This window comes from Cupressus sempervirens, chromosome 11 (genome assembly GCF_028749045.1).
Source record: "Cupressus sempervirens isolate cs-2001-9-10 chromosome 11, ASM2874904v1, whole genome shotgun sequence".
In the NCBI taxonomy this organism is placed as follows: Eukaryota; Viridiplantae; Streptophyta; class Pinopsida; order Cupressales; family Cupressaceae; genus Cupressus; species Cupressus sempervirens.
In genome coordinates, this window is record NC_143128.1 from 184302773 (window position 1) to 184446951 (window position 144179).

General features: G+C 33.7%; 1 pseudogene; it reads left to right on the forward strand.

The window, feature by feature from the left end:
• Positions 1 to 40564: 40564 nt before the first annotated feature.
• LOC149528813 (shaggy-related protein kinase epsilon pseudogene) lies at positions 40565 to 80680 on the forward strand (annotated as a pseudogene).
• Positions 80681 to 144179: the final 63499 nt, after the last annotated feature.

Sequence of the window (144179 nt, forward strand, 5' to 3'; positions counted from 1 at the left end):
CATGACTCTTCTCTCCTTTATTGTACTTATCTCTCTTTTTGGGGGAGGTTTTTTTCCCATGAGGTTTTCCCTCTTTCTCCATTTTCAAAGATATTGCATTACATTGCATTGTATGTACAACATTGCATTTGTGCTTGGGTACCTAACATGGCCTAGTAGCTGGGAACCATTATGCATTTCATCATAGCTTTTGTGAGCTTAAGTGTATTCCCCTAACTTGCACTTAGGGGGGGTTTTAGTGTAAATAATAATTATTAGCACTTTACTTAAGTTTACTTAAGATAAATGCATTATTTTATTATTTATTAGGTTAGACACCTAGAAGTATGTATACTCATATGAGTTGTCATGTTGACAACATAGGAGTAAGAAACTCTATTTTAGCACATGGTGTCTACAACACTGGAGTTTTCATAATTAACTGTGTTTTCATGTTGACAACACAATTATTCACACTTTTAATTAAGCACATGGTGTCTACAACATAATTTTATGTGGCACACCTTTGTAGGCTTATCCTCTCATTATCACACTAACTCCTATGCTTAGTGGAGGATAATCCACTCTTGGTGGACATGTGTTTAGTTGTGAGGCTTATCATATTGTTAACTCCTAGTCATTCTAGAAGCATTCTAGAGGCCTTTATATTTAGGAACTCCTAGTGTACTTGTACATCAATTAAATTTCATATTGTTATTCTAATCATACTCTATTGGTCTATTTTGTGCTAGTTCTTGAGCTTCTTGATTTTGGTGATTTTTTCATAAGGGAAATTCTTACAAATTTCCTTTGTTATGTATGAATGGTTGCATGAAGCATGAAGAGAAAAATATAAAAGAAACAAAATTTTATTCAAGTATAAGCTAAGCAGAGAAAAGTTGGAGAAAACTTCATTGCTGACATTTTATTTTGAGATTCAAGGTTTGATATTTGGATCCAAGGTTCGTGACTTGGTCTACAAGGTCTGACGGTGATTGGTTTGGTTGATAGGACAAAGGAAAGAAGTTAAAGCATATTAAAAACAATTATTTTGTAAGGAATAGTTGAGAGATTAATTGAATAGTGAGTTTAGTGGTCTTTCCCCAAAAGTTGTCTGGATAGTGGGCCCTTCTACCTTCTACAACTCCTAATAGGGTTGGAATCTCCTAATAGGGATTCAAAGTCTCCTAACAAGGATTCTTATTTACTCAATATTTTCATAGACTCCTAATAGGGTCCATCCTCTAACAAGGAATATATATATTAGTATATCTTTGTGGGCATCATTCCCATCGGGGTTTTCCCTTTGATAAAGGGTTTCCCTAGTTAATAAATCTGGTGTAATTGTGTATGTGCATCTTGTTACGGTTGCTTTTTACTTTGATTGAATGGTTAAGATTATTAATTAAGGTTGATAAATGTTTTAATTGGATAAATGATTCAATCCCCCCTCTTAGTTATCTTGGTGGACTATTACTTCTAACAATTGGTGTCAGAGTAGTAGGTGCTTGAAGATAAAGTTTAACAACTTTGGGAGACCCATGTATAACATATTTAGAAAGGATAGTCTAAAGTTTGATGGAACAAATTATGATAGTTGGAAGGAAAAGATGAAGACACAATTCTTGTGTATGGGTCTAGGATATTGGATCTTGACAAAATTAGAAAAGACAATTATTGTTGAAAGTGCACTGGAAAATTGCACCGAGGATGAGAGAGAACTTTTCATGTGTGACATGAGAGCTAGAGAAGCACAATTGTCTGTACTTCGTAAAATAGAGTACAATTAGGTATAAAAACTTGATACTTCTCATAAGATTTGGAAGGCTTTGGAAAATAGTTTTAAAGGTGATGAACATTCTAAGAAATTTAGGCTACAAAGCTAGATTTGTACATTTCAAAATGCTAAAATGATGGAAGATGAATCTATAAGAACATATGTAGGTAGAATATTAGAAATTACTGTAAGTATCAGATCTCAAGGAGGAACCAAGGAAGATGATGAGGTAATCGGGAAGATATTGAAGAGTTTAATGCCACCATTCAAGCCAACAATTCAAATGATACAATTATTGATTTCTTATACCAAATATTTCACCAAGGAAACATTACTTGGGAGACTTGAAGCAGTTAAGAATGAGCTTAGATAGTCTAGAGAATTATCTAGAATAGAGATAGTTTTCAATTTGCTAAAAATTTGATAGTTTTCAATTTGCTAAACATTTGACCTAGTTTATTAAGGAGCACAGTGCTAGAGGAGATTTTGCTAGTAGTAATAGATCTAATGAGGACAAAAATATAGAAGAAGAAGTATCCCTTCTTGTAAAAAAGAGAAAAAGATAGTAAGAAAATCTTTAAATGTTGGACTTGTAATGAGTTTGGTCATTGTGCATCTAAGTGTCCTAAAAGAGAGAAAAAGTATAAATAAAAGTTCAAACCAAGAAGAGATAGAGATTTTTTGTATGCCAATGAAGAAGATGATTTTGATGAACAAGCATAAAGTGCTAGTGATGATGAAATAGGATTTGTAGCTATTAAAGAAGAAAGTCCAGAGAAAATGGCTTTGGTATCACAGGTTGAAAATAAATCTGATTGGATAATTGATAGTGGTTGTTCACATCATATGACTGGTGATATGAACAAGTTTATTGAATTAAAAAGTTATGATGGAGGCATTGTCAGAGTTGGAAATAATGTAGCTTTCCATGTTAAAGGTATTGGATATATAACTCTTGATGGTAAGACTAACATTGAGGACGTATATTTTGTTGATGGTTTGCAACACAATCTTTTGAGTGTTGGACAACTAGTGGATAAAGGTTATCAGTTGTAGTTCATAGAGAAGACATGCATGATCAAAGAAAAAGATGGAAAGGTAATTGGAACATGAACCACATCTAAAGGTAATGTATTTAAGCTAAATCCCATTGAAATGATATGTTTGGTTGCAAAGGTAAATGACAATTGGTTATGGCATAAGAGATTTTGTCATATAAACTTTGACAACATTATGAAAACTAGTAGTATGTTTGTAGTCAAAGATTTGCCTAAGATTGTAAAGCATACTAATATAATTTGTAAGGAGTGATTATTGGAAAAGTATACCAGAACTTATTTTTGCAGCAAGAAAATCTTAGTGGTCCTACAAAGACTAAAGGGTTCTTCATGATTATTATTGATGACTTTTCTAGAATGATGTGGGTTGCATTTCTTAAAGAAAAATCTAAGGCATTTGAAAAGTTAAAGATATTTAAGAATAGAGTTGAGAATGAATAAGGTATGAAGATTAAATGTTTAAGATTAGATAGAGGAGGAGAGTTTACTTCAAATGAGTTTAACATCTTTTTTGAAGCTAATGGAATCAAAAGTTTGTTTTCTACTCTTAGAACCCCTGAATTAAATGACATTGCAAAAAGAAGAAACAAGCTAGTAATAGAAGAAACAAGAGCTATGTTAGCAAAGAATGATGTATCCAAGACATTTTAGAGAGAAACTATGAATACAATAGTTTACACTATTAATAGAGTGTAGGTTAGGAAAGACACAAACAAGATCCCTTATGAACTATAGTTTGGTCACTTACCTATAGTTAAGTATTTCAAATTTTTTGGTAGCAAATGTTATATCAAAAGAGATGATGATGTTGAAAAATTTTATGCTAGAAGTGATGAAGGTATGTTTATTGGTTATTCATTAAGAAATAGAGCTTATAAATGTTATAATATGAGAACTAAGACTATTGTTGAAAGTGAAAGTGTAAGAGTTGATGAGAAATTTTGGATGCAAGAAAGAATATTTGACTACAATTTTGGTGATGAGAATGTTGTTTTTACTAAACCAAGGAATGATGAAGTATTCTTTGAGACTAACAATGATTTGTAAAATGAAGGATAGAAAAATTAGGAACAAAGTTTAGAACCTAGAGCTAAGCTAAGAGTTGAGATAACAACTCCTACTCCTAGTAAGAATATGACAAAGAATCATACACTAGAATAGATAATTGGCAGTAGAGATAAAGGTATGATGAGAAGAAGTAGAATCAATGAAGAACTATGTCTAATATCTCAAGTAGAACCAAAGAATGTAGACGAGGCATGCAAAGATGACTATTGGAAGAAGGCTATGAAAGAAAAACTAGATCTAATAGTGAAGAATGAGACATGAGAATCAGTCCCTAGACCAATAGACAAGAATGTGATAGGAACAAAATGGGTATTCAAGAACAAGATGAATGAGCAAGGTGAAGTTGTAAGGAACAAAGAAAGATTAGTTTGCAAAAGTTACTAACAATAAGAAGGAATATAATATGAGAAAATCTATGCTCCTATGTCAAGAATTAAAATAGTAAGGTTATTCTTAACCTATGCAGCACATAAAAAATTCAAATTGTATTAGATGGATATCAAGTTAGCATTTCTAAATGAAGAACTTGAAGAAGAGGTATACATAAAATAACCTGAAGTTTTTCCTTTAATAGATGACAAAGACATGGTATACATATTAAAGAAAGCATTGTATGGCTTAAAAAAATCACCCAAAACCTGGTATGCAAGGTTGGACAAGCATTTGACAAAACTTGGATTTAGTAAAGGTATGACAGACAATAATCTATACTAGAAAGAAATAGATGATGGATTGATAATTTTGATAATATTTGTTGATGATATCATATTTGGAAGAGATGATAATGAAAGTGACAAGTTTGCAAAAGAAATGAAGAAGGAATTTGAAATGAGCATGATAGGGGAAATGGAATACTTCCTAGGATTATAGATTGTGTAGGATAAAGAAAGAATCTTTATTTCTGAGACTAAGTATTTGAAAGATATATTGAAAAGTTTTGATTTGGAAACATGTAAACCAATTGGAACACCTATGATAACTGGACAAGTTATCTGCAAAGGATGATACACCTATTGTTGAGCACAAGAAATACAAATCTATGATTGGAGTATTGCAATATTTGACTCACACAAGGCCAGATATAGAAAATGTAGTTGGAATTCTTGCAAGATTTCAAGCTAATCTTAGAGAAGCACATTATGCAATAGTTAAAAGGATATTTTGATATCTAAAGGGAACACCTAAGTTCAGATTATGGTATGATAGATCTAATGATTTCACTTTATATGCTTATACTGATGTTGATTGAATAGACAATATGGATGAAAGAAAGAGTGTTAGTGGTGGAGCATTCTTTCTTGGAGGAAGATTCGTTTCTTGGTTAAGCAAGAAATAGGACTGTATCTCATAGAGTACAACAAAGGAAAAATATGTTGTAGTAGCAAACAATTGTAATCAAGTTGTTTGGATGAAGCAAATGCTACAGGATATAATGATAGAATTTAGTGAACTTATTGGCATACATTGTGATAACAAAAGCACAATGAATATTTCTAACAATCTGGTATTGCATTCTAAGACTAAGCACATTTCTATCAAATATCACATGTTGAGAGAGAAAGTTGTAGAAAAGGAAATTAGATCGGAGTATGTAAGCACCAAAGAGTAGATTGTAGATATTTTCACCAAGCCTCTTCCCAAAGAGACTTTTGAGTATTTGCAAGGTATCATAGGAGTTATGCCTCTACCTACATCAGAGTAGATGATGCAAGAGTGCATCAATCTAGTGATATCATAGTACTATTGTTTTTCTGGGCTGAATGCTGATGCTTCCTATATTGGGGAGTATCTATGATGGATAGATTCATCTAGGACTCTTGATAGATGTTGTTTTGAATAGTGTCTTTAGACACTTGAGAAGGTTAGAGATAGTTGCTGCAGTGATAAATGGTTACTAAAACCTTTGAAATTGATGTCAACAGGAGAGAGATCATAGCATGAAATTTTTTTTGATATAAAGAACATTGAGGTATATCAATGTGGGAGAATGATTGATGAAGAGGAATTGAAAAGAAAGGATAACAATCTTTTTGTTGGTATTCTTGGAACTAGATGTTTTTCATCTATGTTGTCATCAATGCCAAAGGGGGAGATTGTTGGAAGCATGAAGGCTGATGATATTCCTATGGGGGAGTATTTTTGAAACATTATTTTTATGATATGTTACATTCATGATTGTGTTTGTCATTGATGTCAACATAGTAGTTTTCTGTGGTGTTAAACAGAAGAACAACAATAAAGATCAAGTTGGTATGGATAGTTCATTGAGTATTTTCACTAGTGAGGTTAAAGGGAGATACTACTAAGTGTCTAGTATATACAACTAACCTTGGGAGAAAGATATATTAAGTCTATAAGAAGTTATTCAAGTTTTGGTAAAGATCATTCTGAGATAGAGTTTACAGAAGCGTGTTTGAGTAAACTTGTTATATCTCTTAATAGAATTGTTATTCTTAGAAGCAAGGTTAAAAGCGTATACATGACAAGTTAGAGATGACATAGCTAAGCTCACTCATCATAATATTACACGTATGGAAATTTATTCAAGTTACAAGGAGACAATGTTATCACTAAGTATAACATGTTCTTAATGAGGTCCTATAATAATTAATTGAGAAGGTGTAATAACCAACTCAGGGATTTGTTTTATGGATTTAGTATAAAGGAAGGAAATTTTCCGTTGTTATGTATGAATGATTGCATGAAGCATGAAGGGAAAAAGAGAAAATAAAAAAGGTGATATGTGAGGATAAGCAGAGTAGAGAAAAGTTGGAGAAAAATTTGTTGCTAATCTTTTATTTTGAGATCTAAGGTTTGATATTTGGATTCGAAGTTTGTGACTTGGTCTACAAGGTCTGAAAGTGATTGTTTTAGTTGATAGGATAGGGAAAAGAAGATAAAGCACAATATGTACAAGTATTCTACAAGGAATAGTTGAGAGATCAGTTGGAGAGTGAAGTTCAATGGTCTTACCCTAGAAGTTCTTTGGACAGTGGGTCCTTCTACCTTCTACAAATCCTAACAAGGTTGGCACAACTCCTATTAGGGGTGTAATCTCCTAAAAGGAATTCAAAGTCTCTTAACATGGACTCTTATGTACTAAATGTGTTAAGACTCCTAATAAGGTCCATCCTCTAACAAGGAACACACACACACACACACACACACACACACACACACACACACACACACACACATCTTTGTGGGCATCATTCCCACTAGGGTTTCCCCTCTGATCAAGGGTTTCCCTAGTTAACAAATTTGGTATAATTGTGTATGTGCATCTTGTTATGGTTGTTGTTTACTTTGATTGAATGGTTAAGATAAATTAAGATTTATAAATATTTTAATTGGATAACTGATTCACCCCCCCCTCAGTTATCTTGGTGGACTATTACTTTTAATAATTGCATTAGCATTTGGTATTGTTGCTATATTTTTTGGTAATCCTAAAGAAAATCACCTGATGGGTGGAAAAAGGATACTGAGATATTTGAAAAAATAGAAGACTAGGGACTATGGTACAAGAAAAGTGATAATTTTGAGTTGAATCTTTATACATATGTTGATTAGGCAAGACACATTGATTACATAAATAGTACTGGTGGATGTACTTTCTTTCTAGGCAAGAGATTGATTTCATGGACAAGAAAGAAGAAAAATGGTATTTTTGAATCCATAGTAGAGGCTAAGTATATTTCTGAAACAACTAATTATTTGAAATTGGGTGGATCAAGAAATTGTTGAAAGGTATGAAGGAAAAAATTATTGATTTTTTTGCGATATTGTGATGACACAAGTGCTATAAACATATCCAAAATCTTGTGATGCACACAAAGACCAAAGACATTGCTATCAAGTATCAATGCTTGAGGGAGTTGATACAAGAAAAAGAGGTGAGACTAGAATATGTGAACACAGAGGAGCATATAGCTAATATATTCACTAATTACCTAAGGATTCTTATGAGTATCTAAGAGGAAAGTTAGGGGTCATTCCCCTATCTAAAGCAAGATGAGAAGAGATTCAACATTGCATCAGGTGTTATGATCGAAATATATTACACATTGATGTAGAAAGTCACACTTTATGATATGTCCAAAGATTGTGAAGATATAGATAAAAGAATAAGAAGATGAGACTACAAGGAGTCAATTCAAGGATGACAGAAGAAGTGATCTCATAATATTAGCTAGATAGTAACAAAAAGAAGATGACATGTACGATAAAACCAAAGATAGGTGATGTATGTTGTCTTTGGCATTATTGTCAAAGATGGAGATATACATGTATGCCACTAACATTTATATCTAGAGGGAGATATAAAACTATGAGGAAGAGATGTGAAAGAGGAAGTCAATATAGTTGGTGTCAGAATTGAATTTGCAATTGGTATCATTGAGGGAGATGTGCAAGTAAGTGCATGGATGAGAATCATAATGAAACTAAGGATATTAATGAATATCTATATCAAATCATAGAGGGAGCTAATAATGATAAATCATGAGAATGCCTTTTGCATTTTCATGGTAACTAGAGGTGTTTTCATTAATGCCAAAGAAGGATATTGTTGGAAACTATAATTGGAACAATTGTTATGTTTTCATTGTTGTCAAACCTAATGGAGAGATATTTATAATAGTGTAGAGTGCCATATCTATTGATTGATAAAGATGATTTGAAAAGAGAGATAACTAGATGAACTAGTGAAGTTGTTGAGTAAAGAGGAGCAAGTATGTTGAAGTTACAATGGACACTCGATTAGTCAGTCTTAACAAGATGATGCATTATTTAATCATTATATGAAGTATAGAAGATAATTGAGTTGATGTTTAGTTAGTGCCTCTTTTGTTTGCATTCTGTACCTTGTTATATTTTTATGCGAGAGATACTTGTTAGTCATGTTAGTTTTACATTTGAGATGACCTGAGGGTTAGATGTTATACCTTGATTTCTAGTATCATAGATATTAGATTACTATATTGTTCAGTTGATCATATTTTCATGATGATGCCTTTTTGAGATGACAATAGGTTTATGATGATATCTAGTTAGCCGGTATTTAGACATATGTCTAATTTAGTTTTATGTTGGATTTAATGCTATGGTGATTTACTTCATTATTGCTTTGTTATGATTTATGTAAACACGAGTGATGTAAATGGATTATTTTAGTATAATTAAATAAATGGTTAAATTATGTTATTTAATGCATTTATTGCTTTGGTTATATTATTATATGCAATTGCACTTGATCATATGTTTTAGTGTGTAGGAAGTATATCCCTGGTAGTGGTACATGGAGTTAGTGATTTAGCTACTCATATTTAACCAATGTCATCCATGTATGGTCGATGCATCTTTTAAGTGTTTAAACTAAACCTTCTTGTGATTATTAAATCTAGACTCATTTACATTATGTGACTAAACTTGTGAATGTGTCTGTGCATCTAGAGGTTCACAATTATCGCGAAAGTTTGTAAGGTTTTCTATGATTTTGGCCTAAGGGTTTTTGGGCTTTATTTTCATTGATTTTTAATTTCTATTTGCTTTTCCATAGATGAATTCCAATTACTTGGAATAGCCTATTTCGGTTTGGGTTGATTGGGGGCTTAAATAGGTTACCTAGTTATTTACCCTATTTGATTATTCATTCAAAAAGTGAATAAGTATCCAAAGAGGAAATTAATTCCTCACTTCTCACCTTTGAAAATTAGAAATTTGAGAGGTTTTTCCAAAATCCTCTTTTGGAGGATTATGTTTCTATTTGTTGTGAGAACTATGGGCATGTGATCTTTGTGAGGTTAATCTCATTGGATCCTACTTGGGGAGTTCTTGGTTTACCACAACTTTCGACAACTTCTATAGGATATTTATTTTATTTGACTGATTCCTATTTTAGCCCTTTTGGCTACTAGGTAGGGCTCTCCCATTGTTGTGTTTTAGCATTGTTTCAACTTTTGTTTCTAGTAGCTGTATGTTATGAGGTTGAGAACTAGTGTTCCCCTCCCTATCTGATTGCTAGTTCTACCTGGTTGGTCAGGTATGAATGTTTCCCCAATTTTTGGGATGAGGGCTTGGGGTTTTGCTTTGTTATGGTAGCCATTTTTGCATACGGTGTTTGAACCTAAATTTTATTGGATTTTTGTGGCTTTTGTGACCTAAGACAAAAAGGGTTTTTATTTTGAATTTTTTAAGTTTTGACATTTTTACCTCGATTTATGTGTCACTTAGTTTTCTCAAGTTTTCTTGGCATGATGTTGGTCATGGACTTGGATTATCCATAGGATGACAACTAGACCATTGTTGCACTTTTATGTTGCATTGGGATGCATGCCACATTCATCCTCCCAAGATTGTATTTAGTTGAGTATTATTCTGCTTGTGTTCTCATTCAACCCTTGTGTTATGATCTTCATGATGGTGGTGCACCACACACGACCATGTGCAGGTGCATTTATTGGGTGACTTGTGAGGCCTAAACTCCTATTTGTATTTTGGTGGAGTTATGTTCATTTGGGGTTGGGTTGGGAATATGCATGCTTGTGAGCACTCATCATTGGATGAGTTTGGGTAGGGTAGGGTAGCATGGGGGGGCTTCTCTCTCATAGCTTAGTGATCATTTCCCATAGGGTTGGCGAGAAGTTCTAACAAGTGATAACTAAATAAAATACTAGGTGATAAATTTAAGATAATAAAATGTGTGAGCACCTGATTAAGTTTGAGAAAACAGTGTGAGAGCCTTCCATTGGGAAGTAGAACTACACAATATTTAGCTTGGGCTTCCAATGCCAAGCGATTTTCACTCTAGGTGAGTCCCTACATAGTTACCCATTGAGTGTCTAACTAGGACCTATTGTACTTGCATTGTTTCATGATCTTGGTTTCAATCATCTTTACTATTTTGTGTGAGTGTTATCCATGGATGCTTTCTTTATGTGTGTTTGTGGTTGGATCATTATCTCTATCAGCATGGCAGGAGTGAACCTATGGGTTTCACATGGTTGGGAGGCATAGCTACCTATACTAGGGACCAATGTACATAGATGGTATTTTATTTCAGTGCGACCAGTGCTTGATGTTTCACTTATTGTATTTGGGATTCTAGAGTATGCTTCCTTGTGATTTATGCTTTCATTGGAATGCTTGGATATCATGTTTAGATGATGTTATTTTATTTTACACATTCCTATATTATGATGTTTAGCATATGATTAGATGATGTAATTCACTTAGTTGGAGTATTTATTGCATTATTGGCTTAGCATGTTATATTTCCTTTTTCTTATGATGTTATTACTTTTTAGTAGTGATGACATCTTAAGATAGCTCTGACTAGTTGGTTGGCAATTTGGGATGTTATGCATGAGGAATGGCTAGGAGATCTCATGATGCTATTATAGTTGGGAGGAATTGCACAACAATGTAGTTTTTTTTGTACATTGTGATGTTGCTTTCAATACATTTCATTATACTGCTATGTTTTAGATGGTTAGTTTCTCTTTCCATCTTGTTGCTCTTGTGTTCAAGTGTCTAAGCCTCAATTCATGGATCTGATACTCCTTGATGTGGAGGTTCTAACTCTTTACTTACCCCTTTGAATGTTCATTGGAACGGTTCTTTCTTTTCCAAGGCAATAGTGTCCTAACATTGGGAAATACTTATAAAGTATCGCATGCCCAAAGAAGATGTATCATGTGATGCTAGAAACTATCACATGCCTTAAGGGAAAATATCATGCGATACTAGAAAGTATTGCATGCCTCTTGGTGAACTATCGTATGATAGTAGAAGAGTATAATACAACTTTAGAGGAAGTGTCACCTAGACCCATAAAGTATCACATTCCCTTTGAAAAGAAGGTCGTATAATATTGGAAAGTATTGCCCATGCTGTATGAAAGTTTGTGAGAAAACCTGCTTGGGCAACCATCAAACACTTTTTGACTTGACTGAAAGGTTTTGAGAGGTGATTGGGATACCCATTGCAGAGTTCTTGAACCCTAGCATTTGACCTTTCAAATTTAGGATGTTTCAGATTCAAATGTGTTTTGTGACTTTCATTTTTGTCATTTTTGGTTGGTAGTGGCATTTGGAGATCTCTTGTGTTTGGATGTTTGTTTAGTCTTCCATTGTGATCTCTTGGATGTTTGTTTAGTCTTCCATTGTGATCTTTGTGATCCTTGTATGTTGATTTTCATATGCATCCATACTTGTTTTAAAAAAATATCTTTGATTTTATTTATCCTTGTTCCAAGGATCTCCGGGTCGAGCATTATATTTAGAAGAGAACATACACGCAATTGATTAAAATACTAAGTTTGATTGAGTGATGATTTGATAAGGTCAATGATGATTAAGGAACTTAAGAGATAGTTGAGTAGATAATATTAGGTGAGTGATGTTTATGGCTAAGAAATTTGACAAAGGAAAATGTAGTAGAGACCGAGTGTAGTGAAGATCGAGGAAGCTAGTGAAAGCCAAGAGGGATAGAACAATAGAGATCAAGATACAAAATAATTACCAAGTAGGAGAATAAAGTGATGATCGAGTGCCAGAAAAATAATAGTTTGTGGAACAATCAAGATTAAGGCTAACATAGTTGAATTTTAGGATTAGAAAAAATACGTGGATGATAAGGATTGATGAACTAGTGTATTTAATGCACAAAGTGAGTTTTTTATGCAATAAAAAGTGATTTAAATAGAAGTTTCTAGAAGTATCAATAAAGGAGTAGAAGAAAAAAATGATGGATAAATTTGATGAATCCAACCAAATCCTAAGATCTATAGTGATGTTTAAGTGACAAAAGATCAAAGTATCTATTAAGGAGGCACTAGAGATATTTTTTAGGGTTGGTTCCTTGATTTGACATTTTGTGGAGAACCTATGATGAATAGATCAACAATAGAAAAGTGAGAAGATTGGCGAAGTGTAATTTCTTGAAGGGTTGCCAAGAAGATTTGAGATGGAGATGTTAATGAAATCCAGTCAATGAATCAACAAATGAGCAAATGTAGATTCAATTTTTTAAAGTGAATTATATCTTAACAGATAACACCTATTGTTTCTTTCTAATTATTGTAGTAGTGAAAATACTTTAATTAAGGTTGACCTAGCGGTCATTTTAAAATTGTTTAATCAAGGTGAGATTCTAATGGAATGATCCAAAGTTTCTTGTAATCACTCCTTTATCTCCTCTTCCAATGATTTGTTCAATAATCCTTGATTAAATCCTTTAATGGAATCACCATATTTGTAGATTCTTTTATCTCCACTTCCAATGATTTGTTCAATAATCCTTGATTAAATCCTTTAATGGAATCACCATATTTGTAGATCCTTTAATCCTTTAACCTTGTTTCTTGTAATCACTCCTTTATCTCCGCTTCCAATGATTTGTTCAATAAGATGGATCTTTATTAGATTTATATTAGGTGTCACTATTTCAACTCTGACTTCTATTGTTCTTCTTTTTGTACTTATCTCTAGATTTCATTTTACAAATTAGTGTTAGTCTCATAGAATAACTCCTACTCAACATTCTCTCTATTATCATCAAAATTATAATAGAGTATCCTTTCCTAAATTCTAAAGTTTTCATCAAATCTCACATTTATGCTCTCAATTAAAAAATCTATATTCCTTACTCTTCAATGAATATCCAAGTAACATGTAAGAAAGTAAAGTCCACCAATATAATTGACAAGGGGGAGGGGGGTTGAATCAGTTATATAAAAATCATAATAATTATCAACCTTATTAATCCTTAACCATGTGATAAATATAATCAACAACCATAATAAGATACTTATACACAATAACACCAAATATGTTGACTAGGGAAAACCCCGATGGGGATGATACCCACAAAATGATGTAGTAACATAAATGTTTCTTATTAGAGGATGGACTCTCTTAGGAGCCAATGAAATACACTTAGTACATGTCAATACCTATTAGGAGACTTTGAATCCCTATTAGGAGATTCTAACCCTATTAGGAGTTATGCCAACTTTGTTAGGAGTTTTAGAAGGTAGTTGGAACCACTATCCAAATAACTTCAAGGGCAAGACCATTGAACTCACTGTCCAATTGATATTTGTATTACTCCTTCCTGAATAATATAAATCAACCATACTTGTACTTCCTCTTCTTCTATCATGTCAACTAGACTTCGAGCTTCTTCTGATCTCAATACCAAATCACCAACTTCACATCTAATAATCCCTTGGATCTCTTACTCACATTTATCAAATACTTCACATATATCTTCTCAAATTTGCACTTCATCCATATCACCAAAAGAGGATAATATCCTTCCTTTATACCATGTCCTTAAAATAATTCCTTGATTCAGCCTTTGAGGATTTCCCAATTAATTATAACAGGACTTCTTTAAGATAATTAATTATCTTTAAATTACACAACACTATCTTCTCATAGTCTTTCCAACTTATCACACGTGTGACTTTAGACCTTGCACAATCATTGATGTCATCATCAAGCTATCTACTATTGCCGTCTAAATTTTCATATTATGATTCTATCTCTATTAGGAGATACAATCCAAATATTAGAAAATGCTTCTCAATAAATATGTCTATATACTATCCTTTATAAATCTTGAATATCTTCTACATATCTTTGACCTATTGTATGCTCACTCTGATTATGTGTTTTAAGTGCCTTATCATGTTGTTTAAATAACCATTATTAAATGCTTAAATAATTTGAAATGGATTGTCCATGTTGGATTCACTGGTTATGTGTTTCAGATATTTACCTTGTTATATTTTGATCCAAGAGATACTTGTTACTCATGTTATGTTTTACATTTGAGATGACCTAAGGGTCAAATGTTATACTTTGATTTCACTATCACATATGTTAGACTACTATGTTTTTCAGTTGATCATATTTGCATGATGATGCCATTTGGAGATGATAGTATGTTTTATGATGATATCTAGTTATCTAGTAGTTGGACATATCTCTACTTAGGTTATGTGATGGATTTAATTCTATGGTTATTTACTTCATTCTTGCTTCATTATGCTATATGCAAACTTGAGTGATGTAAATAGATTATTTTAGTATAATTGAATAAATGGTAAAATTAGGTGATTTAATGCATTTATTACTTTGACAAAGTTATTATATATAATTGCACTTGATTGTGTATTTTACTGTGCAAGATTTATATCCCTGGCAGTGGCACATGGAGTTAGTGATTTAGCCATTCAATTTTTACCAATGTCATCCCTGTATGGTCAATGTATCTTATTTAAATGTTAAATTAAAACTTTCAGTGATTTGATAAATCCAAACTCATTTGTATTATGTGATTAGACCTATGAACGTGTCTGTGCATTTAGAGGTTCGTATTGCCGCAACTGTTGTTAAGGAAATTTTTGTGATTTTGGGTTTTCAAGCTTTATTGTAATTAATTTTGATTTCTAGCAACTTCTCCATATATGAATTTCAATTACTTAGAACAACCTATTTTCATTTGGGTTGATTTAGGATTTAACTAGTTCTACTAGTTATTTTCCCTAATCCATTATTCACTCGAAAAGTGAATAAGTATCCAAAAAGGAATTTAATTCCTCACTTCTCACTTTTGAATTAAAAATTTTGAGAGTAAAAACCAAAATCCTCTTTATGAAGAATTACTATTTTTTTTTTGTGGGAGCTATGGGCATGGGATCACAAGAGATTGGTCTTGTTGGATCCAAATCGAGGAGACCTTGGATTGCCATGATTTTCAGCTACTTCTACAAGATTTTTATTTTTTATGGTTCATATTCCTATTTTTTCCTTTTGGTTGTGAGGTAGGGCTCTCCTATTTTATTTTTTTAGCTCCATTTCTACCTCTATTCTTGGTAGCCATTTGTTAAGAGGCTGAAAACTAGTGTTTCCCTCCGTTTCTATATGCTAGCTTTACCCAATTGGGTGGGTATGAGCCTTTTCCTATTTTCTAGGATGAGGATTTGGGGTTTTGCACCATTATGCTAGTTGTTTTTACATATAGACTCCAAACCCAAGTTTTATTATATTTTTTTGGCTTTCGTGCCCTAAGACCAAACGGGTATTATTTTTGACATTTTTGAGTTTTGGGGTTTTTACCTCAATTTGTGTGCCACCCTATTTTCTCTAGTTTTCTTGGCATGAGGTTGGTCATTGGGATGTGTGTCACATTCGTACTCCCAACATTGTATTCCATGGAGCGATTTTATACTTGGTGTTATTGTTCTTTTGGGCCCTTGTTATGTTTTTCATGGACACTAGGATTCGAGTAGAATCCATACTCCTAGATTGAGATTGATTGAGTGAGTTCATGTTGTTTGGTCTTTTTGCATCATTGGGATCCGTGTAGAATCCATACTCCTAGATTGAGGTTGGTTGACTAAGTTCATGATGTATGGTTTTATTGTTTATTAGGATTCATGTAGAATCAAAACTCCCTATCATAATTCACTTGAGTGTTTTATTGCTTGTGTTCTCATCTAGGCCTTGTGTTTTGATATTCATGATGGTGGTGCACCCCCTCACAAGAACATGTGTGTGCATCTATCAGGTGACTTAAAAGGCCCAAACTCTTGGTGGTAATATATTTGAGTTATATCTTTGGGGTTGAGTTGGGAATATGCATGCCTACGAGCGCTCATCGTTGGATGAGTATGGGTAGGGTAGGGTATCTTATGGAGAGGCTTCTACCACATCCCTAGTGGCTATGCCCAGGTTGATAGGTAGAAGACTTAACTAAGTGATAACTAAATAAAACACTATGTGGTAATAAAACCTAAGATAATAAAATGTGTGAGCACCCGATTAAGTTTGAGGAGACAATGCATGAGCCTTCTATTGGGAAGAGAGATCAATAACCCACTATCTTGGGCTACTTGATGCCATGCTATTTTCCCTCCAGGTGAGTCCCTACATAGTAGCCCATTGAGTGTCTGACCAAGACTTGTTGTACTTGCATTGTCTCATGATCTTGGTTGCAATCCTCTTTATTGTCTGGTGTGAGTGTTAGCCATAGATGTTTTCTTTATGTATTTTTTGGTTGGATCATTCTCTCCATTAGCATTATAAGAGTGGAACTATTGGTTCCATGTGGTTGGGAGGCATAGCTACCTTCACCACTATTGGAAACTGGTGTACAAAGATGGTCTATTGTCCTAGTATGACTATTGTTGGATGTTTTCACTTAGTACTTCAGGTTTCAGAGTATGCTTTCTTGTGGTTTATAATTTCATTGGAATGCTTGGATATCATGTTTAGATGATGTTATTTTATTTTATGCATTGCTATATTATGATGTTTAGCATATGATTAGATGATGTGATTTTCTTAGTTGGAATATCTATCGCTTATTGGTTTAGTGTGTTAGATTTCATGTTATTATGATGTTTAGCATATAATTAGTTGAGGAAAATTTCTTAGTTGGAGTATCTATTACTTATTGGTTTAGCATGATAGATTTCCTATTCTTATGATGTTATAACACTTTAGTAGTGACGTCCTCATTAGATAACTTTGACTATCTAGTTGATAGGTTGGGATGTTATGTGTGAGGGATGGCTAGGAACTTCGAGGTCTCATGATGTTATTATGGTTGGAAGGAATCACACATGTATTTTGGTTGTGTTGGTGCTTTATTTTTCATGTTTTCCTTCTTATGATGTTTGGTTTATGAACCATATTTGTACATTACGATGTTTCTTTCTGCATGTTCATTCATATTTTGTTATGGATTAGAAAGATAGTGTTATTATACTCCCTATTTGAAATATAGTTAGTTAGATGTATTGATGGTTGTCATTTATGGCAATATATACTCAGCATTTCAATTATGCATTCAAAGACATAAAATTATTGAAGTAGTAGACAGTTTGTAGGAGTATAATGTAAAAATCTTAACATTATGGATGATGTGTAGAGAGTTAAGCTTATGTGTAGCTGAGGAAGGTTTGTAACATTGTCATGATGACATGTACCAGTGTACATGTTTGTATGGTTAGTATGACTCAAGTTATAGTAAGTTTAACTATGTTGGTAGTTGACAATGCAAAACAAAGCATAGCAGAAAATAGAGTTGTATGACTTTAGGAATTATTTTGATTACAAAATAATTAGTAATTCATTTTAAGCCAACTATGTGGATCTTATTTTATATTATGTCAAGCATGTGAAGACATGGAAGTTTACTAAACAACAATTTGTGAATGCACAAGGTATAAGTAAAGATCTTATGTTGCACAAGTAGCATGTAAGTGTGTTGCACAACAAATAGATGTGATGCACAGATACTATGGAACTTGCATGATTATATGTGACATGAAAAATATTGTGAGAACCATTTGGAAGGCTTATGTGATGTAAAATCTGATGTAAAGGTCAAAGCGTATGCATATCTATTTTGTGAAGGAATTGAATTGTATAATTTCATGTTAGGGTAATGAGCTCTTCTTGCATATATTGTAATTGATCTACCAACTCCTGATAGGTTTGAGGCTTCTAACAAGGCCTAGTACTCTAACAAGGACTCAAGACACTATATGTACTTCATAGACTCCTAATAGGGTCAATATCATGAACTAGATCCTATTGTTTAGTGAATCATCTAGTGGGTATTATCCCCACCAAGGTTTTCCTAGTTGAAAAACAATAGTTTTATGAGTTCTCTATGAATTTGGTTATATTTACAATTCAACATTATTGGTTTACTTTCATATGCAAGTTATAAAGTAATTAACAATATTTAGTTGTGGGAAAAAGTTTGTAGAATACTAATTTAACCCCCCCCACCTCTCAATATTATTTATTTCTAACAATTTGTATCAAAGCCTAGTTACTTTGAAGAGTCTTAATAGCTTAAGTAAGATCCCAATGAATATGGAATAGTTGAAGAATAATCTTGAAGAAGCTCTTGAACATATTGACTTTCTTATTGGAGAGAGAGACAACTTGAAAGATAGATACAAAGATGCAAAAGTTTACATTGGAAAACTAAAAGATAATATTGATGATTTGAAATCTTGGAAGGAATCATTTGTATAGACTAGTGCTAATGATGATACAAAAAATGTCAAGAAAGAGAATAAGATCTTGAAACATGAGTTGAAAATTGTTGAACTTAAGTTGAGTCTTAATACTAGTGGCAATAAGAGTGAAACTGATCTAAAATTTGAGAATGTAGAACTTAGATCCTAGTTGAGTCAAGTTACATATAAATTAGATCATATTAAGATAGAACATGTAGAGTTGGAAAAATACAACATCATTGTGAAAGGAGAGTTGACACAAACTAAACAACAATTAGAGAAACTTTACACAAGTTTTGAGAAAATTGATGAACATATATTTCATCAAAGACCTTCTTATGACAAGACATGCCTTGGATATCTTCTTGGAGAGAAGTCAAAAAAGAAATATGAGATTAGGATAGAACCAGACTCTATAGCAGAAATCCCTAAAGAAAGTTCAAGTGGTCTGATGAAGTTGAGAAAATTGCATTAATAATTTTTTTTTGATGAACTTAGAACAAAAAAGCAAGTTGAAGAACCTAAACGAGATGATTCATCCAAAGAGGTAAGACATGAATTCAAAGGTAGATATTTCACATACAATGATGTTGGACATATGAAGAGAGATTTTATAGGTAAGTCTTTTAAACCCATTACTAATTTCTATTGTTATAATTGTCATGGTTATGGACACAAGGCAATAGAATGTAAGAAACCTAAGTTTGTTTATGATAATTAGAATAGTATAATGTTTAGGAATACTAAACCTATAGGTAATGGAAGAACTAGATCATAGAGTAGATCTAATGATGGAGAGAAATCTAATGGTGAAAGGAAGTAGTTTTTTTGTTACAAATGTAACAATCCTAGACATATTGCAAGGAATTATAGAGTACCTGAGAGTCGATATGGAAAAAATTAGAGGAGAAATGCACCTATATGTTAGTTATGAAATAACTATGGACACACAACAAGATACTATAGAATGGATAGAGGGAACTTTAATAGAAACCCTAATCACAGAAGGAACAACATGAATGATAGAAGGAATGAAAATGGAGGCAACATCGGTTAGAAAGAAGAAATCAAGGAACATGTTGAGGAATTGAAAGAAAAATTTGTGAAATATTGTAATCCAGAGAGTTCACATACAGTATTGGGAGAGAAATTCTTTGATGCACTTGATGGAAAATTGAAGTCACAGATTGTTTGTGACTCACCCTAACTAAATTAAGCTATTGTAGTAAGCAACAAAGCATTAGTGGTCAGAACTCATGTTAGAGAGTGAGTTAGAGTTTGTGTATTTACTAGAAGGTAGAAAATGTAGAGAGAAAGCTATGGTTCAATCTGCAAGTCTTGATGTGATTATAGTAAGAGGGAATTGTAAGATCAAGGTCAACAAAGACAATATTCTGAGTTTGTGGTAGATAGACATTTACTGCCTAGTGCAATTTGAAACGATTTAATGATAGAAAACACGGTTTGATGTAACATTTGTTCATGTAAAGTGTCTTGATATTTGATGATAATTGAAGTGCGAAGAAAGTTTGTGAAGTCAAAAGTTGCAAAATCCCTAAAATCATGAATTTGAGGTATTTTATAGATAATTGAATCCAATTTCTTGAAGTGTTTATAGCTATTGAAGAATGGCTAGTCAAAGAGTGCATGATGTTAGTGATAGGCCAAGGTATGAGTTCAAGAAACATCCATTTGTTTCTTTACTTGATGATCTCGTAGGCTCATTTTTCAAGTTCCAAAAAATATGTTACATGTAGAGGATATAAGGAATTATATACATTGCAAAATCAAGAGTATAGGTGATGAGGAGATTCACAAGGACTTAGAAGTCATGTGTAATAATGACTGATCCTTGAAGTCTGAATATGCACAACTTGAAGATTTGAATTTGGTGAAGTATATGTTCTACATAGAATTTGACAATCATGATTGGACCCAAATTATATTAAGCAGAGGTCATGATGGTATTTTATGGTTAGGTGATGCACAAATTGTCATTGACAATGACCTAATCCACAATGTCACAAGATTTAGAAATGATAGTTGTAATCCTATTAATCAGAAAAATGTCAAGAAATTAGTGGAGACAAACCTATAAACCAAGTTTTCTGAAAGAAATATGAAGGTTGATCCTATTCAAGATAAAGCAGTCAAGTTGTTGACTAAAATATTAGGGTACAATTTGAACCATGGATCAAGGATAAAATTTGTACCAGATGGATTCATTCATACAACATATGTGATGGTTGTTGAAAGGAGAAATGTTAATTTGTGCGACATTTCCAGAGTGTACCTTTTACTAAGAGTACATTATTTATATTTGAGTTCCTATTGACTTATTTATTCTTTTATGTTACTAAGAAATTTCTTGGAGTAATCAGTTGAGATAGCAGCAAGTATGCAATGAAGATTATAACTCAAAGCTATAGATCTAAACTTGAGAATATCAAAGACATTGATATTGACAAAATTATGAAGCACTTTCAGTCTGAGATGAAATTGAGGTAGAAGATACCTCCCTCTATGGTAGAGAAGTATAAGGATGATTTGTACTTCATGGTAGAAACTGATAACACATGCATGGAAGTAGTGATGCCTAGAGTAAATTTCATTGAGCCTATGGGCTATGAGATGAGCACATAAATTATTGAAGGGTATGCACAAATCATACTCAAGAATGAGCACAAAATGTCCTATATGAGGGACATATGATGAAAGGTCAAGAATTGTAGAGTCTGAGCTTGATAACAAGAGAGTAAAATGAAAGTAGAGAAGGAGATAGATTCAAAACTTAAGGAATCTAGCATGACCAAACATAAATTCAATGAGATAAAGGGAATTGTGTTGGAGATGAAGACCAATGGGTAGAAAAAAGTGTTGGTAGAAACACCTATTGTAGTTGTAGGACCTTCAGAATGTGTAACAGTGGCACAACCTTGTGCACAATCTCCCATTGCACCATATGCAATAGTTGCACAATTGTAACTTGTAAGAGAAAGCTATGAGAAACCAAGGAGGTAATAAGAGGTGGAAGCACCTACTGTGTAGAGGAAGTCGGGAAGATTGGTTAAGGTTAAGCAAGAAATTGTACCCCAAGAAAAGAAATGAGTGAAGAAAATCAGCAATGGGCCTAGAAAAAAGAGGAAAGACATGCAAGTAAGTAGCTCTGAAAGCTTAGAGGATGATGATGATGAAGATAAACCTATTGAGAAAGATGTGTAGGAAGTCAAGATAACCACAGGCAAGAAACCATGGAAACCTAAGGTAGAGAATCTGAACATGCAGATTATAAATGATGACAATTTTGTTTAGTTGAATAAATATTATAGTATGTACAATAGTATGGATAGGAGGAAATTAGAGAATTCCTTAATTATAAATATGATTTTGTGGAATAAAATATTTGATAATATTTAGAATAAGATTCTAGAAGACCTATACAATAGGTTGATCAATAGGAAGAGAAGGGTAGTAGATGAAGATCTAAGTATGAGGATGTCATCCATAAACAAGTTATGTGATGATGGATCAAAAGAGGAATCTAAGATAATTTTGAAGGGTATTGAGCCCTTGCTAAGGAACAAAAGAAGATAAATTATTCTAATGGGAGGCAATTATGAGGAAGTTAGACAAGAAATAGAAGAGGCTATAATGAAATATATGTCCTTAGTACCTAAGGAGAGTGCACAAGAAAAGGCTAATAGTCCAATGTATATACATGCAAACACACCTTCCAATAAAGAGGAAGAGCTAGAGGGGACACAACAAGCACTATCTCTACCCTACATTGTTATTGGTACTAAATCCATGCAAGTGGATAGTACACATTTAACTATGGGCACAAAGGAGAATCCATTTGTAGTGTATGGGGAAAATATTGTTGGCAATACCACTTCCTATATCAGTTCTAATGATGATGAGGAAGAGAAAAAGAAGAAGGAAGAAGAAGAAAAGGAGAGGAAGGAACTTGAAGAAATGAAAAGGAAGGAAGCTTAAAAGAAGAAGATGAAATTAGAATAGGAAAAGAATAGGAAAAAAGAATAGGAGAAGAAAGAAGAAAAGAAAAAGCTAGAGGAAGAAGAGAAGAAGAAGAAAGAGGCTAAGGAAAAGAAGAGTGTAGAGGAATAGATGAGAAAACATTTTGTATCTTCATCAGTATTAGCAGCTAGAACATCAATAAAAATACCTATTCCATCTAATGATGAAGACTAGAAAGAGCTATAGGGTACTTTGAGCAAATTGTTTGAGAAAAAAAAATCTCTAAAGTCTTTGGAGAAGACTCTTGTTGAAGTTTTGGAGTGTATACAGAAGACAATTTCTACAACTATAGCTAATCTAGATTTTCAAGCAAAGGAAAAAGAGTTGGTGAAGACCTTTGATGGGGAATTCAAAACCTTAGCTGAAGTAGAAGCAATACAAGCATAAAGCAATCATGATGCAACACTATTCAACATAGTGTACACCAATTTGCATAATGATCTAAAGGCACTTGATGGAAACATCAAGGAACTGAGACAATGTATTTGTGAAGGTAAGAATTTATATGGATAATGTGAAATGTCCTATACTTATCTTATTTTGATGTAGAGATCAAAGGTCATATAATTGAGATTTAGTCACTCACTACAAGATTGTAGCAAACTGTGATCAAAATTGAAGATTCTGAATAAGATTGAGAAGATCCACAATGCTATTAGAAGCACTAAATTTGACAAGTAGAAGGTAATAAAAAGATTCTCTATTCTTAGAGAATATCTAGAATCCAAGGTTATAATTTTGTAGAGGCAATTGGAGGAATGTCTTTCAACAAAGAATTCCTATGAAAAATTATCCTATACTAACTTGAGCGCAATTAAAGTGGCATCCTATGCACTTTGCACACTCATTAGTATATTAGATACAACCAAAGGAAACTATAAGAAGGAATTTGATAGGTTGAACATTGATTTTGTAGATTGCATATCTAGAATGACAAACTAATCAACAATAGACAACAAGTTTTTATGATACAATATTTTTTTTCTTTTTGACATCTTTGCCATTGATGTCAAAGGGGGAGTATTAAGTAGAGAAAATTGTATATATATATATATATATATATATATATATATATATATATATATATATATATATATATATATATATATATATATATATATAAGGGGGAGATTATGCATGTATCAATGTAAAGGAGTGATAAGGAATGTAATGATCCATCAAAACATGTATAAAATTGTTATGTTTTGAAGGTAATTTGCATATAGTCATTTTATTTTGTTTTTGTTGTGTATGACATCATTTTGGGACTTAGCCAATTTTCCAAAAAAATTCCATCAATGCCAAAGGGGGAGATTTTTGGAAATATAGTCAGTTAGATGTATTTATGGTTGTCATTTATGGAAACATATACTCAACATTTCATTTATGCATTCATAGACAAAAAATTATCTAAGTAGCAGACAATTTGCTGGAGTACAGTGTATAGATCTTAATAGTATGGACAATGCACAAAGAGTTAAGCTTCTACGCAATTGAGGAAGGTTCATAACATTTTCATGATGACATGTACTAGTGCACATGTGTATACTATTAGTATGATGCAAGTTACAATAAGTTTAGCTGTGCTAGTAGTTAATAGTGCATAATAGAGCATAACAGAAAACAAAGTTGTACAACTTTAGTAATTATTTTGATTACAAAATAATTACTAAGTCATGTTAAGCCAACTATGTGGATATTATTTTATATTTTTTCAAGTTTGTGAAGACATGGAAGCTGAATAAGCAATAATTTCTGAATGAGCAAGGTATAAGTAATGATCTTATGTTGCATAAATAGTGTGTAAGTGTGTTGCACAACAAACAAATGTGTTGCATGTATATTGTGGAAGTTGCATGATTAGATGTGACATGAAAATTATTATGAGAACCATTTGCAAGGCTTATGTGATGTGAAATCTAATGTAAAGGTTAGAGCAAGTGTGAGTTACATCAACAAGCAAATATTGCATGTATATCTATTTCATGAAGGAATTGAATTCTATAATTGCATGTTATGGAAGTGGGCTCTTCTTGCATACATTGTAATTGATCTACCAACTCCTAATATGGTTGAGGCTTCTAACAAGTCCTATTCCTCTAAATAGGGTTTGAGACACTATATCTACTTCATAGACTCCTAACAGGGTCAATATTCTTAACTAGATCCTATTGTTTAGTGAATCATCTAGTGGGTATCATCCCCACCAAGGTTTCCCTATTTAACAAATAATGGTGTTATGAGTTCTCTATGTGTATGGTTATATTTACTATTCATCATTGTTGGTTTACTTTCATATGCAAGTTATAAAGTAATTACCAATATTCAATTGTGGACAAAAGTTTGTAGAATACTGAGTCACCCCCCTCTCAGGATTATCTATTTCTAAGGCTCCTCAGTGTGGAGGAATTATCTTTTCTAGTTTTTTTATTCCTTGTTTTTCTAGTGTACTATTGTGGTTCCTTATGTGAGATTGTACTTCCTCGTACGAGATTGTGGAATTTTTGTGCAGGGCCTTGCATTTCCTTGCATGGCTCCTGACACTTCCTCATGGGAACTTTAGCACCAGTGTAGTATTTTTTAACTTTTGGTCTCAACATTTCCTCATGTGAGATGGCATTTCCTCATGTGGCTCAATGTACTTTCTTTCATGAAGAGGTACTTCCTTACGTGAGACTGTCAGTTGTAATTTCTCTTACACAAAAAATAGAGGGCATCTCTATTTTTTTTTAGAGAACACAATTTGGACTTTTGAGTACCCTTTATGAATGCTAGAGGTTCCAAGCATTGATAGATTGAATATTTTGTGTTCTGATGTTGCCTTTGGTTGTTTTTTCTTTAGTTTTGTTGTGTTAGTTAGGCAATGGTGTTTGGATATTTGTTGGTTGGTGGAATTGTTGGTAAAGTCTTTTGTTGCAATCTTTGTGATCCCTGTATGATGTTTTCATTTGCAATCATACTTGTTTAAAAAAAAAAAATTCTTGGCTTATATTTATCCTTGTTCCAGGGATCTCTAGGTAGGGCATTACAGATGTACTCAAAAATACCTTGAAAAACATGAGAGGATATAACTTACCCCCTAAAAAACATATGTTGGAAGAGAATGTCAATGTTGACAGGATAAATGAGGATGCATGTAGGGAGAGGATGATTAAATATAGAGATATTGTTAGCTTTGAATACGAGATGAAAAATGCTAATCCATCCTTCAATGGATTCTATCATGAAGATGACTACTAGTCAAGATTAGACAAGTGTGTCAAGAATTTTGATGAGGTAACAACACAAGTCCTTGAAACAATAAGGAAAAGGGTTGACCCTAAATATTTTGATGAAGACATATTAGTTGAAGTTATTGATGATGAAGAGGATCAACCTAAGAGCTCAAAGTGGGAAGAGTAAAGAAGTAAGAAATAAAAGATGGTGGAAGTGCAATAGAAGGCTCAATAAAAGGCCCTACAGATTTTACCAATGGGTAATGAATACTTGGGTGATGTTAAAAGGAGATTTTTGTTATCTTAGGCATATGAGGATGAAAAAAGGGCCAAGATACTAGAGTTTCAATCCCAGATGATTGATGACAAAATCATAGAAGAAACTGAGTTCATGAGTAATGAGAACTCCATCAAAACTAGAGAGTTTAAAAGCTTCTTATTTAAATTGATGTAAAATGAATTGTCCTTATAGATGAAGCAAAGTGATTCTAATGAGGTAGCTTTTGAGTTAGTTTAGAAGCTACAAGAATATGATCTTGTCAGTGAAACCCTCACCATGTAAGAAGCAAGAGACCTATTAAGGAGAAGTGGCATGATTATTTTCCTAGGATGGGATAGTAGTTCATCTTTTCTATTAGACTAGATAAGAAGAAAAGATAAGTCTATCTCATTTGAAGATGAAAATCAATTTAGAGAGCTAAGAGGCCCTGAATATAACATTGATGCCCATAAAATGGCAATATGGAGTTTACCTCTAGAGGACTAGAAGATTTCTCTGATGGAAATCAAGGAATCCCCTAGAGGGAATGTTATCTTTTGGAATGTACACTCCACCTCTAGTAGCCAAATTTATGGACTGCACACTTTAGTGGCTCTATTGGGTAAGAATCAAATGTATAGCCTTCAAGCATAGTTGGAGGGAGCTTATCAGAGGTTTATCAGAACCAGAAAGAGCTATGAGGAAGAAATGAAAAATAATTATTTCTTAGAGAAGAAGATCCCCAAGTTGAAAAATGTGGTAGCAACATTAAAGAATACTGTTAGATAAGTTACAGAGATGAAAGACCAAGTTGTGTAGATAGAGGGACAATTACCTAAAATGGGGGAAGTATCATGCCAGTAAATGGAGATAGATCAAGAAGACTTGGAATTAGGCAAATAAATTCAAATTAGGACTATTAAGAACTTGTTAATTCACAAAATAAATGCCTTGAAATTGGTCTCGTAGAATGTGAACAACAACTACCTTGTGTTACAAGGATAAGAATATAGATGTTCAAATGTTCTTGCTTTATTGTCTCTACTTTTAACTACATGGGGTCCATATACTCCATTTTTTGATAGTTTGGTACCTATACTAGCACAGAAAAAGGATCTACCTAAAATAATGATTATAAACACAAGAAAAATGGTAAGTAAAGTGAAAGATCTGAATGGTTTCTTTGGTGGAAAAATTTAACTAATCCAAAATAAAATGAAGACAATTGCCACAAGGACACCAAATTTTGTGCCTACAATTTTGGAGACCAATGGAAAGGTTAAGGATTGGGTAGAATGGTTAGCATCTTTTGAAAACATTTTGGTTCATCCTAGATTCCTAGCTTACTACAATGATGAGGTAGGTGTAGCAATAGTTTACGACTTAATTGACATGCTTTATAGGCTAGAAACAAAAATGTATGCTACAAAAAGAATGAGAAGTTTGAGCTCAATGCATACATCGACGCAAATTGGGGAGGCAATATTGATGACAAGAAAAGCACAAGTGGAGGAGTATTATTCTTAGGTAAAAGGCTAGTTACTTGGACTAGCAAGAAACAAACATGCACATCTCAGTCCACTGCAGAAGCAAAATATGTGGTAGCTGCAGTCAATTGCAGAAACATTGTATGGCTTAAACATCTATTGAAAGGAATGAAAGAAGAGGTAACCAAACCTATGATACTGTATTGTGATAATACAAGTGCTATAAACATATCCAAGAATCCAGTAATGCATGCAAAAACCAAGCATATTGCAATCAAGTATCACTATGTCAGAGAATTGGTGGAAGACAAATAGGTGAAGATGGAGTACATTCACACAAAGGTATAAACTGTAGATATCTTCACCAAACCATTGCCCAAGGATACTTATGAATATCTTAGAGGCAAGTTGGGGGTAATGCCCCTAACTCAAGCAATCTAAAGCAACAAAGAAGCTTCCCTACATCAATAGAAGTAGATCATTGAAATATTAGAAGAATGATGTAGAGGATGACAACAGGAGTAGAAACTCTAGATCGGTCACAAGCATGGTGTCAAAGGGAGAAAACATGAAGATGCAAAGCTTATATTTAGCATGTTGAAGATGCTACATCTTTGGCATTTATGTCAAAGAGGGAGATTTATGAGAAACTGAGGTAAAGATATAGAGATGTATGAGATCAGTAGTAAGGATGCAATAGTCAAGAGGGAGAAGCAAAAATGAGGATTTAGTTTCTATTAGCAAAAGAGGGAGTTACATACCAAACAGAAAACATATATAATTTTGGTGGTAACTAATTTGATCAGCTTAATCATTTGATAAGTTTGGTTTGCCATGAATGCTAAAGAGGGAGATTGTTGGAAATGATTGAAAAGATCATGAATGAAGAGTAATGGAACTGGTAAAGAATGTTTTAAAATTATTGTTTTGTCATTGATGTCAAACTTGCTACTTGCAGGAATGACAATTTCTTAAGTGATCCAAATACTATCAATTGGTTGATTGACAAGGAGGTGGCAATCGATAAGATGTAACAAGAGTACCTAGAGAAAGGTTGAAGTTATGATGTTGTAATGAAGTATAAGGATCAGCTAAGCCATTGATGAAATAGTGTATTGATGACATACTCTCAAGCTAGTTAGAGCTGAGCAGATTCTTAGTTGAAGCCGAGAAAGTTCAACTTTAGTATGTACTGAGTGATCTTTAGGTGCCAAGCAGCCTTCAGGTGCCAAGTGAAGATTAAATGCCAAGTGATTTTCAGGTGTTGAGCAGCCTTTAGGTGTTGAGTGAAGATCAAGTGCCGAGTGACTTCAACTACCGAGCAAGATATAGGTTTCGAGTAATATTCAAGTGCTGAGTCTTCAAGTGCCAAGCAAAGTAGAAATGCTATAGGTGCCGAGCGCCAGTAAAATAACAATAGAAGCTGAGTACCACAGAAGGAGCTGAGCATTAGTAAACCACTGATGCCGAGTTGCTACATTATTTGATAAGTCAAACATTCACCAGATCAGTGACAATAAGTTTGTTACATCAAATTTTGTGAGTTAGTTGGATGATAAGGATGATGAGTAGATGTTACAAAATTCTATGTACACCATGCAAACCAATTCAAGGCGAAGGCTAGTGGACTTATCATGAAGTTTCTAGAAGAAATTTTTTGGAGGGAAAGCAATACCATTTTCTCTAGATCAAATTAAGATTTGAGTGAGAAATGAAGTACATAACTTCTTTATAAGGAGTTACAGGTTAGAGATCAAATGCGCATGTATGAGAGGGAGTTGGTCATAAAGTATGGTTGTGTAAAGAAGCCAAGAGGAGTAAGAATAGAGCATCAAGACTCTGAGTTGATCAAGTGACCATAGAATGCATTGGCATAATGAGTGGAAGAACTCAAGGAGATAGATCTTGAAGGGTGAACAAGCTGTCTACATTGCAAGGGAGGAAAGCCAAGCAAAGAAAAGAACTGAAGAGTGATCTAAAATTTGCATAGTTAGGGTTGCAATCTTTATTAGGTCAAAACCCTTCTAATACTCTCTTACCATTGTATTAGATATTGAAATCCTACATTCCTAGGTTAGCTTAACAACTAGGTGGATAAGCCTCAAGAAAAGGATAAAGAGATCCCCAAGAGAAGGATAAAGAGATCCTCAGGAGAAGGATAAAGAGATCCTTAGGAGAAGGATAGGAGATCCTTAGGGAGGGATGAAAGATTCTTTTGTGAAGGTGACTATAAATCCCATGGACTTGGGTGAGCCTAATAGCTCTATGTAAATCCTTTAACATGGTGACATTCTAAGTTGAATGTTCTTAAGTCCTCTAACAGGGCACACTCCTAACATGGTGTAGAAATCTTTTAACAGGGTCACATTTAACAATGTGTTGTAGCTATTAATAGGGTAGGCCTTGTTGGCATAAAGTTATTTGCCATTAGTGACAACATTCATCTCATAGTTCTAACCAAGTAATACAGTTCAAACCAAGTAATATAGTGTAGACCGAGCACTGGCAACATAGTTCAAACCGAGCACTGGAAACACAATTCAAACCAAGCACTGGAGACACAGTGTCAACCAAGCAAAGTTGCACTTAGTGTCAACCGAGTAAAGTTACACTTAGTGTTAACCAAGTAAAGTTGCACTTAGTGTTAACCGAGTGAGGAAGCACTCAGTGTTGACCGAGTAAGGAAGCACTCAGTGATAACTGAGCTCAGGAGGTTATCGAAGAAGTTAGTTTCTACCGAGTGACACTATATCTACCGAGTCACCAATGGTTACCGAGTTCCAGGCAATGTTGTATGACTAGTATGAATTGAGCCCCTACCTCTACTGAGTGCATGATGATGCTGAGTAACGTAGTGGATGCCGCGTATCAGAAGGTCATCAAGTCTGTCTAAAGAACTCAAGTTTATTTTACCATTTGGCCGACTCAGTTATATTTTGTTTACTTGTGTTTGGCCAACCTTGCCTAAATAATTATTGGAATGGTATATATATATATATGTAATGTATTATAGACATTGTAGTGATATAGATATTCAAGAAGACATGCAAGATATCTGGATGATATGCGAATTCATCAGCAGAAAAGAATACTCAGCAAGGTCTACCAGGAGCAGAAATGATTTCATCAATCAAAGAAGGTGATCTACAATAAAGAACTCAGTCAAATTGTAAGTTGATCTGTTGGTTCATCCTAACATGTGAATCATTTTTGTAAATCCTTTAACAGGGTAGACTTAACTGTCTTTATTCAAATCTCCTAACAGAGTGCATACTTATAAAGTATGTTTGTAAATCCTCTAACAAGGTGGATCTAGCAATCCTCTGTGCTCCTAACATGGCAGATCAATAGAAATGATCATTGTAAGCCTTAACCAACCAACTTCATACTGCAGTAATGAAGCTTTGTGGGTATCATCCCCACCCCAATTTTACTTTCTATTTTTGGAAGGTTTCTGGGTCACCAAATCTCTATGCATATATGGTTTTAATGTTTAACAGTTTTATGTAGCAGGATAGATGAGTAAATGTTGTGTATGGTTGACTTAAAAAGTTTTATTGTTATTGATTTACCCCTCCCCTCTCAGTAACCTATTATATCTTGAATATTTCCAACAGGCCTTTAACAGGGCAGACCATTAGAAGTGGTTGAAATCAATTGTGCAGTTATGTTGTGGGTATCATCCCCACCCTAGTTTTACCTTCTTATTCTTGGAGGATTTCTGGGTCATCAAAATCCTTAGTGTTATGGTGTGACACATGTTATCTTTTATAGTTGTTTAATGTTTAATTGCATGCATGTTAATTTTAGTTATGTGCCATTAAGGATTAGAAGAAAAAAGTTGAATTGGACATCATTGGACCTTGAATAATTGATTCACACCCCCTCTCAGTTATTCTAAAGAATTCTAACAATTCGTATTAGAGCTCACTGCTGATTTGATTCAAGGTACTAGCAGCAAGAAGATCAAGATGTCCAAGAGAGAAGTTCCCAAGCTGAAAAAAGATAACTTTGTTGCATGGAAAAGTCTGATGAAGCTACACCTTGGATCAATAGGTGACTATGCATAGACCTCAATCATAGTTGATCATGTAGACCCTATAGGACCTATCACTATAAATGACATGAGCAAGAAGAAGGAGCACAATCAAGTGATGTTAGATATTGATTTAGCACTAAGCTATGCCAAGTATGATGACATCAAAGGATGTGATACTACACATCAGATGTGGGAAACATTGTCAAGAATCTATGGAAGAGATGACAATGTCAAGAGAGCCAAGAGAGAGAGCCTAAGAGGAAAGTTTGATGACATGAAAATGGAAAAAGGAGAAAATGCTTCTCAATATGGTGCAAGGATGAAGGAAGTGGTAAGTGCCATAAGAAGCCTAGGAGGACAGTTAGTAGAAGAAACAACATGTAGCAAATACTTGAGAACTTTTCTTTCCATCTATGCTATAAGAGTGTTAGCCATCCAAGAGTTAAGGTGTGTACCAAGGAATGCATTGTCATTTGAAGGAATAATTGGAAGACTCATTGCCTTTGAGCTATCCAACTTTGACAACTACAAGCTAGAAAAATTTGAATCTGCATTCAAAGCCAAGATGAAAATAAAAGACGATGAGGAGGTGCAAACAAAGATAAAGAATGGAAAAGGAAAGTATGTATCCAGTGACAACAGCACTGATGAAGATGATGTGGACCAATTGGAGGCATTACTAGCAAGAAGATTTCACAGAGGAACAGGCAAATTCAAAGGTAAGCTACCAACCATTTCTTTCAATTGTAATGAAGTTGGTCACATTGCAGCCAGATGCACACAAAAGAAAAATTACAAGGATGGAGGCAACTTCAAGAACAAGAAAGAGGACAACAAGAACTATAGAGGAAAAGGAAAAAGATGCTAAATTGTTGAAGAAGACTTTGATGAGAATGATGATGAAGTAGTCTATGTGGCTATGAAAGATGAATCAGATGAAGATGAAGCAACTACCTTGGTAACCTGCATGAACAAGAATGATAGATGGATCATAGATAGTGGATGCTCTCATCACATGACTGGAAACAAAAGTAAGTTCATTACCTTTACTCAATATGAAGGAAATAGTGTTAGATTTGGTAACAATGCACCATGTCAGATCAAAGGGAAAGGTAGTATCAACCTTACTGAAAAGATAACATGTGATAATGTATACTATGTTGAAGGCCTAAACTATAACTTGTTAAGTGTATCACAGTTAGGCAACATAGGATACAAGGTTGAATTTGAAAATAGAATTACCAAGACCTATGATTCTCAAGGAAGTCTAATGAGAAAAGGTGATTAGACTAGGAGTAATTTGTTTTACCTAGACATGAAAGATGCTTCTTGTCTCATTTTTCAAACTGATGATGTATGGTTATGGCACAAGAGACTATGTCATGTAAATTTTGACAATCTGATAAGCATCAACAAGATGAAGAAAGTCAGAGGTCTACCAAAGTTGAAGAAACCTGATAACACCATGTGCAAACAATGCCACCTAGGGAAGATGACTGAGTCAACTATCAAAAGCAAGGCTTATACTTCTAATGAAGTATTAGAGCTAGTTCATACTAACTTGTGTGGTCCTATTGAAGTAAAAAGCTACAAAGGTGACAGATACATAATGTTATTTCTAGATGACTATTCAAGGATGATGACAGTCATGTTATTGAAACTAAAATAAGATGTATTTAAAATGTTCAAATGGTACTTGGCTAGAGTAGAGAAAGAGACTGGGAAGAGCCTAAAATGTCTCAAATCTGATAGAGGAGGTGAATTCACATTAAGAGAATTTGAAGAATTCTGCAATGAAAGAGGAATCAAAAGATAGACATTAGCACCTAGGACTCCACCTTAGAATGGTATACAAAAAAGAAGGAACAGATTAGATATTGACTATGCTAAGACCTTAATGATGGAGAAAAATATTGCACTCAAGTACTGGAGAGAAGCTGTAAGTTCTGCAATCTACACACTCAACAAAGTTCAAGTCAAGAAAGGTACAAATGCGACACCTTTTGAATTATGGTATGGGAATTCTCCTAATGTAAAACATTTCAAAATATTTGGATGCAAATGCTATATTTATAAAGAGCCAAGAAATGGAAAGTTTGAGGCAAAGAGTGAGGAAGGCACATTTCTTGGTTATTCTACTAGAAGAAAAGCTTATAAGTGCTTGAATGTTAACAATAACAAAGTAGTAGAAAGCACAAATGTGAAATTTGATGAGCTTGTAGAAGTTCAAAGTGTTGAGGAAACCAAGAAAGTAGAAGAATACAAGACCTTTGTATACTTTTATGAACGTATACCTAATAATGATGAAGTTACAACTTAGAATGACAATCATCAACAAAATCTAGTATCTGTCAAATCACAAATAGTGAATGCCGAGAAATAGACACATTCAGAAGCTGAGTTGCAGAATGCAGAGAATGTTCATTCAGATTTTGAGAAGAGCCAAAAAGAAGAAAATGAACTAATACCTAATGAAAATCTGCATGAAGATTCAAATTCTGAAAGAGACAACATGCAAACAAGGAAAGAACCAGTATTGGCAAAGTATGTAAGAAGAAATCATCCTACAGATCAAATTATTGGAAACAAAGAAGTAGGACCAATGACAAGGAATAGAATCAGAAGTGAAACATGTTTGTTCAGCAAAATGGAACCAAAAATAGTAAGTGAAGCCATAACAAATGATGACTGGTACAATGCTATGAAAGAAGAAATAGAACAAATTGAGAAGAACAAGACATGGACCTTAGTCTCAAGACCAACTAACAAGAATGTAATTGGAACCAAGTGGGTATTCAGAAACAAGTTAGATAAAAATGGTGAAATCACAAGGAACAAGGCAAGACTAGTCTGTAAAGGGTATGCACAAGAAGAAGGACTAGACTATGGAGAAAATTTTGCTCTAGTTGCCAGAATGGAAGGAGTAAGGACCTTACTAGCATATGTAGCCTTCAAAGAATTTAAAGTCTATCAAATTGATGTAAATTCTACATTTCTGAATGGTATACTTGAAGAATAAGTCTACATAGAGCAACCAGAAGGTTTTGTTGATGAAAAGAACAAAAAAAAGGTATGCAAATTACATAAGGCTCTATATGGATTAAAGCAAGCCCCTAGAGCTTGGTATGAGAAACTTCACAAGTATCTAGTGCAAATAGGATTTGAAAGAATTGATGATAACAACAACATGTACATCAAATCAAAAGAAGGTAAGGATATTCTTGTATTTGAAATCTTTGTAGATGATATAGTTTTTGGAGGAAAGGAAGCGCTTTGCAAAAGTTTTTCTAACAAAATGAAATATGAGTTTGAGATGTCAATGTTTGAAGAAATAAATTTCTTTGTAGGATTGCAAGTACATCAACTAAAACATTGCATATTTGTGACATAATCAAAATACATCAAGGAGATACTCAAGAAGTTTGGATTGGAAGACTCCAAACTAGTCATCACACCAATGGCAACAGGACATAAGCTATCCAAAAATGATGAATCAACTAAATTCAATCAAACAATGTATAGATCCATGATTGGAAAACTACAATATGTTGTACATAGTAGACTAGACATAGCATTAGTAGTTGGAATAGTGGCTAGATTCTTTGCTAATCCTAGAGAAAATAATCTCATGGTAGTAAAAAGGATAATGAGGTATCTCAAAGGAACTGATGATTTTGGCCTATACTACAAAAAGAATGAGAAGTTTGAGCTCAATGCATACACAGATGCAGATTGGGGAGGCAACAGTGATGACAGGAAAAGCACAAGTGGAGGAGCATTATTCTTAGGTAAAAGGCTAGTTAATTGGACTAGCAAGAAACAAACATGCACGTCTCAATCCACTGCAGAAGCAAAGTATGTGGCAACATCAGTCAATTGCACAAACATTGTATGGGTTAAACATCTATTGAAAGGAATGAAAGAAGAGGTAACCAAACCCATGATACTGTATTGTGATAATACAAGTGCTATAAACATATCCAAGAATCCAATAATACATCCAAAAACCAAGCATATTGCAATCAAGTATCACTATGTTAGAGAATTGTTGGAAGACAAACAAGTGAAGATGGAGTACATTCACACAAAGGAACAAACTGTATATATCTTCACCAAACCATTGCCCAAGGATACTTATGAATATCTTAGAGGCAAGTTGGGGGTAATGCCCCTAACTCAAGAAATCTAAAGCAACAAAGGAGCTACCTTGCATCAATAGAAGTAGATCATTGAAATATCAAAAGAATGATGTAGAGGATGACAACCTTGCATCTACCATATCTATGTCTCTAAATTCTATCTCCATTTTTATGTGTTGGTTATGTTGGGATCGAATGACCAAGGTTCATACAATTTAATGCAACTAGGATAGGTGGTATATCAATTTTTTGATTCTTTTAATTCAAAGAATTAAGTAAATGATTCAATAAATTGATAGGGTTTTGATTCGTATGAGGATTAACTATTGATGGTTTAATTGCAAGACAATTAAATAGGTCAAGTTTTACTAGTTAGACTTTGTGTAGCAATGGATAAGACACTGATCATCATTTCAGATGTATATTGAAGAGATCATATGGTTGCACAGAGCACAAATTAAATCAAATCATTCTTTTACTTTTTTGTATGAAGAAACAAATTGCTAGTCAACACTTATTTGCAATAGTCTTCTATGAGTTATAGTTAGCTGATATAATCAAGAAATACTTGCAAATATAAGAAGAATTCTGACCATTTCTACTATAGGGCATAGATTTTGAAGAAGAGAATATCAATGAGCAAACTATGAAGAAAGTATCAAATATCCAGTATTCTATCCTTGGGGTGCACTCGCCTAGGCCCTGTAAAGCTTGAAGTGTAGAAAATCCCTATGATTTTGTTAATATTGGTCAAGATTTGAAGAATTTTTAGTTAAATATAGGAAATAGCTAACCCTTAGACTAAAATTTTTCCTTTGCATCCTAGTATCAAGTCTTTTGTAACTTGGTAATTTTCAAACACCAACAAAATGGTGAGTCTACTGGGGAAGCTATGAAAGAAAAGAACTCTAAAATGTTGGAATTTTTATTGTGAGTCACTAATTTGATCATTAGTTCTATCATCTTGTAAATCTGCACTTGGGTGTTGGTTACTGCTAAGCAACAAACCTTGAAAATATGTGAAAGTTCTAATATCAAGGAAGTTGTGTGACACAAAATGGGCTTGTAGAGTTCCTTATTGGCCACATAGAGTTGTTTCCCTAAAAGTATACAATATGAATTTTATTAGGGTTGGGTTCCTTTTGTTAGATCTATTTTTAGAAAAGTTCCCTCATAAAAGTTCCTTGTCTTTTAGCCATTATAAAAGATATTTTCCCCTAGTAGGTGGTGATTCAGTCTTAGGTTTTGTTACTAGTGCTTTTATTAAAGAGAAAGATAGCTGATAAGAAGAAAATTATGAGATCTTATGTGAGTGGAAACCCCTATGTACCTTTGTATAAAGACTTAGCAAAAGGTGGTAAAAATAATTGGCATAAGAAGGGATAAAGTAGTCATGCTTGGAAACCTAGAGATAATTTCCAATTCCAACCCATAATTGATTAAGAAATTTCATCCCATAGATTAGAATCAGAGAATACTAGACTTCTAGGAAATCTTTTTGTTACACCTTTCCATGAAGAGAAACCTTACCAAGATAAAGTGGTATAATCTATGGGAGACATCATTTTCAAACCTAGTGTTGTAGAGGAAATGAACCATTGTCTTAGACCCATAAGTGTTCAATCTATTAGAGAGAATCTTGGGAAAGTTGCATACATTGAGAAAAATTTGATAGATTTGGATGACCTTGTAGAATCTAAAGCTAAAACCACAAACTATGATGATTTACTTTCTAAGGTAGAAGTCCTTAGAAGAAGGATTGTTGAAGAAGAAGACAAACCCATTTGTTTGAAAAGGACAAAGAGAAAATAACCATGAACACTCTTATTGAGAGAGATATTTTCTTAGAAGAATGGCTTCCTTGAAGGGTAAGAATAAGAAATTGGAAGAGAGATCCTCAAAAATACACTCTGATGTATTTGGAGATGTTGAAGATCTGAGATCTAAAGTCCAAGAGTAGGAACATCTCTTGAAAGAAAAAGAGGGACATGTTATCTCTCAAATAAAACCTTATACACCCATTGAACCTGAGACCATAGACCTAACTATGAAACATCCTAATAAGGGAAAATAGAAGGTTGTGGGAATACAAATAAATGAGCCTCAGATTCTTCTTAGCAAATCTTCTAGTCAAGTCATGTCTAAACTGGATTTAGACCTAGAAAAAGCTAAGAAAAGCTAAGAAGGAATGGGAGGATTTAGATAAAGAGCTTGAGAAGGTTGAGAATGAAGCACAAGCAATTGAAACTAGAAGAAAAATTTAGTTTATTAAGTCTATCTCTATTTTAGCTTCTTGGCCAAATATGTCTTCACAATTCATACCCTTTATTCCTTCTTGTATACCAACAATAAATAACCAAAATATATCCAAATCAGCCCATACTTCATCTTCAACTAAAAATATTCAAATTCATATCAATCAAAAAATCTAACAACCTCATATCCCCATCCAAAATCAAGTAGCTATAGCAAGTACATTAAATGCTGTAGGTTTTTAGAGAAGACCCATATACATGGAAAAGTAAAAACATATGTCATTTCTAGGAATCCTTTGGTTCCCACATCCAATCTCCAATGATCTTAGAGATAAGGTTGTAAATTTTTTAGGCAACAATGTAATTACTGGTGAAGAGCACTTAAGAACATTTGTAGGCATGCTTAATGATTATAAAGTGGAGCATGAAGATGTGGTCATGAAGTTGTTTGTGCATTCACTGATTGAGGATGCTAGGGATTGGTTCAAAAGATTACTTGATGATAACATTAATTCATGGAGTGATATGGAGAGGTTCCTTAAGGAGCAGTATGGAGATAATACAAATGTTGGTTTCATGTTGAATGATTTCAACAACATTAAGAAGAGCCCTAATGAATCTACATTTGATTTCAATTTGAGATTTTAGAAAGGGATGTACAAACTTTTCCAAGTAATGAGGTTAGGAGAGGATGTTTGTCTTACTACATAATTTAATGTATTTGATAGTAAGATGGCCTATACCCTTAGAGACAAGGATCCTAGAATCCTAAGATATGCTTACATGATGGTAGTAAATATTGAGAACAACAAAAAAGCCTTTGGGAAGATGGAAAGGAGAGATGAACCTAAATTGTTTAATCCAAGGAATAATAAAAAAGAAGGTGAGAAGCTTGCTTAAGATAAAAAACCTAAAGCGTATATAATGCGTGAAGTTCTAAATTTTCTTAAGAATATGAATCCATAAGCCATAATGAAAATAAGCAAAATAATGGTGATAAACCCCAATTTAACAACCATTACAATAGGAAGCCTAGAAAGAAAAATTATCCATATACTACTCAATAGAAGGATGGAAAACCTATCCCCAATCCAACTCAAGGCACTAAGGAAAAAGGTACACCAAATCCTCTACAAAGAAACTCTGTGAACATGGTAGATGATGTACCATGGTGTGTTGTATGTCAGTCTCATTACCCTGATTATTGTGTATTGGCTTAGTCATTTGTTGCAAATCAATGTGTACAAATTGAAGAGGGGGAGGAGGAAATGGGTCATGAGGATGTGGGTTGCAATATGATAAAATTATTTGATGATGGTGAGGAATCTAATCTAGAAGAATTTGAAAATGATATTGCAGATAAGAGAAATGTTTATCAATTACATCATCAACAAGTTTTTTCAGATGAAGAAGATCATGAAAAAAACAAGTTATGCACTACATTGTCAAGTGTAGATTGCATAAAATTTACAAAACCATCCAAAGAAGAGATTGAGAAGATCACTATAGAGATGATGCCCTAGATGCATAGTAATTATAATATGAGAAACATAACTATCAACAATGATACTAATAAGGCATTTGGCATCTTCATCAAAGATATTACTCATAAGATGAATGATGACAATAAAAAGAATAACACAATGATAGTTAAAGTCAAGGATAGTAAGAACAAAAGGTGGGAGTCCAAAAAGAAGGTACAATTTCAAGGAGTTGAAATTGTCAAGGTACGTATGCCCGAGAAGAAATCAGAGCTTGATGTCATCAAGAAAATGGTAGGGCCTACCACTCAAGTACTATCATCTTTAGGTATTTCTATTAATCCTACTATTTATGAACCTATTTATATGATATCTATATTATCTCAGATTATTGTCAAAGCTCCCTTATCTAAAATGTTTAGAATAGAGGAACATAGAAATAAGGGTCTTTCTTGGTTGGGTGGGATAGGAAATAATAATGTTATTAAGAAAAAATCTACTATCATGCAATAGACATGAGTCATAATAGAAGACAATGGAATCATGTCATCTATAGCCTACCTACAAGACATTTATCCTTTCTTCCCCAGTTTAGTCATTAATGATAGAACCTTAACAAATAGCATGATTGATTTAGGAGCATTAAACACCATAATTCCTTTCAAGGTTATGGAAGATCTTGGCTTAGAAGTAGACACCAAATAGGGTAGGTGTGGAGAAATGGATGCAGGTAAAGTGCCTATTATAGGTACAATTAATGCATTACTTTTTAAACTAGATACCTATCATGATGTTGAAATGACCATGGCAGTCCTTGTAGTTGATATTCTTCCCCATTATGGGATGCTACTCTCTAGAAAATGGAGTGCTACAATGGGAGGTAGACTAAAGTGTGACTTGTCATATGCCACTTTTTATATAGGAGGCAAGGCTATCAAAATTAATAGAGAACCAAGGGTTACTTATGTATTTGAAGATAGTGTTGATAAAGATGCTACATATTTCCTAGATACAAATGTTAATGCATTTAGAGCTAAACTGGTCATTCAAGAAATTGAGAAGCCTCCACCACTGATTGCACAAGAAGTAACCTATTGTATGGTTTCACACAACTTATGGAATATGTATTTTGATGGAGCAAGTTCTAAGGAACCATTAGGAGCTAGGGTAGTATTTATATCCCCTATGAAAGATACAATTAGATATTCATTTACTCTGAATTTTGCATGTACTAGTAACATTGTAGAGTATGAAGCACTTTTATTAGGATTAAAAGTTACAATAAACCATAAAATTAAGAAATTACATGTTATTGGTGACTTTAAATTAATTTTTTTTCAAGTTAGAGGAGTATATGTTTCGAAGAATAAGAGACTGAAATAATATAGGAATTTTTTTTGGAATATGATTGAGTGTTTTGATGCTTTTGGAATAATATGGAAAGATAAAAGTAATAATAAGATGGCTGACCTATTAGCTAATTTAGCTATTAAAATATATGACATATCATTTTCTAGTGTGTCAAAGATTGAAGTGCAAAGTAGGTCCTCAATCCTTGACAATATTCGGAATTGGCAAGTCTTTGAGGAAGATAAAGATATAATCAAATTTTTGAATTGTTAGGGTTGGTTCTGGGGGCAAGAAATCAACTATTTAGCATATGTTGAGAATTTTGATGGTAAGTAAACTATGCTCGAATAGGAGATTGTGCAATTAGAAACCAACAAGATCCCAAAAGGGTTGGTTGTTTTAGAGACTGTCTTTGACAATCATGATAGATCTAAAGTAGAAAACAAAGAGTCAAATGCTAAAGATTTGGAAGAAGTGAATCTAGTGACTAATGAAGCACCTAAGAAGGTATAAATTGGTAAAAAATTATCCCCTAAAATTAGACAAGAGTTGATTGGTTTGTTAAGAAAATATAGACATGTATTTTCTTGGTCATTTGATGACTTGAAAGCATATAGAGAAGATCTCTTTCAACATGAAGCTCCACTAAAATAAGTAGCCAAAGATTTTAGAGAGAAGAAAAGGCCAATCAATCCCACTCTTGCACCCAATATGTAGGAAGAGTTGATAAAACTTAGAGATGCTAGAATTATTAAGCCTATTAGGCATTTATCTTGGGTATCTAGTATAGTTCTAGTTAGGAAAAAGAATGGAGATATAAGGCTATGTGTTGATTTTAGAAACTTAAACATATCTTCATTGAAAGATAATTATGGCTTACCTAACATGGAGACAATGTTATAGAAAGTTACTAGATCAAAACTCATGTCCATGATGGATGTGTTCTTAGGCTATAACCAGGTGGTTGTAAAAGAATCAGAATAGTATAAGACTACATTTACAACACCTTGGGGTACTTATGTCTATAGTAGAATTCCATTTGGTTTAACAAATGTTGATGCTACCTTTCAAAGAGCTATGGATGTAGCCTTCAAAGCTATTATTGATAAATTTCTAGTAGTATACTAGGATGATTTAACAACTTACTCAAAAGATGAGAATGATCACTATATGCATCTAGAGAAGGTATTCATCAGAGCATTAAAGTTTGGCATTTCTTTGAACCCTAGAAAATGTGCATTTTTTGTTACAATGGGAAAGCTATTCAGGAACTTAGTTGGGAAAGGAGTCAAAATAGATGCTGAGAGAGTTGAAGCAATAGATAAAATTTAGAAGTCAAAGAATGTAAAGGGTATTCAATATTTCTTTGGGAAGATAAATTTTCTCAAAAGATTTCTCACCAACTTTGCTGAGGTAAGTAGGCCTATTTCTAAAATGTTGATGGATGAAGAACCAAGTATGACATTTCATAATATAAAACAAGAAATCAAGGATGCCCCTGTATTAAGATCTCCAAACTATGAAAAACAAGCTTATGCATAGGTTAAAGTAGTAAAGACATTTAGATGTTATTTAATGGGAGCCACTATAATTGTATTTGTTCCATGTGTTTGAGTAAAAGATATCTTCTCACTGTAAGAGGTTTCAAGGAGAATATGTAGATGGATGAAGAGGATCCAAGAATTTAATATTGACATCAAATTAATAAGTTGGTTAGAGGTCAAGGCCTTGCTAAACTAATGGCAGAAGCTAACCTTGAAGTAAACTAGATTAATCAACTTGATGATGATTATAGGAGTGATCTATGTGACATGGACACTTTTGATTGGTATAGAGATATAATATTCTACCTACAACATATGAAGACTCCATTAGGACTCACTAAAAATTAGAAGAGGGCTCTAAAGTTGCAAGCCATCAGATATATCATTGTCAAAGGTTAGTTATGGTGGAGAGACATGGAGGGTTTTCTTCTTAAATGTGTAAATGAAGATGAGTCCAAGAAGATATCGAGTGACATGCATGAAGGAGTGTGTGGGAGTCATTACATGGAAAAAAAAATTCGCACAAGATCCTTAGGTCTGGCTTCTAGTGGCCTGCACTATTCAAAGATGCACAAGAACCAGTAAAGAAATGTGATGCATGTCAGAGATTTAATGTAAAGTTGAAATTCGTTGGAAATCTACCATTGAAACCAGTGGAGGTGCAAGAACCTTTATAATAGTGGGATATTGATTTTATTGGTCAAATCTCAAATAAATCCAGTGGAGGGTATTCTTGGATTCTTGTTGCCACTGATTATATTAGGAAGTGGATAGAAGAAATTCCTACCAGGAATGCAACAAGAAAAGTGGTAATCAATTTCATATTGAATAACATTATTATTAGATTTGGATGCCCAGAGAAAATTATCATTGGCAATGCTATCTACTTTTGATCACATGATTTTACAAGAAGTATAGCATCACTAGATCTACTTCATCATCTTACCATCCCTAGCAAAATGGTTAGGCTGAGTCAAGCAATAAAATTTTTCTCAAGGTCATTAAGAGGATACTAGGAGAAAATAAGAGAGCTTGGGATTCCATGTTGTCTCTTCCACTATGGGTAGATAGGGTTACAATGAAAAAAACTATTTGTTGTGCCCCTTTTGATTTAGTATATGGAATCTAGGAAAGATTGCCTCAAAACAATCTAAACAAGATGTATAAGTTCATCTAGGTTTATGATGAAGGAATTTTTGATGATATGCAATTAAGAATGGATGATATCTTATAGTTGGATGAGACAAGAAGGGATGCTTTTGCACAAAATGTAAGATTTCAAGTACAAATGAAGTATTTCTATGACAAAAGAGCATCAGATAGGAAATTTCAGCCTCAAGATTTAGTATTACTATGGAATGCTAGGCTAGAAGACAAAGGAAGACATGATCAATTTGATCCTATCTGGCTTGGTCCTTATCAAATCCATACAAATAAAGGTGAAGACTTTTATTTCCTAAGAGAACTATCAGGTGATATTCTTGAGCTACCAGTTCATGGATAGTTCTTGAAGAGGTATTTTTCTTAAAATAATTGTTTTTCCATGAACAATAGCCTAGGTTTTCCTATATATTGTGTAACTTTTGTAAATATTTGTAAATCCTTGTATAGTCTCTTTTTCCTTGTACAATGTTTTCATGTGTGTTCTGTGTGTTTTACCCTACTTAGTCAGGTGTTCTCTATGAAAAATTTGTTAGCTTTTGTATCAGGTATGTGGTCTAGTTCTACTAGAAACTCTACATTCTTGCATGGATACAAGTTATACATCATCCCTAGATAGATGCACTAATGGCCTAAATTTTCACCTAGCAAGGATTTTGTCAAAACTTGTGAAAAATAGGTAGAATTGTGTTTATTCATGCCTAGGGTTTCTAAAAATTTGTGTTAACCATCATAAAAACAAACCCTAGGGAAATTATTTTTTCTTTATGTTGATTGAATTTCATTCAGAAATTGACTTGCATTTTAAAATAGGAATATGTGAAAAAACTTTTTTATGTCTTTATATCCATAAGTTTTTGAGCTAATATTGATTTTATATTTCATGCCCTTTCTATCTTTTAAGTTGCAACATTCCAAAATATTTTTAATAGAAACATCACTATGTTTTTCTTGCTAACCATGTTCAAGGTTATGAGGAGGCAAAATGGTCTATTCTTAGCTCAGCGTGGCTTCACATCAGTTATTGTTAACATTCATGTTAGAGGTGTGAATGAGAGAAACAATGAAAAGTGCATGATCACAAGTCATTTTTGGCTTAAGGGAATTGAAGTTGTGATGAAGGGAAAAAGGTTAGTTTCAAAAAGTCATCACAAGGTTATAGGCCAGAAAGTTGCAACCATGAGAATATAAGGAAATAGTTAACATGAATATAAGTGCAACATTGCAAATGGTTAGATAAACTATGACATATAAGTGGCAAGGATGTGAAAGGCCAATAGTGGTTAAGAGTTAAGACTAGTACATCTTCCCAAATGGTTAAAGGAAACCTTAGGTTAACATAGCGATGTTGTGAAAGCTTATAATCACATCATCGTAGGGTTACTTATTGAGTTAAGAGTTTAAGTTGAAAACCTACAAAAGATATCTAACAATGAAAAGAAATTCTCATTACTCTTTCACAAGGGTTTGAAGAAAATTGATTGCCTAAGATGCCCTGCTTCAAAATGCAATCATGTTGTTAAGAATTTAGGCCATCACAACATCACAAGGGTTTTTGATTGACTTAGTGTCAAAGTTGCAAAGTGGTGAATGCTTAAGATTGCACTATCGCAAGGCTTAGCTATGGTTATAAAATTGAAGTTGTGAACTTGCAAAATAGACTTAGAATAGTTAAAGTTAAGAGGTTAGTGCTAGCTTGCAAGGTTTATAGTCACTATTAAGATCTTTTCTATGAAGTTGCAAAAAGAGGTGATAGTTAAACAAAGAAGAAATTACATCTTCACATGGTTTCAATTGTTGTTAACATCTTAAGTTGTGAAGTGGCAAAGAACTATTGATTGCATTCTTGCAAGCTTTCAAAGAAAACTAGAATATTGAGTTGTGATGTTGCAAAGGATGAATTAGTAGTCAAAGAAAATGCTTGGTGCAACATCATATAGTTAAAGTAGACATCATGACTGCTGATTATGAGGGAGAAATAAGGTAGATATATAAAGCATCACATCATTATGAGCATGAAAGTTGTTAAGTCCCAAACTATAGTGAGGATGTAAAATGATGAATAAAGAGCTTATCACTAGATTGCAATCGTCAGAAGGGTAACGTGAAATGATGTTGTGAAGAAATGAACAAAGGGAATCACTTCCTCACAGGCCAAACCTAGTAGTTAAAGAAAAGAGATGTGAGGTTGTGAAATAGTAAGAAAAGACCTATTTGAATGGTTGCAACTAGAAATAAAGAAAGAGAAGAAACCATGGTGAAGCAAAAAAAAAGGTGGTGATTGCATCATCACAACTCTCCAATTTTAAAGTATAAAAGTTGTTTTCAATGGCCATGTCTGAGCTGGATAAAAACGGATGAGTTGGATGTATGAAATGTGAAGAGGCATAGATTTTGCTAGCTTTTCAAGGAATGATAGGTTTTTGAAGTGTGTAAATTTAATTTCCATTAATGCCATGCTCCTGTTGTAGAAATAGATAAATTCTGAGGGGCACAAAGATTTCCTTTACCAATTTTAGAATTATTTGATCTTTCAGAGCAATTTTGAAGTTGTAGAGTGAATTCAGAGTAATCTTCTAGTATATAGCACTCAAACTTGATTGAACTTTATGAAGAAATGGTTTAGGAGGAATAATAATTGATTGCATAAGACATAATTGAAGAACTAACATCACAAAAAAAAAAGCCCTAGCTCATTTGTTAAAGAGTGGATACATATTTTACTTGGCTCTTCTAATACACAAGATGCAAATGATCATGCTTTAAAGGATCCATATGGATTTTGTAGAGATGTAGAAGTTCTTGATAGAAATGGATATGAACTATTTTGGTTCTTCTACAATAATAGAATGGAGAAGATTTTAGTCTGCAACCCTTGGGTCATAAATTTGGGCAAGTTGATCATGCTAGAAGTATTTGTGGATGTTGACTTGGTGAAGGCTCTAATAAAATGCTACAATCTAGTAAGCATGTCATTCCACCAAAGAGAAAAAAGCATCTTTCTCACCCTAGATAAAGAGACATTCATAGAGACATTTGACCTGGGAGGCCCAATGACATTGCCTATGGATGTAGATGAACTAACTAAGAATTTCATGAAACATAAGAACTTCTATATGGGTAGGGAAATGACAAGAAATATCCCTTCATTCCATAAAGAGAAGGGAGAGATTCCAAAGAAGAAGGAAGTGGAGAAAATCATGCCTCTTGAATTCCTTCAGAGGTATTTCTAGAATACTATCTATGGCCTTAAAATCTTAGGTTTAGATGGAACCATGAATGCCCTTGGAGGACACTATGTCATGGTTATGAACATCCAAGACCCCAACACCAATGTTGGGTATTATTTTGTAGCATACATAATTGACAAGATACATGAGGACATGACTATTGCTCAACAAGGACATTTGGAGAACTTTAGGTTTCCTCATTATTCAATGATTATGCATCTAATCCTATTAAAAAATGTTGATGCATTTGATCAAAGCTTCTTCAAGTCCACCCAGGAGTGGGGAGAAAGATTACTAGTACAAAGGTGTATAATGGTATGGAAAAGGTTCTACCCATATTCAAATGTCATTTTTTAATAATGATTTTGTTCATCCTATTTGAAAAATGATAGGATTAGTGAATGAAAGAATTCCTAGAAGTGTTAGAAAGTTTGTTAAACCTAAAATGTACTATTATGGTGGCAAAAAATTAAATCATGATTGGCAAAGTGTCTTTTTGTTTCAAGAATATAATATTATCATAATTTACGATTTCCCTTAGGCACCCCACATTTTACTCAAATATGTCCATAAGAGACTAGGGTTTGTAGAAGTGTTTTGGCAATTAATTTCATTGAACAAAGGGCATTTAGGAAAACTTCTCAAAAAAGGAACATTCTTGTGTAGATGCACCAAGGTAGGATAATTTGAGATAGGAAAGAATGCCATTAAGGAAACTAATGCCTATTTAAGAGGCTATAAATTGTTAAACTAGGCTAGCTAGAAAATATGACCCTTGCAATGTAGTTAGAAATGCCTTGAAAAACATGAGAGGGTATAACCTACCCCTTAAAAAACCTATATGGGAAGAGGATGTCATTGTTGACAGGCTAAATGAGGATGTTTGTAGGGATAGGATGATTAAATATAGAGATATTGTTATTTTTGAATAGAAGATGAAAAAAATAGATCCATCCTTCAAGGGATTCTATCCTAAAGAAGACTACTGGTCAAGATTGGACAAGTGTGTAGAGAATTTTGATGAGATAGCAACACAAGTCCCTAAAGAAATAAGGAAAAGTGTTGACCCTAAATATTTTGATGAAGACATATTAGTTGAGTTTACTGATGATGAAGAGGATCAACCTGAGAGCTCAAAGTGGGAAGAGCAAAGAAGTAAGAAAGAAAAGATGGTGGAAGTTCCACAAAAGGCTTAGCAAAAGGCCCTACATATTTTTCCAAGGGCCAATCAATACTTTGATGATGTTAGAAGGATATTTTTGATATCTCAGACATCTGCGGATGAACAAAGGGACAAGAAGATGTAGTTGCAAGCCCAAATGATTGATGATAGAATCATAGAAGCAACTGAGTTCATGAGTGATGACAACTTCATAAAAAATGAAGATTTTAAAATCTTCTTATTTAAATTGAAACAAAATGAATTATCCTTGCAGATGAAACCATGTGATTCTAATGAGGTAGTTGCTAAGTTAGTTTAGAAGATGCAAGAATATGATCTTGCCAGTGAAACCCTCATTGTGGAAGAAGAAAGAGACTTAGTAAGGAGAAGTGACATGATTATTTTCCTAGGATGAGATATTAGTTCATCTTTTCTATTAAACCATATGAGAAGACAAGATAATTCTATCTCATTTGAAGATGAAAATTAATTTGGAGAGCTAAGAGGCTCTGAATATAACATTGATGCCTTGACAATGGCAATATGGAGTTTAGGTTGAAAGGACCAAAAACCTTCTCTGATGGAATTCAAGGGATCCCCTAGAGGAAATGTTATCTTTTGGAATGTACACTCCACCTCCAGTAGCCAAATTTATGGAATGCACACTTCAGTGGGTCTATTGGGTAAGAGCAAGATGGATACCCTTCAAGCATAGTTGGAGGGAGCTTATGAGAGGTTTATTAGAACTAGGACAAGCTATGAGGAAGAAATGAAAAAGACTTATGCCTTAGAGAGGAAGACCCCCAAGTTAGAAAATGAAGTAGCAATAGTAAAGAATACTGTCATATTAGTTACAAAGATGAAAGACCAAGTTTTGAAGATAGAGGGACAAGTACCTAAAATAGGGGAAGCATCATGCCAAAAAATGGAGATAGATCAAGAAGACTTGGAATTAGGTAAGGAAATTCAAATCAAGACTATTAAGAACTTGTTGATTCACAAATAAATGCCTTGAAATTGGTCTCACAAAATGTGCACAAGAACTACCTTGTGTTACATGGAGCAGAGTATAGATGTTCAGAGGTTTCTTAGTTGTCTCTAATTTTCCCTACATGGGGTCCATATACTCCATTTTTTAATAGTCTTGTACCTATTCTAGCAAATAAGAAGGATCTCCCTAAAGTAACAATTATAAATACAAGAAAAAAGATAAGTAAAGTGAAAGATCTAAATGGCTTCTTTGGTGGAAAAGGCAACTAATATAGAATAAAATGAAGACAATTGCCACAAGGACACCAAATTTTGTGCCTACAATTTTGTAGAGTGATGGAAAGGTTAAGGACTAGGTAGAATGGTCAAAATCTTTTGACATCATTTTAGATCATCTGAGATTCCTAGCTTATTGTAATGATGAGATAGGAGTAGGAGTGATTTATGACTTAATTGACATGCTTTATAGGCTAGAAATAGAAATCTAAAAAACAACTGCATAGGTGAAGGCAAAAATTGATGCCAAGTGGACTAAATGCCTTGTAGAATTAGATGTACTTAGAGATGCCACTTGGCCTAATATAGCTACAGATATTTTCATCTGGGAGGTCATAGCAAATATCAAAGCTTTACCATCTGGTGATAGTGACTAATATGGTATAAATATTTAGTTAGGATATAGTTAGAGGAAAAAAGGAACAAAGAAAAGGCAAGGATAGCAATAGGAGCTTGAAGAAAAAGAAAGTTTGTTAAAGACACCTGCTAAGAGTGCCAACTGCAAGTTTTGCAACTACATCCATAATTTTGATCAAGTACAAAGAATGTTTTGTAATAGAATATAAATTATCTTTGTTTTCGTCTCACAATCAAATTCTGACATATGTCCTCCCATCTGAAACTTGTTGCAATCCTTCCTATAAAAGGATTTCCAAGATGAGGAGTTGAGGTCTAAAACCTGTGTAATTTTCAATGTTATTATATTTTGCATTCGGTCCTGTTAGCTTTGTGTCAATGTTATATGTTGTATTCAATTTTACAATCAAGGAATACTAGTGAATCTTGAATCACATTCTGTCATATTTTGAGTTATTGTTGAGTTACACTTGTAAATGTATTGTTTGCAAGGAAGATTAATACAAAGGAAAGTTCTACCATATCATTGTCTCTAAATTCTGTTTCCATTTTTATGTCCTAGTTATGTTGGGATTGAATGATCAATGTTCATACAATTTAATGCAACTAGGATAGGTTGTATATCAATTCATTGTTTCTTTTACTTCAAGGAATTAAGTAAACGCTTCAATAAATTGATAGGGTTTCCATTCATATGAGAGGGATATTCATAAGAATGGGGATTAGGGTTAACTGTTGATGATTTAATTGTAAGGCAATTAAATAGGTCAAGTTTTACTAGTTAGACTCTATGTAGAAATGGATAAGGCATTGATCATCAGTTTAGATGCATTTTAAAGAGATCATATGGTTTCACAAAGCACAAATTAAATCAAATCAATGTTTTACTTTTCTCTATGAAGAAACAAATTGCTAGTCAACACTTATTTGCAATTGTTTTTTGTAACTTATAGTTAGTTGTTGTAATCAAGAATTACTTGCAAATCTAAGAAGAATTGTGACCATTTCTACTATAGGGGGTAGATTTTGAAGAAGAGAATATTAGTGAGTGAACTATGAAGAAAGTATCAAATATTCAAGCATTCTAACCCTGAGGTGCACCTGCCTAGGTCCTACAGCTCCTGAAGTACAGAAAATCCCTATGATTTTGTAATGTTGGTCAAGATTTGAAGAATTTTTAGTTAAATAAAGGAAGCAGCTAACCCTTAGATTGAAATTTGTCCTCTACATCCTGGTATCAAGTCTTTTGTAACCTAGTAGGTTTCAAACACCAACAATATACATATAGGATTTTATTAAAAAAGTAGTAAAAATCATGTACTACAAATAATTATGATGTACCTATTGCACACTAAGGTGTGATTGATAGTTTATTTAACCATTGGACACCCATTATATGTGTTAAGAAACTTCTTTGTATTTAGAAGATATTTACTAGTTCATGCCAAAGGTAGGATACTAATGAATTCATTGAATTCATTTTCTCAATTAAATTGACAAATCACATTAAAGAATTAAACAAACTTCTAATGTTTACATTTATTTTTTTAGTTTACATGAGATTATAAATATCAATTTTCTAGAATCCTATTGGACTATACTAATTTTGGTAAGGAGTAAAACTAATTTTCATCAACAAAAAATTAAGGTTTTTAACTTGAGTCTAATCAAAATTGACGAGCCTTATCTTTTTGTACCTTGTCATGTGTACCATTATATATCTCCTTCAATTAATGAATATATAAATTAAAAGTACATCATAATTATCTACAAAATGCAACTTAAAAAAAAAATTAAATTGATTACATAACGTATTAATAAAAAATAATTAAAAAAATATATTGTGTTAAATTATGAATATTTAATTGTCTTGTATATTTCAATGACGTCAAAAATTAGAGTTTAGTTGTCATGAAATTTTTTATATCTGTATTATTACAATCAATCTAAATAGATTTCCACAATCCATTAGACTTTTTTAACTTTTTCTTCTGGATTTGATTATGTTTGTTTTTTTAGCATCAACGTTTCGGATCACACTCTGTGATCCATCATCAGGATGAGAGAATGCAAGAATGAAAAATGGACAATTTTTTTTTCCTTTCCTAAATATTTGTACGTTTATGTGAAGAATAGACAATTTTTTTTTTTATTTTTTAAAAGTTTTAAAAACCTTTTAAACTTTTATAAATTTTTAATTTTAATGCTAAAGTAAAAGATAAGAGTTCTTACATTTAATCAAAGTCAAAGTTTGATTATTTTATATATTTTAATTATACTATTTGAATTTTTCATTGATGATAATTATATAAAATCTAAATGCAAAAAAAATTATATTTTTACTCATTTTCCTCATTTTTATTTTTATTTTCATTCATTCATTCTTTTAACTATTTCACATAAATATTGTCTCTCTTGTTTATTAATGAAATGAGATTCAAATAAAATATCTCCTATTTCAAAGTTGGGAACTTTCATTTTTTAGAGTCCAAAAAACATGATTATTAGGGATCTCCATGAAGTATGTCTGATGTTTCTTTTTATGAGGGCTTGCAACCCATTTTTTTGAACTTGAAGTTTATGATCTTAACCAAAAGTCATGGACAACGTTTAGGGGTTCGATGCTCCAAACTTTTAACATTGGGTTGTGGTAAGGTCACTGCCATAACTATTGCTCTACATCTTCATGTTTCCACTTGGCTAGTGCTCTGCCATTCACTACAACATAAAAGAGTAATTAAAGACATCTTTTAAAGACACTACAATATAAAAGAGTAATTAGAGACATATTTAAAAGGAAAAAATAATCTTTTATCTTGAACATTTAAATTATTATTTTAGTTATTTTAAATTTAAAAATAAAACCATTTTAATTATCTAAAATTAGAAATAAATAAAAATGAAAAATAAGATTTCCTACTTCATTCCAATCTATTGAAGAAAGAAAAGATTGCGCCAAACATCAAGGAAGACTAGACAAATATGACGAAGTGCAATGAGGGCAGAGGCAACAAAAATGTGGCTTTGTATGAGAGGGATCAATTAGCCAACTAATTGGTTTGAGAAAATGGTCATTCTAGGAATTTCAATCTATGGAAAATCATGGAAGTTATTTCTAGATTTTTCAGCTATCAATGGATTTGGGATTGCATACCCTACAAATTATATTGCACAAATATAAGGGTGCTTATTATAGAAAACAATGCTAGTGAAGAGATTGATAACGATCTAAAATCTCCTTACTATTATTGAAAATTTATGTGGATAGGTATAAAAGGAAAAATAGTCATATAGAGGGTAAACCATTTTTGGAAATATAAGAGGAGTAACTGAGAGGGGAAGGGTGAATCAGTTACTGCTAAAATAAATCCTAAATCCCTTAGATGTCAGTACAAAACAAATTCTAAAAATTGAATACTGTTGATGCTCTGTAAACAAAGAAATTGTTGTAACTCAGTAAACACTTTGTTTTCTTAGTAATTATTAACATGAAAGTCTTTAGATATTATCTATGATTACCATTACTTTAACTTAGTTACAAACACATAAAAGTAAATAGCATTAACACATTTGAGACCAAGATTTAATGTGGAAACCCAATTTGGGTAAAACCACCAATTGCAACTAGTTACTGATTTTCACTCTTTTGAAGTGAGACCTGTTAGGAGCCAACCTTATTAAAGGTTACAAAACACACTATTAGGTGTGACCCTATTAGAGGATTTAATCACCCTATTAGGAGTGGCCTTGTTAGAGGTCTTGAAACAATTCAATAGAATTGTCACCTTGTTAGAGGATTTACAAATAGCTATTAAGCCAACTCTATTAAGAGATTTTAGATCACTGCTACAATGGTTAGAAAGCAATAGTGAAATGAGCTGAATGAATGCAACTAAATTTTTGATTATAGATCTCTATTCTGGCTTGTACTTGATCCTTTCTGATCAAATATAGCTTTGGTGCTCCACAAGGATATTCTACTTATCTTTAGCTTCTTTTGCTCATTATCAAATCTTCATTTTTCTTTTACACTCTTTCATACATCTGTCCACACTCTTTTTCACACTTTGAATCTACAACTTGAACTTATACTTATATCATTCATATTGTAAAGTCAGCTCAAATACAACTTAGAATAATCAACATTTATCACCTTAGTTGGCTAGAATACAAGTTTACACAAAATTACAAAGTCAACCAAAATATAGACACTTGGGTTCTAAAGAGTATCTCGGTGAGGTTTTGATACTTGGCATCCACTATCAATACTTGGCATCATCATGCACTCAGTAGACATAGAGACCCACTCCATACTAATCACCTTCAAGTAGTCTCAAACTCGGCCTGCACTAGCAACTCAACAAATACTGTGAAACTTGATTTACGTGACATAGCTCGGTCAACATTAGTTCCATCCAACTTTCCTTCATTAACTGAGTGAGCTTGGTTAACACTCATCTTCAACACACTTTCCTTTGTCTCCTGAGTGAACTCAGTAGACACTACCTTTTGAACTTGGAAAACACAAAAATGCTTGGTAGACATAGAAAACTATCTTCACTACCTGAGTGAGCTTGGCACACATTGACTGAAACTCATATGACATTTGTATTAATATGACATTTGTGTAACATCAAAGGCAACACACAATTAATCAATTGTATCCAACAATCTCCCTCTTTGACATTGAGGACAACACAACATGTCATATCACAATGAAATTTTAAAGCAAGCATGAAGTAAGGAACGTATCCTTTGTTTCATTCTGATTCTCATCCATGAGAACTCTCTTTGTCAATGTGAGCTCTTCTTGTCTGATAACTTCTCCCTCTTAATGTAAACTTCTCCCTCTTAGAGAAATTTCTTATGAGATATGATAGTAAACTTCTCCCTCTTTGACAACACATGCCAAAGAAAACAACTTCTTTAATAATATCAATGTACCTCAAGTACTGAGTCATTTGCAATAAGTTCTTGCCAATTCTACATCAACTGATTGATCTTCAACATGCTTTGGTTGATGCATCACTAAACTTCATTTAGTGAGCTTTTGATAGAGATATGAACCTTAGCTTACCTCTTAGATAAAAGAATGCATCCTTAGGTAATGGCTTAGTAAATATGTCTACAATTTGTTCCTCCTGCACTAATTATCTTAAGAAGTGATATTTTATAGCAATGTGATTTGTTTTAGAATACATCATTGGGTTCTTTGATATATTGATTGGACTAGTGTTGTCACAATATATGAAAATTGGATCCTTGATCTCTGTCTTCATACCTACCAATAGTTGCTTGAACCAAACAATGTTTGAATAATTAATTGCTGCTACGACATATTCTACCTCTACTATGGATTGAGATGTACAATTTTTCTTCTTGCTTGTCCAAGACACTAGTCTTTTACCAGGAAAGAATGCTCCACCACTAGTACTTTTTCTGTCATCAATACTTCCTGCCCAATCAACATCGGTAAATACCTTTAGGTCTAGATTGCCTCCAAATTTGTACCATAAGCCATAGTCCTTAGTACCTTTTAGATATCTCATGATTCTCTTGATTTCCATCATGTGGTTTTCTTTTGGATTTGCTGAGAATCTTGCCACCATTCCAACTGCTAATGTAATATTAGGCCTTGTATATACTACATTCTATAGTTTTCCAATCATTGATCTATATGTGGTCTAATCTACTTCTTTGGAATCATCAATTTTGGAAAGTTTGTGTGTAGTAGTCATAGGAGTTCCAATAGGATTTGAATATTCCATTCCAAATTTCTTTAGTATTTCCTTGATATACTTGGATCGAGTAATATAGATATCATTTTTGCTTTGCTATATTTGCAACCAAACAAAGAATTTTATCTCTACAAACATAGACATTTCAAATTCTTTGCTCATTTCTTCTAAAAATCTAGCATAAGTCATCATTCCCTGTGAATAAAGTATCATCAACAAATATTTCAGCCAATACAATTTTCTTGTCTGGTCCTTCTTTGATATACAAATTACTATTATCATTTGTTCTTTGAAAGCCAATATGTACCAAATAGTTATGTAGCCTTTCATACCAAGGTTTGGGAGCTTGCTTGAGACCATATAATGCTTTGTGTAATTTGCAAACCATGTCTCTCTTATTAGGATCCACAAAACCTTCTAGTTGTTCAATGTAGACTTCCTCATCAAGAATCCATTCAAGAATGTAGTTTTAACATCCATTTGATTTACTGCAAATGCTAGTAAAGTTCTAACACCTTCTAATCTCGCAATAGGAGCAAAAGTTTCACCATAATCAATACCTTCTTCTTGAGAATAACCTTTACATACTAATCTTGCTTTGTTTCTTGAACCTTCTCCATCTTCATTCAACTTGTTTCTAAACTCCCATTTTGTACCAATTACATTTTTATCCTTGGGTCTAGGAACAAGAGTCCAAGTTTGGTTCTTCTCAATCTGTTCTATTTCTTCATTCATTTCCTCAACCTAACTTTCATTTTCCAATGCATCTTTAACATTTCTAGGTTCAAATTCAGCAAGTAAGCATGTACCTTTCAATTTACTTCTTGTCATGGTTCCATCAAAATTTTCACCAATGATCTAATCAGGTTGATGCCTTCTGACATATCTTTCTAACACAGGTTCCTTAGATTTGGAATGAGTTTCACTGATTTCATCATGAACTTCAATTTTAGGCTCATGTCCCACTATCTATGACTCAGGTACATCAAACTCGATTTGAACTAGCTCAGTAGCCTCTAACTGTGATTTAGTTTGAACTAGCTTAGTAGCCTTTGATTGTGACTCAGGTTGGACTGGTTGTAACTCAGTAGCTGATGGAGATTTTGGGGACTTGGGAGGTAAAGCTTTATTCCCTTTAGATGTGACTAGTAATTTATCAGGTTCATAGTAAATTAATCTTCTATAATCCTCTAGCTCTTTGTAGCTTTCTTCTTCACTCTTTTTTGCAAACTCATCAATTCTAACATGTGCACTTTCTATGATTTTATGTGTAGATAGATTCAAACATTTGTAAGCTTTAATTTTGCAAGAATATCCTAGAAATATGACTTCATCACCTTTTACATTAAATTTTCCTTTTCTAGATTCTTTCAACATATAACATTTGCTAGAAAATACTTTTAAGTAACTTACATTAGGTTTGTAGCCATACCATAGCTCCTAAGGAGTTTGATTTGAATCTTTCTTTAACTATACTCTATTCAAAGTATGTTGATAGCTTCCTTCTAGTATTTGAGAGAAAAAATCTTTTCAATCATTAATGTTCTTGCACAATTCATGATGGATCTATTCCTTCTTTTAGCTATACCATTCTACTGAGGTGTACCAGGGGCTGATACATGCTTTTTGATTCAATTTTCAATGCAGAAGTTATTGAATTCATTGGAGATGAATTTGCCACCTTTCTCTAATCTCAAACATTTTAATTTCTTTCCAGTTTCATTTTCTACTCTTGCCAAATGCCATTTGAACCTTTGAAAAGCTTTAGATTTTTCTTTTAAGTACATTACAGTCATCAACAAAAAAGAATAAAAAAAATTTCTCCATTGTAACTCTCTATTCCAATAAGACCACATAAGTTAGTATGAAAAATCTCTAAGACTTCTTCAAACTAATATTTTTTGCTTTTAAAACTAGTCTTTCCCATCTTTCCAATTTGGCAATTTTTGCATAGACCCATGTCAGGTTTCTTCAAAATAGGAATACCTCTTACTTTCTTATGTTTGCTAATCTTAACTAGATTATCAAAGTTTACATGACATAGCCTTTTGTGCCATAACCAATTTTCATCTACTTGAGCAATAGAACATGAATTTTCACCGAGGTCAAGATAAAATAAGTTACATTTTGTTTGCTTGCTAGATCCAACTAGATTGCCTTTCCCATCTAGTAGTTTGGCATTGACTTTGATGAATTCTATCTTGAATCTAATGTTGTTCAATTGTGCCACACTCATTAGATTATGCTTTAATCCTTCAACCCAATAAGCATTGTCACATACCAGTTCATTGATCAATGAGATACACCCTTTACCTTTTATGCAACAAGGTTCATTGTTTCCAAATCTTACACTACCTCCATCATAAAGTTCCATATTCTCAAATTTTTTTATATCTCTAGTCATATGATGTGATCAGCTACTATCAATAATCCATGTATCATTTTTGATAACATGAGAGATAAGTGCCATTTTATCTCCTTCATCATCAAATTCATCCTTTATAGCAACATATACCATTTCATCTTCACTATTATTAGAATCTTTAGCTATAAAACAAGATTTCTTACCTTTTTCCTTCTTGTAGTTCTTGAAATCCTTCTTGCCTTTGTACTTATGACTTCTCTTTTCATCTTTGTTTTCTCTATTTGGACACCTAGTAGCAATGTGACCAACTTCTTCACAAGAAAAGTGGATCATTGGAGCTTTCCCTTTGTACTTTCCTCTACCTTTTGAATATTTCCTTACAAGTAGGGCTTCAACAACTTCAAGATTACTGTCTTATCTTTCTTCTGATGTTCCATCTTCATCACTTCTTGATTGACTAGATTTTGACTTTTTGCCCTTTTTCTTGAGTGAAAGTCTCGCTTCAAATGCAAACTCAATATTCTTTGAAGCAAGAACATAGTTATCAAAATTATCTAACTCAAAAGCTATCAATCTTCCAACTAGAGCATCCAAAGACATTTTACAATTTGGATCACATCTCATCTCTTGAATAGTAGATACTCTAATTGCATAAATAGGAAGAAGAGTTCCAAGCCGTTTACTTACAACAATTTCCCCCTTGATGTCTCCTCCAGATGCCTTGATTGCACTTACACTGGCCTTGATTCTTTCAACATATTTAGTAATGTTTTAATCTTCTCTCATTTTCATTTGATCAAACTATCCTCTAAGACTTTTTGCTTTGGCTCTTTTTACATTGTCATCTCCTCCATATATATCTTTCAGTTTGTTCCACATTTCAAAAGAAATTTTGCAGTCTTTTACCTCATCAAATTCAACATAACTGAGAGTAGATGTAGTATCAATCATCATGATGTTATGGTTCTTCTTTTCAAAAATACCTTCAACTAATAATGTTCTAATGGGAGTCTTCTATTTTTCATCAAGATAATTGCAACCTAAATCACTGATACTACCCAAATGTAGTCTCATTATTCCTTGCCATGTTACAAAGTTGTCTTGGTTTAGCTTGAGAATCTCTCTTTTGTAAGACATCTTGATCTTTAGCTTAGGTCCTTGAAACCTTCTTTGCAAGAACCAAAAGCTCTGATACCAATTGTTGAAAATATAAGAAGAGAAATTGAGAGTGGAGAGGTGAATTAGTTACCACTAAAATAAATCTCAAATTCCTTAGATGTCAGTACAAAACAAATTTTGAAAATAGACTATTGCTGATGTTCGGTAAACAATTTTTTTTTTGTAACTTGGTAAACACTATGTTTTCTTGGTAAATATTAACATGCAAGTCTTTAGATATTATTTTTGATTACCATTACTTTAGCTTAGTTGTAAACACATAAAAATAAATAGTATGAACATATTTGACACCAAGATTTAACATGGAAATCCAATTTGAGAAAAACCACCAATTGTAACTAGTTACTGATTTTCACTATTCTGAAGTGAACCTTGGTAGGAGCCAACCTTTTTAATGGTTACAAAGCACACTATTAGGTGTGACCTTGTTAGAGGATTTAATCACCCTGTTAGGAGTGGCCTTGTAAGAGGTCTTGAAACAATTCAATAGAACTATCACCTTGTTAAAGGATTTACAAATAATTGTTAAGCCAACTCTATTAAGATATTTTAGATCACTGGTACAATGGTTAGAAAGCATCAATTAAATGACCTAAATGAATACAACTGAATTGCTGATTATAGATCTCTATTCTAGCTTGTACTTGATCCTTCTTGATTCAATATAGCTTTGCTGCTCCACAAGGATATCCTACTTATCATTAGCTTTTCCTGCTCATTATTAGATCTTCAATTTACTCATACACTCTTTCATACATCCATTCTCTCTTTTTCAAACTTTGAATCTAGTGTTAGAATTCTTTAGAATAATTGAGAGGGGGGGTGAATCAGTTATTCAAGGTCCAAATGCCCTAATAATACTTTTTCACAACTTATAATGAATCCATACACTTTTCATCCATCCAAACTTAAATCAATCATCTTAGCAAGTTATAGCAAATCAACATGCAGCAATAAAACATGCAAGATTAACACATGACACAATGATTTACGTGGACCCAATTTGGGAAAAACTACCAGTAACATGATACTTAATTCTCACTCTTCTAAAGTGATGCCCTATTAAAAGCCTGTCTTGTTAAAGGCTTACAACACACTGTTAAATGTGACCTTGTTAGAGGATTTCACCAAACTATTAGGAATGGGCCTAATCAAAGGACTTTAGAACATTTACTTGGAATGTCACCTTGTTAAAGGATTTAACTCATGGCTATTAAACCAATCTAAGTCCATAGGATTTAAACTAGATATTACAATTGCTAGAGAGTAACAATAATGGATTGTTGATCTGATACAACTTACAACATACTTTGCAGATTTCATATCACTCTTCAGTTCTATCCTTTTGCTTGGCTTTAATTACTTCAGACAGCTTGTCTTCCTCTCAAGCTTTGTCTCCTTGAGTCTTCTTACTCATCATGCCAATGCAATCATCCTTGTGGTAATTTATTCAAATAGAATTTTTGTGCTTTCTTCTCCTTAGCACCTTCTTCAACACTTCATGCTTTTATGCTTGACCACCTTCTCCTCTCTTTGCTTCATGACCTAATGACTCCTTAAATAGAAATTTGGTTTTCCTTTTCTGCTCAATTCTCCTTCTCCAATTTTAGGGTTTCAAATGGATTAGGTAGGATACAATGTATCTACCCTATATCTTTCTTTTATCTAGAAACTTCTTCTAGACTCCAGTTGTAATCTCCAAAAATGTTCTACATGGTGTTTTGTGCCACCATCTCATCCTTCTTATTTTCCATTTAATTCACTGATTTCTAGGTAACAACCTTGTCAGCTTGGATCTGGTGAATATTCAATTTTAAAAATAATGCAACAACTTGGCATTATTGATTTACTGATGCTCGACATCTTTGTGTTACTCGGTACTATTGATTTTTTGATGCTCGACATCTATTTCTGCTCAGCACTTGTATCTTCTCGGCACTTGATTTTACTCAACATCTAAAGTTCACTCAGCATTTGAAGTTCACTCGGCACTTGAAGTTCACTCGGCATCTGAAGTTCACTCGGCACTTGAAGTTCACTCGGCATCTAAAGTTGAACTTTCTCAGCTTCTGTTGGTTTGACTTTTTATTTGATAGAAGTCTTTTGTCCAACTATAGAAAAGTCAAATTTTTAATTCTAGTGGATAATAGGGTTTCTAGATAATTCATCTGTTTGCTAGCCTTTGAAAAACTTTTGTGAAAACCCTACGTTTCTTTCTATTCGTAAATTGTCAGGCGCGAAATATTTGAATTTTCAAATATGGTGAATATTCTGTTGTCTTTTTATCTTTCGTGCCCCCGAGATACCTTTCCTCTCATATTCCCCAACCATCTGATCTAAGTAGATCCACAGTTGTCATTACCTCGCTATGCAAACATGGGCACTTTTTATGTATGGCGAGGTAGCGAGTGCTGAAAAGTTTATAAAATAGGACCGCAAAATGAAGATACAGTGGTCAAAACTTTTTTTTTGGCTGATTTATTGGTCAAGTACACATTGAAATTACTGTCAAAATAGGAAAGGGGATCGAGCAGAAGTAGTCTAAAGTTGGCACCAGAATGATGATTTTTCTGATGTTTTGCTACCTCGCTATCGAAAAAATTTGACCTCTCGCCGTTAGCGAAGTAGCGAGGGCCCATGAAATTGAAGAGTCAGTAACATTGAAATTCATCAGTACCATGACTAATCCAGGTGGCATGATAAGTAATAATTGCCATTGTCAGAAGCAGTTAATAGCAGCAATAGTAATCTGATGGACCCTTGCATTTCACGGTGCCAAAATTTATTAAAGTTACTGGAGCTTGTTACCTCGCTATCGAAAAAATTTGACATCTCACCGTTAGCGAAGTAGCGAGGCCCCATGAAATCAAGAGCTGGTGGGACCTTTAGTAATGTGGGATGATGACTAGGACTAAAGTAAGATCTTAAAGGGTGCCAATTGTGTAGAGTTCCATACTTCATCAATGCCCTTCTGATAAAATGTGCAAGAGATCCTAAGTGTTAGATTAGAACAGAATCAACAGTTCTCGCTATCTCGTGTTGAAAAGTTGCATGTTATTTAAGCTATGCAATGTGGTGAATATGAGTCAAAAATTGCGTGCAATTTCTCCACCTTTGATTAGGTCTCTGATCAATGACCGCCATCTTCTCGCTATGAAGACTTGCTAGGGAGATACGTATAGCGACATAGTGAATAAGGGCCCACCACCATCTTTCTGAGCAAGCCTAGTAACATATCATCTACCGAATGTAGATTAGATCAATGGTTGTCGTTGCTTCGCTATGGTAAGGTGCTCATTCTTTATGCATAACGAAGTAGCAACCTATTGACACATGTCCTCAGTTGCCAATGGGTTTGGACATAAGCACCATCAAGGAAAGAGTTATGTACATGGTAAATTTTCATTGGATAAATTGACCAACATGTCAAGTGCAACGCCTAGTTGTTTTCTTCGTATCAAATGATCGTAGGATTTTTGAAGATCGATGACGCAAATTTAAACACAGAATATGGTGCCACTCTCTGTATTAATTAGACATGAAAGCATCACGTGTGAAAAAATAGAGTATAACACAGAAGATTTCATCAGTTTCATCTTATGTGAGCAAAGATTCTGAGCCATTCCTGTGCAGAAGCAATTACTGAAGGAAAGCGTGCTGAAGTCTGGCAGAATTTGTGAAATTTTTTGTTCGTGAAAAGTTTGCAAAAATATAGAGGAAAACAAAGATAGAATTCAAGTAAGTAGTACTACCATAATCTTTGTAGGCTTTTCAGTTCTATAAAAAATAATCCAAGATGCCTTTGAAGAAGGGATTTTCAGGTCAAATAAACTATTTGGATAGAAATGTGCATATTGACTTGCTTGAGTTGCTCCCTGAGTCTACTGTAGAGACAGTGCAAGTTAAAAGGTTAACCTCATTGAACCCTAGGCTAAGGATAGCTGATGGATTGTATGATAAGGGTAATTGGGTCCAGGATGCTCAAACTTCTCAAACTAGTTTGAGTTTGTTCAAAAAATGGTTTGTAGAAATGAAATTATATGCCCCACATGCCAATATATGGAATTTTGATCTTGGAAAGCTAGTTGTTCCCAGTGTGTTTATGGATTATGACCTTCTTGAGGCCGTGGTGAGGAATTATGATCAAGCCACTAGGGTAGTGAGAAGAATGGATGGTGAAGTTTTAATTACCATCAGTCCAGAAGAGATTAGGGAAGTTTTCAGTTTGGGACCTCTCACTAGGTATCATGTGCCCATTGATTTGATAAAATTAGAAAAAGAATATATGTCAAAAAGAGATGTAGTTAGACAAGGTGCACTGAAGGCCCACATAGGCAGAATTATAAACCTACCAGCAATAACATCATCTTCTAAAGAACCTTTCAAGAAATCATGCTTTAATGCCTGGGCAATAGAGATATACAGGACCCTATGCAGAGTCTTCAGAGAGGGTGAAGAAGATTTTATTCTTGTGAGCTTCATGTATATGATCACCCTAATCTCCTCTTTCGGTGTAGAAATAATTTTTGATTTTGCATCTTACCTGGCTAATGAGATTCACAATGGATTGGTGGAGATTGCAAAGGGCAAGGTGGAGAAGGTTTGGGGTTAGTACTCCCTATTGATGCATATTTTTCTATTTAAAGGGGTTACATATTTCGGTAAAGAAATGGTTTTAAATAGGGAACAAGAGGGGGAAACACTACCAGTTCAATTATGGAGTGCAGACATGACTGGGGAAGCAGAAAATGCTAGCTTTGTTAGATTTGATAGGCACTTTGCTTCAAAACTAAGGTGCCTCATATTGAGTGACAATCCCAAAATTCCTAAGGCACTAATGCACCTTGTTAGGCCTATGGAAAGACCCCATAGTCTAAAAGTTTCACATAATTGGGGGGATATTATCCCATATCCGGTCTCAACTGTCATTAGAGTTTATGGATTCAAAGGGACACCCCATGTACTACCCTATCAGGGGCCTTTAAAGGTAGGAGAAGCTGAATTTTTATGGTAGTTGGGAGGAGTGGAGGAGACCTTTTTGCACAAAAGGGGAACAGGATCAATTTTTCCTACTTGCACTATAGCTCACCAGTTTGTAATAACTAAAGAGAGGTGGGTCTTCCTCTACAAATTTTTGGATCAGTATAAGATGGCAGTATCTCACTCTCATTTTTGTGATGCAAAAGATTTCTTTAATTCTACTCTTAGACATAGGATCAAGCTTCATCCAAGTCAGCATGAATTCTATTTCCCTAAAGATGTAATAAGGAATGAATTTTCTCTCCAGGAGAAAGAAACAAAGAAAGAGAAATGGAGAGTCTATTCAAAAGTTTTAGAGTTTATTAATTGTTTTGACAAGGATTACAATCCTCTTAGTAATGTTGCAACTAATGCAGATAAAATAAATAAGCTCATGAGTACATTCCCCAAAATAATGGAGGTAATGAATGAGAAGAAATAACATTTTATTGATTCTTTTCCAGATAAAGCTAGGGAAGTAATGAGGAAATTGGGTTTCACCCCTAACATAGGGGCAGGTCCATTTTTTATGCGAAAGAGGACAAGATATACTGTCATTTGGGATCAGATGCCCACTGTAAACAAAGGAAAGTAGATAATTGAATCTACTAGTACTATTTTTGAAGAAAGACCCCCTGAACCCTCTCCCAAAAGAAGAAAAATAATTAGGGAAGGGGAATCACATGATGAAGGTTACTCACCTTCCCAAACTCCAATGAGAATTGAGGAGGAGCATCTCACCAATGAGAAAATTGAACAAATGGGATCGCAAGGAGGAGTTTTTGTTACTCAGGTAGAAATTGATGAAGGGAACTCCCAGGAGCCTCCTGTGCTGAGTTTTGAATTAACTATAGTAGATTTTAGGGGAAGGGAATTAGACCCTATTTTAGAACAAGCTAGTCAGCAATTTTTTTCTGATAACAGTTTTGTAAAATCTAGGGCTTTCCATCAATTCGTGTGGAGAGCAAACATGCACATTTTTGAGAAAAGGTGTAGGAATATGAAAATAGAGCATCCAGAAATGGATGAAGCCTCTATTCAGAATCAAATAAAGGAACAAATGATACAAGAGTTCCAAAATATAACCACTGAAGAGGGTAGATAGATGGTGAAAGATGGAAATATTTTATTATTGCCCAATTGGGATATTGCTGATGCCTTAATTTTTAATTCTATGTCAAATAATTTAGGATTACAGGATCCAAATAAAGAGGAATTCTTGGGAATAGCATTCAGTAATGACCAAGCTGGTCTTGTTATGTGGTCATTAAGAAGAGGATCCAGGACTACTCCATCATAGCCTAATGATTCAAGACTAACAGGGAGTATCATTGTGAGGAGGGTTGCTGATCCTTCACATGTATAGGCAGCCCACATGAATGTGGACTATTCTAAATTTTCCTTGGTCACTGCAGAAAAAGAAGAAAAGGAAATGACTGACCTATAGAGGAAGTATGAAATAGTGGTGGATGCCTACAATAAAGAAGTAAAAAAGAGAATTGAGATTGAGAACAAGCTATTGGGAAAAACCACTAGGCCAAAAATAACATACCCTCACCCCCCAGTTGAACCTTTTAAATCCACCCCTCTCATAGAAATACCAGATACACCCCAAACGCCACAATACTACACTACTGAGGACTTTGAAGAAGAAAAAGGAAAACTGTGGGCTTTACATGTAAAATTGGAATCCAGATATGAAGATAAATTGAGAAAAGCTTTCACATATTTGGGGGACAAGATTGAATGGCCACTAATTTATGATCAGTTGGCCAAGGTGATCAGTATCTGGGAGGATTTGAAGTCTAATGATAAGGCTCTAATGCCTATTTTGAATAAATGGGTGACAAGGGAGAAAGAAATAACACTTTTATGTTTCTCTGTCATAGATAATTCTTTTGATCAAATTGAAAAAACTTTTGATATTGTTTCTGATCTTACAGATTTTAGTAATAAAAGGATTTATTTACAAAAAGTAGTAGTAGGCTACTTTGAAAAGTACAAAAGCTAGGAATTCAATTTGTTTCCTCATGCCTTAGATAAAGAGAATAATTTGAAAAGCAAAGATGAATGGGCAAAGGAACTTAATGATTTATTCTGTTTAAGAATGAATCAAGTCATTAATGAATCAGGGCATACATGGTGGGCCACCACAACAAAAGAAATGGTGAAAGCTCAAATATTCTTTGATTCTTTAAAGCAAGATTTTTTTACCATTAATAAGGATGCTGAATATGTGTTAAAAAGATAGAGGGATATTTTACAGTTCAATTGGCTAGATGATACATTATTTGACAAATGGATGATAGATATGGCTCCTGTTGAGCAGTTTGAAGAAGATGAAGATGATAGTGATGAAATGCAAGGTGAAGAGATCCAAATCATTGACCCTGTCACTACTCAAACCCAACCGAAAGAAAAAGACAAGGATAATCTGTTACCTTCAGTTACAGACCCGGGACCACAGGATGCCGATACAACTAAAGAAAGGGAAAAGGTAGAAGTTATTTTCCCCATACAGGATAAAGATGGAGAAAGCCCATAGGTGGAGGTTGACGTGCCATCATCAGAAAAAATTTCAACATTGGTTAATTTGGCTGCTGCATACAAGGAAGGATCAGAATAGCAACCAACTTAGCAACACAGGAGCATGTAACAAAAGGGCCCACAAAAGGAATGTCTGATGTAAAACTTTTTCTGTTACTCATGTTTTTGTCATCTTGTTACAAGTATATGTAAGTGTCTTTTAAAGGACACCTGTCATTTGTCTTTAGCCTAGAGCTTGTTGCATCTCACACTATTTAAGTGAGATCCCAAGGCTAAAGAATGGTCCAAATTCTATTTTTCTAAGTACTATGCTTAGTTTTTTTTTTGTCCAAATTTTGAAAGCAAGTTTATAATGTATTTTTTTTGTCAATTCTCTGAGAATACATGAATATAGAATGAGCTGTGTTTCTTCCTGAAGGTCATTCTGAGTCTATTGTAAAGGATATACCATTTTCAAAGAAAATGAATACAAATTGTGAACTGTCCCCATATCAGTTCTTTCTAAATCTTGTCTCCTTTCAATTACTTGGTTGTCTTGATATTGTATAAGTAAAGGCTGGTGCAATTGAATGCAATCTAGTTAGGTTGTATATCTATTTATCACTGCTGTTAATTCAATGGATTAAATAAAAGCTTTGATGAATGTGATAAGGTTTCTTTAGTAGTGGAAAGGGTTTTGAATGATGAATTCTAATAAGAATTGCTGATAGAATTTTTTGTAAGGCAGCAAACTAGATTTGAGAACTTGCTATAGACTCTGGACTCCAATGGATTAGGCACTGATCAAGTTGATACAACTGAAGGAGAAATATATCATAAATGATTATCAAAATGCAGCATCAAATCAAATTTTACTTTCATTTCCTGTAGATCTTCAAAGCTGGCCAGCACTTGTTTGCATGGAATGTTTTAGCTTTAATTAGCCACTATTGTTAAGAACATCTGCAGATCTATAAAAGATTTATTGGCCATATCTATTTTATGGGATGTGTTTATCAAGTTAGTAAGAATATGTTTGAGGATCTTGAAATGAGAATTAGAATGAAACTAAGAATAATCCTCATACAGTTGTTCCAGTTTTGAATCATCCCTGGGTATACCCACCCTAGTTTAGCAGAGCCAAAAGAGTAGAAAACCATCTGTGGTTTTGTTGAAGTTGGGTCCAAATACTTTGCATATGCAATTGTTAATAAGAATAGGCTAGTCTTTAGATTGTGTATGTACTGTCATTTTGGTATTAAGCATTTTGTCGCTTAGTAGTTTTAGTGCATTTTAAAACACCAACAAAATGACAACTCTGCTGGGGAGTTGTCCAAAAAATATGTGAAAAGTACTGCAGTTTCTTTGGTCCTACTATGTACATGTGTGTCATGTGATCTAAGTTTTTCCCGTGGTTATAAGGGAATCTTTTAGTGACAAACCTTGAGAATTTAAAGAAGATAGAACCCAAGTACCATTGCTACACACTGACGTATCCAACCTATCCAAGTGTCTTATCTAACAAGCAAGAGTTGTAGTCTTACAACATCAGTGATTCGTCTATTTGTGCTAGATATTTTTGTTTCTACTTGTGTATTGTTTTCCTTCAGTCAGCAAAAGTGTCATTACATATTTTCCCGAAATAGGGTGGCGAATCAGTCAAGGTTTTGAAGCTAGTGCTTGTTGTAACAAAAGGTGAATATGGCTGACAAGAGAAAGAACATAAGAGCTTACATAAGAGCCAATCCTGATGTATCAATGTATACTGGTCTACCCCAAGGTGGTAGAAAGAACCAAAATAAGAAGAAGACAGATCCAAATCCCACTTGGAAACCTAGAGGTAATGCATCCATCAATTCCCATTATCAACCAGTAGTAGGAAGAGAGTCTTCTTCACTTAGTTCTGAATCTGAAACTACAAGACTCTTAGGAGGCATTTTTAGTACCCCATTACCAGATGAGAGAGTCTTTCAAGATAAAGATGTGTCTGCAATAGGAGTTGCTTCATCAAGGCTAGATCCTATAGCAGATATGAACTATAGGCTAGGATTTAGGAGTTCATTTGATAATCATTTTAATCCCCGAGCAGCCCCATATTTAGAGCCAAATCTTATAGATCTGGATGACCCTGCTGATTCAAAGTCAACTTCTGTAGATCCTAAAGAAGTGCACTCTAAAATAGGATTTTTGAAGAAATGGATTGCTAAGGAAGAAGCTAAATGCATTCATCTTGAAAAGGAAAAGGAGCAAGCCACCTTGGATGCCATAATAGAAAGGGATGCTTTGCTAAGAAGGATGGATGCTTTGAAGGAGCAAAATAAAAAGCTAGAAGAAAATACCACAACTTTCCATAAGGATGTTTTTGGAGATGTTGATAATTTGAGAGCTAAAGTTCAAGAACAAGAGAAACACCTAAATCAAAGGCAAGAACCAATTATTGCTCAAATCCAAGCCTATAAACTTGTTCAAGTGGATCTTGTAGAGCCCACTGCAAAAGCTCTAGATAGAGGGAAAGGCAAGGCTATAGGAATCCAAATAAATGAACCTCAAGCTATACCAAGCAAACGTATACAACCCTCCATGTCAAAATTAGATCTAGATCTTGAGAAGGCTCGAAAAGAGAGGGAAGATCTTGCAAAATAACTTGAGAAGGTTGAGAATGAAGCTCAAGCTACAGAAACTAGGAGAAAAATTCAATTCATAAAATCTAATTCTGCATTGGCTTCATGGCCCAATTTGTCTATCCCACCTGCAATTCCTGCACCAGCTAGTGGTCCAATAATCTCAACTCAGGGAGTACCCCAATTTGTTCCTACCTCATCTTCCACTATTGGCACCCACGTCCCATTTGTCCCACCACAATAATCCCAAGCTGCTCCCCTGAGTCAAGCTAATATAGCTAGTACTTCAAATGTTCTTGGTTTCCAGAAGAAACCTATATACCTAGAAAAGTATAGACAAATATCATTTGCTAGTATTCTTGGTGCTCCATATCCCATATCGTTTGATTTAAGAGATAAAGTGGTTAAGTTCTCTGGGAATAATGTTGTTACTGGTGAAGAACATTTGATAATTTTCATTGATATGTTGAATGATTATGAAGTTGAACATGAAGATATGGTAATGAAATTTTTTGTGCATTCACTAATTGAGGATGCAAGGGATTGGTTTAGGAGGTTTCCCGATGACAGTATTACCTCATGGAGTGATTTGGAGAAATTGTTCAAGGAGCAATATGGAGACAACACTAATGCAGGATTCATGCTGAATGAGTTCAACAACATGAAGAAGAATCCAAATGAGTCCACATTTGATTTCAATGTAAGATTCCAGAAAGGTATGTACAGACTATTTCAAGTTATGAGGTTAAATGAAGATGTCTATCTGACAACATATTTCAATGCTTTTGATAGAAAAATGGCTTATCAATTGAGGGATAAGGATCCTAAGACTTTAAGGGATGCCTATAAAATTGCAGTAAATATAGAGAATAATAGGAAGGCATCTATAAACTGGGTAGGAGGGATGATTCGAAGCTTTTTAATCTTAAGAACAATAATAAAAGGGAGGGTGACAAAAATCCTATAGGAAAGAAGCCCGAAGAACCTACTATAGGCTAGGTTTTGGAATTTATCAAGAAGATGAATCCCACTAATTTCAATAAGCCAAATGTTGCTGAAAGACCCCCTGTGGCTAACAACAATTTCAATAGGTAGCCTAGAATGCAAAATTACCCTTACACCACTCAGTGGAAAGATGGTAAGCCAGTTCCCAACCAGACCCACAATGTGAAGGATAAGGGTACTCCAGATCCCCTACAAAGGAACACTATAAATATGAATGATGATGTACCATGGTGCATTATATGTCAATCACCTCATTCTGTTGACTATTGTGCTGTTGCTCAGTCATTTGCCCAAGGTCAAGGAGTGCAACCTGAAGAAGAAACTAAAGAGAAAATCCATGATGATATAAGTTGCAATATGGTAAGCATGTTTGATGATTTGATAGATTTTGATTCAGAAGAGCCTGAAAATGATATTACATTTCTTATCATTTACATCATCAGCAAGTGCTTTCAGATGATGAAGGGTATGATACATATAAGGTATGCAGTACATCTTCTAATGTAGGTCTCACAAGCTTAAGAATGCCCTCCAAAGAGGAGATTGACATAATTACAACAGAAATGATTTCACAAGTCCATAGTAATTACAATTTGAGAAATAGAATAGTAAATAATGATGCAGGAAAGCCATCCAGTGTATTCATCAAAGATATCACTCATAATATGAATGATCAAAACAAGAAAGTCAATGTAGATGTGCCTAAGATCAAGGAAAATAAGGGTAAGAAATGGGAACCAAAGAAGAAGGTTCAATTTCAGATAAGTGAAGCAATAAAACCAGTTGTGCAACCAAAGAAATCAGAACCTGATACTATCAAGAAAATAGTGGTGCCTATTGCTCAAAAGATTCCAACTCCAGGTACTCTTGTAAAACCCATTATTGTTGAACCTGTTGATATGATATCTATGTTGTCTCAAATTACTATAAAAGTGCCCTTGTCTGAACTGTTTAGAATTGAAGAGCATAAGAACAAGGCTTTATCATGGTTGGGTGGAATAGAAAAAAATAATATTATTGTAGAGAAAACTGTGTCCCAACAAACCCCATTGGTATTAGAGGATAGTGGTATCATATCCCAGATTCCTCAAATATTTTTAGATGATTCCTCAGTGGCATTCATAGAAGACATTGATCCTTTTTTCCTCAGTCTAATCATAAAAGGGAAGACCTTAAAAAATTGCATGATAGAATCAGGAGCTTCCAACACTATAATGCCTTTCAAAGTAATGGAAGTCTTAGGTTTGAAGGTGGATACCAAGTAGGATAGATGCAGAGGAATGGATGCTAGGGAAGTCCCAATCATAGGCACCATAAATGCCTTACCATTCAAATTGGCTACATATCCTGAAGTAGAATTAACCATGTCTATCCTTGTGGTAGATATACCTCCACACTATGGAATGATACTCTCTAGGAAATGGAGTGCTGCCATTGGGGGAAGCCTGCAATGTGATCTCACTTATGCCACTTTTCATATAGGGGACAAAGTTGTTAGGGTAAATAGGGAGCCAATGGTTAAATTACATTTTAGGAGAAGAAATTGACAAAGATACCACTTGTTTCCTAGATACTGGGATTAATGCTTTCAGGGCTGAATTAATTATTTAGGAAGTTGAAAACTTACTTGCTATCATTGAACATGAAGTTGAATGTTGCATGAACTCACCAAAATTATGGACAATGTTCTTTGATGGGGCTAGTTCTAAAGAGGGTGCAGGGGCAAGTGTATTTTTTGTGTCCCTTGAAAATAACACTTTTAGGTATTCATTCACTTTGAAGTTTTCCTACACTAATAATATTGTAGAATATGAAGCATTGCTGCTAGGACTCAAAGTTGCCATACATCATAGAATTAAAAAATTTTGTGTTATAGGGGATTCTGAACTAATTATCTCTCAGATCAAAGGAACCTACTCATCCAAGAAGAAGAGATTGAATAAATATAGAAATGCAGTTTGGGATCAGATAGAATTCTTTGATGCATTTGGGATCTCATGGAGAGACAGGACTCAAAATAAGATGGTTGATCTATTAGCAAATGTAGCAATCAAGCCAAAAGAGATATCATTTGCAGGAATCTCTCAGATTGAGGTGCAAAATAGACCTTCCATACCTAACAAAATTGAAAATTGGCAGGTCTTTGAAGATGACAAAGAAATTACAAATTTTTTGTTAAATGAAGACAAGTACCACGGTCAGGAAATGGATTGCAGTGAACTGATTGAAACCATAAATGGGAAGGAAACCATTTTTGGTCAAGAGATTATGCAATTGAAAACAGATAAGATGTCGAAGGGGTTAGTGGTCTTGGAAAATATTTTTGATAACCAAGACAGAGTAAAATCAAGAGTTAATGACCTCAAACCTCAGGAGTTAGAAGAAATAAACTTGGGTATTGATGAAGTTCCTAAAAGGGTTTATATTGGCCAAAATCTACCTGTTAAAATCAAGAAAACATTGATTGACCTACTTAGAAAATACAGACATTTTTTTTCTTGGTCATATGATGACCTTAAGGCTTATAGGGAGGATCTGTTCCAGCATGTCATACCATTGAAGGAAAATGTAAAACCTTTCAGGAAAAAATAGAGACCAATCAATCCTACCCTTGCCCCAAAAATGCAAGAAGAACTAACAAAACTAAGAGATGGTGGGATAATCAAACCAATTAGGCATTCCACCTGGGTTTCAAACTTGGTTCCTATTAGGAAGAAGAATGGAGATATTAGGCTATGTGTGGATTTTAGAAACTTAAACATTGCATCTTTGAAAGACAATTATGGCTTACCTAATATGGAAGCCATGTTGTAGCAAGTGACTGGCTTTGAATTAATGTCAATGATGGATGATTTTTCTAGATATAATCAAGTTCTAGTAAAGGAAAGTGATCAGTTTAAGATAGCCTTCACAACCCCATGGGGAACATATGTTTATGTGAGGATGCCTTTTGGCCTAATTAATGCGGTAGCTACCTTCCAAAAAGCCATGGATGTAGCATTTCATGATTATATTTATAAATTTATGGTTGTGTACTAGGATGATCTTACAACATATTCTAATAAGGCTGAAGATCACTGCAAACATTTGGAAAAAATCTTTTTCAAAGCTCTGGAATATGGAGTTTCTTTAAACCCAAAGAAATGCGCATTTGGGGTCACAGAAGGCAAACTACTAGGACATATAGTGTCTAAGGATGGGGTGAAAATAGACCTTGAGAGAGTAGCGGCTATTGACAAAGTCCCCAAGCCAAAAAATGTAAAAGGAATTCAATCTTTCTTTGGCCAAGTTAATTTCCTTAGGAGATTTGTTACAAATTTTGCTGAGATTAGTAGACCTATCTCAAAGATGCTAAAAAAGGGAGCCACTATAGATTGGAATGGTGATCCTTCACAAGCATTCCAAGATATTACAATTGCAATAAAAAATGTCCAGTATTGAGAACCCTAGATTATTCAAAACCCATGCATATTTTTTCTTTTGCATCCTTCCACACTGTGGCTACAATCTTATTGCAGAAAAATCAAGAAGGATATGAGAAGCCTATTGCCTTTTTCAGTAAGTCACTACAGCCCACTGAACTTAAGTATGAAATAAATGAAAAGCAAGCATATGCTTTAGTAAAGGCTGTAAAATCTTTTAGATGTTACCTGGTAGGTGCTACTGTTATCGCTTTTGTACCTAGTGCTGCAGTCAAGGATATATTTTCTCAACAGGAAGTATCAGGCAGGAGATGTAGATGAATCAATAGAATTCAGGAATTCAGCATTGATATATAGATAACAAAGTTAGTAAGGGGTCAAGGTTTGGCCAAACTTATGGCTGAAGCTAATCTAGAGGCTAATCAGATAAATCTGGTAAATGATGATCTTAGAGTTGACTTATGTGACATGGACCAGTGTGATTGGTACACCAATGTCATATATTACTTGCAACACATGGAAGCTCCTCCCCATTTGCCTGAAAATGAAAAGAGGAATACTAAATTGAAAGCCATCAGGTATGTAATTGTCCAAAGCAACCTATGGTGGAGAAATTTTGAGGGAGTATTATTGAAATGTGTTGATAAGGAAAAGGGCAAAAAAGGTTTTGAAAGAAATGCATGCTGGAGTGTGTGGGGAGCACTATATGGCCAAAACTACTACACGTAAGATAATGAGGGTTGGATTCTGGTGGCCTTCCCTTTTCAAGGATGCTCAAGTTATGGTTAGGAAATATGATCCTTGTCAGAGGTTTTTTGGAAAGCTAAAGTTCTCAGGAAATACCCCATTGAAGCCAGTGGAGATTCAAGCTCCTTTTCAACAATGGGGTCTAGATTTCATAGGAGAAATTTTCCCCAAGTCTAGCATTGGCTATTCTTGGATTCTGGTTGCTACTGACTACTTTACAAATTGGGTAGAGGCTATCCCCACAAGAGATGCAACAAGTAAAGTGGTCAATAATTTCCTACTGAATAATATTATTTCTAGATTTGGCTATCCACAGAAAATTGTAACAGATAATGCTATGTGCTTCAGGTCTGAGGAATTCATCAAGTTTTGTGATAAATATGGAATGACAAGGTCATCATCTGCTCCATATCATCCACAAGGGAATGGACAAGCTAAGTCCACAAATAAGAGCCTGTTGAAGGTCATTAAGAGAACTTTGGATGATAATAAAAATGCATGGGATTCCAAGTTACAGTTGGCAATATGGGCTGACAGAGTAATTGTAAAGAAAGAAATTGGTGTAGCTCCATTTGATTTAGTGTATGGGATTCAAGCCAGAATGCTTCAGAACAACTTGATGGGACTCTACAATTACATCCAGGTGTATGATGAAGATACTACAGATGAAATGCAAGAAATAATGGATGAATTGGTAGGACTGATAGAAACCATAAGAGAAGCATCTCTAAAGAACCAAAAGTTGCAATTGCAAGTCAAGACACTCTATGATAAAAGAACTATAAGAAGAAAGTTTGAAGATGGAGATTTAATCTTAATGTGGAATGCCAGAATTGAGGATAAAGGAAAACATGGCAAATTTGATCCTATTTGGTTAGGCCCATATCTAATTGAAAATACTTGGGGTGAAGATTCTTATATACTCAAAGATGTATTTGACAATATTCTTGAATTTCCAGTTCATGGACAGTTCTTGAAGAGGTATTTTTCTTGAAAAATACTTATTTTCTTCCATGAACAATAGTTTTAGGGTTTCCTATGTTTTTGTACATTTTGTATATTCTGTAAGTCCTTGTAAATATCCCTGTGCAGTCTTGTTCCTTGTTTCTATGTGTTGCTCAGTGCTCTTTGAAGAAGTTGTCTTTTTTACGAAGTATGTGGTCTGCTCTCCCATAGATTCTAAAATCTTGCATAGACTCAAGTAGTCTATCATCCCCAGATAGAGCCACTGTTGGTCTGACTTTTCATATTATAGAAGTCTTTTGTCCAATTGTAGAAAAGTCAATTTTTTCATTCTAGTGGATAATAGGGTTTCTAGATAATTCATCCATTTGCTAGCCTTTGAAAAACTTTTGTGAAAACCCTACGTTTCTTTCTATTCGTAAATTATTAGGCGTGAAGTATTTGAATTTTCAAATAGGGTGAATATTCTGTTGTCTTTTTATCTTCTGTGCCCCCGAGATACCTTTCCTCTCATATTCCCCAACCGTTCGATCTAAGTAGATCCACCATTGTCGTTACCTCACTATGCAAACATGGGAACTTTTTATGTATGGTGAGGTAGTGAGTGCTGAAAAGTTTATAAAACATTTTATGCTTTATAAATTTAACACAATTTTTTTTTTCATGAGGATTTGATGCAAAAACATTTGAATTTTTTTGCAAATCTATTCCAAGGAGATAACAAGACCTTTAATGCTTGAAAATTGTTGAAATCAAATGAAAGAATTCTCATGATTGTATGAAAGAATGAACATAATTCTCCCTCTTAAAAATGTAAACTTTCAACTTTATACTACTCAATAAACAATGATAAAAGAAATAATCATGCCTATATTTGTACTATGAAATATCAAATATAGGCCAAAAAGAAAATAACAAATAATCTAATTTTGATGTAGGAGCATCTTGACCCATCATACATTATGATGAATTTCATAATATTGTAATATTTAAGTCATTTAGATTTTCCTATAACCATGTTGAAGAAATGGTTAAAATGCTTAATTTTGCATTGTGATGTATTAAAAACTAGAAAAAAAATACATTTGCATTGTAATGGGAGTGCTTCAAAAAGCATTGAAAAATGTACAAGGGTTAAAAGAATGTGTTGAGTTGGTTAAAAAGGTGGTTGGGAAGTTGTAAACCACCAAAATCACTTTAAAATCATTGTATTGGTCGTTCCAAAGAGAGAGAGGAGGGAAGAGAAGAAGAATAGATCATTTTTGAAGCACTCCCATTACAATGCAAATGTATTTTTTTCTAGTTTTTAATGCATCACAATACATCACAATGCAAAATTAAGCATTTTAACCATTTCTTCAACATGGTTATAGGAAAATCTAAATGACTTAAATATTACAATATTATGAAATTCCTCATAATGTATGATGGGTCAAGATGCTCCCGCATCAAATTTGGACCTCGATGTCTATAAACATCAAAGACAATCAATCAATATGTAATATTTCTAAGTAAAACTACACTATATTGATAAGAGATATGAGTTTCCACAATCCATAATAGTGAGTAATGCTCTTGTTTTTTTAAATGACAAACAACTTTATTTTTCCTCTAGTGTCACTACTCTAATTTTAATTCCATTTATTTCCACATCAGGATGATAGAAATATTGTAAAGGAAGTTGAAGTGAATATCTCAAAAAATACACTTCTAGCCAATTTTAGAATGAGTGCTTTAGCTACTAGTTATGGAAAATTTGTAGAAGCATCAATGCATGACAATGTAGTACTATTACTTCAAAATATGTTTAAATTTGTTAGTTGCAATATGATGATAAATGAAATTAGGTAAATGTGGTTCCTTGATTTGTTTCATTATTAAATATGGTTCTTTGCATTTATGGGCATTCACTCACATCTTTATGCATTCCTTATTTGTTTATATTATTTATTTTACTCCTTTTCCACAAATAGAGGAGCAACAATAGTAGTGAGATGTACCTCCATAGGGTTTTTCCCTTCATTATTCTATGATTCCTAGTATCTATGTTGCCCTTTGAATTATTTTTATTATCTCTTTTCTATTATTTTATTTTTGAGTGATGAAGAGGTGATTGAAAATAAACATTAATCTATTTTGTAATGAATCTTTCTCTCTTTTATTATGCCAAAGCATGGGAAATCCAAAAGGGATAGTAGGCAAGGGAAGGAATAATGTAGGCGACGATTGGGTTTAATAGAAAGGAAAAGAGTTGCAATGAAAAATGGGCCTAGAATGGTAAAATGCATATTTTTTCAATTTATTTTCCTAGGAGTCACAAAATCTAAATAATATAGGGTTTTCCACCACTACAAAGGTGTGGGTTTGTTAAAAAGAGTATTTTTAATTTCTTGGTTGTAGAAAGGTTTCCCTTCATTATTCTATGATTCCTAGTATCTATGTTGCCCTTTGAATTATTGTTATTATCTCTTTTCTATTATTTTATTTTTGAGTGATGAAGGGGTGATTGAAAATAAACATTAATCTATTTTGTAATGACTCTTTCTCTCTTTTATTATGCCAAATCATTGGAAATCCAAAAGGGATAGTAGGCAAGGGAAGGAATAATGTAGGCGACGATTGGATTTAATAGAAGGGAAAAGAGTTGCAATGAAAAATGGGCCTAGAATGGTAAAATGCATATTTTTTCAATTTTTTTTCCTAGGAGTCACAAAATCTAAATAATATGGGGTTTTCCACCACTACAAAGGTGTGGATTTGTTAAAAATAGTATTTTTAATTTCTTGGTTGTAGAAAGGTTGCCGTTGCCTTTGAAATTTTTTATTGTCATGATCATTGAGGCCCTTTCTGATCACACAATCCCATGACCTACTTATCATTGTGTACTTTTAACTTTATGAATGTGAAATATTATTTGCTACTATATGCTTGAGGAATTCATACTTTTTATTTATTGCATAGAGGTATCATATAACTTTATATGAATTCATATCCAGGAAGCATTTTGTTATTGAATTCATGACGAAGTTCATTTATTCTCTTTTTTTTCTATTACTATAGAAGATCAAGTTCATAGCAATAAAAAAACATGCCATGATTTATAAGGCCTCCTCCTCTAGAAAATATTTGAGTACATGTAATGTTGTGAAAGGCCTTTCATGTAGACTAATATACCTTGAAGTAAGGTAAGGGCTTTCTTCCCATCATTCCCATGGTTGATATTAACAGTGATCTTTCAATAATTTATGAAGACAATATCACATAATTTTTTATTCAACTATATATTTTCTTTTTGCATCAAGATTCTACATCATACTGTAGTTTATTATCAACATAAAGAAAGAAGTATTATCCAAAACATTGATGCAAATAAAACTTACAGAGCTAAATTCTTTAAGAACTATAAATGGGGTCTATTTTTTTTTTGTGAGAAAAGAACTAGTTGCATCACTTAGGGATGAACCTTGAGGGCGAACAACATAATATAAATTTTCCTCAACACATACAATTTTTTAAGAGTAATATAGTTTACTATAACACAACTTTACTTGAATGAATTAATCTTGTAGAAATCCTCAAAGTCTACTTGCACAACATTTTTATACCAATCCACATTTTGATTGCATGTATATCATAAAAGGAAACTTACAAAACCTTTGAGATGTTCATTCAAAAATGACAACACATTAAATAAGGTATTCTCCATACCAACTGTAGAGTCCCAATTAGTTTTCAAGAAGGTTGTTGGGAAAATATTTGACCCTCTACATCAACACAGGTATTAAAGAGAATAAAAAAATATTCAAAATCCAACATAAGTAATTATTAAGATACTTGTGAAATTTATTTGAAGACAGAAATTAGAAGAAAAAAATACAAGTTCTTCGAGTGAAAGTCGCATGCTACTTATTATGAATAACAATCAAATGTTTCCTTAATTTAATGGCCTAGAATTTGTTATAACACAAGGCCTATTAATTTTCAAAAATTTACCACCATAACACAAAATAGAAAAGACAATAGATGGCCCTAGGGAATGTGGGTTGTTGTCTTTTGTCAATAATTGCAGCAAAGAGAGAGACTTACACTATTGCAAGGTTATATCTTTATAGAAGGAGAAGAGATTTTGTCCATGATCATCTCCCCGAGGAGTTAAAGATTAAAGATAATAAGGCAGATATTGGATAAGGAAATAGTAACATCTATTGTGTGAATGATATAGAAGTAGGTCACATAAATTCTACAACTATTGGTGGTAGGGATTGAAAACCTAGTTAGACCATCTATTACATGGTAGAGCAAGTGGTGGGTATCGGGTCCTTTGGAATTGTGTTTCAAACTAAATGTTTCGAGATAGGGGAAACTCTTTCCATTGAAAAATCTTGGAAGATAAATGATACATGAACTGGGAGTTGAGGACAATGTGTTTACTAGACCACCCAAAACCAAATTGTTAAAACATTATTTTGTTTCCACAATAGAAAATGATCAATTGTATTTAAATTTAGTGTTGGAGTATGTGTCAAAGACTATTTATTGTGTTGGAAAACAATATTGTAGGGTGAATCAGAGGATTCATATCATATATACAAATTTATATACATATTAGATCTAGATGTCATTAGCCTACATTCATGGACTTGGGATAAGCCATAGAGACATAAAGCCCCAAAATATTTCAGTGAATTCAAACATTCATCAAGTTAAACTCTGCAACTTTAGAAGTGTTAAACTTCTATTCAAGGGTAAGCCTAATATATCTTATATTTTATCATAGCATTATTAAGCTCCTGGGCTCATTTTTTGTGCATAGAGTATAGTATATACAACTACCATTGACATGTGGTCATCAGGTTGTATCCTTGCCAAACTTCTCTTGGGTTAGCCTTTGTTTCATAGGGAGAGTTGAGTGGACTAACCTATAGATATTATCAAGGACCTTAGAATACAAACCTATGAGAAAATCAAGTATATGAATACTTATTATATAGAATTCAAATTTACCTATATAAAATATCAACCATGGTATTTGGTTCAAGACTACTTTCATGTTCACTAAATCTTCAATGTACTATTCTTAAAGCTTGCATCCATCCATTTTTTGATGAATTTTGTGATCCTAATATTTCTTTCCCTAATAGTCATCATGTACCTACACCCTTGTACTCCTTTAGAATTTGATTCCAAAGCATACAAGGATGCAATGATTGCAACTTGGGCTTAGCCTATAGGTTTTACTCTCTATTTGGAGACTTGGTATCTTTTTTGCACTTAAGGAGCTTGAAAATATTTAATGACTAGACATGATATTTTGATGGGTTGTGGTTCAAAAGCTAAGGGGATAGTGAGGAAAATGATGGAAACAATGTGGTCATGCTCCCTTGTCTTTACATTCCAAGAGCTTTACATTCTAGTTGTCTCTATATTTTCCCCCTACATATGACTTTATAGTTGGCTCTACATTCCAAGATATCTTTCACTCAAAACAACACAATATGATAGTGGGTTATAGTTCTAGCATTCACAAGGACTCTATGACCTTATATCCTCTTTCCTTTGAGTACCCAATACAACCTCATATTCTCAATATATGTGTCATGCCAAAAATATCAGGGCAAAAACACATGAGATTTTTATTATTTATTATTATTTAATCCACTATGTTAATTCATGTTTGACTGAAGACACATAAGACACAATTAGGTTTTCTAAGGTTCCATATATCATATTGTGTGTCAGTTAAATCTTCTAGTTGAACTAGTTTTCATCATTTCAGAACATACCTCTATATGCCTTAATCCTAATATGACTTGGTCTTAACCCAATAGACTATCGTTCTTATATATATATATAAAACTATTTATTTAATAAAATACAAAAAATAAAAAATATCTAAATGTTTTAAACTAATCAAAAGTGTCATCACTATTTTCCTAATCACATACTAGTCCTAATCATCCAACTAACTTATTCTAACAATTACACCATTCTCAATTTACTAATTTAATATCTGAAATGAAATTCACTTTACCACTTTATTAAATAATTTAAAATTACAAAAAAAAAATCAACAATAAAATTTTAATCATAAAATAATAAAAACATCCCATTCTAACTAATCCTATACTAACAACAATACATCTAACCACAAACTAATTTACAACTAATCATGTAACCATTTAAAACAAGGTATTTAAACAAAAATTAAATTAACTACAATCTTAATTGAATTAATAACCTACTTACTTTATCTCAAATCACAAATCTTAATTAACACTTTATTAAACTAACTTAACTAACCTAACTAATCCTATCTAAGCCCTACTCTAACCCTAACTCCCTAACTAACCAATAACTCCCCTCCCTTTTCACTTTTGTTGGCAGCCTCCCATCTGGGTACCCTACCCGATGAAATCTTCCACACTTTCCAAGGAGGAAGTGCAAGTCGATGTGTGTCGAAAGGCAATAACATTATTTTTTTCAGATCAAGTCTCCATACTTCTTTAGCCACCACCTATTCCCAGCTAACATGGGTAGTCTCCAACCTCCTATACATCCTTGCACATTATCCAAAGCTTTGCCAAGGTGCAGATCTTGTCTCCACTAAGTGGTACACATAGAAAGTTGTGGGTGCAGGTTTATACGATCAGTCTGATCTTTTAGAGGAGATTGCAAAATTAATTTTTTTGACCTTTATCCTTGATTGCAAATCCTCCACTTTCCTTGTCTAACATGGGACCACATGAGGAGGTTTTTTTTTTAGTCCATTTTAGTGCCTATTTGGAGGAAGGTCTATAGAAGTTAATTGTAAATTTTAGTGGGTGACATAGAAGATTTTAAATGGGAATCTTGTACAATATTCTTTGTCATCAAGAGAATTAAAAACTTCTCTCATACAAAATCTAGCTCGAGCTTTTGCTCCAAAATAGATGATTTGTTTTTCAAGGTCTATCTTTCTCATAAGTGTTGGGTTTTCTTATAGTAATTTTAACATGACAATAAATACTAATTTTTTTGTTCATTTTCTAGGATAAATTATAGCATAGATTTTTGATGTTATATTTATGCATTTGAGTAGGTGTATTTTTTTTCAATAGTTACTAAAAGGAAAAATGAAGTAATATCCATATAAATCAGTTTTCCTCTAACACTTAATCATATTCAAATTGCATAACTTCATGTAATGTCATTGTATCTAATCCTAATTGATCATATGCATATGAAATTAATTATAAAGAATGTCATAAGAAAGGAATTGCTCTATTTTTTCAAAATACATGGGCTAGCCATTTCATATTTATTTTTTTCAAAAACTTGATTCAAAGACTCAATCAAGAAAGAATCAGGGAAGAAAACCTGATATCATTGTCATTACAAATATAAAGTTAACAATGAGTTTTACATCAAGATCATTATCACGAGGATAAGTCTCCATAACATTTGAATCAAGAATACCAAAAATATGAATCTAGTTTGACTCCATATCAAGGTATCAACTATGCAATCTACAAATTTACATCAAGGTAACCATGGAGAACCAAAATTGACTATGTGACAATCAGATTCAACATATAGACACGTTCAAACAACTAATCCCATCCTAGGTTTCCACAACAGTTTCCTTATCGAGCCAAGACTGGGATAAGGTGGACTTTTTCAAGGTAGGAGATGCCAATCACAACACCAAAATATATGCCTCTTCTAAGGCTAATAACCACAAGAACTTCTATTCTTTCACTCCTTATCTCCCCAAACATAAAATGGTTTGTAATGACAAGTAGGGGCACATAAAACCCTACTTTCTCCCTCTCCTCATCATGAGGAGAGACTCTGCACTAATCCAAAGTTCAACTGAGGCCCTTCTCCTATATGTGGCCACTTCTTCCCTATCTAAGGGTAAGTATTGCCAACACAACTGTTATAGTTTCCCCCACAAAATATAATGTAAAACATGGAAGGAAAAAAAAAAAGAACCCCAAAACAACCCATCTCTCACATGTTTCATCACACATATGAAATACACACACATGTAATAGGTCTACTTAAGAAAATAAAAACATAGTATGAAGAACAAGACCATGAAGGATTCCTACCTTCACAAAATGTAGAGAATGGGTGAACACCCTTCAACCCTCTAAGTGGTAACTAAATAGGATTATAAACTTACCCACCTAAAATTGCAAGAACTCCATACTTGAATAAGGCCTTCTAGGTTCTTCCAACTTGACCCTACCATTAAGAAAACCTATTTGGTGGAGTGTAAACTTGACAAACACATGGATAAGTTCAATTTTCGCACTAAAGAGAAAATGAGATATTTAGGAGGTCCTAAAAGTCAATAGAAGGAAATAGAAGGGTGGAAAATATCCCCAACCCATACACATACCCCTAGGCACTTGGTTTGCATTAATTTTGGCCCCCTAGGATCATTTTAGGACCTATAATTTGGCTTGAAATATTTGGACTTTTAAAAACCTAAGAATGACACCTTTTCACTAAACTCTAAATAGGGTAATTAATCTAGGTTACCAACTAATTCACCTTAGATTACTTAATCAATCTTAGATTATTGGGTTACTTTGCTAACCTTAAATAGCATGTTGCTGCACATATAAAAATTACAAGTGTCAAGTGACACCATAAGATTCATTGTTACATAAGATTCACTGTTACATAACAATAAACATTTCATGATTACAAAATGATACACACATAGAGATTATGATACAAATAAAAACATGAAACAACAAGATCTAGATCCCTTCATTAGACTCAACCTTAGTTTGATAGATTTAACATAGGGTCAATTGCAAATTATCTATTAGAACCCATGGTTAATAATTATACACACTCCATCCACACATCAGTAACTTGAGAAAAATCACATGCATGTATCTAAAACTCATTTGGATAATCACATAAATTAGAACATCAAACTTGCATTTAAATAACCTTTATCTCTTTTTTTCTCACATATTTAACCATTAAAAATTGCATAATCAAAGTATTAATCATATTCTTAATCCTAAATTCATTTGTTGTACTACACCATCATTATGCATGCTTATAAAACATCAAAAAACATGATTAAGCATTTTAAAGTAAAGCATCACATGACATAAAATAATATAATAATGTCTAGTCCATCAAAATATTTTTGTACATATCGAGTCCTAATGTATAAAAATGAGAATGTATCAGATGTGCTATGATGGATCAGGATGAGGCTTCACATCCTCCCCCACTAGGCATGAAATTCCTCCTAGAGTTCATAAAAAAGGTACAGATACTGAGATCTCATCTATGTTGCATCCTCCCATGAATTTTTGACCTCATCATTTTAATCCAACTGGACCCTAACTTGGTCCAGTTCTCAGCCTCAAAGAGATAGGGTCTATTGGGAAATAATACAGATAGGCTCTAGTGCTAACTGCCCATCCAAATCCATCTGTTAGGCATCCCAATTTATAATGTGAGACTCATCATATATATATCCTCTAAGTACAAAAACATGGAACATATTGTAGATTTGTGACAGGCTAGGTGGTAAGGCTAGATGGTATGAAATTTGTCCTATCCTCTCTAGGATCTCAAATGGTCCAACGAACTAAGGTGCCAACTTAGAACCCTTTCCAAATTGAATCAACTCTTGTGTAGTCACACTCTTAAGAAGACTCTATCTCCAACATTATACTCTCAATCAATCCTCTTCACATCAACATACTTCATCTACCTATCATGTGCCTCTCTAAAGCACTATCTAATAAGGGTCACTTGTTGCTCCATCTCTTTGACTATCTGAGGACTAATAGAAACTCTATCCTTGATCCTATTCCAACTCAAGGGTGTTCTGAAAGGTCTTTCATAGAAGGTCTCATAAGGTGGCATACCTGTAGAGGAATGGTGCCCATTGTTATAGGATAACTCAACAAGATGCAAGTACTCCTCCCATTTAACTTGATGGTCCATCATGTACATATGCAACATGTAATCTGATACTTGATTCACTCTCTTGATCTAACCATCTATTTAAGGGTCGTACATTGTACTAAAATTGAGCTTAGTGCCCAATGCTTTCTACAACTCTCTCCAAAAGGATGAAGTGACCAATGAGGCTCTATCTGAGATGATCTTATGGGGGATGCCACGAAGTCTAATAATGTCCATCAAAAATACCTAAGTTATGTCTCATGTTTTGTATGTATTACACATGGGTGATAAGTGGGAAACCTTGGTTAATGTGTCAACTATTACCAAAATGGCATCATGGTGGTGAGAAGACATGGGAAGATGAACAATAGAATCCATAGATATAGCATCCCACTTCCACTCTAGAATCTCATGAGGTTGAAGAATCCCACTAGGATGATAGTGTTCTTCCTTCACCCTCTAACACTCAAAAGATCTCATAAAAATGCTAGCAATCTACACTCTCATGCCTGGCCAATGATATAACTATCTTAGATCTACATGTAGCTTCTTAACACTAGGATACACTACATAAGGTTCTTTGTGAGCCTCAAGTACAGTGAGCTCCCACAATCCCCCAATGGAAGATACATAAATATGTCCTCTATGACGCAAAAGTTCATCATACTCCAATGAATACTCTAAATAATTCCCTTCTAAGGACCTCTGAGAATGCACCAAATCACTAACTTCTACGTAAAGCTCATCTTTTGGCAAATGATGTAGGATCTACTTTCTCAAATCAATGTGAGTAGTCATAGATGAAAGCTCATGAAACCTTCTACTTAAGGAATCTACAACCACATTCTCCTTTCCCTTGATGTAATGAACATCAAAATCATACTCACAAAGGAACTCCATCCACCTTCTTTGCCTAGCATTAAGGTTCAACTATGTAAATATGTATTGCAATCTCTGGTGGTCAAAATAAAGCTTGAATCTATGACCTATAAGGAAGTGATTCCACCTCACTAAAGCATGAATAAATGATGCAAGCTTTAGGTCATGAGTAGCATAATTGAGTTCATGAGCCTCAACTTCCTAGACTCATAGAAAATAGGTCATCCATCTTGCATAAGTACTAACCCTATACCATTCAAAGATGCATTTGTGCACACCACAAAATGTGCAGAAGGATCTGGCACTACAAGGATTAGTGCACTCGTGAGGGGTCTCTTGAGTTCTTGGAAATATTTTTCACACTTCTCTATCCAATCATACTTATTCCCCTTTCTCTAAAGAGATGTGATCAGGTGTGCCAATCTATAGAATCTTGTAATAAAACATCGGTAATATCTTGCTAGTCCCACAAAACTCCTCACTTCAGTGACATTGGTGGGTACTGGCCAACCCATGAAGGCTCCAATCTTTGATGGATCCACCAAGACTCCATAACCTAATATAACATGAACCAAATAATGTATCTTAGGTCTATAGAACACACACTTTGACAAGCTTCCATACAACTAATTCTCTCTCAACTTCTGCAACACTTGTCTTATGTGCTCTTCATGTTCTTCCTCATTATGAGAGTATATCAAAATATCATCTAGTAATATGACCAAAAAATTATCCAAAAAGGTATGGAATACTCCATCCATGAGGCTCATGAATATGACTAGAGCATTCATGAGGCCAAATGGCACCACGGTGAACTCGTAGTGACCATACCTCATATGGAATGCAATCTTATGGATATCATTCTCCACAATCCTTAACTAATGATAACTTGATTTCAAATCTATCTTTGAGAATACTTAGATACCCTATAACTAATCAAAGAGATCATAAATCTTGGGAAGTGGGAATCAATTATTAATGGTTACTTTGTTCAATTTTTGATAATCAATGCACAACCTAAGTTATCCATCCTTCTTCTTTATGAAGATCACTAGTGCACCCCAAGGTGACACACTAGGTCAAATATGCCCTTTCTCTAAGAGTTCCTCCAGCTAAGTCTTTAGCTCACCAAGCTCATGAGTATTCATCCTATAAGGTGCTCTTGATACTAGCTTGACTCCTGACATAAGATCTATGTGAAAATCTATTGCTCTAGGTGGAGGCATACCGGGGAAATTTGAAGGAAATACATCTGTAAAATCTTGTACAATAGGAAAGTCATTAAGGGATGGATCTCCCTCAAAATCCTCCTTTCTGTCACTAATGGTGATGGTGAACAACTAATATCCCTTTCGCATGCACTGTCTAAGCTACATAGTGGAAATCATATGAAGAGATATTGGTCTCTTCACTTTGAAGGTCACTCTAGAAATCCCATAATCATCCACACACTCAACCCCCTTTTATTGATAATCCATCTTAACATTGTGGGAATAAAGCTATTTTGTGCCAAGGACAACATTATATGAACCTAGATGGGTGAGTCATAGATTATACATTGTGGTTATATCTCCAATCAAAATCGAGCAATTCTATACCATGGAACTAACTGACACTTTGGCTCCTAAGGTTAACTCTACTTCCCAACTAACATACTATCTAACTGCCACTAGCCCACAATGTTCCACTACATAGGGAGATATAAAAGATTCAGTTGCTCTAGAATCAAATAAAATAACAACCATACTACCCTATATTATACCTATGGCCTAATGCCTAGCCTAGCAGTTGTCAATTCCTAAAAATACTTTATTAGATCTACCCATGTCACCAACTATCTAATCTAAGGTAGCTCCTCTCCAACCACAAGCTGACTATCCCCGTGAACACTCTCTAGCTAGATGACCCATGCCACTTAAGTGTAGCATAATTCTTGAGTATAAGCCTATACGCCATGTGATATGGACTGTTGTGGACCCCTAAATCTAATAGATCATTATATCCACCCTTGGAAGATTGTTGAATCTCTGCCTACTCTAACTGTGGGGCCTGTGCATTCTAATTCTATTTAGAACCCTGCAACTACCACTACTTGGGATTAGAGCCTTGATAACCCTATGATGGTTTTTTCTCCTACTATTATGGTTTCTACTACTGGGATTATTGGCCCTTATAGGACCCTACTACATAGTTTTGATTCCCCTTCTAAGTGGGTTTGTGTTGTCTTGATTGCTAGGTAGAGTTTTAGTTTTGAGACTGATCTTGAAACTCCTATCTACCCCAATTTTCCTGTTTGAATATGGTAGGGAAAGCCAAATAGACTACACCTTGGAGTGTGAAATTTAGGCCCATGATGAAGTGGTTGATTTTTCATTTCTTATCCTTCATGTATTCAACATAAGGAAGAAGCTCAAGAAACTAACTCTCACATTGAGCTACTATGAGGCCCCTCTAATGTAGAGAATGGAACTCTTCTATCTAATTTTGTTTGAAGTGCTCATATAGGTACCTCTCTCAAAATCTAGCCAAAAATGTCTCCCATGTGAGGGTTTCCATCTTCACTCCTCCTATAGAATCCTCTTTTTGCCACCAAATGGAGGCATTCTCCCTTAGCTGATGGACTCCTAGTTGTGCCTTTAGATTACTCCCATAAGGATGTAATCCAAAACACCATTGCAGACTCTATAACTAGGCCTCTGCTATTGCTCTATCAGTGGAACTAAGAAATAATGGTGGCTAGAGTTGTATTAACTCCTTTATCTCATCTCCTACATGTATAGGAGGTCTATTGAGTGGTGGTCCTAATTAATGTACTGACTCGCCCTCATGATCACCCTTTCCATCAACCTACCTCAGTGGGGGCTTCCTACTCCTCTCTTTGCCATCTCTCCCTCCTCTTCTCAGTTCTTGTGCTTCCCCTTTAGGAATTTTTTCTTAGGGTTATACTATGGGTGGTAGCCTCTATTGGACTACTCCAATCAGGGTTTGGAGGGCATCCAAAATATCTTGATTAGGGTTTAGTGGTGGTGGCGGTGGACGTAATAGTGGAGGTGGTGGACGTTGTTGTCCATCCTTGTATTCTACTCTAGCACCTAAAATACTACAACCTTTGCCTTGTCAGGTGTTTTTCATGATGGGAAGCTTCCTAAAAAAATTAGAGTTTAGATAAGTTGAAACATAATGATTTTAGGTTCCTAGTGTTGAAACATGGGCTTTGATACCAAAATGTCATGCCTAAAATATCAGGACAAGAACACACAGGATATTTTTAAAAAATTATTTAATCCACTATGTTAATACATGTTTGACTGAAGACACATAAGAAACAATTATTTTTTCTAAGGTTCCATATATCATTTCATGTGTCGGTTAAATCTTCTAGTTGAACTAGGTTTCATCATTTCAGAACATATGTCTATATGCCTTAATCCTAATCGGACTTGGTCTTAACCTAATAGACTATCGTTCTTAGATATATATCCAATTTTATCAAATCAATTAAATTATAGAAATTAAAATATCCCAAGTCATTTAAATCATTTGAATTTAATCATTAATACTAATTTACAACCTCTAACTCATCCTTAACTAGCAACTCATTTTACTTTCCCTTTTAAATAATTAAACATTGTAAAATGAAACAACCATCTATATCTTTATTTAAATAATAGCTATTTATTTAATAAAATACAATAAACAAAAAACATATAAATGTTTTAAACTAATCAAAAGTGTCATCACTATTTTCCTAATCACATACTAGTCCTAATCATCCAACTAACTTATTCTAACAATTCCGCCATTCTAACTTATTCTAACTAGCCGAGAAGATCCTTAGAAAGAGGCTGGAATCTAGGAAAGTCAAGGGGACTAGATGCATTTCCTCCTTATGATCTAGGAGGAAGAGGCCAACCAGAAGGAAAGTGACGCTGCAGAAAACCTTCAGGCAATGGGAAAGAAAAGACACTAGTCTGCCCACCAGGCTTTGTTCCTGGCCTTTGTTTCTCAGGCTTCGGGCCTTTTTGTTTCTGGCCTTTTGAGGCAACTTTTGTTTTTTCTATCTTTTCTGCTTTTAGTTATTTTATGCTGTAAAACTTTGGGTTTCAAGATCCCTATAAAACTTGTTTTCCTAATAATAAAAAATTCCACCATTCTCAATTTACTAATTTAATATCCAAAATAAAATTCACTTTACTAATTTATTAAATAATTTAAAATAACAAAGAAAAATCAACAATAAAACTTTAATCATAAACTAATTAAACCATCCCATTCAAACTAATCCTATACTAACATTAATACATCCAACCACAAACTAGTTTACACCTAATCATCCAACCATTTAAAACAAGATATTTAAATTAAAATTAAATTAACTACAATCTTAATTGAATTAATAACCTACTTACTTTATGTCAAATCAAAAATCTTAATTAACACTTTATTAAACTAACTTAACTAACCTAGAAAATCCTATCTAAGTCCTACTCTAACCCTAACTCCCTAACTAACCAATCATTCCCCTTCCTTTTCACTTTCCTTGGTGGCCTCCCATGTGGGCACCCTACCCAATGCAATCTTCCATGCTTTCCAAGTAGGAAGTGTAGGTCAATGTGTGTGTGGGGAGGAAATCACATTGTTTTTTTCAACTCAAGTCTTCATACTTCCCTAGCTTCCACCTATTCCCAACTGACATGGGTTGTCCCCAACCTCCTGTATGTCCTTGCATGTGATCTAAAGCTCTAGTAAGGTGCGGATCTTGCCTCCACTAAGTGGTACACATGGAAGGTTGTGGGTACAAATTTATAAGATCAGTATGATCTTTTAAAGGAGATTGCAAAATTAATATTTTTGATTTTTATCCTTGACTTGCAAATCCTCCACCGTCCTTGTCTAACATGGGGCCATGTGAGAAGGTCCTTTTTTAAAGTCCATTTCAATAGCCATTTGGAGGAAGGTATATACTAGGAGTTATTTGTAAAGTTTAGTGGGTGACATAGGATTTAGAGTAAAAAGTAAAGTTTTAAAGTTTTATAGGTGAGCAGGGATAAGGTAGTTATAGGTTTATTTTAATTGTTTTTAATTTCATACTTATATGTGTGTGTGTATGTGTGTGTGTGTTTGTGTGTGTGTGTGTGTGTGTGTGTGTGTGTGTGTGTGTGTGTGTGTGTGTGTGTGTGTGTGTGTGTGTGTGTGTGTGTGTGTGTGTGTGTTCTAAAAGGTTCAAAGAAGTCTAAGGGGTTCAGCTTAGTTGGTTGAAGCTATGAGTTCTCATTGTGGAGACCCTAGTTCAAATCCCAAGATGGACATCTTTGTGGAATTCTAAGTTGTGACTCTTGGTCTTCCAAATGTTGTTACTAGTGTGGTTACTCTAAAGGAGCTTGAATAAGTTCATAATTCTCATGTTGTTACTTGAATAAGCATAAAATTTGTAAAAAATTTCAATATAAAAAAAGATTGAAAGAAGATTTTAAATGAGAATATTAGAGAATATTCTCTATTATCAAGACAATTAAAAAATTCTCTCATACAAAATCCAAAGAGTTTTTGCTCCAAAATAGATGATTTTTTTTAAAGGTCTATCTTTCTCATAAGTGTTGGGTTTTCTTATAGTAATTTTAACATGACAAGAAATATTTTTATTCATTTACTAGGATGAATTATAGCATAGATTTTTGATGTTATATTTATGCATCTGAGTAGGAGTAATTTTTTTTCAATAGTTACTAAAATGCAATGAAGTAACATCCATATAAATTGATTTTACTTTAATACCTAATCATATTCAAATTACATAACTTCATGTAACGCCATTGTATCTAACCCCAATTGTGCATATGCATATGAAATAAATTATATAGAATGCCATAAGAAAGGAATTGCTCTTTTATTTCAACATACATGGGCTAGCCGCTTCATATTTATTTTATTCAATAACCTGATTCAAAGACTCAATCAAGAAAGCATTAGGGAAGAAAACCTGATATCATTGTCATTACAAATATAAAGTTAACAATGAGTTTTTCACTAGGATCATTATCCCAAGGATAGGTCTTCATAATATTTGAATCAAGAACATCAAAACTCTAAATCTAGTTTGGCTCCATATCAAGGTATCAACTATGCAATCTGCAAATTTACATCAAGATAACCATGGAGAACAAAAATTGACTGGGTGACAATTAGATTCAACACATAGACATGTTCAAATAACTAATTACATCCCATGTTTGCACAATAGATTCCTTATCAAACCAAGACTAGGGAAAAGGTGGATATTTCTAGGGTAGGAGATGTCAACCACAACATCAAAACACATGCCTCTTTGGAGGCTAGTAATCACAAGAACTTCTGTTCTTTCACTCCTTATCTCCCCAAACACTAAATGGTTTGTATTGACAAGTAGGGGCCCATAAAACCCTACTTTCTCTCTCTCCTCATCATGAGGATAAACTCTTCACTAAATTAGAGTCCAACTGAGGCCCTTCTCCCATACATGGCCATTTTTGCCCTATTTCAGAGTGAGTAATGCCAACACAATCCTTACTATTTCCCCCATAAAATGAAATGTAAAAAATGGAAGGAAAAACAAATAAGAACCCTACAATAACCCATCCCTCACATGTTTCATCACACATATGAAATACACACACATGTAATAGATTCTCTTAAGCAAACAAAAACACAGTATGAAGGACAAGACCATGAAGGATTCCTACCTTCACAAAAGGTTATGGGAAGTTGAATTTTTAAGAAGAGCTAATACTTCTTCCTCCTTTAATCCTCAATTTACTCTCTCTAAATGTATAGAATGGGTGAACACCCTTCAACTTTCAAATTGGAAACTAAATAGGCTTCTAAACTCACCCACCTAAAATTTCAATAACTCTAGACTTGAATAAGGCCTTCTAGGGTCTTCCAACTTGATCCTACCATTAAGAAAATAATTTTGGTGGAATGTCAACTTGAAAAACTCATGGAGAAGTTCAATTTTTGCACCAAAGGGAAAATGAGTTATTTAGGAGATCCTAAAAGTCAACAGAAGGATCTAGAAGGGTGGACAATGTTCGCAACCCATACACATACCCCCTAGGAACTTGGTTTAAATTAATTTTGGCCCCATAGGATCATTTTAGGACCTATAGTTTGACTTGAAATATTTGGACTTTTAAAAACCTACGAATGACACCTTTTCACTAAACCCTAATTAGGGTAATTAATCTAGGTTAACAACTAATTAGCCCTAGGTTACTTAATCAATCTCAAATTATTAGGTTACTCTACTAACCCTAAATAACATGTTGATACACATATACGAATGACAAGTGTCAAGTGACACCATAAGATTCACTATTACATAACATTAAACATTTTATGGTTATAGAATGATACACACATTTAGATTACGATACAAATAAAATATGAAACAATGAGGTTTGCATCTCTTCATTAGACTCGACCTTAGTTTTATAGATTGAACACAGTGTTAATTACTAATTCTCCATTAGATCCAATGGTTAATAATCTTGCACACTCATTTCACACATTAGTAACTAGAGAAAAATCACATGCATATATCTAAAACTCATTTGGATAATCACATAAATCAAAACATCAAACTTCCATTTAAATAACCTTTATCTCTTTTTTGCTCACATATTTAAACATAAAAAATTGCACAATTAAAGTATTAATCATATTTCTAATCCTAAATTCATTTATTGTACTACACCATCAATATGTGTGCTTATAAAACATCAAACAACATTATTAAGCATCACACGACACAAAATAATATAATAATGTCCAGTTGATTAGACAATACCTTGACATATTTAGTCATAATGTATAAAAATAAGAATGTATTAGATGTTCTATGATGGATTGAGGCGAGGCCTCACACTAGGCCAAAATGATAAAACAAATTAGATAAATATCAATATTAGAAATAGTACATTGTTTCAGGAAAATTCTAGTTAGTAATAAATAGAGTTTCACACTTATTTGTTCACTTTAGCCTAAAATAATATTATTAATGTCTTATATAAATAAAATTATCTCGAGCAATACTTTTAGTCACATAACCTTTTGAATGCTAGAACAACACCTTATATGATTGATGTAACCATCCAAAATGCTAGAACATCACTTTAAAGTTTATATGACTGGTATGATTTTATTTTTTATGATAACTGATATAACACCCTTTATGACCAATGTAACCATTAGAAAACTAAAACAAAACCTTATATTATTGATGAAAACCTTCACAATGTTGTAGCATTAACTTATAAGACTAATGTAACATTGAGGATGATTGTTGGTTTTTGGAAATGATGTAAACAAAGTAATTTATCGATAATCTTAGTGCTTGGATTTACTAATTTTACTCCTCTCAAAGTTATTCTCAGCTAGCATTGACTAGAAATGTCATAAACATATCAGATCCAATATATTCTTATGATTCTACCTTCTTCAATTCTTACCTTATGATTCTTGACTAAATTTAATTAATGAGTCTTGACTCTCGACTCTTGATTGATTAATATTGAATCATGAACTAATTAAATGCAAAATCTAAAAAGAAAAAATGTGTACATCTCCATCCCCATTAGCATCATGATGGGTAACTTGAATATTAACATTACTAATCAACCATCAGTGATCAAATATCATAAAATAACATCAAATAAATGTTCATCATTTTGTTCTTGCACACTAGTAGCACAAAAATTTACACTAGCATATGGACTACCAATATTAGGCTACGAGGTATGGTCCCATAGTTACATAAGACATCTTGGGAAATATTGACATGTGCCCCATTATAAGCAGATAGGATGAGAATAGTCTTGCCATGAGCCAACATCAAACTCTCATGATGTTAATATTTACACATATTCGGCAGAAAGTATCAAAAACAATTTTAAATGTTCTTTAGAAATATCAATTCCATAAGTTTTAGGGAACAAGATAAGTTGATGCTATGGATAGAGATGACAAAAGGTAGCTCTATCAAGAAGCTAGAGGATTTTCTAGGAAAATGTAGATTGGTTAAAAAAACATTACTTTTCAAGTTCATAATCTAGATTCTTTTAATAATGTACTTCAAAATTTAAGGTTTATTATTTCCCTTTACTTGCTATTGGTATGGTACTCAAATATACTTAAAGGAGATGAATAACCTATAATTTCTAGTAATAGTATTTTTTTTCATAATTTTGTTTTATCCATAATTTGAAAATATTAGAAGGTAATTTTGGAACTATCTATAGTAATTCATTCTATTTTATCATGATTTGAAGATATTATGTAATTCTACCTCTCCATTTTACCAATTTACCCCTTATAAGATGATAATACTTCTCACCTTGAGTACACTAATCATTTAATCCACTCAAAAAGAGAGAGGAGGAGATTCATTTAGCAAAAAAATACTTGAATGTATGCACAAAATAAGGTGAAATGAAGACAAATTTATTTTACTTAAATTTTTCATTGAGAGTTCATGTCAAATAGGTTAATGGACACATTGGAATGAAACATTATATTAGTTTTTGATGAGGAGCTTCTTCACTTTAGAGCTTTCTTACTATACAAAGGCTACTCCTAGTCTCCTTAGGGTTACTCTTCCAAACTCCAACCTAGAGGATCTCTTCCCAATCCCCATTCACCAAGAAACTCACTCAACAATTCAAGTTTCCATCCTCTACCTTCAGCTCACCAACTATGCATTATTTGACCTAGTCTGCCAAGGTTCCACCAAATGCACCAAAAAGGCCTTAATCAAGTTTGAACCATCATTATGAGGTTATTGACACTTTTTCTATTATTTTGCATCATTCTTTTGAGTTTTACACACCCACAACTCCAAATTGCTTTATTTATTCTTGTATCACTAAGAGCCCCTATTAGCCCTCCTAAAAACAAGGAACAAGCTATAACTCTCAAAAAATATTAACAAGGCCACTTGGTGTCTTTAGGAATTTTATTTATAATGACCTAAAATTGAATATTTTTTAGGTCTTAGGCCCCTATAATGATCGTATTGTATAGCTTCATAAAACCCTCATTTTAAGGGTGTCAAAGGAAACACCAATGTATCTTTCAAAAATTGTTCCAAACTCCACTTCCAACCTCCTCCTCTAAGTTATGGACTCTTAGTATCCTCCTACATCATTTCCTAAGAAATATTGGCATGTTCCAATCCACTATTTTCACCAAAACTTCCATTCAAGCTTTTATTGCATTTTGCCAAGCTTTCACTGCTTGCCTAGGGCTCACTTGAAAAGTTAACTACTTGACTTGAAAAAATGCCAAAAACACTATAAACATAATTTATAGGGTCTATTTCTTTATTTCCAAGAGCTATTGTTTTTTGACCAAGGAAGTTCAATCCATAGCCATTTTAGTGCTGGTAACACAAAACTAGACAATAAGAACACAAAATCTAATTAATTTTCTAAACTTTGTAAAATGAATGCTATGAACCAAAAAATATATGAAAAGATCCAACACATGATAAAAATAAAATATTCCATAAAAAATAGTAAGCCAATCAAATCAAAATCTTATTCAATCCTTCAAAATCTCATTTTCTGTCAATAAGAACTATCCTTCTTGCATATATTATCTATACAATGGTGTCTCTAACACCCAACACTGAGTTGGAAGGTGTTCTTATAGAATCCCCTAACTAGCTTATCCTTTGGTTCAACCCATAACTACCCCTATTAGCTTTTTTGGGAAACTGTGCAAAAAGTTACTATGCAATTTTGCAAAAATTGCACAGTTGTTAATGAGCAACATTTTGACAACTTTTGAAATTTCACAAGTTGAGCCTTCAAACTTGACTAGTTTGTTATCAAACATTATAAAATGAATTTAAAATACCTAAGGATCATTTTTTAGCACATATTTCCCCTTTTTAGGCCTTTTTTCCACATTTTCCCTTATTGAGCAATTTTAAGCAATTCTTCCCTATCAGGACCTAATTGACAAAACTTGGCTCACATTCTAAATCCTACATATTCAAACCTTCGAAGGTTACCTTGGGACTTTATTCCTAGTCCTTATTTCTTGAATTTTTGGTTACATCATTTACAAACCAAAAAATGCATTAGGGTTTCACCTTTACCCCTAGGTGCTCCTGCACCATTCTCCCCCTACAAGAAGAAGTCTAAGGTACTACTAGAGTAAGGAACTCCTTATTGATGCCATGCTTCCTAAAATCACTCTCAGTAATCCAAGTTTCCTTAGCTTCAAGTGTATCAAAATATTTGACTAGAATTCAATATCCTATCCGCCTATGGTTTCTTCCTTTGAGATACTTATAGGTTTGAGATATCCTTTCTTAGCTCTCCTTGGTACTCTATTTCATCTACTTTAAGACCTTTTGGAGTTCTTTCTGATAAGGAACATATCAAGTGAATTTTAACATAATACAAAGAAATAAAGATAGGGAAAAGCCTTAGGAGTAGCTAAATCCTATATTCAGTAAGGCTAAATCTTAGTTCTAGGCCAACGTTAATAGAGTCATTAGAATTCACTTTAGTTTAGGCTCTACATGGCCAAGGTGAGAAAACGTTAGGGATTGGTCTTATTAACTAGATACTCTTCTTTGCAAGACTATCCCCTATAGAAAAAATGGTCAATGTTCTTCTATGATTTTCTGATAAACTTCCTAATTACAGTAGCTAATAACCAAAAACTAAAAGCAAATAAGTAGTGACCAACACTTATAGTTCTTCAATACATAAAAGGTAAATTTATTTTCATTTAAAGATTTGGATCTCAACATAACCTAGGTATGCAACAATAGAGAACATGCAACCTCTAAGCTGACCGATCCCTTATCCATTGGGCATCAACTAAACCTTAACATATAGATGTATATCCTAATATACTCGTATAGTTAGACATCTAATCCATCTATTTGGCTTGCAAATAGACATCTATCTTTATAAAAACTCTCATACTTATTGTAATATCCTCCTGGTGAAAACTGCAACCCTATTAAGGTAAATAAGCATTTACTTGGCCCTTTGTTCCAATAAAAAACCTATCCAAACATACAATCTTAAGGGATTATAATTGAGTTTAAGCTATCTTTTCTTAAACAAAAAAGATTGTAGATGATAGAGGAAGGAGATGAGAATTAGAATGAAATGAAGGAAAATGAAGCTCTTGTATTAATTTCATTGAAACTATTACATCATTTGTATATCAAAACTTAGGAAATACACAAAAAGATGACTGTGTAGTATAAAATGCTTCAAAACAAATATATTTTTATTATTGTTGGTGTGAATAAGTATTTACTATTTACACTTTACTTAAGTTTACTTAGGTTAATGCATTATTTTATTATTTATTTAGGTGAGACACTTAGGAGTTTGCTTACTCTCATGAGTTGTCATGTTGACAACATAGAAGCATGCAACTCTAATTTGGCACATAGTGTCTACAACACTGGAGTTTGCATCATTCACTAAGTTGTCATGTAGACTATTGGTGTTTGAAACTAGTGAACAACAAAATGCCCAATACCATAATGTTAATACCCACATAATCTAAGAATCAACTATTTCCCATTGACAATCACATGTGCAAACCACTTTGGCCCAACTTCAACAAAACCAAGGATGGTTTTCTACTCTTCAGGTCCTACAAAACCAAGGTGGGTATACCAAGGGGATGATTCACAAGGATATTGTTATAGGAGACTTAATTTAGTTTCATTCTAATTTTCATCCTCTATGTCAGACATATGCACAACTTATCCATTTCTTGATATTCTTAGATTCATACACATCCCTCATAAGTAAATTTGGTCACAATTTTCCTTGAGTTTACAATTATTCCTAAAACTTAGAAATAAAATATAAATGAGTGCTAACCAACATTATAACCTTGATCAAAATGGAATGAAAATGATTTTGAATTTATAAATTTTCTGACATGTAGAAGAAAAATTTACTCTCAACCATTTCTGATTTATGTGACCAGTGCCTTATCCATGTGAGCAAAGAGTCAATTATTGGTAGGAGATCTTGTTCAATTAAATTGTAATTGAATTTATCAGCTGTAATCACATATTTCTATTCTTATAAAATATCCTTTTCATAAACTCATGAATTCTATTGATTTACTGAAGCACTTACATAATCCCTTGAATTAAAAGCAACAATATAACCAATATACAACCCATCAAACTGTATTCAATCAATTGAACCTTATTCAAATGATATCAAAATTAACAAACTCATGAAATGGAGATAGAAATTGGTGACACAGATCTAGTGTACATACCCTTTTGCATTATCCTTTTAGATGACTAATACAATAACCAATAGAAACTCAATTAAAAGCCTAGAATATCTTATTGATTTTGTCATTTCTTTATTTCACCAGAGAGTACATAATTGGAAGTAAACTCAAAAACAACTACATATAACTAGACTGACTATACTTTCCTTGAAAAATGAAAAATATAAAAGTATTCAGACCTTCACAATGCTTTGAAAAATCATTTATATAAGCATGAGTTTCAACAAGAAAATGGTAAATGTGATGGACATGTGTCCTTTTATAACAAGAAATACAACAACCTTTTTCAAAATATCCATAACACTTTAATTCAAAAAGAAACAACAAAAATAGTTGTAGATGACTACTGGAGCATCAAATCTTTAATTTTGTCTTTTTTTTTTAATGACCCCCTATTGGTAGAGCCTTTATTTTTTTGATTTCTTCCTTTGCAATAACCTCTCTCTTTGTTGGCCACTCACATGCTTTGGTTTTTGCTAATTCACTAATAGATTTCTACCACCTAGCATCTGTAATCACTTTCCCCTCTATGAAAAATCTATTCATTTCAGTTTCAATTTTGAATAGAGTGTTAACAAGTTCATTAAAAGCAATTTCATCAGTATCACCCTCAAAAATAGATGCCACTAGAGGCAAGTCTACAATATGGTCATAAGAATTATACCATTAATTTAAATCCTTTATTTGATTATCAGAATCATGGATAGAGAGAATTAAAGAAATAAAACCATTAGTAAGAACTTTCATCTTGTTCTAAATTGTTGCCAATTTCCTTGTGAAGAACTACAGTAGATCATTTACTTTCTCCATGCCCTCTTTAATAGAAATTACCTTATGAGGAAGGTCTAACTTCTTGGCTAGAAATGGTATTAACCTATCAAACAACTACATGTAAGGTCCCTATTGTTGGAAAATTGGATCAAGCCATCTTACTGCTTCTTTGAACATCTGTTCTACAGATTGTAAGTTGATGAATGCATTATATGCATCTTGAGAGATTTCTTTCAAGATGCTTATCCTATGACTTAGCACATTCATCATTACACTCTTCTTCTTGTATTGTCAGATTGGGCACCTTTGCTTCCACATTAACCACATACACTCGCATTGTCACCCCTATAGGTATATCTTCTATTTGGGCTTCTACTTCCATAGTGTGCCTTACCTATTCCACATGTCAAGGTGCATGTTCTGCCTCGACTGTAGTCTGGAGTTGGTCTTTTAGGGATGCCACCTCTACTTATAGGCTTTGAATTCTCCCTTCCAATTCTTCTATCCTTTTCTTTTGCACATAGCTTGTCTTGAGCTCCTCCTACAACTTTCTAACATTGAGACATTCATTGTATGCAACAACTAACCTGTCCTCATTTTGATCTACCTTTGCCTCATTCATGAGTGAAAAGTTTTTGACTAGGCTAGAGATCTCTTTTCTAGTGGTATTATCTAATGTCCAAACAATCATGTTTCCCTATGCAGTCTCCTATATGTCCATTATTTTAGGCTTTTTGGTGTCAGGGTCAACACTCCACACTACTAGGGTCTTTATATGTATATTGAATTGTGACCCCCTCTTCAGTCCTTCACTACTACTGGCTTCATAGCTAATTTCTCTGTCTGGTCTCCTTGTTTGATGAAGAATAAAAGCTCTCTCAATATCCCAATTTGGTATCAAAATCATACCACTCCTGTGCACGAACTCCTTGGCTTCTACAAAGGTCATTGTTTCACTATCTAGATCATAAGCTAGTAATTTATCAACCAATTCTTTGTTTTTGTTAGGATCCTCTCCTAGCATGAGGCTCAATGTGAGCTTGTTTTGCTTTATTTTATATTAAAAACTTTTAAATTTTGATGATTTAATGAAATCATCATCCTCCATGCATTTTTTAGATTGGATAAGTCTATCATCCAACCTAGAAGCTATGATTTGTAGATCACTGGAGGCTTTTCCTGCCTCTATTGCCCTTTGATGCAAGTAATTTTGCCTAATGTTCACAAAATATTCAATATTTCCTAGCATTACTTGAAGTTCCCTACTCACCATGCTCTTTGGGATGTGCATTGTTTTTTGCCTCTTGTTTCCTTTTGGGATCCAAGTTGAAGATGATGGCTACTCCTCCTCAACATCAACCTCCAATTGCACATCTGGCTTAGGGGATTCTTTGTTCACAGTGGCCTCCTCTCCCTCTAGCTCTTTTGACATTTGAGACATGATATAATCAAATTTTTCTACCATCTTTCTCAAGTTACCAGGGTATGGAATTTCTATATAGAAACCTTTGAAATCAGGGTTGGTCCTTTTAAAGGCCTCCTCCACCTTCCTTATTTCACCATATTTTCCTAATAGCTCATCAGCCTCCCTATTGCTACTATGTTAGCAATAAAATCTTCTATAGGAATTGGCTTGCTAGGAGGTAGAATGTAACCCTTGATGGCTTTAACCTCATTTGTGATGTAGTTCTCTGGGTCATACATCCTATAAGGTCTAGCAACAAACTTATATTGACCTAGGTATTCACTCAATTCTTCATATGGCATTCTTGCTAATCTCAAAATCTCCTACCTTGAAACTTTTACAAAAAAATGTGGGTTTTTGCAAAGAAGGAGGGACCATCTCTTTGTTCATTAATAAAAATTTCCAAAAGAATTCAATAATAGCTAACCTAGGGGGTAAATATTTGGGCAATATGTGAGGAGGCTATGGGCATGCATATATTCTCATCAATGTGCACTCCTTAAACAAAGATATGTCCCCCTAGTTATGATCCAATTTAGTTTTCTCATCCAAAAAGGAGGGTCTAAGAAAAGTTTTCAAAACATTTGGGGCCCTAAAGAAAGTATGGTCCACCATTCTCATAATCACAAAACTGAGCAAATTGAAAAACATAAGTGAATTTGAATAATGAAAGTTTTTATCCCAAATACGAGTCCATAATTGCATAGGTAACTCACCAAATTCATTAGAAGTTTGATCGATGAAGTCCTGGCTGATGTAACCAATGTTGTAATACAAGATCAGGTGCATTAGCAATGAGTAATGATGAAATTTGAAATCTTTCATCTTTCCTTTCTTTGAATTAAACATTTGATTGTGCATGTTGTCCATGATGAATGCCACATAATCATATTCTCTATTGTGGAAGGGGTCTTGTATGTCACATGCCATCAAAAAAAATGAGCCATATACATAGTCCTTTGCACCATCACTTCCTAGAACTTTTTGTAGTTCATATATAGTATTCTTGAAGTAATTCTTGAACCTACTCAAGGGAAAATGATCCCCTACCTTCTTTAGAATCAGCCCTACCTTTTTTACATTGTAAGGGATGTGGGGCAATATCACATTGTTCATAAAATAAGTTTTATTCCTCCCAAATTTCCCTTGTAAGTCCTCAATGTCAATAGGCACATCCATTTTTCCTTCTAATCCAAAAGCTTCTATGAAAGAAGTTCTATCTAGGGTGCACAAAAAACTCCTGTTATGCCTATGGAATGTCCTAGTGATTGGATTGTAAGAATTTATCAGTGCCTTTAACAAGTCCATATAAACAAATACCTCTAGGAATATTAATTTTGCCATGTTCCTATTCCATGGGTTGTAGATTGGTATGTTTTCAGTTCTATTCTAGTAAAAATACAAAAACAAATTAAAACCATCAATCCTACGGCATTTTGCATCCCTGACTAGGAAGTAAGGGTCTTTGAAAATATGGTCATTTGCCAAAATGGCATTGGATGACCCTGGAAGGATTTTTAGCCAATCTTCTACCTGCTTGTTTGGCTTCCTAACCCTTGACTTCTTTGTTTTTATAGCACCTTTCTTCCTTTTTCCTTTAGGTGTAGCCTCTATAACATCATCACTCTCATTTTCAACCTCTACTTCTTTTGCAAGAACCTCTTTGACTTCCTTATCAGCCATTTTCTCTACAAATTGTATCTCAAACACTTGCAATAGTAATACATAAATCATGAAGCTATGGACACTTTTGAAATTCTTAGAACATAAAACACGAGCTCTTTGAAATGGAAAATACTCTGAATGTTCAATCAAATCTTTATTGTCTAATCATGTAATCTACTAGTCTTTTAATAAATTCTACATGCACGAGTTTTTAATACCACCTTCGTAGGCTATTAGCAAGAAATATCAACTGTGTAATTTGAACTTAGTGTACTTTTTAGTGTTTTATTTTACTTGGCCTTGGTGAATTTGTCCATTCTTCTAAATTGGCATGACACCTCAGCGGCTCTCTTTTCCAATTTTGGTCTTCTATTTACACGCTAAGTCAAAACCTTTCAATCTTCATAACCTCAGAGATACACTTATCAAGCCTTTATGTCTGTCCAGTGATACTTTGGAATGCTCCAAGTGTAGAAGTGCTAGGGTTTCTTAAGCATTTCATTGAAATTGCTTTTATGCTCTTATGCATCCCTTTATACCATAGAATCTCAAACCTTCTTATCAAATCCTTACGTGCTTACACCTCAACACCCTCCTTGTACTAGCGTAAAGATTTTGTTAGAACTTTCACTTTACCCTTTACACTCACAAGCACAGGTACCACCGGAGCATCTAAAAACCTTCTTTACGTTGTTACACTCATTTTAACATTCAGAGCATCGTAACACTTTACAAATTCATCCTCCATTCATTCATGTAGGGCTTTACTTGTGGCATCGTAATGCTTTTTACTACTCCTTTATTCTCCTTTATGCCTCTCTAGGTTACCTCACACTTATAACATCAGAAAGGTTTTATAATTCACATCTCGTTCTTAAGTTTCACTCTTCTCATATCAGCATAAAGCCTTCTTTTCATATCCCCATCTATCTTTTATGCTTATATGCTTAGACTTAACTCATAGCCACAAAGATAAGGATGAAATAGCTCTTCATTCCTATGGTGACCATGCAATTGTAAGGACGTAATGAGGACTTTTTCTTTTCACTTATCAATGACCCAGATCAGATCTTAGGGAAATAGAAAAGAATATCACCGTTGATTTTAGGCACATGCAAAACAAAGAACTTAAGTCATCTACCACATGGGTTGGGCCATTTGACATGTATGATGTGTCAAATTCTTTCTCATCAGGGCCTATTTGACAACTCAATAGGTCCTGCATAGCACACTCCTCTTTATAAAATTGCCTTTTGGTTACTTGCCAATCAAAGTAGTGAAGGCACACAAAAAAAATTAAACTTTACTTTGCTCTTACGAGTTGCTCTTACATGTAGAACCTTAAAACCAATTTATGTTTTCTTGTGAGCCATACTTTACGCCATCCGGGGATATTATGCCTTTATGCCATTCAATGTAATGTAAGTGCATAGATCAAATCACAAGACCTCTCTTCCCATCTGCTCAATGTTTTACTCTTATTCCTGTAAAACCATCTAACATGGTCACTTTTAAACTTGTTATGGTCATACAATTATTATAATAATGTATGACTGAAAATACTTCAATGCACTCCTTTCGCTCTTCTACTTGACTTATCATCATGGAACCATAAACCCATCTTTGAGGCATAAAAAACCTTTACGCCTCTCTGCTCAATGACCAATCGTATGACTAGAGGACCCCAAAGTGGACCACTCCACTATTATGGACTGCACACCTGTAACCCTATGACACATGAATTCCTTTATGCCCTTACGCCTCTTGGTGAAGCATGGCCACGAAAAAATGAGCAAGAAAGCATTTTATTTTTATTGAAAACCCTAAGACTGCAAGACCGTAAAAGGAGGAACTTAGGCACTTTGAAAAACATTCCAAAATTTGAAAAATAACCTAGGGTTTCAATAGAATTAGGGCATTTTAATGATTGTGTTGATTGCAAACCTTGAGAATTTAATAAAATTTGAACAACATAGAAACCGAGGCATGACCAAGGTAACACATAATTTGAAAAAATAAAAAGAAAGAAACCCTAATCTACATGATACAATGACTTAAATGATTTTTTCACCAAAATTTTAGAACTTCTTTGCACTGTGAAAAATTAGACCAACATAGACAACACAGTTATTTGCACTCCCATTTTAGCACATGTTGTCTACAACATTAATTTGTGTGCTACACCATTGTAGGCTTATCCTCACATCATTGCACTTACTCCTCTGTCTAATGGAGGATAACCCATATCTAGTGGACATGTGCTCGGTTGTATGACTTATCATGTTGTTGACTTCTATGCATTCTAGAAGAGGTCTTTATATATAGGCACTCCTAGTGTACTTTCATATGGAATATTGAATGAATATATTGTCATCTTGATCATACTCTCTCTTTGGTCTGCTATTGTGCTTGTGTTTGAGTTTCTTGGTCTTGGGTGAATTCTACCCTAAGGAAAATTCTTACATGGTATCAGAGCTTGGGGAGATTATTGTCACTAGCTGTTTAAGACCATAGTTTCTTCAGCATCTCAACTTGAATCTAGAGAATTTGCAAAAATTGGGAGCATCTAGAGCCAGATCTAACCTTGCAATTGCATTCAAAACATCAATATTGTGAAAATTGGCTATAAATTCACCTCTGGTAGGCTAAAGTCAATTGTGATTAAATTTTTTTTTGCAAACCAACACCTAAAGGCACCAGTTTCTAAATCGAGTATGATCTAATCGATCTATTAATCTATTGTTATATCTGAATTAATTTTATCTCTGCAATTTATTTTTTGATTTGGGTATTTTTAGATTTTTCTACCCAGTCAGGCTAGCAAGGAAATTTTTTAATTTTTTTTACAGAACAAGGCAGTCACACCTCGGCCCTACAAGGAGGAATTTTTGTCTTGTATTTCAAGGAATATTCCAATTTTTATCATGTGGGGTTCAATCATCAACTACAAATCCAACCTACAATATTCCACTGCTGAGCTCATAATACCAGGTGAGCAAATCAAACTCATGGTGTGCACAATCCAAACGATAGCCATTTTATTATCTACTCGTGATTGCCTCTACATAACCAGCAAGCCAATTTTGTCATTTGAACCTCATGGGGGTTTCTTTTTAAACAGCACAGAGGCTCACAACCCTACAGATGTGGGATTTTTATCGAAGATCTTGGCCCCCACAAGTTTAAAAACCCAACACCATTATTTATCTTTCCCAGTAGCGAGTTAAAATCTAGTGGTCACGTTCAATATTTTGGGCATGCAGACTCTGTAGTCTTTGCACCATGCGGCACCATCTCATTCGTCGCCCTAACACGTCAAGCTATGGTGTATAAACTCCAACTTTTGAAAGCCCCACCACATGGCAAAAAATGATTGGCCATGTCACTCTAATAGGTACACATGTTACCACATATAGTCAATAGATCGTACATTTCTTGTCATCCATCCATATAGGCCGCATGAATCTGTACGATGCTAACATCATCTTGATGTCATGCTGACATCATCATAGGGCTTGGAGTCACTGACATCATCTAGTTCCTAAGCCTAAATTTGATGGTTGTCTGACCATCATTCTAGGGAAAATTTGAATTGCTGCAATAACCATATGACCATCAAATTTAACACCATCTTTTGCTAATGCAACCCCTCTCCTAATTGATTTTTGATGTTGCAATCCAACTTTGGGAGGCCATATCTTAGTCATCCGAACTCCAAATTAGGTGCAATTTTTTTTATTTTGGGTAGAATTTTCTAAATTTTTCAATAGTGTAGCTCTTTTCTAGTTTTTGTATATGGATTTGTTAGAAATTGTGTCTTTTGGTGACTGTACTTGGCTATTCTTGCATTTTACAACTTCAATTGCTCCGTACGAACTCATCTAGACATGAAACCAAGTTCTATTTTTTTTTAAATTGCATTATTTTTCATCTACTTTCCAGATCTACAATTAGATTGTAGGGTTGTGTGGACAAAAATGTCACTTTTAGAAATAGTGCCTTTTTTGTTCTTTATATTGCATCAAAGTTGTAGCACATTGTAAAGTTCTAGATTTCTAATCTATCAAGAGGTTGTAACAAGAAAAATCAAAAGTCCATGAAGGCCAAAATTGGCAAGTGGCCATTGTAATTGCAATACTTATAAAGTACCAAAAACATCTCTTTTGGGGGGGTTTCTTGATTTAGTGAAAGGGGGGGGGGGAAGGGGGGGCGGGGGGTGTTCTTGGTGTTGTGTTCCTTCCTTTCTACTATTTTCTTTCATTTTTTACATCATGGAAAGTTTTAAGTATTCTAAATTAACTTCTTATAACTATGTTACTTAGTCCATCAAAATGTGGTGTCACTTAATGCATAAAGGAGTTTCTCAATATGTAGATGGTACCCTTCCTAAACTAGTAGGTGATCAAGTATCTACCAATGAAATCACTAATTGGCAAAAAATGGATAGGAAAGCCTTAGGTGATTTTTTTGGGGGTTGATGAAAAGATAATTAATCAGATTTAGAAATCTTGTACATAAAAAGAAGCTTGAGATACCCTCCAAAACCTATATGGGAAAGTGTCTGAGGAAGATGTTTTCAAAATTGAAGATAAGCTTGTCTCCTTAGATCCTAATTCATTTGATTCTATATAGGATTTCATCATTAAGGTGAATGAACTAAGGAAAAAGCTCACTGATTGTGGGAGTCCTATCAAAGATGACAGATTGATCTATCTCATTCATAAAAAGCTACCATCTGAGTGCTCCACATTTGTTTCTACTTATAACACCTCAAAGACTACATTAGGGTCTACCTATCAAAAAGTATCTTTTGATGATTATGTTGATCTATTGGATAAAGAAGAAAAGAAGTTGAAATCAATGGGGATTCTCAATTCACCTAAGTCTAAGGCATTGGTGGCCAAAAATGAGGGTTATCAAAATTCAGCTAGTCATCTTCAAATAAAGGAAAGGGCAAGAATAAGAAGTGGAAGAACAAATCAAAGGATGCAGAAAAGACAACATCACAATCCAATCAACAAGGCAAGTCTTCAAATTCAAATAAGAAAGGGGACAATAATAAGGACAAGAAAAAGTGTTCCTATTGCAAGAAATTGGGTCATGAAGAACATGAGTATTATCATAAAAATATTGATGAGTTGACTAATATCATGAATAAACATAATGTTCAATTGCCTAATGCTTATAAGAATAAAGGGTCTTCTTTAGATTCAAAGGGCAAAAGGCAAGAACACATGGCAAATAAAAATTCTTCAATGTAATGGATACTTGACTTAGGTGTCTCTTATCACATGGGTTCTTCAAAGGAGGATTTTTCTTCATTGAAGCAATCAAAGGTACCACACATTTTCATGGGAGATGATACCAAAATGGAATTTGAATGGAAAGGAAACATGGAGATGAAAAATTGAGAGTTTCAAGATGTTCTCTATGTTCGAAACCTAAGTTCTAATCTCCCATCGATTTACCAAATCACTCACCTTAGAGATGGTCATAGAGTTGAGTTCCTTCCAAACTTAGTACAGGTGAACCATCTAAAAGATGACTCATTGGTTTCAATAGGGAAAGTGAATCATGATAAAAGATTGTATTTTTTCTCCCATTTTGTACTCAAGTCTCATTTATATGCCTTGTTATCACAAGAAAATTCAACAATCAAATTATGGCATGGGTGGTATGGACATCTTTCCTTTTGCTATCTTTAGCAACTTTGCACAAAGAAAATGGTCAAAGGTCTACCTTCAATTAACTTTTCCATAGGTTAATGTTTAATAGGTTTAGTGGTTAAGCCTTGAGAGGAGAATTTAAATAAAGGGAAGTCTTTAAGAGCACCAGTTATTCATCAATTGGTTCACATGGTACTAGTAGGTCCTTTTACAGTGACATCGGTCAGCTAGGGTCTCTATATACTTACTTTCATTGATGAATTTTCAAGATACACTTGGGTCTACTTTCTTCATCATAAGAATGAACTATTGGACAAGTTTTTAGCCTTCAAGACTCATGTTGAACAGAAATTTAGGAAAGCCATCAAAGTTCTAAGAATGGACAATGGAACTAGATATGTGAATGGAAGACTTAAAGAATTTTACAAACTTGGGGGTATTGATCTTTAGAATCCACCAACATTCAATCCACACAAGACAGATGTTGCAGCACTAAGGATACACACTCTTAAGTCCATGGAAAGTTGCACGATACAGGCCAAGTCTCTAGATCCATCACTTGAAGTCAAAGCAATCAACAGTGCCACTCACATTCTTAATCGGTCTCCTCATCCAACCTTAGATGGAAAGACTCCTTTTGAGGCATGGTGTGGTAGAAAACCAATTGTGACACACTTTAGAGTCTTTAGTTGTCCTGCATGGGCAAACAGATCTTCCAGGGGATGCAAGGCACAACCACCTCGGCCTTGTACTTTCATTGGTTATGAAGATGGTGTGAAGGCATACATACTTCTAGGTCTAGATATACTTCAATTTTTTGTGGAGAAGGATGTAAAATTTGAGGAAAGTTCACCCAACTTGTCCTCTAATCCTCTTCACACATCATACCATGTGGAAACTGATAGTGACACTAGGGATAGTGCTTGAACAGATTTAGACACATGGAGTTCTATCGATAGTTGTATCAAGAGGTCATGACATCAGTCCATTCCACATGCATATATTGCCACAATGATAGGTCCAACACAGTAGGGTACATCTAGTCTTCCAGGTCCAACATCAATGATAGATTTGGGGGACATTATTGATGATTTGCCTCTTCTTCTTGATGCAGCGACACCTTCTTTAGTTGTCATGAGGGCTCCATCTGACCCTCTCATTCATCTCTACATGATTGATTGTCACAGGTTGAAGTGATTGTGGATACTTATGATCAACAATTGTAGAAGGGTTCTTCATCAGCTAAGGAGACAATCAATTCTTTAAGATAGGCTCTTTAGATAGTTGAGAAGGTTTCAAACACATCACTTACCTATGGGATTCTTTCCACACACAACATAAGTGTCTCATTTATACCTTTGGCATTGTTTTTTCCTAAGGGGAGGAACACTAGTTTGTAGTCTTGGATTAGCTTCTTCATCAGAGTAGTCACTGGTCAACATTCTTCTTTAGAGGGGGAGGGAGCCTATCTTGTCTCTCTTACTCTTCTCATTTTTTTTATTATATATACTTGATGTATGTCATAATGGGGGGGTCTTGATTACTCCATCCATCCATGCATCTTCTCATCTCTCTTTTTTGCGAAGGGTTTTTCCCATGAGTTTTTCACTCTTTCTCTTCTTTATGAGAGATTGCATATCATTATGTACATGGGTACCTAATATGGCCTAGTAGTCATAACCTATCATGAATTGCATCCTAGATTTTGTGAACTTAAGGGCATTCCCCTAAGTTGCACTTAAGGAGTGGGGGGGGGGGGGGGGGTGTTGGTGTAAATAAGTATTTACTATTAACACTTTACTTAAGTTTACTTAGGTTAATGTATTATTTTATAATATTGCATTATTTAATTATTTATTTAGGTGAGACACTTAGGATTTTGTGTACTCTCATGAGTTGTCATGTTGACAACATAGAAGTACACAACTCTAATTTAGCACATGGTATCTACAACACTAGAGTTTGCATCATTCACTAAGTTTTCATGTAGACAAAATAGTTATTTGGAAGCCCATTTTATCACATGTCTACAACATTAATTTGTGCGCTACACCATTGTAGGCTTATCCTCACATCATCACACTTACTCCGATGCTTAATCAAGGATAACCCGTATCTGGTGGACATGTGCCTAGTTGTATGACTTATCATGTTGCTGGCTTCTATGCATTTTAGAAGTTCTTCATAGACCTTTATATACAAGCACTCCTAGTGTAATTTCATATGGAATATTCAATGAATATATTATCATTCTGACCATACTCTCTCTTTGGTCTACTATTGAGCTTGTGTTTGAGTTCCTTGGTCTTGGGTGAATTTTTCCCTAAGGAAAATTCTTATAGTTCATAATAGAGGAATACTGAAAATGGTATCATAGCAATTAGGAAATTCTCCAACTTTGGAACACCCTACAAAGAGTAGAGAAGGAAAATTTATAGAGGAGAAGAAATTTTAGGATCTGGAATCCAAAATTGACATGAGTCCCACTAAAATTGTCTTCATTATGATGTTGTTAAAACTAATCTTCCTTCATCTACCTGCAATCAAAAACCATAAATGATGTAACAAAATATCTAATATATCCCCTTTAAAGTAATCAACAAAATATCCTATGAAGAAAATATCAGATACATATCACAAACTGTGTTGGAGCTTCAAATTTTATTTTGGCATGTCACTTTTGTTTTTTCCATTAAATTCAATTGTATTATTGGAAAAAAACATCATTTGCAACCAACTACCTTTAAAACAATCGAATCATCCTTAAAGCTATTGATGAAATAAAAAAATCTAGCTATATCTGATCACATTTCCTTCTAAAAATGTCAAATCAACGTTTGTATTGAGGAGCCCCTAGAATCACAAATTTTCCTACAACTACATCTAGAGAATAACTATACAAAAACTAATTACATAAATGGAAAATTCATCTCTTCCTGGTTTCATTGATATATTACACTACACATTTTAGAATAAAATCATGCTCCTACGATCAATTCAAAATTCCTTAAAAAGAAAAATTAAAATGATCATATAGTTAAAACTATATAGAATCATTTAAAATAATTCAAATCTATCAACCTTGAAAATCATGTACATTTAGAAATCTCTAAACCTTATTTTTTATTCATTTCTCCTTATTCCCCTTATCTTATGTGAAAAGTGTCAAATTTTGATTTGACATCTTACCTGGTGGGCCCCTAACAATTTCATACATTTGAAGTTTGAAATATCTCCCATCGTGAGATCTTAACATCAACATTTGACCTCACTAACCACTCGACAACTTGATGTTACAAGGAAATTATAACATCCCATATCTTTAATTTATGTCGTCTGATCATACACTAGGCCCGATTGTAGCTTTGTCCCCCATCTGTTTCATCTTTATGATCTTACAAAATTCATAAGATCATAATCCTTCATCCTTGGCCTCTCGATCTTATGGCTTTAGCATAACATTGAGGTATTACTGCTCTTGATTTTTGATCACACAACCGGGCTTCCAACATGCCATGTGGACCTCCATGTGTGGGCATTTCATTTGGTCAAAATTTTTCTTCATAGTCACCAAGCTAGCTATAGGTGGGCCCCTCCACATGTGCAGCAACCTTTCAAAAGTTAGGTATCTTTCAAGACACATTACATTCGAGTGCTTGGGTATTAAAATAGTGAAGACTTTCCCCATTTTTCCAATGTGGGATTTTAAACTCAAGTCTATGCCTTTATTTTGCAAAGCACAGAGAATGCATCTAGAGTTTTCTCTGCTTCAATTTCATGGACATGGAGTTGGGTGGAAGTGCCCTGATTTAATCTAGCATCCCCATTAAAAATATGGATCTCCTACTCCTCCTCTCATGCTATGGAGTGTTTCTTAGCTATTGTGTCTTCTCAAAAATTTTATGTTTTTTCCTTGATGTGGAGTGTTGGTTTCCAACTACTGTCTCCATAGTTGGAGATCTCTTCCTCTTGCATTGTCGTGCCCTACTTCAAACCATGAGTTTCTCTATTTTTCATGGAGACTACTCTTGCATGCTATAGCTTTTATCTTTGGCCTATGAGGGATGAACACTATTGTAGCACTAACATCATCTATAGGACAAACAAGTAACTCAGAGTTGGAAATCTCATCACTTCTCTTTCTAAGGAAAAATGATTTCCTCGATGAGTTGGATCTATATCAACTCCCTCAACACATTGTGTTAGGTATTTTAGCTCCTTCTATGCATCTAAAACATTTAGAAATAACACAAACCGTGTAATTTTACTTCCTGACAGAACAAAAAGGTATTGCTTGCTTTTTGATGTAGTATGCTCTAAAGAGAACTCACCATCCTTTTCATGATAGAAGCAAGAAACATCAAACTGATATGAACCCAAAATATGCCTCCATACCTTATCATTATGATGTATATTATCCATAGTAATGTACACAAGGGTCTCATTATCAACCCATTCTAGGTAGTTGGTAATTCCTATTAAAGGTTTTCCAATGAACTCTTTGATTTCTACATCAATGACATATACAATGTATATTTCATCCCCTTTGATGTCCTCTACATATTAAATCAACTTATGATTGGGGCTCATCTTGAATGTTCCAATATTATAGAATTCATATTTTTCAGCCTTCATGTTTTCATCAAGTAGAACTTCCTCCACTGGTGCATTAGATATTATCTCCATTATTTCATCAACAGAGTAAGGCCTTTCACCCTCAACAATGAACCTTTTGTAATATTGTGCATATTGCTTTCACTCTAGTATTTTCTCATAGTAAAAGTAAGATTCTCTCTTGATGCTAAGTCATGGATCTTACCTTCATAATGGAGCCTTCTTTACTGGTGATTGCTCCCATCTACTGTCATAAATACCCAAGCATCTACTTGTTGCATCTGAAGGCCTCCCCTTTATAATAATTTCCAAGCTTTGCCTTTAAGAGTCTTGAAAAATTGTTGCTGAAGTTTAATTTGGGCATCACTATATGATCTAGAATGTTATAGAATGCCAAAGCTAGCAACCCATCAATGATTCCCATTGTGTGTAACACCATATACTCCATTGATACTGAATGATGATAAATGCATATTACATGTTACCCTTCTTCATCCATTTGAAATAAAAATTATATATATATATATATATATATATATATATATATATATATATATATATATATATATATATATATATATATATATATATATATATATATATGCATTATAGTGATCAATACTATTGTTGTCCCTTGAGCTTTATCAGTCCTAGTGGATTCAGTCAGGCCCAAAAATGGGTCCAGCTAAAAAAATATTTGCTTTCAAACAACTAAAATTGCAAAGTGATCCATTGATTCTCTCAAACTGACTAAAATCAAAATCGAGCATTAAATCATCATTTAAAAATTGTTTTCAACTTATTTAAAAACTATGAATTTTATGCTTGGGAACCTCTAAAATTGGCTTCAAAAATAAACCCAAACAGGTAACTAGGCTTATAAAGTTGAGATGTTAATTCTTTGTTTTGCATTCTTGCACCTTGCTAGATCTCGTCACATGACAAACACCCAGTCAAAAGATATTGACGTTCAAAATTGTCGAGTTAAAATTGCCTATAGATAAACATGTTAGAAAATTGGAAATCATGTTTGGTTTTGGCTTTGAAAATAAGGCGAACAGATCCTTGAAGGCTTGAAAAATGGGAAAAAATTCATTGCATAAGGAGAAAATAATTTTGTGATTTGGGCTCATGATGAATAATGGGACACATTTGGTTTTCCCAAGAAGTGGGCTACTTAGAATTGCAAGATAGGGGACAATAGTAGAAAAGTGTTTTTTGCAAATGGAATGGCCCTGGAAAAATGTGCAGATAGATTCATCAAGGTTTAAAAACTGGCACACTTGAATTATTTTTAGAGTAGAATGCAGTGGTAAAAAGCATTTGATCTAAGCAATCATGGATTTAAAGTTATAACATCATGAATAGGGGTATCAAAAAAACTACATTTTATGACACTAGTAAAAAGTTATAAATTGCATTCAACATGACAGTTGAAAACTGATCAAACAGATTTTTCACAAGCTCAAATCTAGAGCATAGCAAGTGTGTGACCTCTAGAATGCAATGCAAAAGCAAATTTCTCAGTAGGGTCAACTAGGTCAAAAGTATAATAGGTCAAATAGGGCTTCCTAGATTTATGGGCAATTTGTATCAACATGATAGAGATAAATTACCAAATTGGAGGGATTCAAAACCTAATCAAACCATATCAAAATGACTAGAAAATTAAAACATATTCACTGATATGCATACTAAAAACTCCCAAAGTTTTGAGTCATGAAAAATTACTGGGTACAAGATATTTGAATGCAAATGAGGCCTCTTGTTGCTTTTTGACACTTTAGGCAAAAATGCAAAATTGAACATTACTTAAAATGGAACTTCGTAGAATGACAAGTTTATAATTATAGAATGTATAGTAATGCTAAATGAAAGGTGTAGAAACATAAAACACCTCATAGAACTTAAAATGGTAGCCAAGTACATAAGAATGAAAATGCATTAATAGGGCTCAAAGTGACTCAAAATTTGGAATGATACTCAAAATAGGGAATGCAAATTTGAGTTCCATTAGGACTATTATAAGGCATGAGGTCTTTGAAATTAAATATGGGAGAGATAACCATGTCCTTGGGTAAGTCTACTTTGTAGGCATTTAGTCCATATTTTTCAAGTACTTTGCATGGCCCAATCCTCTTCATTTGCAACTTACATGGGATGCCCTTTTACAACCTGGCTTTGTTTAGATAAACCATCACCAAGTCTCCCATTTGAAACTAAAATGCTATTCTGCCCTTGTCCTTCATTTCCTTTAGTTTCTAATTTTCCTCCATTAAGGTCCACTTAACCTGGTCATGCACTCCTTTCATAGACTAAACAAAGTAATCAACATGTCCATTAATGTTGGTATGGCCTAGTAAGTCTCTTAGCTCCATGATGCCCCTTCGATGAGTCCCATACACTATTTGAAAATGGCTTAACCTTATTTTTCTATTCTTACTGTCATTGTAGGAAACTTCAGCTTGAGGGATGACTTGCTCCCAACTTTGCCCATACTCTTTGGTAAGGCATATTAATAGGTTTCCTAGGACCCAGTTGATGACCTCTATCTGCCCATCTATTTGGGGATGATAGGAAAAACTATGAGCTATATCTTTTCCAAGCCTCTTCCATAGGGTCTTCCAAAAGTGCCCCATAAATTTGACATCTCTATTAGCAACTATGTTCCTTGTAGGCCATGTATCCTAACCACCTCCTTGAAGAATATATTTGCAATATTTCTTGCATCATGTGTTGTCTTGCATGGGATGAAATAGCTCATCTTGCTGAGCCTATCCACCACCAAAAGCACACAATCTAACATTTTCCTATTCCTTGGTAATCCCACCATGAAGTTCATGTTGATGCACTCCCAAGGTCTATTAGGAATAGTTAGAGGTTGGTAGAGTCATGTATTTGATGAAGTTCCCTTTTCCTTTTGACATATGTCACACTGCTCCACATAACTCCTTACACTCCTTTGGAACTTGGGCCAGTAATTAAACTTCTCCATAAGGTATAAGGTCTTGTTAAGACCAAAGTTCCCACTCATGCTCCCATTCTTCTTCTCTTGTATGAGATTTTCCCGCATAGATCCCCTTGGGATGCACAACTATTACCCCTTTGAAAAATAATCCATTCTGCAAGGCATATTCAACAAAGTCACTATGAAAATGATTTGAAAAGTAAGTACATAACTTTTAGGCCTCTAAAAAGTTATTTTCCTCCTCATATAGGTCCTTGAATCCATCCAATCCTATGCTCTACAACTTGATCTATTGTACTGTTAGAAAAATCCTGCTTAGAGCATCTGCCACCTTGTTGTTTGTCCCCTTTTTGTGTTTGATTGTGAAAGTGTAGGACTAAAAGAACTTCATCCATTTTATGTGCCTCAAATTTTAGCTTCTCCTATGAGTTGATAAATCTTAGTGCTTGGTTATCTATGAAGACCATAAAATCCTTAGGCAATAGGTAATGCCTCCAATTCTTGAGGGCTTAGACAAGTGCATAGAGCTCTAGATCATATGTTGAATACCTTGTCTTGGCTCTATTAATCCTCTCACTAAAAAATGCTATTGGTCTACCCTCTTGGCTCAAAAATTCCCTAACTATTATGTTGCTAGCATCACTCTCAACCAAAAATGGCTTCTCAAAACTAGGCAAAACCAATAGTGGTTGTGTTTCCACTTCTTTCTTCAACCTCTCAAAACTTGTATTTTTTGCCTTGTTCCATGTGAACTTGGTCTTCATGCCTCCTTTAATGGTGTCATTCATGGGTGCACAAATCATACTAAATATCCTCACAAAACTCCTATAGAACTATGCTAGGCCATGGAAACTTCTAATCTCAGTAGCAAATCTAGGAGTAGGCTAGCTCAAGATTGCCTCCACCTTGTCCTTGTCCAACTTTAGATTCCCTTGGGATACTAAAAACCCCAAATACACTAGATCCTCCTTCATGAACTCACTCTTCTCTAGGTTTATTGTTAGCTTTTTCTCTTGAAGCTTCTTCAACACCATTTCTAGGTGTTTTATATGCTTGTCCTTTGTCTCATTGAATATGAGGATGTAATCTAGGTACATAACAAAAAATACCCCTTATGTAGTCTTTCAAGACCTCATTCATGGCTCTCATGAAGGTACTTGGTGAATTGGTAAGACCAAATGGCATTACCAACCACTCATAGAGACCTTTAGTAGTCTTAAATGCAGACTTCCACTCATCACCCTCTTTCATCCTAATCTAATAATATCCACTTTTGAGATCAAATTTGGAAAAGTACCTAGCCCCACCTAGACTGTCCATTAGATCCTCTATCCTATGAATAGGAAATCTATATCTAATTTTGACTTTATTGATTTATCTAGAACTAGTGCACATTATCCACTTACCTCCATTTTTAAGTGCTAGGAAAATTGGTATGACACATGGATTGATGCTCTTCCTAACCAGCCCCTGATCAAGTAACTCTTGAACTTGCCTTACAATTTCTTTGTTATGTTCTAGAGTTATCTTATATGTAGCTTTGTTTGGCAATGATGCTTCTAGTATGAAGTCAATTTGATGAAATATGGCTATCTTTGGAGGTAATGTTGGCGGTGCTCCATCAAAAATTATATTTTTGAACTAATGCAATAGGTTTTGTACATCTATAGGTATAGGTATTTTTGATGATGGCTTCTCCTCCTTGGGCTTTACCATAATGGCATACCCTACTCCTTCACCTTTCTTCAAGTCCTTGAGGAGATCTTTCGCACTCATTAACAATGTCTTGGTAGTAGACTTCTTTACCTTCTCTTCCTCCATGATGGACTATATCCTATAGGTGACCCCATCCTTTTTGAAATAATAATTATTTTCCTTCCCATTATGTACTACCTCCCTATCATACTGCCAAGGTCTTCCTAAAAATAGGTAGAAAGAATCCATGGGAAGCACATCACATAGGATCTTGTCCTGATACTTACCAATGGTGATGTCTACCCATACTTGTTCATTCACTAGGATGTTCTACCTTTTATTCAACCAAGTCACTGTATAAGGACACACATGTGGTATCTTTGTTAGTCCAGGCACTAATACATTAGGGGTCAATTTGTGACAACAGGCAAATGTAATGTGTTTTTGGCTTCTTTTTTTAAATTATAGCCTGATGACATCGCAATTGTGACACTAACAGGATATAAGAGAAAAAAAAAATGTTGCTCATTTGTTATACAACATCACCTCATTTGATATTCAACTTGTTCTGCTACTAGATACAATGTCGACAGATGGATGGATAATTTAGGCCAAGTTTGAGGCAAGGCCATTTCTAGACTGAGTTGGCCTTGGTTTTGTTGGTGAAGGGTAGAAATGGAGCTGCTAAAGAAGCAGATAGAGTGGAAAGCCTCCCAGGCCAACCACCCATAGGTTTTTCTTAGTTTTTCTCTATAGGTCTTGTATTATTTTGTGAGTATCCACACTTCGCTTGTTTCATCTTTTGGCTTCTTTAAATGCCCTAGCAATCAACTTAGATTTTTATTGATTCTTTTCAAACACTTATCTTAGGTCAAACATCTTTGGTCAATTTGTACCTCAATGTAGTCTTGAAATTCTCTTGCATCATTAGTGTTTAGTAGAATTGTTTTTTGGGTAGCATGGTGATGATAAGATGTCTAAAGATAAAGGTAAATATGTTGTTTTTCATGAACACTTGATAGAAATGGAATAATCAAGCTTTAGAAAATGAATAATATCAAGGAAGGGCTATTAAAGGCAATTTTCTATCACACTGCAACTCCATAAACTTATGTCAAAGGAAATCTCAAATGAGATCTAAAAAATATTAGAGGAAAAAGCATCAATATAATGCCTAATTCACTAGATGATTAGGAATGTGATCTTTGCTATGCAGGATTAGAGTCTAGAGAGAACCACTTGTGAATTTTCAATTTAGCTGTCTATAGAATTGATTGTTCATATGGTTCCCTTAATATTGGAGTATCTATCCACTTTATTGCTCTTAGGAATAAAGAACATAATGCTGACATTACACATGAATACATAAACTAATATGCACTTTTAAGCATTGTTTCAATACAAAATACCACATTGATTTAGAAGAAACCAAGTTTCTCCATAAGGAAGAATATTATTGCAAGTGGAAATTAAGAGGTATTATTGAAATCAATAAGCATTTGCATAAGCCCAATAGAGATGAATGGTGAGGTTTAAGTTACTCCTAGTAACCTATTGTAAATGCTCACAAATAAAGTTGTACACATTCATTGGTTTCTTCTTCCTCCCAATTTATTGCAATCTCTTGGGTTTTTAATGTAATTTTTTTGTACTTATTAATGCACCTGACCTTAAAAACATTGTATCACACACTTGTTTTTTCTTGCAATGAACTCTGGCATCATCAATGTTAAAGATTGTAGCTATGATAGAAATCTTTATCTTTGATTTTTCTCTATGTATTGAAATTGAGATAATACCTATGAATTCTATTTATAGTTAGATATTTGAGATAATATTATATGAAGTGACACGTGTCATGCATTTGGAAATATGAAGAGACTTGTATTTGGAAATTGAAGAGAACATTGGTTGTGATATGAAGAGTCTCTCAATTATATATATGTGATTGCTTTGTGTGTTGAGATAATGTATCAAGTTGAAAGCATTGTACTTGAAATTTTTTATATCAATAAAAGATATATTTTCCTAGTGTGGTTGGGTCTTTGCCTTCAAGCCAAAGTGTTCTCCCAGAATAAATTTCTTGTGTCTTTTGTACCTTTTTTGTGTTCTTTGTTGTTGTTTATCCTTACTTTTGGGAAAAACATTAACAATCAAGGGGAATGAGGCAATTTGTACCAAGATTATTTGGGAATGGAGAGATTTATGGTCCAAGCGTGAATGGGTAATGAAGGTCTAATATAACACACAATGTCTGAATCAACATTGGAATTAATTAGTCTTACAAAATGGTTGATATTACTTCCCCATGTTGATTGTGTCCTAGGTATAGTTGGTTTTGGTATATGTCTATAAAGATAATACAAAAGATAAAGAAACTTAAGATGTGTCGAGCAACTATTTTGTCAAGAGTCATAGTTATCCTTATTTAGGATTGCCATAAAATGATGAATAGAAAAACCCTTGATCTCTCCTTAGCAAATAAATCATATACCAATAATCTAAATGCATATCAATCCATTGAACAAAAGTCATCTTATTTAAATTAAACTTTTTTTTTGTTGCAAGATGTCCAAATAATTAATCGGATGCATATATGCAACAAATTGAATAAAAGATAATTGAGGTAGGCTTTGAAAAAAGTAAATGAATGTAGAGCTCATAAGTATATTTCTAATTAAAGATAGCAGGCATCCACAATCCACATTGAATTCTATAGTATGTTTTTGGAATTTGATTGTGTAACATTATTTTTATAATTAACGTTTCAAATCATATAGCATGATCCAATTTTTGGTTCATTGAACTCTTTCATCCTAATGATGGCTCATGGAGTATGATTCAGATGGTAGAAAGCATGTTTCAGAGCTAGAGGCTGCTATCTTAGCAGTATGAGTAGAAAAACAGCTAGGAGCCAGAAAACTTCATGTTGAGGGTGATTCACAAATAATTGTAAATGCAATAATAAAAGGGACATGGAGGCTTAGCACTTGTAGAACTACATAGATCAAATTAATGCAGAATTAGCTTCTCTGGATGACTCCAAATTATCACATTTGAGAAGACAAGGCAATAAAGAGGTCACTACCATGTCCAATTGGGCACTATTAACTTCATCCATTGTGATTATTTCTTTCCTTTCTTTTATTGGCCACCACCAACTTCATCCATTTAATGAGGTATGTAGGCAACAATAGTGATGTTATGGGAGTTCTTGGTGATCCTTGCCAGAAGTGCCATGTAAGTACCATCAATTAGGTTGATAACGATTGAGAATGTTTGTCTTGTGTGCCCCCAGAATTGAATCCTCGATACAAGCTGGATTTGGTAACCACATTGTTGTTTGAGAGGCTGTTTGCAATTGGAGTGACGGAAATTGCTTTCACTCTCACTTGCACCAAGCAACAAAGTTCTTATCATGGGAAGAGTAAGAAGACTAGGGTTGATAAAATGTTCAATTTTATGGACAATAAATTAATGGAGAGTGTTTTTCTTTTGCTGAGGGAGTTGTTCCACCAAGTTGAGAAATGTCACAAAAAAAACACTGAAATCCATTCCAAGATCATGATATGGGCTCTGTAGTTGGGCATTGGGTGGAATAGAGGAGCTTTTTGCAAAGTCCATTCCAAGAATTGGGGTAAATTTGGGTGAAAAGAAGAGTTGACTTCTGAGGATTAAGGCACCAAGTACATGCCATTTTTGGTGGTTTGATGAAATATTTAGAAATAAGAGGTTTATAGAGGCCAAAAAGGGATAATTTACAATGAAAATGGTGGTAACAATCAAGTTCTTGGATGAAGATAGAGAGAGCTTTGTTTTTCACTTTGTGTCACATTTTTTGTATCATTCAACATCCTTGAACTCTCAAGAATCAGTCCTCATAAATTATTATGAGATTAATCTAGAATTTGAAGATTCTTGAACATAAACAACTTTGGTGAGAGAATGTTTTACAACTCATTAAAAGACAAGCTGAGAAATTGTAACTCTACTAGTTCTCCAATCCAAATTGAGATACACCCCTAAATTTTGTTTTGCAAGTCAAACACTTGAAGTTTTGTGCAATTTGCAATAGGAGGAGGATTAATAGCTTGCAATTTTTTCTTTACTTAGATTTAGTGTCTCAAGTAGAGGAAGATTCCCTAACTCTTCTAGTACCCTACCTTTGAAATAATTTTGAGTCAAATTCAAAATTCTCAATTGAGAACATCTGACCAAATTTGTAGGAGTGACATCACTTAGTGCATTCTTTGAAAAGTCCACAAATACTAAAATATTATTGGCAAGACATATATATAGTGAAATAGAGCTAGTTAACAAGACAGCTACAAATTTTGCATCACTAGAAATATATTGAAGAGCCTCCATGTTTTACTTGTTGTAATATTTGTAATATATTGCTACAAATTGCTAACCAAAGCTCCAAAAAAAATTTCAGTAGAAAGAATATCAAAAAACAACATTAATCATATTTAATTTAGTACAAATAAGCTCTTATGTTTGCACTCTTGAAATGCAAACTGTTAAGAAGATTCTATCAAGAATATGTATCTGGGGCAATTGAAATGTATTTTGAAATTCTCACATACATTCTACTCATTATCAAAATTATGCAAGAATTATATATTTTATTGTGTAGATCCACCAAATATTGGTCACCTTTCAAAGTGATAAGAAGTTGCTTCTTGAATAAAATATGATTGCACAAAATTATCTTGATTGTTAACAAAATGTTATATCTTTAATATTCTATTGCAAGCATTTAGAGAAAACTGGAATCAAATGCAATATGTGAACAGTTAATTTTGAGAAATTTGGTCAATAAAATAAAGGAGAGGAAGAATCAGTTCAGCCCATATAACAACTACTTTGTGGGACTTCTAACTGTATGTAAGAAGTTAAATATAAAAATTCAAATACATCAGGACCAACATAAAACCTTCACAAATTTAGCATTCAAAAAGATATTGGATAAAACTATCCATAAAAGTAAAACACTTGTACCTTGATTTTAGGTGAAAGCACAACATTGCAATCACGCTGGAAAATCCAACTCCAAAACACAACCCCACTAACATTGCCCACCATTGATCCATCTTGTCTGCATCTGTCATTGTTGTGCTGTTCCTTTGTGTTTGGCCACCTATTTCACCCCTACTAGATCTCATTGCTCCATTTTCAATATGCCCTATGGATGTCCCTATCTAACTATATATCTTTTAATTACATATAATAACTAATTTATGTGCTTTTGCATGACTATTTTTGACTCATATAATTGTGAACTCCCTAGCACTATGATGTCGTTTAATATGTCTTGCTAAAGCTTGCAAATTTTGTTCCTTTTGCCATGTTAAGTAATATGTCTTGCCTTGTCATTTATATTTTTTGAAATTGTTGGTAGGCCTTATAGCTTGTATAATTTGATTTCTAGAGAGCTTCTACAACTAAGCAAGAAGGCCGTTGCACGAGTTATAGCCACACGCTTGGGTATGAAAATTGTATATTTTTTAGTCTAATGTATATTTTAACTAGAATTTTAGCTTATATGTTTTGACATTTCTTTTAGTGGCTTAATGTTGTAAGGTCTCTTGAAATAAGACCTTCAGGCAATTGGTCAAAATTTTACAAATAATCTTATCCACAAATTTGCCTAGAGCAATTGACTAAATGTTATAAAAGGTGATTGGGTTAAATGTCTTAGGAATAAATTCAAAGAAATTATTTTTAAAATATTAAAGTATTTATCTAGGTCTAAGAAGATTTGTGTACTTTTGACAGTTTTTCTTAGTTTGTGAAAGTTGTAGACTGAAGTTTTCATAGCCCAATTTTTGCTTCCTGCAAAGAATGATCATGTTAGATAATGTAAGTGAAGAAAAAAATAGGGATACAATCACTAGATTGTAGTTTAACTTGAAAAGAAAAGGTGATGGAAAATGTTATTTTCCTTGCAAATTTGTAATGGCTTAAACTGTAGCAGATTGCTAATCAAAACAGTTGAGAGACATTGTTGGGAGAATGGTCACATTGAAGGGGGGCATGACTATCATCCATTGCTAAGTTGTTCATTATATCATTTTAAAAATTTATATACATATGAAATCACTTGATGATGAGTTGATTATCATGGTTTATTTATGTTAATCAATTTTATATAGGTTGATCTCCCCAAGGAAGTACATGATATGAACCACAACAATTCGAAGAATATGGTTTTTGAAATGGAGAAACATGGAGGTGCAAATATCCAAGGTGAAGATAATGATCCCATGGAAGATGACAATCATGCACCAGAAAACACAATTGAAGATGATTGTATAAATACATTAATCCATGACACATTTAGTCCAAGCGTATCTAATCATGATGATGATGATAGCCTCGGTGTACCTCTACCTGAGAAAGCATACGAGCCCCTATACAAAGACTCTCAAACAACTCTTCTCTTTGCTATATTGTTGTTGTTGAACTTGAAGGTTATGAATGGTTTATCCAACATAACAATGTCACGTATGTTAAGGTATGTCATATATGTCTTTATAGATAACAAAGGGTGAATAATGTACCACTAATATTGTTTATATTAACAACTTATATTTTATGCTATAGATTGATAGGCAAGTTTTTGTTACCACCATCAAATATTCTACCTCACTCATATCAAGAATTATCTGCTATTATGAAAGATATTGGAATGGAGTATGAAGCAATACATGCTTGTCCCAATGATCATATTATAAATTATAAAGAACATAAATTTGCAACACAATGCCCTGTATGTCATATGAGTAGATATCGAACAGATCGACTAGCAAAAAAGGTGCCTCAAAAGGTTTTTTTTTACATCCCCATTATTCCATAGATGCGACAATTATTGAGGTGTAGTAGCTTGGCTCAATTTATGGATTATCATGCATGCAATAGAAGTTGAGATGACATTATTCGAATCCCTGTGGATGGTTTGGCATTTATGCACATAGAGGAAAAGTGGCAACACTTCAAAGAAGAGCCTCATAATCTCAGGCTTTTGTTGGTAGTGGACAGTGTCAATCCATTTGGAGAGATGAGATCTATTTACCCAGTGTGGCCCATTTTTGTTATCAATAATAACATTCCTCCGTGGATGTCAATAAAGAGGGAGCACATTATGTTGGCAATGATTGTTCTAGGTATCTTATCATTTGATAGTTATTAATTTACATGTACTTACAAATCTTGCAGTAAAATGGTCACAATAATTATGTAATGTTACTGTTCATTCAAGTAGGTAAATATCAAGTAAAAGATATGAATGTATATATTGAGCCTCTTATTGACGAGTTGGTAGAGTTATGGAATGGTGTCACTATGTATGATGTGTCTAGACCAATAGGACAAAGAAAATTTCAATTCTATGCAATACTTGCATGGACAATACATAATGCCCCAAGGCTAACACATTTTTGTGGTATGTTATAATGAATTCAAGTTGCGCACAATAATTCTAATCATAAAAATCAACATATTTAATAATCCAATTATATCATTATCTTGTAGGTCTTCAAACAAAGGGAAAATTTGCATGTCCAGTTTGTGGTCCACAGATGAAATCTTGTCATTCAAAAAGTTTAGGAAAGCAGGTGTTTGATGAGTGCAGACACTTCCTCCATAGGAATCATAAGTATCGAAGTACGAAAAAATATCTTTTTAATGGGAAAGAAGAGACTACATAAAAGCCACAAAGAATGACACCTTGCCTATGGAAGTTGGAATATAATAGAATTAATTGTCAAGGTAATGCCGTTCCACCTAATGGTTTATGTTTGTAATTTATATATTTCTATTGTGATTTTTGTTTACTAATTGTGTAATTAATGATTGTGAAGGTCGTCAAGGCAGTACTAAAAACCTTCCAAAGGGACTAAAAGGCTATCCCAAACAATTTAGTAGGTTGCCCTACTACGAGCACTTACAAATTGTGCATTTGTTTGATACTATGCATATTGGAAAGAATATAACAGAGACATTGTGAAAAATATTGGATGGAAGGCATGACAAAGAAAAAATTGTCGAAATTTGTAATGACATTCATGAATCCAATCATGCATTGAAGAATTTCATTCACTCAAACAACAACAGAGATCATAATAATATAAGTGCCCTTCCTTGGTTATTAACAGAGCAGCAAAGTGATGCCATAAAAGAAGTCATACGAAAAATTTGATTTCCCACAGGATTTGCTGCGAACATAAATAATCTCATATAAAAAAAAGTGAATTTGGGCCAAGGCTAAAAATGCATGATTGGCATACTTTCATCAAGGTAAGTTATGTTCTTCTGTATTTACAATATATTCATAAACTATGTGTACTATTTGTTATGTTATATTAGAAAATAATGAAATGATTGGTTTATAATTACTGCAGTACATGCTTCCTCTATCTCTCCCAAAGCACTTCAACAATAACATCAAACAAGTGATATACAATCTTGGAAAATACATGAGGTAAGCAGTAATATATGTTCAATTTGTTGTATATATTTATTATATTCATGATTTTTTTTTCTTGCTATGTAATCTATTGTATATTATTTTGTAAAGTCTCGTATCTATATTTTTTTGTGACTTGAATCTCTTAATGTAGGTGGTTGTCATCTAAAGAAATCCATAAAGAAGATATAAACTATTGGAAGAGAAGAATTCCTCATTTACTGTGTGAAATGCAAAAGTGTCTACCTCCAAGTTTTTTCAATGCATAGGAACACTACCTCATACACCTAGTTGAGGAGATTGAATTGTGTGGACCTATACACACTAGGTCAATGTGGATGGTTGAGAGGCACTTGAAATCTTTGAAGGCTTTGGTTCAACAAAGAGTACATCCTGAGGATTCTATGATAGAGGGATATATGGTATACAAGACTATGGTGTACATTACTAAATATCTTCCTAAGTTTGCATCAAATATCCATGTAGATTGCATTTGGGATCTCAAGCATTTTAAAAAATTAGAAGGGGAGTACTTGGTGGGGAAAGGTACATTGAGGAAATTGAGAGGTAATAAATTATAAGATGTTATTGTAATAAATTATTTCTTAATCTTCAAAATAAATCGGTTGTAAGTTGTCTAATTTTTTTGTACAGGTGCTCGAGAGTGGGATGCACTACATTTGTATATTACAAACAATCTTGATTGGATGATTGTATGGATTGAATGATGTCAACATTTTGGTCACACATTAACATGGGAAGGTGTATCTTCATTGGTTAAAGAAGCTCATCGTAATGGAGATTCTAATGTTACACAAAGGGAAATAGATTTAGCACATGGTTCAAGAGATTTCTAGGTACGTACAAATTTATTAATCACCCATATGTTTATCAACTCACGATACAATAATTTTGACATGTTTCACATATTATTGTAGGATAAACAGCACAAGGCTATGTTCTGTCATAGTCAAAAATTTTGCATCAAAGTGTTGGATGACACGAAGAAAACTTGTGATTCAGGAATGACTGTAGTCTTTCAAGTGACTAATATTTCATCTAGAAATGACTTACATCCTCGAGAGTCTAAAAATTGATACTATGGCATTTTGGATGATATACTTGAGTGTGACTTTAGTTCCTTCAAATTAGTACTCTTCGTTGTCAAATGGTACAGGCTACGACTTAATCCAAATGATCTTGATAAAACTTTTATTGAACATGATAATAGATTTACAATGGTTAATACAAGGTCATTTGAGCCAGTTGGGGATGAGCCCTATGTTCTTCCAAGCCAATGTGAGCAGGTATTTTACTTAGAGGTTCCACATAAACCAGGTTGGTCATTTGTTGTTAGACATGAACCGAGTGGAAGGCCAATAAAGTATACTGCGATGGAAGAAGAAGATATCGAAGAAGTAGAAGATGATGTAGATGGTGATCATGATCTACAGTTATTGGATGATGTTCCTGACACAAATTTTCATGAAAAAGAAGAAGAAGATGATGACGATGATGCTACTACTAATGATGATGATGTTGATGTTGATGTTGATGATGATGATGTTGATGATGATGATGATGATGAAAATGACGACGACGACAATGAAAATGACAACGATGATGGCGAGGATGATGATGATGATGATGATGATGATGATGACAAGGATGATGATGGTGAAATTTAGAGGTATGCCATCAATCCTTAATCTATTTAATATTCATTTCTTGATAGAAATATATTTGTCTTTTATGGTTACATAGTTTATTCATTATCTATTTAAAAGCTTCAAGTTTTAACTACAAATAGAATTTTTCTAATCTAAATTAACTATTAATCTAAATTAATTAAATAAAACCATTTAAAACACATATTGATGCGTGAATGTATTGAGCCTTATTTTCTTTTAGGCTAAAAGCATTTGTAAGTGTTTAGTTTGGAAAAGGGAATTCATTAAATATCTATAAAAGGGAGTTGTACCTAGAATAAAATTCATAGGGAAAACATAATATAAGTGCTTACCCAATTTTTTGGTTAATAATTTTGGCTCTATAGGTGATGTAGAGACCCTAGGTGGACTTGCAATCATTCGTAACAAGAGGGACTTCCATAGTGTTCTCACAACATCAACCAAGCATCTTCATAAGATCCCTCTCCTTGATCCAAGCCAACTCCATAACCTATCAGAGTGCACACCAAATCCTTATGCCACCTTAGGTTTTACATCTTTGGAATAATCCCATGAATGTCCCTCAATCCATCCAATGGATTTATCCAAGCAATCTAATCAATAAACTATCAAATGCTCACAATGCCTCAATAGGCATCAAACTTGACTTCACCTTAACTAGGTATTTCCTCCACCTCCACACACATCAAACAACTTCAAATAGCATGTCCCCAAGGTGACTAAGCCCTCAACTCATCAGCTGATACAAAAACCTAGTTTTAGGCCTTCACTAGGCCTACTTCCCTAGTAGGCTTATAATCTGAGTCTGATTTAAGTGTTATATTGTGTACCTTTTAATGTTTTTAATTTTTATGTGATGCTTATTATGGATGTTATTATGATTATGATGTGATTATGCTCACGATAATTGAATTACATTTGCAAGAAACTGAACCCGTTTCAGGAGCATCCCACACAGTCTCATGGATCAACAGGTATAAGTCAATACTCCTTATAGACAATCTATTTAATACACTTATCAATAGAAAGATTGATGTCTTCTAAGATCTCTCGCATTTCCAGGTACCAATGAAGAGGTATTTGTCAAAAGTGTCTTCCTCGAGTGAGGGAAATATAGGAATACAAGAGGAAAGTGAGACATGCAGTTTATCTAGAACAGGGAGATTAACTAGAGGTCAAAGGACTAGAAGGAAATTAAATAAATGCATGAAATTTTTCCTTGCTCAAGGGGGGTCATGTTCTTATGATGATGAGATGGACGGTGACATCAAGGTGCCCTTGAGGTACCAACATCTATCAAAACATTAGGTACCCAAGGAACTTCCTTCAATAGACACCAATTTTTTTGTTAACAAAAGGATATATCACATAGCACCATCATCATTACATGGTTTGGACCTATTTCCTATGGATGGCATAAAGGTGTCTTGCAAAAAGTTTTTGAATTGATGGAGTATGTTGGACCAGGTTACAATTACAAAAGTTGGATGCATATTGTTCAATATAAAAAAAGTATGTGTAGGTATGCCCTGTCGGCAAATTATATACAACAAAAAGACAATAATCAAAGTAAAAGTGTGGCTATATACATTCATGGAAGGCCAAAAGAAATAGGGAATATTATGGGTTTTATAAATAGTACACGACCTAGGTCAACTATAAAGCAACCCAATTGCGTATTTGAGGCCTACGAGGGAAATAGTGTATTCATTTGTGTGATAAAATCAATACATGCAACAGAAGAGCTTCTTATTGATTACAATTTGAACTGCATAGATACAAACACAACTACTATCATGGGGGTGGTACATACTATTAAACCAACTTCTAATCAATGACTCCAAAATACCATTTAGTCAATAAATTTTTGGCTAACATTTTTATACTTGATCTTTGACATAGGGGCACAATATGGAGCAACCGCCTGGAGGGGATGCTGGCGATGTTCCCAGCTCATCTACACATGAGTAGGTAAAACTCATTGTAATTGTGCAAACTAGATAGAAGCAAAATGTTATTTTTTTAATGTTGTTTTCTTCATTGTTTTGGAGTAATTTTTATAATACTAATACTATTGTTGTCACAGAGGGCCAATGGTTAGAGGGAGGGAAAGGAACCTGCAGTCCCTCAGCAGCCTCCCCCTAAGGAGGACCCTTTCTATATTTATTTAGCAGAGATCGATGACCCGATCAGTTCGATTAAAAAGGTGCTAAAGAAAATTGGCAGAGAAATTATACGTTTGGCAACCATAAAGCCTACTACTTAAGAAATAAAAGATAGGGGATCTGAATTGTTGCACACCTCTGAAACCTTAGAAGTAAGTATTAATGAAATTTTTAATTATAACAAGAGTTCAATAATGGTGTTTATGTTATGCTCTTTTATGGCATTAATTAAAATATGGATGTGTTCTCTTTACAAAGTTTTTTTGTGTGATTTTGAGCCCCATTCCCATGATGAGGGTGCTGCAGGTGGTTCAGGTAGATCGCATGTTCCATTCCCCATTTGTGTTTTCCATTGAATATATATAGGAATGATCATAATCATCGACAATACATGCTCAAACAATCCTTTTTTTTAATGCTCTAACAATCTTGTCCATGCTAGTCCACGCGTTCTATATTTATGCATGCTCTAACAATTTTATTCTTCAGCTTCAAATCAATTGTATCCTATGATGACGCTGCCTCCATCTAGGACAACCACAAATCTCTTTCTAACTGCTTAGTCTACAACATGCAGCTTACAGGCATGACTGTTGCACCATCTACTGGTACACAAATCCCTCTTTTTCTCTCGTATGATAGCAACAAATAGTTTTTTTTTTACAACTTTTTGACATCAATTATCATTTGTTCTTTTATACTTCATGACAAAGACTTATGAAAATTTTGAAACTTTTTGCAATAGGAGCTGCATCATCATTTCTTGGATGTTCCTATGTTCCTAGTACGGGAACGGTGAAGGATGACATATTGATCGTCAGTGACGATGAAGGCATTCCATTAAAAGTAACCAAAGTTCTAGGTACTTTAAAGTTATTATTATTCTATAGTGATATAATAGTAATTTAGTTTTTGATCACTCTTCATCGACTAATGATTCCATGATTGTTTTGTAGGGAATGATGTTTTTTGGAGAAAACTTGGTGATGAGTGTTTGCGAATATTCGGGCCCATCCTGCATACCTAATGGAACATCATATCCTAACTAAAACCCCAAACCACTATTTTGATTTCATATCATTGCTAGAATATTTTTCTTTTTCATCCATTTCTTGAACTATATTAAAGGTAGCTTCACTTCATTTATGAGTCTAACATGTTTCTTTTTACTTAAAAGGTGGAATAACCAAGACAAACCATTAAAGGATGATCTTATAGAGAGCATGACCCAACTCTTTGGACCTCATGCATTCGAGAGAAACAAGCTCCTTGAAAAAGTTGGTTTATGTTTGAAGTATATTAGGGACCAGTACAGAAAATTTTTACAGGATAACCCTAGGTACGAGCGTCTGCCCTATGTTCCTGAGGCTGAGTGACCGGCTCTAATTTTTGATGGAAAGTATAAAGCTGACAAGAAATATAATATTACACTAGTAGAGATTACAACAAGGTATGTGATACTATTGAGAATGTAATTATGAACTAATTAACCTCTATATTTATACTATCTAACATATTTCAATCTTTTCATAGATTGCTTGACACATCAAAGGCAACAAAGGCAAGACTAGAAAAGCATGGGACACACAAGCTCAGCTCTGGTGGTTTTTTGAAACTTCAAGCATGAGTTGTAAGTATTAGTAAATGAAAAATTGTATCAAATTTTTTATATAATGTGATGGGAAATTCTAGGATAGACTAGCTTTTCTATGCTTCTGATCCTCAACTTGGATCTCAGTGTTCCTCCACACCAATATATGATGCAGAGTAACACACTTTAGAAGCACCAACAAACTCCTAGCAACTTGGAACAACTAAGAAATTCAAGTTATCACCCCAATCCTCTGTTCTCCACAAGAAAATTCAAGGCTTGATTCACCTTCAAACAAGGAACTAATCTGTTGTTACAACTGCTCCTTTAATTCATGGACCCAACTCATCACATAAGGCTACATACTAGTTACTTCTTCCTTGTACCATTCAAGACCTCATACACCCAACCTTGACACCAAGTGTTTTGGACAACTCCAACCCTCTAACATAAATGGAAACCAAAACAAACATCAACACAACCCAAAACAAATCAGGTCTAAGGAAAACTTGTTGTTACCAATCACAAGGTAGATTGTAGCTCTTGACCTTTATTCTACACACCCAACCAAGAGTGCAATTAGATCCTCTAGGACTCCCAAACACCAAAGACAATTTAGAACAACTCCAACATGACCAAAATAAGGTGTAACAAGGGTTGGAAACCCTGCTAACTATTTACCATTTCCTTTTGATATTTTAACTACCCTCTATTGGTTGAAGAAACAATGCAAGAAAAATTCACCATACCACGCAAAAATGTAGGGCTCGAAGTTCAAGAGATGCCTCACAAAAGAGGATAAGAGAATTGGCTTCCAACAAGGCTATAGAGCCATGGCTGAATGGCTATGAGCTGAAATCAGTGTGGAAGGTTCTAATAATGATGCATCCGAGCTAGAGGTAAATAAGCTAAATGAAATTTATTTCAAATTGAATACTTTACCAATTAGTCTATTTGATGTTAAGTTCCAATATAAAGTGAGTATATCTATTTTAAGCAAGCAATGATAACAGTGCGTATCATGTTTGAATGCAGCCTGACAATCCTTCTACACAATCTGTGGATGCTAAAGGTTTGCATGATGTGCATCCCAGTGGTGGAGGTATACATTTTCTATTAAATTTTTTATATGTAATTTCAATTGGTGTTTGGATTAACGTAACATTTTGTATAGCATCTGTAAAGGATTGAGGGGTCAATGTTCATGAGCATGTTGACGTCGAGTCCAGAAAAAATGATGTGGTCAGATCAGGTAAAGAGCGCCATAGTTATGTTATTAAAAATAATTAAATACTTGTAACAATTATACTAAATTATTTTTAATTTAACTCTTTTATTTGTTATTGCAGAGGACCCCCCTTTGCAACAGCATAGGAATTTGAGATCATCAAGAATAGAGAATAGAACAACTAATGAGGGGGGAATTGATGATGACACTGATGCTCCTCTTAGAGCTTACATATAAAAAAGAAATAGAAAGAAAAAAAAGAAATGATTGTCATCTACATACCTTAATTGATAATGACTAAATTTTATGTCTCAATGAATTTAATTATGTGCTAATGAATGTTCATGAATTATGTGTTAATGCTGAATATTGATGAATGTTGAATATTAACAAATCTAATGTGTTAATGAATTTTATCATGTGATATTGATTGAATGTTACATTTTATTGATGGTTGAAAGAATGAAAGAATGTTAGATGTTAACGGGGAATGTAGAGTGATGTTAGGGGGAGGGGGGTGGGGCCAAATGAGCTTCCACCTTCACGTGATTGGCCCTCTTTAGTAGAGAATATTAAACTATTCTCGAAACAAAGTGAAGCTCAATAAGATACTAAATATTTCTCTATTTTGTCCTATGTTTAGATTGTTGTCCTATGCATCTAGGGCTTCGTGCTTTAAACTATCATGAAGTTCTGAACTTGTAGCTTTATTATTGCATCCTTGGATCTCAACACTATCTTGGGACTATGTTATCACCAATGATATGATTATCATAATTAACTGGGGAAAAAATGAGTCCCTATGTTTCATTGGATCTCATGCAATGATAGAAAGGCAATGAGAGTACAGTTACTTGTGATGACACTTGAGAAAACCTTTGCGTGTCTACCCTGCATTATCATACAATCAACTTACGATTGATGCATGTGTACAAGTTCTTAAAATTTATAGTACAATTTCCTCACTATCATGATCAGCCTCCCTTTTCTAGATGATGCCTAACTCAACAAGTGAGAGGGGAAAAAGACTAACCAGCATCCACCTCATGCCAATGGATTGTAGTTAGACAATGTCAGAATCAAAAGATCATAATTCAAGTCAATAGAAATAATTAAAATATTGTCTGTATATGATTTGCAAAACACAATCAATTTTACCAATCTTATTTATAAATTATTCTAATAGGAGGACCTATGGAAAAGTTTTAGACTAACAAGATATCAAGTTATGGATATTTGTAAAATAATAAAATACTAATTGACATAAATTTGTATTTAGTGTCATCACATTTAGTTCATTGTATCGAAACATGAAATGCACATAGATAAATAGTTATTTAATAATCAATTTTTCTATTCACATAATGAGTTAATAAAATGGGTTGTGACAAATAATATAGAATGCTCATGGAATGTGGAAAAGACAAGAAAGCTTATGAATAATATAATTAGGGCCACAAATGTCATACTCAGCGTCTCACCTCATTGTAACTGAGCCTAAATTGGAGAGTTCAATTTTCAAAAAAGATCACAAACCTTACTTTGATTTCCACTTTTTTGTATCATGGATTGTTTAAGTAGTATACAAATCTAGTCCTAATGTCATTATTGTTTTTTCTTGTGAAGGTATATGGGTAGGTATGAAAATTGTGCACTATTTTTATGGGAAACCTTATGAATGGGTGGGAATAAGTCAACAACACAGTATTACGGGGAAGGTAAGTATTATCTTCATGCTCAATTTTCCTTATCCAAGTATAAAAGTATACTATTTTTTAAAATTTCTACAATGGCAGTAAGGGCAAGTATGAGAAAATGCTTACTATAACTATAGATGAGATAGGAACTTCTTAACTATAGACTGGTAGCAAGTGAACTGTTTGAATTTCGTCATTTAAAAAAAATCAATAAAAGAAAAAGGCAATTACCAAAATGGGAGCTTTTGAAAAATTGTGCAATTGCTGAAGTAATTATGAAATCTTATAGAAGACATGTAAACTGTATGATCTAGAGTCTAGACTATCAAAGCATAACAAGGCACATGAATCGTCTTGTCCAGACTATGAAAGTAATGTGTTCTTCTATAATATCCAATTACAAGATAGTTAAACATGGGCATTCAAATGGACTGCCCAATTTTTTAAAAATGAAACTGACCTCTCTCATTTGATGCTTTTCAGAAATAGATAGATCGTTCAAGGAATGATCGATTGGGAAATTCCTACAAACCTGACTAATTAAATATATTTATATTGTGTACATGATTTACTCACACATTTGCCTCAACTAGAGAATGAGAAAAATATGTGTTCAAAGGCTTGATTCACCTTCAAAATTTGTCCCTCATTCTTACAGAAAAGGAAAAGAATATTGAAAATAAGAATACAAAGGAGAAAAGAGAACAAAATTTCAGTATTGCAGTTTCTTAGGAAGTCATTAAACCTATAAGGAAAAGTTAAAGAACTTAATGTTAAAGCTAAAGGATTATTTTAATGTTAAAATTTGCCTACCTACAAGCAAATCCGAATAACTTAAAGAAGAAAACTAAAAGTAAATTACCAAGCCAATTCTAGAGTTGAAGATACTAAACCTTTTCAATTGGCAACTGCCACTAACTATGCTATTATTTATCATTTTATTTATGGTCATGACTTGTACATAGTGAAGTATCTCTCAGGAATGATTGTTGTGTGATCACTCATGATGCCTAGTTCTATATTTTTGAAGGAGCCCTAAAGATAATTAGTACCTAGATTGCTAGTTGATCTGGTTAGATAGATGTAAACACAAATATGGTAAATCTAGTATTTAGAAAAACCAAACAAGAGGTCAGAGAGAGATGTAATAGAAGTATGGTAAATCTGATTTTCAGAATGGCATTTCTCTTTAGAAATGTTCTAATTGTAACATACAATGAAATTTTCTATTAAAATGTCTTCTCTCGAGGTAGAATGTCTATATAAAAAAATGTAAGCTAATTCATATAGATTTGAACAGGTTCAAAGTAATGCAAATACTAATCATTATTCTATCTGTAACTTCTCCTCCTACATTTACAATTCCTTTTTACTTGATTTTTATTTATATATTTGTATTTTTCTACTCCTATTGTGATCCAAAATTTTCTATCAAACCTATCTCTATTTCTCATGTTTTTTGTTTTGAGCTTACTTCATTAGTAATTGAAATTATTGAAATGACAATGCATATACAACGCTTACTTCATTAGCAATTGAAATTGTTGAAATGGACTCTAGTCATAACTTCAAGGTAAGCTTCCTTCTGGCATGGGGTTTTCCAAAGCCTAAAATTAAAAAGAAGTTGAGTACATCAACATTCTTAACAATAGTATCTCACCAACTATGAGAATTTACCAAAGGAACCATTTGTTCAAGCTACCCTATTTTTGCTAGTGGCTCCTTGCAAATCAATCTCAAGAAATCAAACATGTTGATCACACCATCTTATATAACCTACATGAACTTTTAAATCTTTTTTTCAATGATTTATTGATGACAAATTTTATTTATAGTCATTAGCTTGTGGATTAGATTGTATTTGTATTTTTAATATTAATGTTTTGAATCACATTCATTGATCTTTCTTTCATTCTGATGATAGGTTATTGTAATTTAGAAACTAATCATTATAATTGTAATGAGTAATGCTAAAGATGCAAAGACAATCTAATTCAAAAACTAATCATTGTAATTGTAATTGTAATGGATTGTGGAAATCTGATAGTTCTAAAAGATTCCATATCATCATATTCAGCCCATATAGAAAAATGATTATATGTTGTTTCAATCTTAATAATTTTATAATTAATTTTTATAAATGTAAATAGGGTTTTCCACCCATAGAGCGGTTCTCCAGCTGGGTACAGGGAGGTCAAAATCTAGAGGGGGTGGCTTTTGGAAGGGATGGTGAGCTTTTGAAAGGAACACTTAGATTTTTTTTTTCAGGGCTCCCTTCATAGAAATTGGTTGGTTGTTTTTCCATGTGGAATATTTCTTGCCTCTTGAGGAAGCATTTACCATCGTGGCGTACCCATCTGTGCATAAATAGACATTGGCGAGAAAGAGTTTGGGGTAAGAATTGACATGTTAGCTAAGGTGAAGGGATTGATGATTGTAGACACTGGGTAATCATTGTAACTCATTTTTTTATGCCTAACTAAGAATTTTAATTTCACCCACAGGTTTTCGTTGCACTACAAGATGTATTGTGTAGAGCATTTTACCACAGTGAGTCAAAGATGGGTAGCAAGTAATTTCTTCAGAAGGGGGGCTTCAGATTTTCTTCACAAGTAATTTCAAATCTATGTAAGACTTAATTGAATCTCATTCTTATTTGAGCAGTGTTAATTGGTAATATTTGGGCATTGGATTAGTCTATCCATGCTATTTCTAATACCAACATCTAGAATAGCCCATTTGAAAGTGATTAGAGAGGTTACATGGGAGTACCAAAATCTAATTAAAGGTTTGATCACTCATGATGCATAGTTCTATATTTCTAAAGGAGGTTGAAGATAAATTAGGTATGAAGATAGATTGAAGATAATAAGTACCCAAATTGCTAGTTGATTAGGAAGAAATGAAAAATCAAAAGAGTCCATAAAGAGGTTGACCTTATCAACAATATTTAGTAGGAGTCTAGTTAGATACATGTAAACCCAGATATGGAAAATCTAGTATTTAGAATGGAATTTCTCTTTCAAAAACATTATGACTAAATATCTAATTAACATACATTTAAAATCTCTCTAGAAATGTAAAACATCAGAAATTGAAGAAATTGAAAAAGGAAAACTAACATGGGATCTGCATTTCTGATCTGCTACTGTTGGCTCAATATGGGAAAGTATTGACACATTTAGGAATCTTATATTTGATTTAATTTATTATAATTTTTTGACCAAATTTCTACCTAGGAAGAACAAGGGTTGTCAGTATGGGTAGGTATTGACAACTGAATATAACTAAGGAATTTTTGTTTTTTGTTTTACTTTGTATCTGTCAGAATTATGACATCAACCACAAGCATTGCGATAGGGTTGTTGTAGTGATGATGCAATCTACCATCACAATTTCCATTATGTCCATCACAATTGTGACATTTGCTACAAGAATTGCAATGGGGTTGTTGTAGCTGCGATGCGAACTGTTGTCGCAATTGCCTAGGTTTTTGTCGCAATTGTGATGTTGGCCACAAGAATTGTGATGGGGTTGATGTCATAATAAAGTGGTTGCATAGTGACAAATAGGCATCGTAGATGTGACAGTATAGGATAAACGTCATAACTTGTGACTAAAAAACAATGACATCTATTACTATTGTAGTGGCCACACATTTCTATCGTAATTGTGACACATAGCTATCGCAAATCAATGACAAATGTATTAGTGAGGTTTTTGTACTACTTCCTCTAACATTACATTATTAGTAGACCCTAAGTCTATGATTACTTTGCACACCTTACATAGTATCTTGCAAGTAGTCCTAAATAGTGCTCTTCTCTTCTTGGGTTCCTCCTTTACTGGTTCCTTAACCAAGACTCTCCTCAACATGAGATTTTCATCCTTATCTATTTCAAAGTCCACTTCACCTACCTTTTGATTATCTTCCTCTTGGATGTATTATATTTTCTTCCCTCCTTAGGATGATGATGCCTTCTCTAGACATCTGTAGGAAAGATGCCCCAATTTGCCACAGTTATAACACTTCATATTACTAAAATGTGAGCCTTTTTTTTTGTTTCCATATCTACCTCTGCCTCCATTGTTGGATCATCTACCTCTACTAGAGCCTCCCCTTTGATTGGTCTCACTAATTTGCTCATTCCATTTGGAATCTCCATAGCTCCTTTTTTCATTAGTCCTCCTACTAGAGCCTCCTCTTGAGCCACCTTTGAAGTCTTTACCTCTACCTCCATTTTTGGAACTTGAGTCCCCTTTCTTCCTCAACTTACCTTCCACTTTCCTAGCCATTTGAAAACAAATTTGAAATGTGGTGAGACTAAAAAAGCTCAACTCATCCTGAATAAACTACTTAAGGCCATGTAGGTACCTAGCCACCTTGATTCTTTCTACCTCCTACACCCTTGACCTTAGAGCCAAATTTTGAAACTCCTTAGTATAGGTAACCACATCAAGATCCTTCTATTTGAGATTTTTCCTTGGCTTATGAATTTGAATCTCATAGTCTTTTAGCAAATAGGTTTATTTTATCTTTTCCACCATAGCCTTACAATTATCTCTTCACTCTCTCTTTCCTCTTGCACAAACTTCTACCATGTTAAGGCTTGACCTTTGAATCTATATTTTTCTAATCTTATCTTTTGGGCCTCTACTGTCCCCTCACACTAAAAGTAGTTTTCAATACTTTCAATCCACTATAGGACCCCCTTTACATCCATCTTGCCATGGAATACTAACACATTTTAAAGATTATTTCCTCCAAAAGCCTTGAGAGCTTTGAGGAATAGTTCTTTCTCACCAAGAGAAGGATCTAGTTTAGATATTTAATCCTCTAAACTCACCTTCTCTTTACCCTTGCTAAATTCTTCATCTTCCTTAGCTTGGGCTGCATCCTCCATCTCCTTTATCTTATCTTTCACCTCCTCTAGGGCCTCATCAAGAAGCCTAGTTTTCTCTTCTATGAGCTTCTTTTTTTTATCTACCTCCTTTGCTAACTTTGCATCAGTAACCATCCTTGAAGATCCACTTGACTCAGTGGAATACAAGATACCACCACAAGCCACAATCTTAAGGCTTTGATATCACTTTGATGGGGAGTGTCTTCACTTTGGAGATTTCTTCCTCTACCAAGGCTAGTCCTAGGATCCTTAGGGTTACTCTTCCAAATCCCAACCTAGAGGATCTCTTCCCAATCCCCTTTCACCAAGAAACTTAGGCAACAATTCAAGTTTTCCATCCTCTACCTTTAGTTCACTAAGTATGCATTATTTGACCTAGTGTGCCAAGGTTTCACCAAATTCACCAAAAAGGCCTTAATCAAGTCTTAACCATCATTATGAGGTGCTTGACACATTTCCTACTATTCTGCATCATTCTTTTGAGTTTTACATACCCACAACTCCAAATTGCTTTGTTTTATCCTTGTAACCCTAAGAACCCCTATTAGCCCTCCTAAAAACAAGGAACAAGAGTTGAGGACTTTTATTCCTAATGACCTAAACTTGAATATTTTTTAGGTCTTAGGACCCTATGATGACCATATAGTAGGGCTTCATAAAACCCTCATTTTAAGGGTTTCAAAGGCAATGTCAATGAATCTTTCACAAATTGTTCCAAACTCCACTTCCAACCTCATTGTCTGAGTTATGGACTCTTAGTCTCCTTCATTTCTACTTGAAAAATTAACTACTTGACTTGCACAAACCTCAAAATAAATATAAAAATTATTTATAGGGGATATTTCTTGATTTTTGAGAGCCATGATTTTTTGATGAAGGAAGTTCAAGCCATAGCCATATTAGTGCTGGTAACACAAAATTGGACAACAGGAACACAAAATCTAATTAATTTCTTAAACCTTGTAAAATGAATGCTCTAAACCAAAAAAATTATGTATAGATCCAACACATGGTAAAAATAAACTACTCCATCAAAAATATTAAGCCAATCAATCCAAAATCTTTTTCAATCCTTCAAAATCCCATTTTCTATCAATAAGAACTATCCTTCTTGCATATATTGTCCATACAATGGTGTCTCCAACCCCTAACATTGAGTTGGAAGGTCTTCTTATAGACTCCCCTAACCACCTTAGCCTTTGGTTTGACCCATATCTACCCCTATTTCCTTTTAGCAAAATTTGTGCAAAAATTGCTATGTAATTTTGCAAAAATTACAAAGTTGTCAATGAGCAACTTTTTGACAACTTTTGCAATTTTGCAAGTTGATCTAAAACTTGACTAGTTTGTTATCAAAAATTATAAAATGAATTTAAGACACCTAATGATCATTTTTGAGCACATATTTCCCCTTTTTATGCCTTTTTCCACATTTAACCTTATTAAGCAATTTTAAGCAATTTTTGCCTATCAGGACCTAATTGACAAAACTTGACTCACATTCCAAATCCTACCTATTCAAACCTTCTAAGATTACCTTGGTAATTTATTCCTATTCCTTATTTCCTCAATGGTTGGTTAGACCATTTATAAACCAAAAATGCATTAGGGTTTCACCCTTACCCCTAGGTGCTCCTGCACCAATTTTTATTCACAAATAAGGAGTGACCCTTGTTGAGTTTCTATTAACACACTAGATGTCTAAAAAAAAAAATGTCTCTTACTAAATTTTTAGCTTCAATAACAAACTATCATCCTCAAAATCCTCAAAATCAATATAGTAGCCTTTTTTTAATCTCACTTCTTTTAGTTTCCTCATGATTTCAATTAGCTTTCTATCATAGGCAAAATTCATTGTGGAGATCTCTAACTCTTCTATTTCATGTATTTTGGAATTTTCTAGAGCACAACATTGTACTATAACCATGTTTATTTTTCTAGTATCCATCATTTTCTTGAGTTTACTAATCTTCTTTGAAACTAACATATATTTTCTTAATGAAAATTGAAGTAGCCTCACCTCGAACTACTTTGAACCCATTATTACAAGGTATAAAGAAGTAAAAGGATATTTTCAATATGAAAATAATTATTTTATGATGTATAGATCATGCATGCTTCCATCACTTTAAAAATTGATTAGAATATTTTGAAAAGGATTTCTTATAAAAAAAAAAAAATTCTTAAACAATATGGTGTTAACATTATCTATAATAGTTGCCATTTTTGATAATTTAACATGAACATTCATCATGATGAAGATAATAGTTGGCATTTTGGGTATGTTACATAAATAGCCATCAAAATGAAGAATAAAGGGAATGAATGGAAGGATGTATACTAGTTATGAACTCTAGTGTCTTCCATATACACTATAAGTGATGTGAAAGATGAGATTGTTTTTGAATTTTTATTACCAATATGATGCGAACACTTAATTATGTATTATGGCGACTTGACCGATTATATTTTTTTACTATAGTGTCAATCCATGCAGTCTAAAGTAAATCAACAAAACTAATTTTCTTTCTAATATTATCAAGAAGAAACCCCTGCTTGATTAGATTAATTATATTTATCATTTGCAATGCATGCTTATATGGTTTGAAATACCTATAGGAAGTTAATTGTTTTTGAAACTATTTATAATAAGAAGATTTTTTTCAGAAATCCTTTCTTTTCTGGATCACTTAAATCCTAATCATCCTAATTTTATATTCATGTTTAGCTGGTCTCACTATGAAGATAAGCTTCCATTTTCCATAGATTGCCTTGTATGTGTTTTGAAGATGTCATTTATCCAATTTTAACCTTTCTTGAATTTGATGATACATGTCAAGTTTTCTATGGAATTGCTTCCAAAATCAAAAATTTCAACATCAACTCTAGTAAAGATATGGTAAGATTTATATTTTTTGCATCTTTAATTATTTTCATTATTGCCTTTATGAGGCTTTTAGTTTTTAGTTCTTAATGGGAAAAAGCTAATGTAACAAAATGACTTAGTTGTAAAACTTTTCCTAATTAATATATGTAATTTTTTATTTGTTTCATAGAAAACTTGGTGAGTTGAATATAATTCTATACATATCTTACTGAAATTTACAATTGATTTTTTAAAAATACTAAGTCATCAATTTAGGTAGTGTGGTTATTTTCACAGTTTTAGAAACTTCATTTTTTAGAATTAATGACCATCAAAACATTCACAATGTATATTGTTGTATTGTCATTTTTTGTTGAGTTTCATGTCAATAATTAAATTTTTATATAAGTATATGCCATTGCCAATGGATTATTTTTCATTTACTAATTTGAGGTTTATTCTTTTCAAATTTTCCTTGCTGCAATATTTAGTAGGAATTGCAAAGAAAACCATGTTTGTTTCCTTTAATTGAGGCATGCAATCTCCATCTTTCATATTGAAGCGCCATTTTAGAAATTGAAAATAGTCACACGTGTTAGTTGAGTTGTTTCATTATATTGTAAAATCTTTTTTTGTTATTAAAGAGTTGCAAGAGTCTTTATGTGCTTCATAGTTAGCAAAATATATCCTATATGAATATTCAAATACTGGCCACAAAATGGGGACTCATCTCTAGCCACAAATTTTGTATGATATCATTTTGCAATATAGTATTTTATTTTTAAGAATGCGCAATTAAAGAAAATTGTTCATATAAGATTTTTTTGAAGAGAAGAATATGTACTAGACTAGTCATTATTTTGTCAATGATGTCAAACCTGCTACTTGTTGGTGAGGAAAGCCATCATTTAGTTGATCGATGAAGAGGATTTGAAAAGAAGATATAACAATAACACCTAGAGAAAGGTTGACTTATTTGGTATGTAAAAGAACCACTAAGACCAAGTAAGACATTGGTACTATAGTATATTGTTTATCTACTTAAAGTCTAAAATGAAAGATTACTCAAGTTAAGACTAGAAGAAG